The sequence below is a fragment of the Apodemus sylvaticus genome, chromosome 13 (assembly GCF_947179515.1).
Source record: "Apodemus sylvaticus chromosome 13, mApoSyl1.1, whole genome shotgun sequence".
Classification (NCBI taxonomy): domain Eukaryota; kingdom Metazoa; phylum Chordata; class Mammalia; order Rodentia; family Muridae; genus Apodemus; species Apodemus sylvaticus.
In genome coordinates, this window is record NC_067484.1 from 51,808,595 (window position 1) to 51,948,746 (window position 140,152).

The 140,152-nt window shown below is 42.1% G+C and overlaps 2 protein-coding genes and 1 long non-coding RNA gene across 4 annotated transcripts; 2 read left to right on the forward strand and 1 right to left on the reverse strand.

Annotated features, from left to right (window-relative positions):
* Positions 1–25,169: 25,169 nt before the first annotated feature.
* Ccdc112 (coiled-coil domain containing 112) lies at positions 25,170–58,920 on the forward strand. Its single transcript, XM_052201340.1, has 10 exons — positions 25,170–25,388; positions 36,175–36,296; positions 42,296–42,417; positions 46,557–46,646; positions 49,012–49,087; positions 49,469–49,859; positions 54,249–54,662; positions 56,194–56,289; positions 57,268–57,386; positions 57,755–58,920. Exons 1-10 carry the CDS (start codon positions 25,272–25,274, stop codon positions 57,783–57,785), a joined length of 1,578 nt encoding a protein of 525 aa, XP_052057300.1. The 5' UTR covers positions 25,170–25,271; the 3' UTR covers positions 57,786–58,920.
* On the reverse strand, positions 49,769–60,407 carry LOC127698087 (uncharacterized). Its single transcript, XR_007980677.1, has 3 exons — positions 60,288–60,407; positions 53,717–53,885; positions 49,769–49,838 (listed from the first exon to the last, which is right to left on the reverse strand). It is a non-coding gene; the product is annotated as an uncharacterized LOC127698087 (long non-coding RNA).
* A 17-nt stretch (positions 60,408–60,424) lies between these two features.
* Pggt1b (protein geranylgeranyltransferase type I subunit beta) lies at positions 60,425–109,038 on the forward strand. Of its 2 annotated transcripts, none has more exons than XM_052201342.1 (9): positions 60,425–60,602; positions 65,732–65,850; positions 79,305–79,372; positions 82,402–82,553; positions 83,766–83,898; positions 89,333–89,378; positions 94,625–94,791; positions 97,225–97,333; positions 102,958–109,038. In XM_052201342.1, exons 1-9 carry the CDS (start codon positions 60,463–60,465, stop codon positions 103,137–103,139), a joined length of 1,116 nt encoding a protein of 371 aa, XP_052057302.1. In that variant the 5' UTR covers positions 60,425–60,462; the 3' UTR covers positions 103,140–109,038. The 2 variants fall into 2 exon arrangements, with proteins under 2 accessions (XP_052057302.1, XP_052057301.1); XM_052201341.1 differs by having other exon boundaries at positions 60,426–60,602; positions 94,625–94,809.
* Positions 109,039–140,152: the final 31,114 nt, after the last annotated feature.

Here is a 140,152-nt window from a genome sequence, read left to right on the forward strand (position 1 = left end):
AATGCATGTTCATGAGAACATTGTTCACTAGAGGTTTGTTAGGCTCTGCAGTTTCCTCAGCTAAATCTTACAAATGACTTGTCCAGACAAGTGTGAAATTTGGTGGAAATAGCAAGTTAAGAAGTTTACCAAAGTCTCCTCCAGTGAGCAGGCCTACGGGGAGACTCTGCCCGAGTGTGGCCTGATCCTGCAGACCAGAAGCGCCCCTCACTTCACCAGGGCCTCTAGCTGAGAAATGTCATTTAAACCTAAATATGAGTCAAGTGGGTGCCAAGGTCCCTTTGGCTCTTTCCCTAGAGGAAAGTGGCTTGCTTTGGACATACTCCAGGGCACTGGACATGCTCATTTTGACCATACACAGCAAAGCTATCCAGCCTGAGCCCTGTTGCTTTTGCAGTGAGTCTCCGTGGGAATGAATGGAACACTGCCACTGAAGAATGCTTTCTTCACCAGAGTACAAAACGTCTTTATGGAACCATCACTAATGAATTCAAAATAATGTTAAAAAACAGTCAAAACATGAGTAAAAGTTATTGCTTGGTCTCAGACCTCCTGAGACTAGGGGCTGAGGTGCATATTTTACACACCAAATCAGACCTGGCCTCCAGGTTCTCCCAGCCTCCCTCAGTCCCTACTTGGCATACCTTGCCTCCAACCCTGAACTTTCCAGCCTAGGGGCTGGGCCTTCCCCCAGAGGTTCTTCCCTCTTCCCTATATAATCCAGACATTTTGTTTTCCCTCCCTTCTCTTCCCCTTCCTTCTCCCTCTCCTCTCCTCTCCTCTCCTCTCCTCTCCTCTCCTCTCCTCTCCTCTCCTCTCCTCTCCTCTCCTCTCCTCTCCTCTCCTCTTCTCTCTCTCTCTCTCTCTCTCTCTCTCTCTCTCTCTCTCTCTCTCTCCTTTCCCTTCCAGTGTCAACTCCCCTGGTCTTGGGGCCAGTGAACTTCCTGGAGCTCAGCTTCCCAATAAACCTGCGTTTATTAATAATCTAATCTGGCTTAAATAAATTGGCTCATTTCTCCAGGTAGAGAAATAATTTATCAGCTATTTTATAATTAAAGTTTCTATTAATCTCCTTCTCACATCATTTTGCTTTCCTCTTCTTCCTGGTGTTAAGCGGGGCTTAAATACCATTCTCATAGATATTTGTATTAATCTTGACATATGGCTATATGGTCATACAAATATTTTGTTTAAAGTATTTGAATTTTTTTCAAATCCTACGCCCATCTTCCTATGATCTACTTGTTCTGAGGATATATCCACCTTAATATATATATCGTTTCTAATTCTTGTGTAATGTTTCATTATATGAGCAATGCATTCCATGTTTTCCCTTAGAATTAATGCTGTAATTGATTTCCTTGGGTGTGTTCCCTTATGTTAGATTTTGCTGTGGTAGATGGCTGTGAGTTAACAGAGGCTAGTAGAGATAACAGCTATACCCTGAAACTTCAGTAGTTTAATGAAACCCATTATTTAATTATATAAAGTTCATATAGGTAAGGGTAGGAAAGACACATCTGTTCTATAGAACCAATCAGAGACCCAGGCTGGAGGAGGGCCTGCTGTTTTGAAAGATCAGCCTGTGTGTCAACCCAGCCAGAAGACCAGCCTTTACGTCACTCTAGGTCAGAAGTTATTTCCTCTCATCTACTCTTATAAAATTATCATTCTTAAATTCCAGCCTACAAAAACCCAGGACACCTAAATGCCTGGAAAGAGCAGTGACCGTCACTGACCTCATCTACAAGGCTACTGGGCCTGTGAAAGGGTGACATGATTTCTGATGGGCAACGGACTGTTCCTTCCATTACCTCACACTGCCATTGCCAGTGCTTTCAAGGAAGAGCTATGGGATGTTGAGAATTTTGCATTCAGGGCCTTTTCTGTGCTAAGGATGGGGCTGCAGGTAGGAGGGGGTTGGTAGCAGCAGAAATACTAGACTCACTCCTAGCTACTGCTTGTCATCCTCCCTGCGCTCAATGAAAGAACTTTGTGGGTTGTTCATCGCTGGTGGGGCTGAGACAAGGGTAAGGCAGAGGTATTCACTCTTCACCATTTCCCAGTCTCTGAGGGAGACCTCAGTGGCCGCAAGTGGGTACCAAGTAACCTTGCAAGTTCCAACTTGGAAGAAATGGATTAGAAGTTCAGCCATATGTTGATGCAACAGAGATGCCAAGGGTGGGCTTTCTCAGGCCAACAGCGTTGAGATGTAAACGGGCCTCTACTTTACCTTCTAGAAACTAGACTACCCTCAGAACCTCAAACCATCTGGTCACCTAGCCCTGCCTGAAAAAGAGAAAGAACATCAAACAAACCACATACAAATTGATTTCAAATAATCATCAATATCGAGGGAGGAAAGGTGCTGGGGAAGAGTTTTAGATCTGCCTTTTAAAAACAGGTTTTAAAATAAGAGGGATGTGCCAGCAAAACAAAAATACTTTCCTTTCAGCAAATTTGGATATCATGAAATACCATGATAATTTTATATCTATAAGTACTTGACAGTTGACAATTATATGAGATCAATGAAAGGGAAAGTAAGTGCAACCAAGAGACTCTCAGCTTTCCTAATATGACCATATATGATACACCCACCAGGAAGGAAAATCCATGTGTGTTATGCAGGATCTCTAAGCTATTTGTTGAATGTAAAATCAAATATGTGTATGTAAAACAAACAGTTGTATAAAAGTATATTTGCATAAACATATGTAGCACTTATAAGAAAGAGTCTCTAGGATTATAAACAAAAATCTACCAATTATATTTGCAAAAGCTGCTCCAACAGAGGAAGTAAGAAAGTTAGAGTCACAAGTTGCTTGTCGTCTCGCAGTTGTAAGTGTTCGGAGTAGCTGCATGAATGTGTGCACATCCGTGTGAATTTGTGTGTTTGTGTTTAAATGTGAGGATGGGTATGGTACAGTAGCCAGTTCAACCCTCCACTAAGTATGCATTCTCAAACTAAGGATTACACCTCTGTAAGCGTGGGTTCGGTAACTATCATTACAGTTAAAGGCGGGCTGGAGAGATGGCTCAGGAGTTAAGAGTCTTGGCTGCTCTACCAGATGACCAGAGTTTGATTCCCAGCACCCACATGATGGCTCACAGCTGTGTGTTATTTCAGTTCCAGGGGATCTGATCCCCTCCTCTGACCTTTGTGGGAACCAGGCACACGTATGGTACACAGACCCACATGCAAGTAAAATAGCCATATGCATCCAATAAGTAAATAAAAATGTAAAAAGTTACGGGAAAAGAAAAGCCATATTTTACAAGACACAGCTTCTGTTTTCTTCAGTGTCTTGATTGGTCCACCACTTGGAGGATTATGATCCAGACATTAATGAGCTATGGTTCTGTGAGGGTTTCTCAGTGCCGGGCCACATCCCTACAGAATGGTCTTCTTGCAGGTCTGCAAGAAACAGACTTGACCTTGCTCAAGGGGTTATTAACAAAAGAATGGGAGGAATCGCAAACAGAGTAAAACAGCCCAGAAGCACAGTCATAGGATGACCCAGTCTAAAGAAACACATATAAAACCACTAAACACACCTTACATGTATGATCAGCTCATGTTTCCTTGTTGATAAGAATTGATTATTTGTATTATATTTATTTATTTTTGTTTGCTTTTTGAGACAGGTCCTCACTATGTAGTTCTGCCTGTCATGGAACTCACTGTATATAGGTCATGTTGGCCTCAAGCTCACAGAGATCCACTTGCCTCTGCCTCCCAAGTGCTAGAATTAAAGGTATGTGCCACCACACCTGGCTTGATTATTTTTTAAAATGATTGTTTTGATGTGTTCTACTGAGATCAGAATTCTTTGTATTATTTAGAGATATATTACCAGCTAATGCATTTTGCATTAAAATATTTCTAATCAGTCACACTAAAACTCAATAAATAAATAAAATGTGCTATATGTACACAAATGAATATATTTATTCATAAAGGATACAATTATGTCATTTATGAGAAAATGGGCTCCATCATATAAGCCAAAAGTAAGCCAGTCTCAGAAGAAAAAAATAACAAAAACAAAAACAACAATAAAACCAAAAGCACCCCTAGTTTCTTTCTCATGAAGAACCTATTAGAAAGAAAGAAAAGAAAGAAAGAAAGAAAAGAAAGAAAGACAGAAAATAATTTAGTAAACAAAAAAGGGACCATGTTGGAGGAGGAGCTGCCAGCTGGAGGGAAAGAATAAGACTGAAAGCAGGGGAATATTATTGAAATACATTGTATACATGCATGAAAATGTCATAGTATCATTATTGTTGTCTTAGGGTTTTACTTCTGTGAACAGACACCATGACCAAGACAACTCTTTTTTTTTTTTTTGACTTTTTCCGAGAGAGGGTTTCTCTATGTAGCCCTGGCTGTCCTGGAACTCACTTTGTAGACCAGGCTGGCCTAAACTCAGAAATCCACCTGTTTTTTTGTTTTGTTTTGTTTTGTTTTTTTGTTTGTTTGTTTGTTTTGCAAGGCAACTCTTGTAAGGACAACATTTAACTGGGGCTGCCTTATAGGTTCAGAGTTTCAGTCCATTATCATCAAGGCAGAAGCATGGCAGCATCCAGGCAGGCATGGTGCAGGAGGAGCTGAGAGTTCTACATCTTCATCTGTAGGCCACTAGGAGAAGACTGGCTCCTGTGTGGTTAGGAGGAGGGTCTCATTGCCCACCCCCACAGTGACTTGCTTCCTCCAACAAGGCCACACCTACTCCAATAAGGAAGGCCATACCTCCTAATAGTGCCACACCCTGAATCAGGCATATTCAAACCACCATAATTTGTTGTTGTTGTTGTTATTATTTTTATTTTATAAATCGTACACAATAATAGCATTTTAAAAATACAGAGCTCTGTTTCTTTTTTTTTCTTTTCTTTTTCTCTCTCTTTTTTTTTTAATCAAGACAGGGTTTCTCTGTGTAGCCCTGGCTCTCCTGGAACTCACTCTGTAGACCAGGCTGGCCTCGAATTCAGAAATCCACCTGCCTCTGCCTCCCAAGTGCTGGGATTAAAGGCGTGTGCCACCACGGCCCGGCCAGAGCTCTGTTTCTTGCCACCCTTACCTGGTGACAGCATTTGAGAATCCCACAAAGGGGAGCAGTAACATTGTCCTCGACGATCACAAGCTGTGCTCACCGTCCACATCCCCTGACACACAGGATGACTTCCCACCCAGCTTTCCTTAGAGAGTCAAAGATCAATGGCGGCTGGGCCTTGGGCAACTGTGACTGTCCACTTAGGAAGAAAACTGTTAGACTGGTGAGATGGCTCATCGAGTAAGAGCACTGGCTGCTCTTCCTAAAGGTTCCAAGTTCAAATCCCAGCAACCACATGGTAGCTCACGACCATCCGTAATGAGATCTGACTTCTCCTTCTGGAGTGTCTGAAGACAGCTACAGTGTACTTAGATTAAAAAAAAAAAAAGGAAGGAAATTGTCTCAACTCAAAGACAAGCATCATCTGTTTCTTTTTTTAAAAGGATAGTAAGGAGAGAAAGATAACCATTATAGTTCTAGCTAGCTGTGATCTTACAATCATACAGCTTTGACATCCAAGGAGTGTTAAGTGGGTCCTTTTGGGGTGACGTCTTCCAAAGGTGCATCTGAATTATGACTAAGTTTCTATTTTTTCCTACAGATTCACTGATTAGCCTTATTGAAAGGAAATTTGTGGCATAGTTTGGTGCTGAGAGATCAGGGAACCAAACAAGGCTAGAAACAGTGACCTGGTTTCCCTGGAAACGGAAGAAAGTGCTCATTTATAGGTCACTGTTTTTTTTTTTTTTGGACCAGAAGCCTCTGAGTAAAGTAGATCATAGCCTGCAGGTCCTTCACCTGTCTTTCACATAAATAAAATTTCCCAAGAGTGCCCTTCCAGCCCCCCTCACCAAATGAATAATTGACACAAAGCTGCTTTGGCCCATATAAATTATTATTTTTCCTCCTGTGCTCAGTAGAAACTTGGTTTTCTCAAATATTATAATATGAACTTCTGTTCAAAGGCAAAAGTGAATGATAAATGGGGCTCTGAGATCAGAAAACTCCATGATTCTAGAATATGGTATAGGAATTCATGAACTCTGTCTCACACAAGCAACATAAATAAGGTTTATGTTATAATTCAATATTATAACTCAAGATTTTTTTTTTTTGATTTGGTTTTTTCGAGACAGGGTTTCTCTGTGTAGCCCTGGCTGTCCTGGAACTCACTCTGTAGACCAGGCTGGCCTTGAACTCAGAAATCCGCCTGCCTCTGCCTCCCAGAGTGCTGGGATTACAGGCGTGCACCACCACCACCTGGCATATAACTCAAGATTTATTTTTATGTCACAGGAATCAGATCTTTTTTTTTTTTTTTAGTTTCAGAAAATAAGTTCTTTGTTTAGCTACTTTAAGAACACATTTCAGGAAAGATTTTGAAAGGTCTCAGAGCCTCAGTGAGGGACAAGGAGATAACAAATGGACACCACATGGGAGTCACCCAGCAGGGTGGCTGCAGGCTGCTCTGGGAGCAGGTGGCACCTGCTAGCTGTGTGCACCAGACTCCTGCTGGAATCTGACCGTGGTGTACAGGAAGGTTCTGACTCTCCGTCTGTCTGCCTTGATGATATGATAGATGTCTCACACACCTCCTTCTGAGATCTCAGATGACAGGGACTGGCAGGGTCTGGTCTCCAGATCCTGAACTCTAAGATGTCAAGAAGTTGGGTTGTTGTTGTTGTTTTGTTTCGTTTGTGATTTTGTTGTTTTTATTTCCCATTTGGAGCACAAACTGAGAAATCAGAACAGTCTCCAAATATAAAACAGATTCAAAGGTAATGAGTAACTAACTGTATTAATTATTTTCTATTGGTATGATAAAACACCATGACCAAAAGTGACTTACAGAAGAGCTTATCTTAGCTTAAGGCTCCAGAAACAGAGTCAATGACAGTGGACTCTAAAACTTCCCAAACAGCACAACTGGGAACCAGTATTTAAATATGTGAGCCAACGAGGGACATTTCTCATTCAAACCACGAATGACCAAACAACGACTTCAGTGAAACGGTATGACCACAGTACCCTTTGGTGCCCTGGAAGACTCTTGGCCAATGGGATCCAGACAATGGGCAGAGGTGAAAAAGTTTATTTTTCCTTCCCTTTTGCTGGATTGCCTTCAGATGTAGGCTCAGGGTGCCTCATTCATCACGCCCTTGGGATTGTATTAAAAATCGGCCACGCCCTTGAGATCGTGTTAAAATGGCACCTGTTACCAACAGTAGGCTGGCTCAAGCCTCTATTCTGTCTGTGGATGCCTCGCTGGCTTCTGCCTCACTCTTGTCCCGCCCCCCAACACACAACAAGTGGCACCACACAGCCCTCCCCTCCCCACGGCTCTGACTTCTAAGGGAACATGGTTTATAAATACATCGTATTGCGGACGCGAAGTTTTCTCACTACAGCCTTCGCCTTGTTTCTATGTGAAGCTAGCTTCAGGTACTTTCCATTGACGAAGCCCGGGCCAATTTGAAAGCCTACATTTCCATCGCTATCACGTGCACTGGAAACTTCTTTTCTACCAGCCCTGATTTATCTGTGTCTTCTGGGGTTGAGGGAGAAGGGAACTGCCCTTCAGGAGGTCAGGGCTGGTAGAGCAGGGGTGGACAGTGGGGGCTGTGGGCTCTCAGATTTGCTCTAGTCTCCGGCTTCCGCTTAGAAGCTTCATGCTTTGCTACAGCCAAGAACTTCCTCTTTCCGTAAGCAAGCCTCCCTGCCTGGCTCCTCCATGCTCTCTTTGGCTTTATTGTCTCTCTCAAGAAGTTGTTTTTTTGTCCCCTATTGCTATAATGGACTGCTTCTGGGACTAGGTGTCCTTAAAAGCCGGCCTTGTCTGCTACTGTATCTTTAAGGAAGGCTTCTTGAAGATGTCTCCAGTTTGAACTCGAATTGAGCTATAGCTAGTTTGCGCATCATATTTATTTGAGCTGCATTGGACTCCAGCCATTGACGCTATGAGGCCAGCATCCCCCAACTTGACAGGAGGAGGCTTCCTCAACAGTCTTGCCATGATATTAAGTGGCGAATGTAACGAGCACATGATAAAAGCCAGGGAATGAATGTTGGTGGAATAGCTGACTAAACCATTCTCGCCTTGGTCCCTGGGCAAGGTTGGGAGAATAGCTGGAAGACTTCCCTATTCAAGAGCTTCCCTAAGGTGGGGGTGGGGCAGGGGTGGGGTGCGAGTTAGAAAGGCTCAAGGGTATCCTGCACTCCATAGCAAGATCCCATTCAAAGAAATTCTTACAATAGTATTCACAGAAAAGGTATTCATATATTTAATATAGAATTTGGGAAAGTGGGTTTGTTTTGGAGACTCGCCGTCAGTTGACTCCGTTCAAGAGTGGGAATATGAGAGAGAACACGCTTGTTTATTTGCCTGCCTGAATTCTAACTAGAAGGTTTCTTCCTCTTGCTTCTGACAGATCACGACAAGAACATTCCAATTTTCACGCATGAAAGATGAAAAATGTTTTCTCATTTGCAGAGTCAAAAGCAGACAGTTCTTTCTAAAACCTGTCTCTCGGCTGACATCTGGTGGAATAAATCTAAAATGCAGTTTTATAAAGGAAAGACGGTGTTCTCAGATCCCACAGGTTTAGAAAACCATTAAAGACTTAGCCAAATTGACTGGCGGCTAATGTTGCTTATATTGCTGGCATTGAGTTATTCCCAAATAGACATTATGCTGTGAGATTTGATGGAGAACGCTCTCTTGTGCTGCAGTACATCTGGCAGGCTGTAAATCCTGCTCAAATGTCTACCCATAGTTAACTGATGTAGTGAAATTTAATCCTTTAAAAATCTTACAAAGCCGGGCAGTGGTGGCACACGCCTGTAATCCCAGCATTCTGGGAGGCAGAGGCAAGCGGATTTCTGAGTTCGAGGCCAGCCTGGTCTACAGAGTGAGTTCCAGGACAGCCAGGGCTATACAGAGAAACCCTGTCTCGAAAAAACCCAAATCCAAAAACCCAAAAATAAATAAATAAATAAATAAATAAATAAATAAATAAATAAATAAATATCTTCCAAATTGAAGAGACACCTTTTGGACTTCTTGGCGGCAATACAATATAGGAAAAATATCATATTCTTTCATATGTGAAATATTTTTTGTTTGTTTGTTTTTTGTTTTTTTGTTTTTCGAGACCGGTCTTCTCCATGTAGCCCTGGTTGTCCTGGAACTCACTCTGTAGACCAGGCTGGCCTCGAACTCAGAAATCCTCCTGCCTCTGCCTCCCAAGTGCTGGGATTAAAGGTGAGCACCACCACCGGCTCATATGTGAAATCTTAAGAGGTGGGAAACATAAACATGGAAGGAAAACGTCCTGCGTAGGTTTTCTGTCAGCTTGCCACAAGCCTGGGTCATCTAAGGGAATTTCAAATAAGAAAATGCCGCCATCAGCATGGCCTGTAGGACCGTCTGTGAGGGCATTTTTTTGATTAATGATTGATGTGGGAGGGACCAGCCCATTGTGGGCAGTGCCATCTCTGGCAGGTGGTCCTGGGGGTGTAGAAGAGAACCAACTGAGGAGGCGGGGGAGGTGGGTGGAGTCAGTAAGTTCCCTCTTGGTCTCTGCTTGAGTTCCTGCCTTCCCTTCAGGATGGACTGGGAGCTCTAAGATGAAATATATCCTTTCTTCCTCAAGTTGCTTTTGGTCACAGTGTTTATCAAAGCAGTTTCAAAATCTAACCAAACCAGCTAGCTACTAGGGAGGAAGAGCGGAGCTGTGAGGAACAGAGACGAGAGGCTCACGGGCGGAAACTGTCAAGGGATGTCGTGTATACTTAGGAAAACACCATAGCTACCCCTACAGTTTCATATAGCTAACGTATACTAAAAATATGTTCGGGGTTCTGAGGGAAATTTTATGTATGTCTCTCTTATCTTTCTACTGACGAAACAAACACATTTCCAGACTTGCATGTGCGTGAATGTTAAACCGTGCATGATTCTTCCCTAAAGCGGTAACTAAGTTAAAGTGCCATCTTTATTGAACTCTAATTTATCACATTTCTGCTTCTAGGATGTGTGTGTTCCAACAAATACTTGCTACAGTTACTCAAAATTACTGCACAGTAGTGCAGTGTAGAAGTGCAAGCCTTTAATCCTGAGTATAGGGAGACAGAGGCAGGGGGATCTCTGTGAGTTCCAAGTCAACCTGTTCTACATAATTAGTAACAGAATAGCTACGACTAACTAGAAAGGACCTGTTTCAAAAAAAAAAATTAATACTGCATCGTTTTACTGAAAATGACTGAATATTTTTATTTGAATATATTTCCTTATGAACTGTGTAGACCAGTGGTTCTCAAGCTCTCTAATGCTGTGAACCATTAATACAGTTGCTTATGCTGTGGTGACCCCCAACCATTAAATTACTTTTGTTGCTACTTCAAAACCGTAAGTTTGCTACTATTATGGATTGTAATGTAACTATCTGATAACTATCGGATATGTGACTCCCATGGGGGTCTCAACCCACAGGTGGAGAGCTGCTGCTGGAGTCCAGTTTGTCTATTTCTATTTCTTTTGGGGTCTGGGACCATAGCTTAATGGCACAGTGTCGGGAAGTCCTGGGTTCCATCCCCAGCACTGCAAACGATACATAAATACAAACATATTCTGTCTTTATAGCTTCATTCTCTTCTTTTACATAGTCAGAAAATATAATGGTGAACAAACTGACAATGTCCTTTCTAGAATGGAGATTTTTACTTCTATTCATTATTAGGTATTTTTTTAGGTATATCAAAGTGGACCTTTATTCTAATTATGTTTTATAACTGTGGCAACTGAATTTTTCTTCTTCTTTCTTCCAATTTTCTCTTTTGAGATGGGGGTCTCAGTATATTACCCAGGATGATTTCAAGCTCATGATCCTTCTGCCTCAGCTTCCCAAGGAGCTGGGATTACAGACACACACCTGGCTTTAAGGCAATTGACTTTGTAGGACCTCCTTTTGGGGAGACCCCCACTCCATTCTCGGGATAGCGTACACCCAAGGAAACGTGAGAGACCGACTTGATGCAAAAGCATGAGGTAGTTTATTATCAGAGCTCTGGATCGACACGTATCTCACACAGGAGACAGAGGAGTCGACCGTGAGGCTCAAAAGCTAGGGGTTTATATAGGAAAAGTCAGTGGGGTTGTCAGGGGGGGTTGGCACGCGGTTATACATGATTTGCTGATTCAAACATTGGCGGGGGATTCTGGCGCGCAGGGTGGGGTTTTTTGGCATACGCGCAGATCGGGCCGTCAGCAATGTAGGAGGGCGGTTTATTTTTGTTAGCCAGAAGGTCACTTTGACATTAGTAAACTGCATCCAAGGACAGGAGACTGGAGACTCCAGTCCAGATAGTGTATGACCCATAGGAGTTTTCCCAGGCCTGCCCCTTATCTTTTATGGCCGGTCTGTTTGTGGAATGGCTCAACCACAACCTTGCTTCAAACTTGTCCAGCGTGCCCTGGCTCTAGTCTGCTTGCTGCCTCAACTATGGATTCTGAAAAGTCCCAACTCCCTTCAACTTCTTCAGGCAAAGTCTGTTTTCATTGATCTGGTATGTTCTTGCATTGTCTCCAAGTTTATATTTGAGGTTACAGAATTTTCCTGGTATACACCCATTTAAAAACAGTGATCTCTGTATCAATGCCCAATGTTTACAACTTTTTTTTTCTTATTCCTTGGTTAAATTTCCAGAAGCTTGCTAAGTGAAAATAGAGACTGCAGAACAACAGAATCTTGCTGTTGGCTTTAGCATTTCTTTCCTAAGCAAAATAATGGTAAACGCCGAAATTTCTGTTTTGTTAAGATTGTTAGCCAGGTGGTGGTGGTGCACACCTTTAATCTCAGTACTTAGGAGACCTTGGGCCTGCAGATCTCTGAGTTTGAAGCCAGCCTGGTTTACAGAGTGAGTTCCAGGACACAGCCAGGGCTACATAGAGAAACCCAGTCTCAAAAACAAAAACGAAAGCAAGCAAACAGCCAGGCGGTGGTGGCCCACAACTTTAATCCCAGCACTTGGGAGGCAGAGGCAGGCAGATTTCTGAGTTTGAGCCCAGCCTGGTCTACAGAGTGAGTTTCAGGACAGCCAGGGCTACACAGAGAAACCCTGTCTCCAACCTCCCCGTCCCCCCCCCCAAAAAAAAACAAGCAAACAAACAACAGCAATAAGATTGTTATAAAATTAACTATGTCAAAATTTGTGAATGCTTTTTTGTAGCATATTTGGAGGAAAAATATTAACCTTCAGTCGGTTTTACCAGGCAGACAACAGAATGGGATTTATGGATTTAAGGACAGCAGGGGCTCAATTCGTTTTGAATTAAAGGTAAGCAGAAGCAGGCTGACTACACTGTAAAATGGCCCTACCAGGGACGAACTTTCCTGTCAGAATAAGGAAGTTGTACTCCTAGCCAGTATTTGCTGAGTGTCTTGTCTTTGTGTCATCTAAAATTGAGAACCTCAGAAAGTCCTCTGAGCGCATAGTCACCAGGACACTTGTAAGGATCCAAAAATCACGGAAGGAAGACTGCTTTGCAGACTCAGGAAGGAAGACTGCTTTACAGACTCAGATAATGTGCCAAAACAAAGAGCAGTTTTTCTGCAGAAACAACTGGCATGCAGGGCCAAACAGTCATGGCAACCAGGATGCAGGGCTAGGGATATTTTCTAGAACAATTAGGTAATCTGTAATGTGATTAGTCCCTTCCAAAGCAGTGGCATTAGCACAATTTTGATTGGCTACTATGGTAGTTTTTCTATATTTAGAAGTGGGCTGGAGAGATGGCTCAGTAGTTAAGAGTACTGACTGCTCTTCAGGAGGTCCTCAATTTAATTATGAGCAGCTATCTGTAATGGGATCAAATACCCTCTTCTACCAGAAGTGGAGATATCAGTACACTCACTGAAGACAGTGACAGTGTACTCATACATAAAATAAATAAAAAGTAAAATTTAAAAGAAAAGAAAAGGGGAAAAAGTGGGTTGGTAATCTAAATTTTCATTGGTGGGTGCTGGGGAGGTTGCGTGGGTCGGTTTCTGATGGGCTTGTGACAGGTGGCCCAAGGTCTGCATCCTTTGTCGGAACTTTTGACCACAGGATGAGATAATGCCACCCGGCAAGGGTGGCCCATCCTAAGATAAGACATTTCCATAATTCTTGGGGTTGTCTCCAGGCTGTTCTTGTGATGGGGGTGGGGTGGGAGGTTATAACCTTGTTTCTAGGATTTATGGTCTGTTCCTGGAACTGGTAACTTGGGGCTGGTTTCCTGGGACTGGGGACTTTCCTTTTGAAGTCAGGTCTGGTTCTAAAATGCAGAGAAGTGGGGTCTATGCCATCCTTTCACACCACACGCACAGATCTAAGAAAGAATATTAAAAGCTGCAAGGGGGAAAAGACAGTGTGACACATAAGGGCAGAACTAGTAGAATAACGCCTGACTTCCTGATGGAGACTCTCAAATCCAGAAGGACCTAGATGGTTGTTTTGCAGACTCTTCGATACCACAGATGACTATATCCAGCAAAATTTCCAATCACAATAGATGGAGAAGAAAAGACATTTCACGATAAAATTAAATTTAAGTAGTATCTATCTACAAAGCCATTCCTGTAGAAGGCACCAGGAGAAAAACTCCAAAAAGAACCTAAAGAAGTTAACCACACCCAAGAAAACATAAGGAATAAATAATCCAAACTAGCAAATCAAAAGAGGAGAAATTTGCACACACACACACACACACACACACACACTCACTCACACTCACACATGCTCACATACATGTTCACAAACAGGTGCTCACACACACACAGGCTCACATATACACACCACTACATTGAAACAACAAGAATCAACAAACACTGCTCTTGGATATCTTTCAGCATCAATGATCTCAATTTCCCAAATAAGACACAGAGTAACAAAAGGGCTGTGGAACAGATTCCACCCTTCATCTGCATCCCAGAAACACATCTAGATCAAAATAGATATCACCTTGGGATAAAAGTATGTGAAAAGATATTCCGCCGGGCAGTGGTGGTACATGCCTTTAATCCCAGCACTTGGGAGGCAGAGGCAGGAGGATTTCTGAGTTTGAGGTCAGCCTGGTCTACAAAGTGAGTGCCAGGACAGCCAGGACTTTACAGAGAAACCCTGTCTCAAAAACAAAAACAAAACAAAAACAAAACAAAAACAAGAAAAGCTATTCCAAACAAATGTGCTTAAGAAGCAAGCTGGTGTAGCCATTTTAATATCTGACAAAATATACCTCAAACCCAAACAAATCGGAGGAGATAGGGAAGAACACCACTTGCTTATCAAAGGAAAGATTCACCAAGAAGACATTTTTAATTCTTAACAACTATACATCAAACACAAGAGCACCCAAGTCCATAAAAGAAACGCCACCAGAGCTTAAATCACTTACTGACCCTCACACACTGATAGAGGGAGACTTCAATACACCAGTCTTGCAGTAGGTTATCCAGACAAAAACTAAATAGAAAAATGCCAGAACTAACTAACATTATAAACCAATTGGTTGAGGGGGAAGGGAGAGGTTTCCTCTTGATATCTCTGTATTTCCCCCCTTCCCCCCACCCACCGCCGATAGAAAATGATGTAGAAAATTGTGTACTTTGATACTCTGTTGTTGGGTCAATAGCTATTTGGAAAAGTCCTCCCCTTCTCTCCCCCCCCCCCCCCCCAGATAGGGTTTCTCTGTGTAGCCCTGGCTGACCTGGAGCTCACTCTGTAGACCAGGCTGGCCTAGAACTCAGAAATCCACCTGCCTCTGCCTCCCAAGTGCTGAGATTAAAGGCATGCGCCACCACCACCCAGCTCATTTGGAAACATTTTATCTCTTGTTCTATTGACCCATCATTACTAGAAAATATTTTTCATGTCTCTGGAACATTTTTTGCCATCAAATCTAAAGTCTGTTGAACTGAAATTAGCATAGCTATTGCAGCCTTGTTAAGGCTGGTATTTGTGTAATAATCTTCTTTACTTTCAAGCTTTTTTTTTTTTTTTTTTTTTTTGGTTTTTCAAGACAGGGTTTCTCTGTAGAGTCCTGGCTGTCCTGGAACTCACTCTGTAGACTAGGCTAGCCTCAAACTCAGAAATCCACCTGCCTCTGCCTCCCAAGTTCTGGGATTAAAGCCATGTGCCACTGCTGCCGGGCTCTATTTTGTATTCTTTAAGCAAATGTTTGTGTCTTGCAGAAAGGACACATTTAGGTCTTGCTTTTTTTGCTTCACCTGACAATCTTGGTGTTTCCACATAATTATTGATACAACTGGACTTTTAGCTATCATTTATTGTTTATACCCTATGTCTTATTCCTACTTGGGCTTTCTGTTCTGTTTTCCTGCTTTTTCTTTCCTTATTTATTTTCTTTCTAACTGTTTTATTTGGGTTACTATTGCTATTATGAAACACCATTGTAGCAGATAACAGTTAATATGAGTACCCGCCCCCACCAGGCCTCTTCACTTAGTCCCAGGGGTCTCGCTCAGGTCACCTCTCACGGTCGCTGCCCTGAGAATCATTCTTAGCTAGCTCTCACAGCATCCCAGCTATGTTTCCTCTCTGCCACAGACTCTGTAAAGGGAGGGAGTCCCGTGCTCCTGCCCTACACCCAAATACCTGGTAAAGCATGACTCTTAAACTTAAATAGTTAACCAAATATCTTTATATATATATATATATATAACTCCCAATTACATAATGCCAATTTACAGTGATAAAATCTTATCCCAATATTTCTAACCTCTCCAAAACACCAGAAATACACCTGAAGCCATCTGGATATTTGCATTTCCTCCTCTGCTCTGCTCCTCTGGACCTCCCCCCCCATCTCTCTCTCTCTCTCTGCCTCTCACTTCCCTTAGCTTCTCCTCTTCTCTCCCCTCCAATCACTGCCCTCTCACTGCCTCAATGTGAATGGATAGGAAATACCTTGTAACACACCATGACTAAAAGCAAGTTGGGGAGGAAAGGGTTTATTTGGCTTACATAGCCACATCTCTGTTTATCATCAAAGTAATTCAGCACAGGAACTCAAACAGGGCCAGAACCTGGAGGCAGGAGCTGACACAGAGGCCATGGAGGAGTGCTGCTTACTGGTGTCCCCCAGGCCTGCTCACTCTGCTTTCTTAATGAACCCAGGACCACCAGCCCAGGGATAACACCACCTACAATGGGCTGGGCACTCCCCCATCAGTCAGTAATTAAGAAGCCTTACAGCTAAATCTTATGGAGGGATTTTCTCAGTTGAGGCTGCCTCCTTTCAGATAACTCTGTGTGTCAAGTTGATATAAGACTAGCCAGCACAGTCCCATTGCTGAAGAAGACACGTACACAGCTCACTGAACACGGAGAACTTGAGCTGGCACTTACATAGAGCCTTCATCCCTATGTTCTAGTATCTTTGGTACAGAAAAGTACTCTGCAGGCTTTGACAAGAAAAATGTAGACACCAATCCAGCCATAAACCCCTTGATCAACGATGATGTCCTGCCTCAGAGACAGACTTGCTAGGGCAATAGTGGCACAGAACTTATGGGAGTAACCAACCAAGATCTGATTTGATTTAAGCCTACTCCATGACATGGAACTCAAACTCGACACTGCTCGGGACACCAAGAACCTAAAACTAGATAGCTCAGGGACCTAGGATAAAGCCAATTACTTCTGTTCCACAAAACAAACAAACAAACAACAACAAAATAATAACAAAGTGACTCCTAATGATATTCTGATATACTCATAGATCAGTGTCTTGCTTAACCATGATCAGCGAAGCTTCTACCTATAGCAAATGGGAACAAATCCAAAGACCCAGAACCAGACATTATGCAGACAATGATATATCTTGGAACACTCACCCCTAAAGGGGATGTCGCCATCAAATCCCCCTCTCAGAGCTCAGGGAACCCTGTAGATAGAAAAAGTATAAAAGCCAGATGGAGAGGACATCCAGAAAGCAAAGCCCTCTGATGTGACCTGCCACGGACGGTCCCAGCCTGGAGGACTCAGATCCGAGGCGGGGCTTTGGATTTCAGGAGAGAAACAGGTTCAGAGGTGACAAACAGAAACAAGCACAGAGGCAGCTTGAATCTGAATGTATTTAGGAGCTCTAAAGCAAAGATTTTTAAGAGTTGGTATTACCATTTCAAAAGATGTATCCAGTGAGGCTGGTACAATTATCATAACCATTTGGCACAAGGAAATGCAAAATCAACCAGGTACAATGTTTCTCATGTAACAGATTCAGAGGATCAATTTACAGATGCCATCCAACTTTCTGATCAGAATACAGAGTCACTTATAGTTAACAGTAAACCTTCAAAGAATGTGAAGTTTCTTATACCCCCTTGGGTCTTAATGAGTTTTTGTGAGAAATTCTTATCTAACATTTAGCTTTTACCTTGTAAAAGCTTCTTGACTTAATCAATGCTTTCAGTACCACAGTGTCAGAGCCACCCTCATCTACATATGCATAGCCATATAGATCTGCACATTGTTGGAAGGTTGTAATTATGTAAATGACTATGAGGCAAAGCCTTGCAATTCTTTTTTTTTTTAAAGACTTATTTATTATTATATGTGCATACACCATAGCTATCTTCAGACACACCAGAAGAGGGCATCAGGTCTCATTACAGATGGTTGTGAGCCACCATGTGGTTGCTGGGATTTGAACTCAGGACCTCCGGAAGAGCAGTCAGTGCTCTTAACCTCTGAGCCATCTCTCCAGCTCCCCAAGCCTTGCAATTCTTAAAGAAGAGTTTGCAGTCAGCAACTCTACTTCAAAGAACGGATTATCGGCCAGGCCATTAGGATACCCTGGTGAAGCCTACTTGATCATGGTGGATGATCGTTTTGATGTGTTCTTGGATTCGGTTGGCAAGAATTTTATTGAGTATTTTTGCATCGATGTTCATAAGGGAGATTGATCTGAAGTTTTCTTTCTTTGTTGGATCTTCATGTGGTTTTGGTATCAGCGTAATTGTGGCTTCGTAGAAGGAATTGGGTAGTGTTCCTTCTGTTTCTATTTTGTGGAATAGTTTGAAGAGTATTGGTGTTAACTCTTCTTTGAAGGTCTGATAGAATTCTGCACTGAAACCATCTGGTCCTGTGCTTTTTTTGGTTGGAAGACTTTCTATGACCCCTTCTATTTCTTTAGGGGTTATGGGACTCTTTAGATGATCTATTTGGTCCTGATTTAATTTTGGTATTTGGTATCTGTCTAGGAAATTGTCCATTTCCTCCAGATTCTCCAGTTACGTTGAGTATAGGTTTTTGTAGTAGGATCTGATGATTTTTTGGATTTCCTCAGTTTCTGTTGTAATATCTCCCTTTTCATTTCTAATTTTGTTAATTTAGATACTTTCTCTGTGCCCTTTGGTCAGTCTGGCTAAGGGTTTATTTATCTTGTTGATTTTCTCAAAGAACCAGCTCCTGGACTGGCTGATTCTTTGTATGGTTCTCTTTGTTTCCACTTGATTGATTTCAGCCCTGAGTTTGATGATTTCCTGTCTTCTACTCCTCCTGGGTGAAATAGCTTCTTTTTGTTCCAGGGCTTTCAGGTGTGTCATTAAGCTGCTGGTATATGCTCTCTCCATTTTCTTTTTGGAGGCACTCAGGGCTATGAGTTTTCCTCTTAGCACTGCTTTCATTGTGTCGCAAAGATTTGGGTATGTTGTGCCTTCATTTTCATTAAATTCTAAAAAGTCTCTGACTTCTTTCTTTATTTCTTCTTTGGCCAAGGTGTCATTGAGTAGAGTATTGTTCAGCCTCCATGTGTATGTGGGCTTTCTGTTGTTTTTGTTGCTATTGAAAACCACTCTTACACCGTAGTGATCTGATAGGAGGCATGGGATTAGTTCGATCTTCTTGAATTTTTTGAGGTCTGTCTTGTGACCAATTATATGGTCGATTTTGGAGAAGGTACCATGAGGTACTGAGAAAAAGGTATATTCTTTTGCTTTAGGGTGAAATGTTCTATAAATACCAGTCAAATCCAATTGGTCCAAAGCTTCAATTAGTTTTACTGTGTCCCTGTTTAGTTTCTGTTTTCCTGATCGGTCTGTTGAGGAGAGTGGAGTGTTGAAGTCCTCCACAATTATTGTGTTAGGTGCAATGTGTGCTTTGAGCTTTAGTAAAGTTTCTTTTACGAATGAGGGTGCCCTTGCATTTGGCGCTTGGATGCTGAAAAAGCATTTGACAAAATTCAGCATCCTTTCATGCTTAACGTCTTGGAAAGAACAGGAATTCAAGGCCCATACCTAAACATCATTAAAGCAATATACAGCAAACCGATAGCCAGTATCAAACTAAATGGAGAGAAACTTGAAGCAATCCCACTAAAATCAGGGACTACACAGGGCTGCCCCCTTTCTCCTTATCTTTTCAATATTGTACTTGAGGTACTAGCTCGGGCAATTAGACAACATAAGGAGGTCAAAGGGATACAAATTGGAAAGGAAGAAGTCAAACAATCATTATTTGCAGATGACATGATAGTCTACCTAAGTGACCCAAAAAACTCCACAAGAGAACTCCTACAGCTGATAAACAACTTCAGCAAAGTAGCAGGTTATAAAATCAACTCAAACAAAACAGTGGCCTTCCTATACTCAAAGGATAAGCAGGCTGAGAAAGAAATTAAGGAAATGACCCCCTTCACAATAGCCACAAACAGTATAAAGTACCTTGGGGTGACTCTTACCAAACATGTGAAAGATCTGTGTGACAAGAACTTCAAGACTCTGAAGAAGGAAATGGAAGAAGACCTCAAAAAATGGGAAAACCTCCCATGCCCATGGATCAGCAGAATCAATATAGTTAAAATGGCCATTTTGCCAAAAGCAATATACAGATTCAATGCAATACCCATCAAAATCCCAACTCAATTCTTCACAGAGTTAGAAAGAGCAATTATCAAATTCATCTGGAATAACAAAAAACCCAGGATAGCTAAAACTATTCTCATCAACAAAAGAAATTCTGGGGGAATCGGTATCCCTGACCTCAAGCAATGCTACAGAGCAATAGTGTTAAAAACTGCATGGTATTGGTACAGTGACCGGCAGGTAGATCAATGGAACAGGATTGAAGATCCAGAAATGAACCCACACACCTATGGCCACTTGATCCTCGACAAAGGGGCTAAAAACATCCAATGGAAAAAAGATAGCCTTTTCAACAAATGGTGCTGGTTCAAGTGGAGGTCAGCATGCAGAAGAATGCGAATTGATCCATCCTTGTCTCCTTGTACTAAGCTCAAATCCAAATGGATCAAGGACCTCCACATAAAGCCAGACACTCTGAAGCTAATAGAAAAGAAACTGGGGAAGACCCTTGAGGACATTGGTATAGGGAGAAAATTTCTGAACAGAACACCAATAGCATATGCTCTAAGATCAAGAATTGACAAATGGGACCTCATAAAATTACAAAGTTTCTGTACGACAAAGGACACCATCAAAAGGACAAATCGGCAACCAACAAATTGGGAAAAGATCTTCACCAATCCTACATCAGATAGAGGGCTAATATCCAATATATATAAAGAACTCAAGAAGTTAGACTCCAGAAAACCAAACAACCCTATTAAAAAATGGGGTACAGATTTAAACAAAGAATTCTCACCTGAAGAACTTCGGATGGCAGAGAAACACCTTAAAAATGCTCAACTTCATTAGTCATTAGGGAAATGCAAATCAAAACAACCCTGAGATTTCACCTTACACCAGTCAGAATGGCTAAGATTAAAAATTCAGGAGACAGCAGGTGTTGGCGAGGATGTAGAGAAAGAGGAACACTCCTCCACTGCTGGTGGGGTTGCAAACTGGTACAACCACTCTGGAAATCAGTCTGGCGGTTCCTCAGAAAACTGGGCACCTCACTTCCAGAAGATCCTGGTATACCACTCCTGGGCATATACCCAAAAGATTCCCCAGCATGTAATAAGGATACATGTTCCACTATGTTCATAGCAGCCCTATTTATAATTGCCAGAAGTTGGAAAGAACCCAGGTATCCCTCAACAGAAGAGTAGATGCAAAAAATGTGGTATATATACACAATGGAGTACTATTCAGCCATTAGAAACAATGAATTCATGAAATTCTTAGGCAAATGGATGGAGCTGAAGAATATCATACTAAGTGAGGTAACCCAGACTCAAAAGATGAATCATGGTATGCACTCACTAATAAGTGGATATTAACCTAGAAAACTGGAATACCCAAAACATAATCCACACATCAAATGAGGTACAAGAAGAACGGAGGAGTGGCCCCTTGTTCTGGAAAGACTCAGTGAAGCAGTATAGAGCAAAATCAGAACAGGGAAGTGGAAAGGGTTGGGTGGGAAAACAGGGGGAGGGAAGGGGACTGATGGGACTTTCGGGGAGTGGGGGTCCAGAAAAGGGGAAACCATTTGAAATGTAAATAAATATATCAATAAATTAAAAAAAAAAAAAGGATACCCTGGTGAAGAGAGAAAAAGAGGACATTTAGAGTAAACTGCTTTTGAGAACTATCCTCCAACTGGAGAGTTCTCAGCCTTCCCAGGAGACTTCCCCCTTTGGGGTAAAAACGCCTCAGCCTGTGGAACGTTTTTGTCACACAGATTCTACTGGGGTTGGAGTGGCAGTAACTTGATCGAAGCATATATGAACTCACAGAAACTGGGGCAGTGTGCACAGGGCTTGCCTTGGTTTGCATCAGACCTTTCCATATATATATTATGGCTTCCAGTTTAGTGTTTTTACAGGATTCCAGAGTGTGAGAATGAGTGGGTCTCAGTTTTTCCTTCCTTCTCTTGGGTTCTTTTTCTTCTATTTGTTTTGTCCAATTCCAATGAGTTAGCTTTTGTTTTATCCTATTATTTTTTATTATTATTATCCCCAAGAAGCAGGTTTTCTAATGAGAGATTGAAAGGGACTGGATCCAGGTAGGAGGTGAGGTTGGGAGGAAAAGAGAAGACAGAAAAGAAAGGATATATTATGTAAGGAAACTATAAGCAGGATATGTGAGAAAAAAATCTATTTTCAATAAAAAAAATAAGAGCCTTCTACCACAATGTCATTGGAATAATTCTGAGAGGAAGACCCCTTCTTATCTGTTACCTCTGGATCAGCAAGCAGGTACAAGACCTGTCAGTCCCATACTGTCTCTGCACATGCTGCTAGCTAGCCTAGAATAGATCCTCTTGCCTTATTTCATTGTTTTGAAATCATATTTTGCACGAATGGGAGTCCATCTCAATCTACTTTGAGAACCCTAGCTGCAGAGAATCCTTGGTAATAAAAGTTCTAGACATTCTACCTCTGTGGTCATGGATGGTACACTAAGAAAGACTTAAATAGGCACTGAGTGAGGAGCTGTCTTTACTAACCACTGGTATCATGAATACTACTAGATTTATACCTAAAGAAGATGAAGTCCTTATACCTAGAGAGACTTGCACCTGCAGCAGTGTTCTCAAAAGCCAGAGCCATCGAGATGGCCTTCAGTGGGTGGCGGAGAAACAAAGCGCACTCTATTTATGCAATGGAATAATACGTCATCATATAAGAGAATGACATCCTGTTATCTGCACCAACATAGATGGAACTGGAGGGCATACGCTGAGTGAAACACAGCAAGTATGGAGAGACGGGTCGCATGTGTTCTCACGTATGTGTATAAACCTGTGTCAGGCTTGTAGATTCCACAATGGAGAAGAATGAAACGAAACAGCAGAGAGACAAGGGAAGGGGAAGGTAAAGGGGGTCAGGAAGGAAATTGGGAGGATTCTCAGAAGAGGACGACAAAAAGGAAGAGGAGGAAGAGGAGGGGTAGGAGAGAAGCAACATCTGCTCAGAAGGTAGCCAGTACAGTTGTTCATATTAATATAGATAACAGTTGATAATATTCCAATATTATTGCTCTCCCCTCTTTCTGTTTTTTTCTTAAAACAAGTCTTAGTATATTAGCCCAAGTTGTCTTAGAATCCACAATCCTCCTGCCTCAGCATGTCAACTATAGTAGTTACTAGCTTGTACTGCCATACACAGATATTGTTTTCTTTGTGCATAAGTTCTTAACTTGTGCATTTATATAAAGGGTATGGCTTCCATTAAAAATTCTCTGACAAGAATATTTTATTGGCAAGGGGTTTTGTTTTAGCTAGGAGCTATTTCTGAGCAGTTTTCTGTATGACTGGGAGTGTATGCATTTTATGACACTTGAGTTTATTTTTATATCTAACTGTAAAAATAAAATTACAGTCTGAAACTCATTTTGATGTAATAGACTCGACCTCATCATCTGGGATGCGATTATTAAGTGGTGTCATCAGAAAATTACAATCTGCACTGAAGGTGTGCCTTTGTGAGCCTTGTCTGTCCATACAACCTAGCGACATCTGAGAGAGGAATTGTCTAGATCAGATTGGTCTGTGGGCATTGTCTAATGGGGGTTTCTTGACTATTGATGGAGAATCCATTCCACTGTGGGAAGGCGGTCCTGGCTTATACTTGAAAACCCACTAATCATGGTTCTATGAGCAAGAACCTGTGTTCTGGGCTCTGCTCTTTTTGCTTTCCTATGGCCTTGGTTGCAAGTTACTTTCTGCAGCATCAAACTCCTGCTTTTTGCTGCATCATTTGCAACAGTAAACAATGCTCCCTACCTACCAGCAAAATCTCTCCCATGGTCACACAGCTTCCTCCAGCTACCACAACAATGGGTTACCCCCAAATCCTTAACTCACTCAAGGAGGCTTTGTTCTCCACCAGCCACTGGCTCTGCTCTTGACAGGATCGTCCACAGACTCCTTTTTGACAAACCCAACTGTCTTTTTTTGTCACTAGACTGCCAGGCAGAAGCTGCCAGGGCTGATAGACTTCCTTTTATGGACTCTCAAACCAGAAGACAGTTTCTTCTGTCCCCAAACTCATTCACCTCCTGTATGTGGCAGACTACTTAGAAATTTCTAGACCCAGTCACCAGACTTCAGTTTATGTCCTTTTCAGAAATTTCATCAAATCTTATTCAAAATAAGCCGCATGTAGATGAAGGCTAAATCCACACCTTTGGAGATGCAGAGGCCAAAGGCTGACAGCCTGTTTAATGTCCTCTTGTATTATCTGGAGCCAGGGGCCTGGGTTTGTTTTCTGGTCTCTTCCTATGCAGACTGGTCTTCCTTAACTTTATTCATGAAATGGAGATGATACACTACATAGTTAAACCTAGCTATTTGTGAAGATGAAATGGGAATCCATATTCAAAGCACCCACATAGGGTCTGCTGAGTACTTGTTCTTAAATGCAGAGTTTCTTTATTGCTTGTATTCCCTTCTAGAAGTCATGAGAGGAGGAGTATTGCACAGGGCATTCAAACAAGAATTCTCAGGATCTAGAACGGCTCCTGTCATACAGCAGGAGCTACAATGATGAGTGCATTTATGTAAGGAGAAGCAGGAGTACGCATAGCCAGCCACTGGTTGCTTCTGAGAGGAAGAGCCATTTTTTCTCAGCTTCCCACCCAGGGTCTTAGGAATCTTTCATCCCATGAATACAGCCCAAGACAGCAGCCATGGATTTTCTGACTCTGATACCTGCTTTTAAGGGAATTTTTTAAAAAAAAAAATGAAATACATATTATCATTTACTAAGTTTCACTAGCATGTAAAACAGAAATAGAAAACATTTCTATCGTATGAAAAATACATAAGTTGGTATAACACTAATATAATCTAAAGGAAGACAAAGCATTTCTTAGCAGTTATGGGCATGAGCGAACAGAATAGACACCAACACTAAGAAAGCTCATAAAAATACAAAACTGAGCAGAGTCGCGTTGCTTTACACCACCCCGTGTCCACCTTGCATCTCAGTAAAGTTCAGTACCCTCACCCCCAAAACCTACAGGCCGGGGTTGGCCCTGCCGCTTCCAAGCCGCGCCTTTAACTCTGCCCCCCTCCCTTGCGCTCCCACCGGAGTCCTCAGCAGCCACGCCCCAGCAAGCCACGCCCTCAAGCTGCCCGTCCCTACATAGCCACGCCCCGTGAAGCCACGCCTCTCAGGGCTAGGCGGGGTCGGCTCCGGGCTCCGCCCCAGTGGTCCAGCAGTTCGGAACAGGGTGCGGAGCGTGGGAGAACGCCCACGGGAGCCGATCCCGCGTACGGGCGCGGGAGTCTCGGCGAGGAAACATGGCGGCTCTGACTACAGTGGTGGTGGCGGCGGCGGCCACAGCAGTCGCCGGGGCGGTGGCGGGGGCGGGCGCGGCTGCAGGGACCGGCGTGGGAGCGGCGCCGACTCCGCAACAGGTAACGGCGCCTCCGGCCTTGCCCGGGGCCGGCCTGCATTTGGAGGCGCTCGGAGCCACAGCTGTTCCGGGCTCCGTCAGGCCTCAGTTTGAGAGGACTCCCTTTCTTTAAAAAAAAAAAAGGGAGCTAGTGATGGGAGCTCTGGGTATTAAGTCGGCAGTGGCCCAGGGCTCCAAGCTGGGTCGGAGTCTGAGCACCAAGAAGTGGATCTGTTTGCATCGGTGCTAGGACACCAGGAGGGACCCATAGGTGTTTCCCAAGATGGGGGAGGGGGGCCGATTGGACCCCAGTCTCCACATGGTGGAATGGAAATCTTTTGTTTAGATGGTCAGACTTCTTTTCTGCTTCAGGTTTTTTTCTATAGCAGTTACTATAGTCCATATTTTATTCATGTTTTTAAATTGTGTTTCTTCCTCCATGAAAATGTAAGTACCAGTTAGGTAGACATTTTTGGCAGCTTTAGACATTGTTGTGTTTCTCCGCCAAGGACTGTACCTGTTGTGTGCCCAACACGGTGTACCTTTGAGATAGTGGGCACTTAACTAATATTTTGTGGTTCAGTCCAGACGTGAAGGAAAACTACTGTGAGCTGAGGAGTCTCCATCTTCCTTTTCTAAGGGAATACAGTGTTCTTTCTAGTGTGAACTTAAGGAAATTACATCTAGGGAAGATTTTTTTATCTATCCTTTCGTTTTTCTCCTTATTCTCTCTGTATCTATATAGCTCTATAACTCCCAAGTGTATTAAGAGAAGATATAGAATACATTTTAAAAATAGATTATGTAAAATATTTTAAGTATGTATTTTAAAAAATGCATGACCACTGGGCTGTGGTGTGTGCCTCTAATCCTGGCCTTTCAAGAGGCAGAGGTGGTGATGTTAAGAGTTAGAGGCCAGGATAGGCTGTACAAAAAGAACTTTTCTCAAAAGCAAAATGGAACAAAAATTTAAAAAAAGGTCTTATTCCAGTGGTGTAATTATGTTGATTGTCTTTTTTCGTGACAACTTTCTGCAGTACTTAAAAAGCCAACATGACTTCCCCATCTAAATCATCATGTTTCACATCCTGATGTACCTTTCTTACCAGCTTCCTAACACAGTTATTGGCGTATATACACTATCATGATTCTGCTTCAGTGATTTGCAAAAGTCATATTTGCTTTTTCAGGGATTGGATCAGAATGACCTGTGGGTCTGCTTCACTATATGACATTTAGCAATCCCTAGAGACATTTTTGGTTGTTACAAAAGGCAGGATACTAATCACTAACTACTACTGCTGAAAGGTGCTACTAACACCTAGTAGAGACTGGGAGACAGTCCCTCCCTGAAGAATTATTTGCTCAATAATGTCAGTATACTGAGACTGTATTTTCCTTATAGCTTAGAATCACAGTAGCAATGAAGTAGAATTTCTCAGGAATATTAATATTAAGGCTGGTTTTATTTTTTAAGTTAAACTAGGGGCTCACTTGGTGAAGTGCTTGTTGCATAACTTTGAGGACCGAAGTTTAAGGCTGGGCACTACAGGATGCACCGGAAATCCTAGTGCTGGAGAGTTAGAGGCAGATCCCTGGGGTTTGCTGGCCAGCCAGCTTGGTCACATCAGTGAGCTATGTTAGTGAGAGAATCTGTCTAATAAAATAAGGTGGAGAGAAATGAAGGAATATACCTGACATCAACCACTGACCTCCGCATGTATGTGTACCAACACATAAACTGTACACATGTGAAAAAGTTAGGAGGATCATTGATGTACTATGGCATGATGTTTTGAACATGTTTAAGTGTTGTCTCTCCATCATACTCTTCCCAGTATCTCCCCAGCCACATACACACACTTGCACATACAAAAACTGTACTCCAGCACTGAACTTCAGTATTTGTTAGATGATTAAATGGATGTGTGAACTAACTCTAAAAACCCTGAAAATACTTGAGAAAATATAATTTTTATCATAATAGTTTCACGATTTTAGACATCTCTGCCAAAACATCTTAAGTTCCTGTTACCAGAGTTCCTTTGACAAAATGGGACAGATGGAGTGATGTAAACATCAGAAATTAATGTCCTCATTTTTCTAGAGGTTTGATGTCCAAATTAAAGATGCCATGAGGGTTAGTTTCTTGTGAGGTTTCTCTACTGTCCTCTTGATGTCTTCATATGGTCTTTTACGATTCCAGATATGGGCTGGAAAGATAGCTCACATGTTAAGAGCACTTGTTCTTCAAGAAGACCTGGGTTTGATCTCCAGCACCCACAGGCTGACTCACAAACATTTATACCTCCAATTACAGGACATCCAAAGCTCTCTTCTGGCCTTTACAGATAACAGTCACATCCATGGTGCACAGACATACATACAAGCAAAATACCCATACACATAAAATAGATCTTAAAAAAAAAGACTCCAGATGTTCTAAAGAAAGCTTCCTTAAGAAGCAGGAAGCAAACAACTCAGAAGCCTCAAGAAGTCCCTGAAACTGACCAAATGCACTAGAGCCTTTCCTCTCTAAGCTTCTTAAGAATAAGAAGGGAAGGACTGCTGAGAAACACTCTTCAGACCAGACCCGCTTCCTAGAAGAGGTAGATGAGGCAAGCTACCTGGAAGACGACGACCAGTGACACTGCCTGGAGAGGTCACTCCAGCCCGATGAACTGCCTGTGTGCTGCACAGTGAGCTCTCACCCGTGCTGGAGTGGGCTTTTAGTGTTGCGGATGTCTTTGAGGAATTTCTTCTGTACGTCACCCCTCGCCTGTACTCTGTAACTATCCCCAATAAAACTCCTTGGTTCACTAAGTTGAATTTTGGCAGTTGTCCTTTGTCCTGGCTGGTTTTTTTTGGGTTTTTTTTTTTTTTTTTTTTTTTTTTTTTATCAACGTGACACAAGCTAGAGTCATCAGGGAGGAAAGAAGCTTAGAAATGCCTTTATGAGATCCAGCTGTGGGGTATTTTCTTGATTGACGGATCAGTGGGGTAGGGCCCAGACTATTGTGAGTTGTGCCATCCTTGTGCTGGTGGTCCTGGGTTCTATTAAGAAAGCAGACTGAGCCGGGCAATGGTGGTGCATGCCTGTAATCCCAGCACTCTGGGAGGCAGAAGCAGGCGTATTTCTGAGTTTGAGGCCAGCCTGGTCTACAGAGTGAGTTCCAGGACAGCCAGAGCTATACAGACAAACCCTGTCTTGAAAAAAACCACATCCAAAAAACCAAAAAACCAAATAATAATAATAATGATAATAATAATTAAAAAAAAAAAAAGCAGATTGAGCAAGCCACCAAGCAGCGCCCCTTCATGGTCTCTGCATCAGCGTCTGCCTCCAGGTTCCTGGTGTATTTGAATTCCTGTCCTAAATTCCTTTGGTGATGAACAACAGTGTGGAACTGTAACGCTGAACAAACACACGTATGTATGCCTATAACTTTATATCATAAAAGAATTGGCAGATATGGCAGATACTAAAAGTGAGTAGGTGATCCTGAATTATCTAGGTAGATCCACTGTGACCCCAAAGGTCTTAGGCATAGGCAGAGAAACCAGAGTTAGTAAGAAACACTGACAGAAGCTAGAGACTGCAGTTATGTGAGGAAGCAGTCAGAGCTGAGGAATGAGGGCAGCCTCTCAAAGTTGGAAAATGGTAAGGGCATGAATTCTCCCTGGAAGACTCTAGAATGAACAAAGCCTCTCCAATACCTTTAATTAATATTTTAGTGAACAAATTATATACTTATGCGGCTCAATGGGACACTGAAAATGTATATAACAATTGTTATGTGGTTCAATGGGATACTTTCATAAATGTACATAGCATAGAATTGCTAAATAAAAGCTAATTGTATCTGTTCTCCTTTTTTTTTTTTTGTAGTCAGACATTTGGAAACTTATCTTTCCATTTGATACATGGTTTTATTGGCTAGGGTCAGCTTACTATACATAACTCAAAACTTCCTATACAGGCTGGAGAGATGGATCAACGGTTAAGAGCACTGATTGCTCTTCTAGAGGTCCTGAGTTCAAGTGCCAGCAACCACATGGTGGCTCTCAACCATGATGGCCTCTACTGGTATGTCTGAAGACAGCTACAGTGTACTCATATAAAACAAACAAATAATTCTTTAAAAAAACCACAACTTCCTATATTATGAATCTGTCATTGGTGTGACAAAATCCCTGACAAGTTGATGATTTGGGGCTCATGGTTTGAGGGGATATTGTGGAGAGGAAAATACACTATTGGGAGTGGAAGGCAGCTGGTGGTCGGTCAGGAAGCAAGAAAAATGGATGCTGGGACTTGGCTCTTTGCCTCTTCTTCATCCCAGACACCAGCCCAGACTGTGGTGCTGCCCACATGCAGGGGACCAGCAACGACTCACTTCCTTCTTCTCTCCTCTCCAGTCTCTGGAGACCATCATTCTCTTGTCTTTTTCTATAAAACCAGCTTTTGTTAAAGACTTTCCGTATAAGAAGAGCATGTGGTATTTGTCTGTCTGTGTTTGCTGTGGTATGCTTAGTGTAATGTTCTCTAGGTTCACACCTGGACCTTAGGCCTGATTTGCAGAACTGTTATATTTCAGTCACTAAGTAGATTAATTTCTGGATAGTTTGTTACATGGTAAGAGGAAGCAGGGAGAAAGGCCCTCGAGGTCTTCATCTTTTTCTGACTGGAGTTCTGTGCTGATGAGATCATGGAGCAGAAGCTGCTGGCCTGTGTTCTGTATGTGCTGCCGCAGCACACCGATGTCCTTCCCTTCCCAAAAGGACCAAGGGATGCATTGGGTCAAAGTGTTCATCAGAGTTTGGTGACTGTTAGCCAACAGCTAATCTAGCTGAGGCTATAGTGACACATGAGGCAATGCTAGACTTTACAAAAATGCCGGGCAGTGGTGGCGCACGCCTTTAATCCCAGTATTTGGGAGGCAGAGGCAGGAAGATTTCTGAGTTTGAGGCCAGCCTGGTCTACAGAGTGAGTTCCAGGACATCCAGGGCTACACAGAGAAAAGTACAGTTCACACTTAGGAAGGAGTAAACAATGAAGAGGTACTAGACATTGGGTGTGCTAGGCAGATTTATACTAATTATGGTAGTGTTTTGTTAGTTTACCTTGAGATGGGTACGTCCTGTGTTGCCCAAGCTAATCTAAAACTCAAGAGTTCAAGGATCGCCTGCTTTGACCTCCAGGGCAGATGGGTCTACAGATGAACCACCAGGCACAGCCTCAATCATCTACTCATCTATTGAAATATGCTAAAAAACTGAAGGGAAGGGAATCATATCTAAAGAAATAAAAAATGTGAGAAAGATCTATCTTTCTCTTTCTCTTGTATTAAATCAAATTTTGGGGGTTAAAAAGTGCAAGAAGGACTGGAGAGATGGCTCAGTGGTTAAGAGCACTGACTGTTCTAGAGGTTCTGAGTTCAAATCCCAGCAACCACATGGTGGCTCACAACTACCCGTAGTGAGATCTGATGCCCTCTTCTGGGGAGTAAATCTTTAGTCTGGGCGTGCTGGCGCACAGCTGTAATCCCAGCTCTTGGGAGGCAGAGGCAGGTGGATTTCTGAGTTTGAGGCCAGCCTGGTCTACAGAGTGAGTTCCAGGACAGCCAGGACCACACAGAGAAACCCTGTGTGGAAAAACCAAAAAAAGAAGAAAAAAGAAAAAAAGAAAAAGAAAAAAAAAGAAAGAAAAAGAAAAAAGAAAAAAGTGCAAAAAATAGAAACACCACCAGAGAGGCCCACCCCACCCCAGGTTTAGCTGGAAGAAAAAGAATGTAGGTTCATGTAGATTATGCTGTCTGGAAACACAGAAGATGATGAAGACAATAAACACTATCGAGGGCTTAGTTCGTGACTTTGAAAATATGATGGAAACCATTATCATTGTAGAAGATCCAGAAGCAGTGTGTGAGTCAGAAGCTGGACTATAATCTTCAAATACCTGCCCTAGTGACCCACTTCCACAGTTTCCACCTCCTGAAGGCTCCACAGGTTCTCAAAATAGAATCACCAGCTAGTGAACAAGCATTCAAAACATGAGCCTGTTGGAGATTCCAACTGTAACAGTCCACTCCTAGCCTTCAAAACTCATGCCACCTTACAATGCAAAATGCATTTGAAACAGCTCACAAGTTCCAGTACAGTCCAAAAGTTGAACTCCATCGAGACTTTGGGCTTATTGAATAAAATATAAAGTTACTTTAAACCCACAGTGACACAGAATAGGCATTCCGAGAGGGAATAATGGGAGAATAAAGTGAGGGATAGGACCAAAGCCAGACTTAAAGCCAGAGGGCCAAATGTTAAACCCAGTGGCTCCATGGCCATCAATTGCAACTGAGGCTGCATCTTCACCAATGGCCTCTATGGCCTCTCACTGTGCCAAGAGCCTCAGCTGCTCTTCATGACCCCTTCATGCCTTCAAAACCAGTACCATCTGGGTGACTCTTACACAGTACCAAGTCTGGCCACAGCATAAAACACAACTGTGGCTATCTCTAGAACACACTCTCTGTGCTCTCAGAAAATACTTCCAAGAAGATTTCATCTCAGTGATGCTGGTCTCTTCTTAATCACTGCTAATTTCTTAGCTCCAGCTAACCGGCATCAATAGTCCCAGTAACACAAAGGTTTGCTTTAGTGGTTCTGGTATCTTGTCACTCACAGCTGATTCTTCAGCCCCCGCTAACCAAAACCACAGAATCTTCTCAATCAAAACATGGCCACTGTAAGAGTCTTTAATCTTCCCTCTGAAATTTTACAAGCCAGGCCTCCATCTTTTGCACTGTTCTTAACATTGTCTTCCAAGCTCCTACAGAACTTTCCACTGAGCTCTTAATATTCTAATGGCTTTTCTAGCTCAAAGTTCCAAAGTCATTCCACAGTCCTCCCCAAAACATGGTCAGGTTGTCACAGGAATACCCCACTACGCTGGTACCAATTTGTCTTAGGGTTTCTATTCCTGCACAAACATAATGGCCAAAAAGCAAGTTGGGGAGGAAAGGGTTTATTGAGCTTACACTTCCACACTGCAGTTCATCACTAAAGGAAGTCAGGACTAGAACTCGAGCAGGTCAGGAAGCAGGAGCTGATGCAGAGGCCATGGAGGGATGTTTCTTACTGGCTTGCTTCCCCTGGTTTGCTCAGCCTGCTCTCTTATAGAACCCAAGAGCACCAGCCCAAAGGTGGTACCACCCACAATGGGCCCTCCCCACTTGATCACTAATTGAGAAAATGCCCAACAGCTGGATCTCATGGAGGCACTTCCCCAAATGAAACTCCTTTCTCTTTGATAACTCCAGCCTGTGTCAAGTTGACACATGAAACTAGCCAGTACAAGGGCATAGACAGAGTTGCTGGGGCTTCCTAGCCACCAGCCTAGATCCAGGCATGGTGAGAGCAGTAAGAGAGCCAGCCTCAAGGAAGGAAGGTGGCCATTGATAGAGCAGGACCTGGCCTCTGAACACATTCAGGGAGGGACACGTCTCACATCCCTCACCCCACCCCCTCACGCACACACACCCTAAACAAAGCAAGATACCTAAAATAGTAAAAAAAAAAAAATGTTTTTTAAAAAAGAATATCGAATTGCTCATAATTCTTAATTTCAAATTGCTTCAAAGCCACTATAACTATAACCAAACATGGTACTGACTTAAGGCTAACCAAAGAATACATGAAAGATATCTATCATCATTGCTCATGATGAACTAATCTAAACCACTCTGAGAGGAGCTGTGTATGTAACTTGATAGAGTGTTTGTTTGAGTTTGATCCCCAGCACACCAAATAAAAAATATTGTGAGATACCACTTTATAACCATTAAGATGGCTGTAATGAAAAGGACAAATAATAATGTGTTGGCAAGGATACAGAGAAATTAGAATCATTCACATATTGATGACGGAATGTAAAATGAAGCAGTTACCACGAAAATAGTTTACTAATACCTGGAAATGTTTTTAATAGTTGGCATTATCAAGGAAGTGAATGATTGCAGCATGTAATTATTAAAAAATAATCCACACTAATGCTGGCTACACGTCGGCAACAGTCTCCATCTGTTGCCAGCCTGGCACATAGCCGGAGACCAAGACCTCGTGTTTCCCCTAGCCAACGCCTCTGCCACAAACACCCAAACACGGGATCTGCCTCTCCAGAGCTCAGAGCTCACTCTCCGTCCTGCAGTGCTTTCATGAGTCCACGTGCTTTCATGAGTCCACCTTCCTCTTCGGTTACCTCTCCCCTGGAGCCTTATCCTTGCCCAACCTTCCTGTCCCAAGGCCTGGTCGAACTCCACCCTGCTGTGTTCTTTCCCCTGGCCCACCTGATTCGCCGCAGATGGAAAACACCAGCTGATCTTAGTTTAGAATCGACAGGTGCTTGGGAGGCAGAGGTAGGTGGATTTCTGAGTTCGAGGCCAGCCTGGTCTACAGATGAGTTCCAGGACAGCCAGGGCTATACAGAAAAACCCTGTCTCGGGGAGAAAAAATCAACAGGTGACACAACCACTAGGTGTGGAATCTATTGTCCTAAACTCATCAACTATTCTATGTTGCAGATCTTATGGTGGTGGAATGTGCCACCAGATCTAACAGCTCCTGGTCTACACGTTGTTCCTCTTGCTCTGGCCTCACAGTACCCAAGGGACGTTCATCCCTCCTGCGTCTCTCTTCCTCTCTTGGATGGAAAGGCCTGCCTCCTCCTCGACCAGTGATTGGCGATTTATCATCTTTATTATCCAATCAATTAATTAGGGGGAAATTCTGCTACAAAGATGATCAGAGTAGGGGGAAACTATTAGTGATATATGAATATAAAATAAAATAAGGGATTTATATTCAGAATGTATAAACAATGATTCCAAGTCAACAATAAGAAGATAATTCAAATGTTAAAACAAGAAAGTGAAAATGTCTCATCCCTGGCCTGTACTCTACTGACTTCATGGGTCCTCCAGCCTCATCGCCATAATGATATCAACTTAACATGTCAAAAAACAAAACAAACGAAAATCCCAGCCAACACATTCTATTTAAGAACTAAGTATGGAGCTGGAGAGGTGGCTCAGCTGTTAAGAGCACCGACTGCTCTTCCGAAGGTCCTGAGTTCAAATCTCAGCAACCAAATGGTGGCTCACAGCCATCAGTAATGAGATCTGATGCCCTATTCTGGGGTGTCTGAAGACAGCTACAGTGTACTTAAATAAATAAATATTTAAAAGGGGGGGAGCAGGGCGAAGAGAGAAGAAAAAGTGTCAGAAGACAGTTACAGTGTACTTGCATATACTAAATAAATAAATCATAAAAAAAAAGTATGGCAGGATTTCCTAAGCATTTTCTACTCATCAACCCCACAGACCTGAGAAGGTTTTTACAAGCTTTATTTTATTTAAGAATGTATATGTGGGTGTGGGGTGGAGGTGTGCATTCATGCCCGTGAGAGTCGGGGTCCACCGAGGCCAGGTTCTAGGATCTCCTCCAGCTAGAGTTCCAGACAGTGGTGAGCCGTCCACGGTGGGTTCTAGGCCTGAACTCGGGTCCTCTGCCTGAGCAGCGTGCACTTTAACTGCGAAGTCTTCTCTCCAGTCCCAGGTCCGAAATTATTATGTGTCACTGGGTATATGGGTTTATAGAATGGCTGTCCAAATCAAACATTTACTGATAATAAATTATAAAGAATTTTATTTTAAAATAATTATTTGTTATACATATAATTTAACCATTAATTAATAGTGAAAGCAAATTTGCATAGTAATGAGGTTAAAGTAAGTCATGGGATATGAAACCGACTGCCACTCCTGAACGGTTGTGGAAAGTTAAATTTCTTTGGAGAAATGAAGCACTGTGGGGGGAGTGATAGAATGACTGGCCTGAAGGCCATTCTCTGAAGAGGCATCTCTGGCCTCCCTGCTCTAAGCCTCTCACTCACGCCCGCTCCCTTCAGAACTCCCCCCCTCCCCATCATCCCTGTTACACTGAACAACATATAGGCGTACTTAAGTAAAATCCATGTGCCTGGTACAAAGCTACCTGCCCCAGCCACCTTTACAGATCTCCTGCCGGGAGTTGTCTTTCTCCGATAGCCAGTCTTTCTGGTCCTCAGAATGTGCATAGCTAATCCCTTGACCTGATAATCACCTTTGCTTCTGGCTGCCTCTCTTCTTCCTTTGATGTGAGCCTCTCAAATAGACACCTTGGGGTGTCCTAAGAGAACACAGGTTCCTCCGCCTCAGCCCTTTTAGTTCCTTATTATTACTTAGCACACTTTCTGGCTTTTTGTTCATTTTGTGTACTTTTTATTGCTTTTTAGCTCTTTTCTCTTGAAATCTGTTTTTCCTCACGATGCTGGGCCATCCTGGTAGAGAATCATGCTTCCATGTTGTATCTGTCAAATAACTGTTCAATCTAGAGATGATAAATGACTTATGAATAAAGTATACCTTTTTGTCAGTAATCCCTAAATACAACATTTCATGTTTAATTTAGCATTTTAAGATAGATATTTTTTTGTCTACAACGTATATTCTTATTTTATCTGTATGAATATTTTGCCTTCAAGTGTGTGTGTTCGTACCATGTGCATGTGTGGTCACCACAGAGGCCAGAAGAGGGGATCAGAGCTGGAGTCGGAGTTACAGTTCGTTGTAAGATGTCATCTGGGTGCTAGGAACTGAACAAGCCCTCCAGCCCCCCAAACTGTGATGACCCCCCCAAAACTGCCGATGCTGTATTTCTGTAGACATCACTTGCTACTTTTATCTCAAATGCTTATTGTTGTTGTTTTACAGAGTGATGGCGGCTTTAGTGCTCCAGGTGGGATTCGTCCTTTTCAGCTTCAAAACTGGAAACAGAAAGTTAGTCGGACAAAAAAAGCAGAATTCATACGCACATCAGAAAAACTAAAGAACCAGTGAGTATAGGAATATTCTCTCCAAATAGTATCGATGGCTATTTTATAATGAACAATATAAAGTTGATTCAACTCCACCTTCCCCAGTCTCACAGTATTAGGAAACTTCTTTTTTTTTTTTTTTTTTTTAAAGAAATGTTCAACATTTTTTTTGTTTGATATATTTTTTATTTACATTTCAAATGATTTCCCCTTTTCTGGCTCCTCACTCCCCGGAAGTCCCATAAGACCTCTTCCCTCCCCCTGCTCCCCATCCACTCCTTCCCACTTCTCTGTTCTAGTATTGCCCTATACTGCTGCACTGAGCCTTTCCAGAACAAGGGACTACTCTTCAGTTCTTCTTGGACATCATTTGATGTGTGGATTATGTCTTGGGTATTCCAAGTTTCTAGGCTAATATCCACTTATCAGTGAGTGCATACCATGATTGATCTTTTGAGACTGGGTTACCTCACTTAGTATGATGTTCTCCAGCTCCATCCGTTTGTCTAAGAATTTCATGAATTCATTGTTTCTAATGGCTGAATAGTACTCCATTGTGTATATACACCACATTTTTTGTATCCATTCCTCCGTTGAGGGACACCTGGGTTCTTTCCAGCTTCTGGCTATTATAAATAGGGCTGCTATGAACATAGTGGAGCATGTATCCTTATTACATGCTGGGGAATCCTTTGGGTATATGCTCAGGAGTGGTATAGCAGGGTCCTCCGGAAGTGATGTGCCCAGTTTTCTAAGGAACCACCAGACTGATTTCCAGAGTGGTTGTACCAGTTTGCATTTCCACCAGCAGTGGAGGAGTGTTCCTCTTTCTTCAAATCCTTGCCAATACCTCCAGTCTCCTTAGTTTTTAATCTTTGACATTCTGACCGGTGTAAGGTGAAATCTCAGGGTTGTTTTGATTTACATTTCCCTAATGACTAATGATGTTGAACATTTTTTAAGATGCTTCTCAGCCATCCAAGTTCTTCAGGTGAAAATTCTTTGTTTAGCTCTGTAACCCCCCCTTTTTTTTTTACGTTTTAAACATTTATTCATGTTACAATCCAATGAACTTATCAGAACTTTCTTCTTTGTCAAAACAGTAAAAAAAAAAAAAAAAACCATGTTTACATCAACAAAGAATCCCTATATCCCCCTTCACTGACATTAGTCACCTTGTAAAGTATAAGCCCATATCAAACATCCTTTCACTTATTCATTGAAATGTACCCCATTTTTTAATGGGGTTATTTGGTTCCCTGGGGTCTAACTTCTTGAGTTCTTTGTATATATTGTATATTAGCCCTCTGTCGGATGTAGGGTTGGTGAAGATTCCCCCAGAATTTCCCAATTTGTTGATTGCCAATTTGTCCTTCTGATGGTGTCTTTTGCCTTTCAGAAACTTTGTAGTTTTATGAGGTCCCATTTGTCAATTCTTGATCTTAGAGCATAAGCTATTGGTGTTCTGTTCAGGAACTTTCCCCCTGTACCAATGTCCTCAAGGCTCTTCCCCAGTTTCTTTTCTGTTAGCTTCAGTGTGTCTGGTTTTATGTGGAGGTCCTTGATCCACTTGGAGTTGAGCTTAGTTCAAGGAGATAAGGATGGATCAATTCGCATTCTTCTGCATGCTGACCTCCAGTTGAACCAGCACCATTTGTTGAAAAGGCTATCTTTTTTCCACTGGATGTTTTCAGCTCCTTTGTTGAGGATCAAGTGGCCATATGTGTGTGGTTTCTTTTCTGGATCTTTAATCCTATTCTATTGATCCGCCTGCCTGTCACTGTACCAATACTATGTAGTTTTTAACACTATTGCTCTGTAGTATTGCTTGAGGTCTGGGATACTGATTCCCCCAGAATTTCTTTTATTGTTGAGAATAGTTTTATCTATCCTGGGTTTTTTGTTATTGCAGATGAATTTGAGAATTGCTCTTTCTAACTCTATGTAAAGAACTGAGTTGGGATTTTGATGGGTATTGTGTTGAATATGTATATTGCTTTTTGGCAAGATGGCCATTTTAACTATATTAATCCTGCCAATCCACGAGCATGGCAGATTTTTCCATTTTCTGAGGTCTTCTTCCATTTCCTTCTTCAGAGACTTGAAATTCTTGTCATACAGATCTTTCACTTGTTTGGTCATAGTCACACCAAGGTACTTTATATTGTTTGTGGCTATTGTGAAGGGTGTCATTTCCCTAATTTCTTTCTCAGCCTGCTTATCCTTTGAGTATAGGAAAGCTACTGATTTGCTTGAGTTGATTTTATAACCTGCCACTTTGCTGAAGTTGTTTATCAGCTGTAGGAGTTCTCTGGTGGAGTTTTTTGGATCACTTAAGTAGACTATCATATCATCTGCAAATAGTGATAGTTTGACTACTTCCTTTCCAGTTTGTATCCCTTTGACCTCCTTTATGTTGTTTAATTTCCCTAGCTAGTACCTCAAGTACAATACTGAAAAGGTAAGGAGAGAAGGGGCAGCCTTGTCTAGTCCCTGATTTTAGTGGGATTGCTTCAAGTTTCTCTCCATTTAGTTTGATGCTGGCTACCGGTTTGTTGTATATTGCTTTTACTATGTTTAGGTATGGGCCTTGAATTCCTGTCCTTTCCAAGACTTTTAGCATGAAAGGATGCTGAATTTTGTCAAATGCTTTTTCAGCATCCAATGAAATGACCATGTGGTTTTGTTCTGAGTTTGTTTATGTAGTGGATTGCATTGATGGATTTCCGTATATTGAACCATCTCTGCATCCCTGGGATGAAGCCTACTTGATGTGTCCTGACAAACAGCAAGAAGCAGGAGGGAGGTGTGCAATTCAGTCTATTTAATATAAACCAGCTCTAGGTGAAATTGTCTCTATTTTATTTTACTTTTTACCATTTTATATTAGTGTATTTTAAGGAAAACAAAATAATAATGTATTTATATTTTGTATCTCAAGTTGGAGGTAGGCCCTTTAAGAATATTTTGGAGTATCTCAGCACTCTGGGAGGCAGAGGCAGGCGGATTTCTGAGTTCGAGGCCAGCCTGGTCTACAGAGTGAGTTCCAGGACAGCCAGGGCTACACAGAGAAACCCTGTCTCGAAAAAACAAAATCCAAAAAACCAAGCAAACAAACAAAAAGAATATTTTGGAGTAAGGGTTCTAAAGATATGTATCTTCTTATAGGTTATGAAGTGGGCAAATGATTAATGTAGGGCTAGTCCCTCCCATCTAGTTCCCTTCCTGTCTCCCCGCCCCCTTCCCTCCCTGCAGCATGTGATTTCTCATTCCTCTTTTTACAACCCACTGAGTTCTTATTGCTGCCTCTGTGCCTGGGTCCAGGATCCTCAGTTGACGGTCCTTTCAGGAGCTACATCCTGGAAGATAATTAGTCTCTCCTCCAGGGACCACTAGGTACCAATAGCTTCTCAGCGAGAGAACTCATGACGTGCTGGGGTTTTGGTTGGCTTGGTCTTATGTAAGTCTTGTATAAGCAGTTAGGGCTTCTGTGAGTTCACGTGTGCAACATCCATGTGTGCCCAGCAAATCATGTTTCAGTGAAGACATCTTCTACCTCCAGGTCCTATGCTCTTCCCCCATGTCTTGCTCAGTGAGCCCTGAGCTTTGGGGAAAAGGGTTGTTAAACTAATGTCTCGTTTGTATCTGAACACTCTACTGTTTCTTCACCTCTGCATGTTGGTCACTTGTGGGTCTCTGTATCAGTCTCTGCCTCTTGCACAAAAGCTTCTGGGATAGAGCAGGCAGACATGCTGACCTGTGTGTATGAAGATAAGCACTTGGCAGGGACACTTTAACACTGTGTCCATTTAGCTGGATAATAGCATTAGGTTCTCCTATAGGGCATATGTTGTAGCCAGTCATGAGTTTGGATCTAGTTAACAGTACCAGGCAGGAGACCTGTCTTCTGGAGAGGGCTTTAAAAGCAGTCAGAAAGTAGTTGATTACTCCTATAAATTGATCCTACTATTTTATCAGCGGTCATTATCTTGCCAGGCCATTTTTTATTGTAGATTAACAGGTTTCATAACTGAGAAACATTACTGAAGAATTTTTCTCTCCCAGTATCAAGTTGTCTGTCCAAATTAGGGTTACTTTTGCTGTGATGAAACACTATCACCAGAAGCAACCAGGAGGAAAGTGTTTATTTGAATTATATTTCTACATCATTGTTTGTCAAAGGAAGCCAGGACAGGAACTCAAACAGCTAGAACCTGAAGGCAGGAGCTGATGAAGAGGCCATGGAGGTGTACTGCATATTGGCTTGCTCCCTGTGATTTGCTCAGCCTGTTTTCTTATAGAACACAGAACCTCCAGCCCAGGGCTAGCCCCATCTACAATGGACTGGGTCCTCTCACATCGGTCAGTAAGTAAATAACCTACACTTGCTCAGTTGAGACTCCCTCCTGTCTGATGATTAGTTTGTGTAACTAGCCAGCACACTGTCCTGATTACTTTTCTATTGCTGTAATAAGACAGCACGACCAAGGTGACTTACAGTTTCTGAGGGTTAGAGCCCATGATTGTCATGGCGAAGAACGTGGCAGCAAGCAAGGTGTGGACCTGGAGCAGGAGCTAAGAACTCATGCTCACCTTCCCTGAGTGATCCAGTTTCTCTATGCTGTCTTCTAGTCCCAGTTTTCTTTCCTTCTCTCTCTCTCTCTCTCTCTCTCTCTCTCTCTCTCTCTCTCTCTCTCTCTCTCTCTCTTTGTTTTTTTTTTTTGTTTGTTTGTTTTTTCTGAGACAGGGTTTCTCTGTGTAGCCCTGGCTGTCCTGGAACTCACTCTGTAGACCAGACTGGCCTCAAACTCGAAATCCGCCTGCCTCTACCTCCCAAGTGCTGGGATCACAGGTGTGTGCCACCATGCCCGGCCAGTCCCAGTTTCCTTAACAGTCAGTTCACCTGCTAGGCCTTCCAGGGAGCTTTTGATTTGGGTTACTGAGCTTTTGATCCCAGCATCATGTCAGTTTGTATTTTCCTCAGCCAGTCTTTGTTGAACTCCCATTTTCCTGTCTTAGGGTGATGTTCAGTTGTTTTTGCCCTTTTGAAACACAATCATGTCTTCTCTGAGTTGTTTGAGAGTGCTCATTCTTTTGAATGCTTTGAAAGTTTTTATCAGGATGTTTGTATTTTATCAGGATTTGCCATTACTATAGGAACAGCGATCTGTGGAAGAGATGTGAAGGTGGCCTTTGCAGTGTTCAGTGCAGAGAAACTAAGTCACAGAAGGGTTGCAGTGTTTCCCTCTGTGGGCCTGGTATTTAAGGCTGGTGGTTCTATCTCAGGTCTTCTTCTGAGGGTCAAGTACCATCCTGCATCAGCTTGGGCCTCTTGCTGTGTGCCTGTGGCCTTTACCGAGAGCCAGGTCTGCTCCTGAGCCTCAGGCCACAGCTTCTGCTGACGCCGCACAAAATGTGGGACTCCTTAGGCACCAAAGTCTGCCTGGGCTCAAGACGAATCCCATTAGTGCCCCAACTACCCATGGAGCCGTGGGGCATGTGGACTTTCCAAGCAAGTGCCTGAGCTGTGTCTGAAGACAACTACAGTGTGCTGGCATATAATAGATAAATAAATCTTTTAAAAAATCAGCTGATTTTATATAAAAAAAAGAAAGAGAGTAAATATTCATATTTAACGGGTGGGAGGAGAAAAACAAACATTGAGAAAAATTGTTTTTTTTTTTTTTGCCAAGTTAAAAAAAAAACCTCCTTGATAATATATATTCTTTTCTTTTGTTTACTTGAGGACTGTAACATTTAGAACCTCACAGCTAAAGGCTTCTGTATTCTCAAAGGAAAAATGTAACAGTTCAAGTTCCAGTTGGTTAAACTTAGACTTAGCTAGTTACTCTGCTTTAGCTACTATTTTGATTCCTTGACCTTATTAGTCTAAGTAATCAACTCTTAGTTTTAAAATGAATTGAACATAAAGTACTAGTTATTTTAAATATATTCATATGTTAAAAGATTAAAATATACTTAAGTCATATTTATACCATTTGTTTCGTTTCCTAAAGAGTTATCGTCATAGAAAAAGATAAACACAGTCATTTCTACAACCCAAGAGGCGACTTCAGAACTGAGTACAGTGTGCTGGAGGAACTCGAACACAAACTGATCCACAGCAGGAAGACAGAAAGTGAGTCGGGTTCACGGTAGCAGATGGGCCGCTGCGGGCTCTGAAGGGCTGCGCTGCTCTGTGCTGTCCTTGTACATAGACTGGGCTGTAGCTCTGTGGTGGTAGAGCTGTTGGCAAGTCTGGCTCTTATGGACGCGTTTATTTTATTTTCAGGTTGCTGTTTAGTATTCTGATGAATTGTTTTCTAAGTCTATTTCTTCCATATTAATAGGGAAGACGAATTGGGGTTGATAATCAGCAAATGACATTAATATTTTAAAAATTAAAAACTTGTTTCCTGTGCTATCTGATCCTAGTGCATCCTCTGGCATTGTTGACTGAGTGCTAGACCCTGTAAATGTCGGCAGAGTCAGAGCCTCCCTCTCTGTACAAAGCTGCGATACGGGTTACAGCAAAGCCTGAGTTCTAAAGTCTACAATTCCTGTGCATCTGATGCTGAGATGAAACACAAGAAAGTGCCTTACAAGTTATTCAGTGACTATGTTCTGTTGTTTGTTATGTAGATTAATCCTTGTCAGAGGGTGTGAGAATACCTTGCAGAGCTAGATTCTGTATGTTGCAAAAATCCGTATGAAACCTACTTTATACAGGAACAAATGGCTATTAGTAAGCTTTACAACATACTGATTTGCTAGGAAAGATTAAACTGCTTATGATACTTAGTTAAAAGATACAGTTAAATGCATTTTCTAGTAATTTCCCTCTCTAAATATAAGATCATACCATTTTTTAAAAGACTTATTTATTTTATCTAAATGAGTACACTGTCACTGTCTTCAGACACACCAGAAGAGGGCATAGGATCCCATTACAGATGGTTGTGAGCCACCATGTGGTTGCTGGGAATTGAACTCAGGACCTCTGGAAGAGCAGTCAGTGCTCTTAACTGCTGAGCCATCTCTCCAGTCCCAGATCATGCCATTTTTTAAAGTCATCTTTTGTTATGTAGTAGTGAGACTCAGTATCCCTCTTCTTATGAACTGAGAATAGGCTGTAATAGAAACACCACCTATCAAGTCTCCGTTCTTGAATTTCTAGATCGTGATGTTGTAGCTCCTGCTACTTTTGCTTTTGCAGATACCGGCAGGGTAATCTATCTCTTGCTTATATCCTTAAACAAAGGATCCAGTTTTGTTTATTTTGGGGTGACTTGTTTTACCCTTTCTTTTGTTCCTTTCAGACAAGGTCTCCTGTGGCCCAGACTGACTTTGAACTCTTTATATTGCCAGGGCTGACTCAGACTCTTGAGTTCCCTACCCACTTTCCAGATGCTGGAATTATGGGCACATATTACCGTGTCCAACTCACTTTTCTCTTTTTTCAATGCAACTTTATTTATTAAAAATTTATTTACTTATTTATTACATGTAAGTACACTGTAGCTGTCTTCAGACACCCCAGAAGGGGGCGTCAGATCTCATTACAGATGGTTGTGAGCCACCATGTGGTTGCTGGAATTTGAACTAAGGACCTTCAGAAGAGCAGTCAGTACTCTTGCCACTGAGCCATCTCACCAGCCCTATTTATTTATGTTTTAAATTGTTTTCTGTTCTTCGGTTTTGCTGCTCATTCGTAACACTGTGTACCTATTTTAAATAGGAGGGAGCACATGGCCTCTGTCTTAGGGCTTCTATTGCTGCGAAGAGACACTATGACCACAACAACTCCTATAAAGGAAAACTTTTAATTGGGGGCTAGCTTAACATAGCTAGCTAAACTAGCTAGTTTAGTCCATTGTCATCATGGTGGGAAGCATGGCCATGCAGGCAGACATGGTGGTCAGGAAGTAGCTGAGAGTTCTATGACCAGATCTAAAGGCAGCAGGAACATCTGAAACCTCAAAGCCCTCCCCAAGTAACATACTTCCTCCAACAAAGCCACACCCACACCAACAAGGCCACACTTCAAATAGTGCCACTCCCTATGGAGTGACATTCTCATTCAAACCACCACAATCTCTATGCAAAGAGACACACTTTTCTTCCTGGATCCCAGTTCTACAGAAGTAAATAATTGTTCCTTACCTCTGGGACCAGACCTTGGTTTTTGATAAATGCATTTTTATTGACTCTGAGAGGTTTGGCTGTATGGTGAGTATTTCACTTCCAAATGACAAATAAGATTGCATAAGATAATGACTTAACTGTTGATAAGCTGTGGGGAAAAAAGCAAAAGCCACTTTCTAATTATTCATTTCACTCCTTCACTGGTTTCCACCCTTGCCCACCACCCAGGTCATTATTTTGTTCTTAAACTTTTCATTCTTGACCTACCATTTTACTTCTGGGTGGTTCTCTGGATATTCTTGGCAACCTGAGGCATAGAAACCAGTAAGTGCCACACATGCCTGTCAAAGAGCATGTGCTTGGGGACATGAGGAATTTGTCAGTCTTGTAGAGTCAATGCTAGTCATGGATCGAGAAAGCCTGACATCCCAAGTTAAGATCTTTGGTAGGCATGTAAGCATCCAGTGTGATGGTGTGTATGTGTCTTTAGTGCTGTCGAGTAGAGACAGGGGGATTCCCAGAACTCACTGCTGAGCCAAGATGGCTGGATTGATGCGCTCCAGGTTCAGTGAGAGACTTTGCCTCAAGAAATAAGAAATAAATGACAGTGGAGGTCCCAACAAGATGGATTGGCAGGCTTGCCTCATGACTGGAGTTTGATATCTGGGACCCACATGGTGGAAGGAGAGAACCAACTCCCAAAAGTTGTCCTTTGACCTCTATACATGTACTGTGACATGTAACACATGCATAATAAATGTAATACACTTTTGAAAAGAAGATAGAGGTATGCCCTCTTATTAAAAAGTTAGTAAATTAGAGAACTATAAAGTGATATGTCTGACATTGGTCTCTGGCCTCCACGCATATATCCATACAAAGGAAATTACATACGCCATACATGTGCCCCCCCCACACACACTACATAGAATTATTGTTGGTTACATAGTTAATATTTACAAAATAAGTTAAAAGCAATTTCTGTTTCCAGAAATTGTAACACATTAAAAAGAAAGATAGTTTTAAAGAGTACAATATGAGCTGGGCAGTGGTGGTGCTTGCTTTTAATACCAGTACTTGGGAGGCAGAGGCAGGCGGATTTCTGAGTTCAAGGCTAACCTGGTCTACAGAGTGAGTTCCAGGACATCCAGGACTACACAGAGAAACCTTGTCTTGAAAAAAACAAAAAACAAACAACAAAAAAAGAGTACAATGTTTTAATCATCAGTTACTCATCATGTTTTTAAAACAAAAGTCAATAACTCATTGTCCACAGGAAGTAAGAAAGGTACATTCTCTCTATGTCACAGGTTTACCGGAAAGTGGAACCAATGCTCCTTTCAAATATTGGGTGCTGGGGTACCCAAAACTGAGGGTACCCCAGCACCCCACGCCCCGGAAGTCGACACCCAAATCACTTGCGAGAAACGGTCTCGATGCAATAGCATGAGAATTTCTTTATTCCAGAATTCTGGGTTGCATAGCCGTGCACCACGCAGGGTTAGAGGACTATGGACCCCGAGTGCCGAATTGTGTCGTAAGCTTTTATAAGTTTACGACAGAGCCCACGAATCATAAACCAATCATTTCTTAGCATGGAGAGCCCGAGAAATGTGAGCCAATCGATTTGTACCACTCCATAGTTTTTAGGCCAATCAGTTTAAATTATTGGAGCCCACGCTCAGTGGACCAATTAGTTTCCTATAATGTCTACAGCTGTGTGAACTCCTGCTTAGGGGTAATGGCGTAAGTTTACAGAAGCAAGATAAGCTTAGCCCATTTCCAGTTACCCTATGGGGCCAGGATCACCTATTCAAGGCCTTTCTGCTAGGTCTAAACAAAGGGTGGGCTCTGGAATGTGACCTTTTACCTAGTTTCTAACAAAACGAGATAGCATTTTAAACTCCTGATTTCTTGGGGTCATTAGAGTTAGGCTGTATTATTTTTTATCCTTTCAGGTGTAAACTGAGATGCTTTGATGTAGAACAACGATTCCTGGTGTTCATATGGTTCTGACAGAAATGGCTGCTGTTCAGTCGTTTTTGACTGTCTTTCAACTAAGGGACAGTATGGAGTTTACCTGCAAAAGCTTAATTGTAGCCACACTATCACAGTGTAAACTTTTCCTTACAGGAGCAAAAATCCAGCAACAGTTGGCCAAGATACATAACAATGTAAAGAAACTTCAGAACCAGCTCAAAGATGTGAAGCCTACACCTGATTGTAAGCAGAGTTCAGTAGAACATTCTCTTTACTACATTGTTCTTTTCCGGTGATGCATTAAAACAATGTATGTGTTTCTAGTAAACGTTTTGTCCCATTCTATTTGGTATTGGTGGAGCCAGTTCTCCTTTGTTAGGAACTAATCGGGGGAGAGTGGAGAAGTATAGTAGTCAGAGTTTATGTAGACTTTTCAGCCTTTGGACTGTCACTCAATCCTAAAACCGTGTGAAGTAGGCAGAAGAGCCACTCTGAGGTGGAAACGCTGTTCAGCGTTAGCCAAGGAAGTAGAGCATGACTGCTTTCCCAGTTCCTAGTCCAGTGCTTATCCTGCCATTTGCTTTTTGACAGAAACAAAATATCTTTCAGAAGTATTTCAAACACATAAGAAATGGTTTGACCCTACTGGGACAAATGCTGGTCTGGAGGAAGAAGAAGTAAAAGAATTACATCCTCACTTCCTGTTTCAAAATTCATTTGTAAGGGCTCACAGCACTGTGTTCCACCCTGTAGAAGAAGGTGTGTCAGCGCCTCCCTCTGTCTTTTGTTAGGACATTTTAGGCAAGTTAGCCTTTCTCTCCGAGCTATGTCTTCAGCTGTGCAGTGGAGATCATAGGCCTTCTCATAGCTTGTGGGGAGGATGGAGTGGAACAGTGCTCTAGAATATGGGGGGGGGGTGCTTGGAGCAGTGCTCTAGAATATGGGGAAGGCTTAGAGCAGTGCTCTAGAATATGGGGGAGGCTTGGAGCAGTGCTCTAGAATATGGGGAAGGCTTAGAGCAGTGCTCTAGAATATGGGGGAGGCTTGGAACAGTGCTCTAGAATATGGGGGGTGCTTGGAGCAGTGCTCTAGAATATGGGGAAGGCTTGGAGCAGTGCTCTAGAATATGGGGAAGGCTTAGAGCAGTGCTCTAGAATATGGGGAAGGCTTAGAGCAGTGCTCTAGAATATGGGGAAGGCTTAGAGCAGTGCTCTAGAATATGAGGGAGGCTTGGAGCAGTGCTCTAGAATATGGGGGAGGCTTGGAGCAGTGCTCTAGAATATGGGGGAGGCTTGGAGCAGTGCTCTAGGATATGGAAGAGTGCTTGGAGCAGTGCTCTAGAATATGGGGGAGTGCTTGGAGCAGTGCTCTAGAATATGGGGGAGTGCTTGGAGCATGGCAAGCAGTAACACTGACACACAGGAGAAGAATGGGAAGTGTTCATTAAATGAAGTGAAGCCACAGTGTGCTAGAGGGAACATGGAACATCTTTCTCATAGAATTCTGTTGCATAAGAAGAAAAGAACAGCTGGGCAGTGGTGGTGCACGGCTTTAATCCCAGCATTTGGGAGGCAGAGGCTGAGGGATTTCTGAGTTTGAGGCCAGCCTGGTCTACAGAGTGAGTTCCAGGACAGCCAGGGCTACACGGAGAAACCCTGTCTCAGGGGGAAAAAAAAGAAATACATAACTCAGGTGAAATACATGTCTATGCTTTTTTTTTTTCTTTTGGTGTTTTGGATTTGTTTTTTTTTTTTTTTTTTTCTTTTGGTGTTTTGGATTTGGTTTTTTCAAGTGCTGGGATTACAGGTGTGCCACCACTGCCCCGGCATGTCTATGCTTCTTAATAATCACAATAACGTCAGTTAAATTGATGACAGGTCCTGGGCTTACTTTGGACATGATGGAAAGCACACGGGAGGAAGGCGGTAAGACAGTCAGCAGAGCCTCAGCAGGACAGACAGACAAGCCTACCACAGTGTAGAGTGACATACTTTCCTTATTTGGCATTTCACATTTTAGTAGTTATTTTATAAAATTACTTACTTGGACATGTTATAAATATATGTTCGCATATTTTTACTCTATCATTCTGCATACTTAAAGGTTCATCAACGGGAAAATTAAATGAATCAAGACCGTTCTAGACTCTGAGATGCCATTCGTAGCCTTAGAAAGCGTGAGGCAGTAGTTGCACGCTTACATGCTAGGCTAAGCACAACTTTTTTTTTTTTTTTGAGGCTCACTTTGTAGATCAGGCTGCCCTCTAATACAGATATTCACCTGTTTCCACATCCCAAGTGCTGGGTGTAGAGGTGCGCACTACTGTGCCTGACTGTCCACATTTTTTAACCAAAATATTTTCTTAAATAAAAATTAGAAGTCAAACAATAGTTATATGAACTAATTTTATAAAAGTAATATTGATTATAGGATTTAATAATATGGGTGAGGAAACTACCTTTAATCAGAAATTATAATCACTAAAATGTACTTATGAGCAAGTTTTCTTAATTGCTTAGGCTAAAAAATGTTTTTAAATAGGGGAGGTCCATATTTATTATTATTAATTATTAACTCGGCTAAATTAAAATATGACTTTTTTTTACAGTTGTCGAGAAGCTCAGAGAAATGATGGAAGAAATTGAAAATGCAATCAATACTTTTAAAGAAGAACAGAGGCTAATGTATGTTTTAAACTACCTTAACCTAAAATTTTTACTTTGATTTTTCCAATAACTCACCCTTTCATTTTTGCCTGTGGATGTACTGAGTCTTACACAAAAGCAACATTAACACTGCCTTCTGTCCTACGGTTTAATTGGCCTTTCATACTTAAAGTAAGTTTTCATTTATCTTGGACACCAGACGATCACTAATAAAAGTTTGCAAGATTGTTTATGAGCAAGGAAACAAATTTCCTTTTTGGCTCATATATGAATATTACTAATATTAGAAATGCCAACAAAGGTAGATGAAACAGTCAGGGATAATTAAATTTTCAAAGAGCGAAAGGTTACTTTGGAGCGGCCATCATGTTATTCAGACTTCATTCTTGTTCATTTCAGATACGAAGAGCTTATTCAGGAAGAGAAAACAACCAGCAGCGAGCTGAGTGCCATCTCCAGGAGGATCGAGACCTGGGCTCTGGGGAACTCGGAAACAGAGAAAGCCTTCAGAGCCATCTCAAGCAAAGTTCTCATGGACAGAGTGACATCGAGTACGCTTCCGGAGCAAGTGGTCGAATTCGAAAGATTCCTCCAGCAGACAGGAGGGCGCCAGGGGGGCTGGGATGACCTGGACCACCAGAACTTTGTGAAAGTGAGGAACAAACACAAGGGGAAGCCGACATTTATGAAGGAAGTTGTGGAACACCTTCCCGGGAGAACACCGGATGAAGTGCAGCAACATGAGAAGTGGTACCAAAAATTCCTGGCTCTAGAAGAAAAAAAAAAAGAGGTAATAGTAATTACCACAGCTGTTTTAATTATGCGTGTCCGTGTGCCAGGTTTGCAAAGATTAACTGTATCATTAGCTTTCCACAAACAGCATAAAGTAGCCTGTGGTGTGGTCTTACAGCAGATGAAACCAAGGTGTTGAAAAGCTAGGGAACTTGTGCTCAGCAGTACAACTTCGGTTAGACTTCCCAAGACCAACCATTTCTACCACAAGAAATTACATGACGGCAGGAAAAGGTCGTCTTAGCAAATGCCACCTTAGTTGCTATGGCGAGTAAACTCTTAAAAGTTTCTTTGCTATTTTTGAACTTTAACATCATTGTGTAAAGACTTAAATTTTAAGTGCTATAAAAGTTATAGCAAGTATCCTAAAAGGTTCATTTTCAAATACATATTAGCCCAGCTTTGACGTGGGTCAGGTGCTGAATAACTAGGTTGTGGTGGCTGTCCTGTCCATGGTGGAGTGGTTAGTGCTGTCACAGCGGGGCTCCAGCACTAGGTGCTTGCAGCACTCCCCTCACTGTCGTCACTAGCTACTTTTGCCTGGAGGTCTCTAGGCATTGCTACTTTTGCCTGGAGAGCAAAATCACCTTGGCTGAGACCCATTAATTTAAAGAAATGGGTTACCTGCTGAAAAGTCTGAAGTGCTTGCTGTAGTTCATGCATGTTCGCTCCTATTGTCTGAGGTCAGCTGTGGTGAACTTTAACTTGTTTGGTTTAGCAAGAATACATGACCTCTAAACAAGCAATGATCTCATGCATAACTGAAGTTTAGAGAAAGCTGTGTGTTTTGTGTTCTTGCTCTCATTGTTTGACCTGTATAAAATGAGGTGACCACGTGAGGAGATTGACTTTGGGAGTTTTGAACAAGTTTAGCATATAAATAATTTTTAAAGATTCAAAATCATAAGCTACTAAAATATGTGTAGGCTTTTCTTCTACCACAGCTTGGAACACAAGACTGTCGGTGGTCTGCGACACAACATCAGCATTGTCCTGGAACTTGATACAACTTCACAGACCTCAGCCCCTAACCCTGATGCAACTCTGGGCCCAACAAGAGTTTTTTACCAAGTTGCCTAGTTGTTTCCCAGCTTTGTAGGATGCCGTATCTCAAAAAGGAGTAGACACAGTGCTCCTTAGAACAGAAGCAAGCACTCCAGTTCCATGCTCTATTTCCTAAAGTGTTCGACGTTATGCTGAGGTAGAAGGCGGTGTGAGCACAGAAGTGGCTTGCAGATTAGAGGCGAGGGAAGTTGGGTGAAAGGCGAGTAGAGAGCTGACTATACAGAGTTTAAGATTTTGAGTAGAGTTTACCATTTCTACCCCGAATCCTTTAGTATAGTCTGGGTTTTGCATAAACGATGGTACTTAATCATTTTCAGATGCTCTGAGTGCCTTGAAGACCCTTTCTTTCTATGTACATCTCCTTTCCCCATCCATTCCCTGACCAACAAACTATTCCTAGATCAAAGGTTACCACCTTCTTTTCAACCCAAAAAGAAGTGACCCACTGGGGCACTCACTAGCGACTTCACCTCGCCCTGTAATGTGCTCACCTTGTCTCACCTGGACTGTGGCCCTCAGTGCTGATCCATGGACCTGACAGCAGTCTGTAACCCTTACTGCTCTATCAGGAAGTGAGGTGATGTGTGGCAGTCAGTAGCCAGTAAGCATACTATTCATTTCAGTTGACTTTTTTCATAGTTTGTGTGTGTGCGTGTGCGTGTGCGTGTGCGTGTGCGTGTGTGTGTGTGTGTGTATGTGTGTGTGTGTGTGTATGTGTGTGTGTATGTGTGTATGTGTGTGGGGGGGGTCTTTTTTTTTATTGAGTATCTTCTTCATTTACATTGCCAATGGTTAAACCTTTCCCAATTTCCCCCTCCCAAAAGCCCCCCTCCCCAACGATTCCCTCCCCCTCCTCCCTACCCCTGCCTCCATGTACATGCCCCTCTACCCAACACAGTCCCACCTCCCCCCTAGCTTCTCCCCCCCCCCATCTGTTTCCCTTTGTTGTGGCCTCTATTGAGCCTTTACCTGACCAAAGACCACTCCTCCCACTGATGCCCAAAAAGGCCTTCCTCTGCCACATTTTTGGCTGGAACCATGTATACCCCTTGGTTGATGATTCAGTCCCTGGAGTCTTGGGGTGTCTGGGTGTCCGAAGTCATTGTTTTTCCCATGGGGCTATATACCCCTTCAGCTCCTCCGGACAACCCTCCAGATCCTCCGTTGGGGACCCCAAGCTCAGTCCAAGCTTGGTTGCTAGTTTCTGCTTCTGAATTCATAAGACTCTGGCAGGGCCCCTCTGGAGACAGCCATGGCATGCTCCTTTTGGTACATGCTTCTCATTGTAGTGTCTGGGTTTGCTGACTATTTATAGGATGAATCCCCAGGTAGGGCACTCGCTGGGTGGCCTCTACTTCAGACTCTGCTCCACACATTGCCGCCCTTGTTGCTCCTGTGAGCATTTTGTGTCGTTTCTCAGAGGAACCATAGCTCCCTCACTTAAGTCATTCTTCTGGAGCTTCCTGTGCTGCGTGAATTGCAACTTGTTTATTTTGAGCTTTTGAACTAGCATCCGCTTATAAGTGAGTGCATACCATGTGCTTTCTTCTGTGACTGGGATACCTCGCTCAGGATGACACTTTCTAGTTCCATCCATTTGCCTAAGAATTTCATGAATTCATTGTTTTTAATAGCTGAATAGTACTCCATTGTGTATAAATACCACAGTTTCTGTATCCATTCCTCTGTTGAGGGACATCTGAGATCTTTCCAGCTTCTGGCTATTATAAATAAGGCAGCTATGAACATAGTGGAGCATATGTCCTTATTACATGTAGAAGCACTTTCTGGGTATATGCCCAGGAATGGTATAGCTGGGTCCACAGGTAGTACTATATTTAATTTTCTGAGGAATCACCAAACTGATTTCCAGAGTGGTTTTACAAGCTTGCAATCCCACCGACAATGGAGAAGTGTTCCTCTTTCCCCACATCCTCTCCAGCATCTGCTGTCTCCTGAGTTTTTCATCTTAGCCATTCTGACTGGTGTGAGGTGGAATCTCAGTGTTGTTTTGATTTGCATTTCTCTGATAACTAAGGATGCTGAACATTTCTTTAGGTGCTTTAGAGCCATTTGTGTTTCCTCAGTTGAGAATTCCCTGTTTAGCTCTGTACCCCATTTTTTAATAGGGTTATTTAATTCTCTGGAGACCAACTTCTTGAGTTCTTTGTATACATTGGATATTAGCCCTCTATCGGATGTAGGGTTAGTAAAGATCTTTTCCCAATTTGTTGGTTGCCGTTTTAGTGAAAGAAGTACATTCTGCCACAGATCCATGATGTGTTTGAGGACTGAGGATGTCAAGAGGTACTATCTAGATGGTATTTGGTTTTGTTAATCTTCTCTGAATTCTATAGCTTTGATTTTCACATTATCTCACTGTGTAGGATTTATTGAATGAATGTATGGGTGAATGAATGATATACTCTAAGGAAAAAATTTCCTGATTGGGGCAGGGACCGAGTGATACCTTAGATGGCATACTGTATGGCATAAAGCTTGCTAGGATTTTAAAAATCTTTGATATCTTCATACTTAGAGATGGGATGGTTTTAGCCTTTCTTCCCTGTGATTATGAAGCATCATGTACCAGGTACTAACTCATTTACTTGTCACAAGAACTCTGTGTAAAAATTACTTCCTTCCACTTTATGAATGGCTTAGTGAGTTTTCATAAAAGGAAGCATTTGATTTGGGGCATATGGCTCCAGGGGCTTTAGAGTTCATGGCCATCATGTCAGGGAACATGGCAGGAGAGAGGCAGGTATGGTGCTGGAAGAGAGAGCTTACATCTTGCTCCATAACCATGAGGCACATGTCCTCTCACAAGGCTCCACCTTCCAGTCCTTCCCAGACAGCTCCACTGACTGGGAACTAGGCATTCAGACATGGGAGCCTGGGGCTGCTCTCATTCAGTTCACAGCACATTCAGGCCCATTTTTAAATCTTCTTTTGATACCTGGTAAGAGAAAGATCTCTTAGATAACATTATATGCCTAAAAATAGAATTTGAAAACAAAAGTGAGGTGATTAGAGGGAAATGCAGTACCCAAGAATGATGGAGGGGACAGGAGGGCTCTTGCATGCATAGGAAGGCCAAAGAATAACCCAGGGCCCAGAGATTTACAGCATACCGTAAGTTTCTTAAATGTGAGTAGAAAAAATTGCACTGGTTTAAAACAAACCCTAAAAACCTAAACATCCAGCATCTACAAATGAACATCTTTCTGGGAAGTAGAACTGGGTCGTACTTGAAATGCCTTTGGCTGAGCTGATCCCAAGCTTGTTTGTTTTTTGTCGTCTTTCACTCTCATCATTTCAGTCTATTCAAAGTTGGAAAACCAAAAAGCAGCAAAAGAAGGAGGAAATACTCAAGTTAAAAGAAAAGGTAAACCCCGAGCCTCTGCCTTCTCAAAACAAACCAGAAGATAATCCAAAGCAGAAAGAGGAACAGAGAAGGAAGCAGAAATTGGCAGTCGAAGCTTGGAAGAAGCAGAAGAGTCTAGAGATGTCAGCAAAGCAAGCGTCCCAGCTCCGAGAGGAGGAAGAGAGGGAGAGGAGGCAGCAGAGGGAGCGCCAGCGGCAGTCGAAGCTCAAGCTGCTCCTGGAAAGCTACACACAGCAGAAGAGGGAGCAGGAGGAGTTCCTGAGGCTTGAGAGAGAGATAAAGGAAAAGACAGAAAGGGCCGAGAAGAGGAAGGCTGCTGCTGCTGAGATTTCCAGGTTCCAAGACAGAGTGAGTAAACACCCTTCCTAGGTAGCTCCCGAGTGAGTCCTGAAGGCCTCGCTTCTAGCTTTGCTCACATAGCAGAGGTCGTCCCATCATCTCACACATCACAGCTGCTGGCATCGCTATAACAGTGAGTTCGCTTTACCCCTAACTTCTAGTAAGGTACGATTTAGTGGAAAAGATGTTTGCAAGTAAAATGATAGTGTCCTGGTCAGATATTTTTGTGTCAGGTTGACACAAACAAGGGTCTTCTGGGAAGAGAGAACTTCAACTGAGAAAAAGCCTCCACTAGATTGGCCTGTAGGCACATCTACAGGGCATCTTCCTTATTACTAACTGATGTGGGGGGCCCAGCCCACTGTGCCCTCTCTGCACAGCTTCTCCTGGGTTATATAAGAACGCAGGCTGAGCAAGCCATGAGGAACAAGGTAGTAAGCAGACTCTTTCCTGGCCTGCTTTAGTTCCTGCCTCCAGGTTCCTGCCCTAACTTCCTCAGTCAGGAATGAACTACAACTGAAGGCTGAAATAAACCTTTTGTGGTTTAAGTTGCTTTTGCTTGTGGTGTTCATCACACTACTAGAAACCTAATTAGGACAAACAGTGTGGTAAATAAGGTATAGACAGAGTGTTGAGGGGTGGTGGTGGGTAGAACAGAACCTGCTTACCAGAACTGTGAGTGTTAGAGAGAAGAGAAGGAGAGTTCTCTAACAGAAGGGAGAGCACATCTGAGGGCTGGGGGAGTGTCAGCTGTTGTCCGTGGGAAACTAAACACTTCAGAGTACACTGCTGGGGATGTAGCTCAGTGGAAGAACACTTGCCTAGAAGGCGGAGGCTCTAGGTTCGATTCCTAGTGTGCCCTCCCTCCCTGCACATTTCAGAACATCAGGCAACAGATGGTGGAGGCTATGAACAAGGCCGACTGTGTTCCCTAGGCAAGACAGGGAAGGTTATGCTAAGATACTCAAAGTATAAACAAAATAGCTCTCCATGAATAAAATTGTTAGGAATTGTTCAAGACATCAAAATGCACAGCAACAGCATTCATAAAGGGAGGTACAAAGGAAAACTTAAAAAGACATGAGTTGTGTGAACTCCATTTCTCTGTGTATATGTATCTATAATCTTACTGAGTGATGAAAGAACTCGCACTTATTCATCCCCCTCTCCCCACAAAGTAAGCAGACTTCATAATAAAAACTTTAAAAAGATGAGGAAAAAAAAGGAAACAAAGCTGAAAATATGAACTCACACAGAGATTCCAGACTAAATGAGGCTTTATTGATAGGTAAGAAATGGGTTTAGTTTACTCATTAAGAGGTTTAGAGTGAACCTTTGAGTAAAATAAGTGGCATTTAAGAAGACATTAATGCAGGAAGGCCAGCAGGGGCCACAGTCAGGAGAGCGCAGCTCTTAGTCTTCCCGTGAAAAAGCCAACGTTGAAGGAGTGGGCAGCTGACTTGATTTACATCGAGGGAAGCAAATTTATGTTAATTGTGTTTTTAATGTAATCTTTTTTTTTTTGTTGGTACTTTCTTAGGATTTACATAAACTTGAATTGAAAATTCTAGATAGACAGGCAAAAGAAGAAGAGAAGGCAGAGAAACAAAGGCGACTGACAAAATTAAAAGAAAAGGTATTCTATTCTGTTTTGTTTCTGACATAACTCTTGCTGCGTAGCCCAGGCTGTCCTTGATGAATAGGTGTATGCCATCATGGCTTGCTTTAATATAGCCTTACTTTTAAAACTTATTTTCTCAAACTATATATAGTCATACATTTTTTACATGAATGAGTTTTACATTTTCTCATGTATGTAACATGCATATATGTATACTTAAATGAGATTAAGCACAGTCATTTCTTCATATATTTATCATTTCTTTATGGCAAAGTCAGTACTAATCCTTTCTTTCTGAAATGTCCAGCAGAGAATCTCTGTAGTCAGGCCAGGAGCAGAGCACAGCAGAATGCCTTCCCTTTCCCCGGCTCCCTCCTCCACCTCCTGATTCCTTGACTTTAAAGAGACTGGCAGACCCAGCCTGTTTATATTTCATTGTTCCCTCTGCCTTATATTTCACACTTACATACTTCAGAGCAGAACTTAATACATTTTTAGCAATTATTTGAGTTCTGTCATGTCATTTTAGAAGCATTCTTTTCTTTGACCTTGAATTTTCTTGCTCCTCTCATGCATTATTCTTTCTGACCCTCCATTCAGCATCTGTGCAGCTGTGGGCATGGCCTAGTCCCACTGGTAATGGCTCAGGACCAATGTGGGTGCACACCCTCACCAGTCAAGTAGATGTCTTTATTGGTGTTAGTTATTCTACCCTTATTGTCCGACTGTAGCGCTCTTATATAAGCTGTAGTCTGTTTCTTGCAGTTAAAGTAGAAATGAAATGATAGAACTCTGAGAGGATAACTTAGCAGTTTATTAATGGATGTTAGCAGCATAAGCACAGTGAGGGCTTATTCTGGACATGGACACACTTGTTCTTGTTTGGCTAATACCAAGTATAGTTTTTAAAACTCCTTCATGTTACTGAGGACTTTACTCAGTACAAATTTAGTTAATAGAGGTTAACTGATACTGTTTTACTTCTGTTCACAGGTTGAAAATAATGTCAGTAGAGATCCTTCTAGGCTTCACAAACCTACCAAAGGCTGGGAAGAACGAACCAAAAAGATAGGTCCATCCGGCTCTGGGCCACTGCTCCATATCCCACACAGGTGAGGGGTTGGTGGAGGTGTTCCTTTATAGACACTTATAGTGTGTTTGATTTTATGCACTTTTATGCAGTTTCTGAATATATATTTTCATCAACAGATTTAAAGTGAATCTCTATTTTTAGTGTTTTATTATATGTGTATTGTATGTTTTGTGTGCATGGGTATGTGAGAGCTATATGGCTGCTATGGTGTGCATGTGACTGTCAGAGGAAAACTTGCTTCTTCCACAATGTGGTCTCAGGAATCCAGGAGGGTTGTCCATTCCTTTACCTGCTTTTCCCTTAGAGCCCTCTCACCAGCCCTGTATGTACTTTAGGTCGCCATTTAATCCTACATATTTATAATTGATTTTCTCTTTTTCTCTTTAGGGCCATTCCTACCTGGCGACAAGGAATCTAGAGGGACTGAGATAATACAATTGCTAGGACTTGATAAGAATGTCAGTACATTGCTCTTTCTGGAGAAAGCGATTAGCTGTGCTATTTAGCTGTCACTAACGTAGGCCGGGGGTTATTGTGCTGTGTGTGAATCGAGAGGTTTCAGTGTCTTATAGCACTGTTAGTATTTTGTTTTTACAAAGATGGTAGATCTTAGCCTGTTATTGATATGAAAGTTATTTAAATAGGTTTGTGTTACAAACGTTATTCCATTTAAATACTCAAAATATTTCAAAGATGTTTTTATCATGGCTTAGTGATGTAATTTGGGGGAATCAGTCTTTTTTAAGCCAACATTTTGTTACTTTTATAACTTGGAAGTAACTATGCTCGAGTAACAAAAACATAAGGTGTCTTTTTTTTAAAAAAAGAGTTGTTCATTCTAAGTTTGTCAGTTGTTTCATTTTTGTGTAATGGATATTTATGGATATTTGTATTTGATTAAAGCATGCTTTGTTTTATATGAAGACGATTTTAAATAACCTCCCTTCTACATGTACCTCTTTCATATATTATGATGGCATCCTCTGGGTTTCCTGCAACTATGTCAAATTTCCTTTCAACCTTTTTGGACTCTACAGATTTGTAAAATCTTTTTGTGTTTGTACCTTATTGGCTGGTACCGTTTTCTTATGCTTGGCCCAAAGTAGGAACATCCTTTCTTTTGAAGTAAGCTCATATTAAACAGTATACTGATGTTTTTGGACTGAAAAGTAGAAAACTTCATGTATGAAAGCAGAACTCAAGTCAGCTTTTTCATTTAAAGTGTTTTATGTCATCCTAACTTTAATAGATTTCAATTTACATGGAAAGTACTGTATACATAAAATATAGGATCTTTACTTATCACAAATTTTATCTTTAAATGTCTTTAATTATAATTTGAGACATATAGTCTGAATGGTTGCTGTTTTGTAAGAAACTGATTTTCTACAATTAAAAGTACACCAAAATTTGGTTGGTTTTTAAAGAATCTAGTTTAGGCCTAATCTTTGGTGGCATCCTTCCTCATTAGTGCCTTGTGAACTTAAAGGGTATAGTATATGACCAAGGCAACCTAAATTCTATTTTTGTATGAATAAAGTTTTATCAAAACAGCCTTGCCCATTGGTTATACGTCATTGTCTATAGCTATCTATGCATTCTAGTGAAACTGCAGCTGAAGGCCTGAATACTTGTGACAGTCTATCTGATCCATAAAGTCTATCATTTTATAGTCTGGCCCTCTAGTGGAAAAGTCAGCCCATAACTGAATGTCTGTGTATTTGTAAACATAATTTAAATTTACTATTTTGTTGCACTTATTAAGAGGAAATCTATATTAGTATTTCTAAACTATCAACAATGAGGAAATAAAGTATAAGTAGAAATAGTTCTTAAGTTGTCTAGTTCTAGGCTGGCAGTGGTGGCACATGCCTTTAATCCCAGCATTTGGGAGGCAGAGGTAGGCGGATTTCTGAGTTCGAGACCAGCCTGGTCTACAGAGTGAGTTCTAGGACAGTCAGGGCTACACAGAGACCCTGTCTTGAAAAACCAAAACAATTAAAAATAAAAAATTGTCTAGTTCCCCTTTACAATCAATATTTTTTAAATTTTAAGTAAAAAATAATCGTTATTAAGCAAACACTTTTACATATACTGCCTACTTAAATTTCTTTGACTCTTTTGATTTTCATAAATTCTGCTTGGATACCTTTATTTTTATCTTTTGCTCCTATTGCCTGAGCTTTCTTAATACAAGCCAGTGCCTGACCATATTCTTTTAATCCTAATTATTCTTGAGTTCTAACATACAATACTTTGGTCTTTGATGGGTCCATTTCAAGGGTCTTCTGAGTCAACTGACTTGCTCCCTGCCAGTTTGACATTGTCACTTTAAAAGCACCATACTCAGTACACAGCATAGGTCAAAACATAAAATGAGGACCATCTGTGCATGCATTTTGAAATAATTTCAGATATTCTAAAGATATCTAGAAAAGCCTGAATCTTCAAAATGTTGATAAATCTCTAATAAAATGTTTGTCTCCAGTTTCTAACCATATTATGGTTAGCTTCCCTATTCATTCAGCTTAAAAGTGCGCCCTCCAAAACTGTGTCTTTGCAAAATTAAACTTTCAGACCTCACACTCTTAACGTCGTTTAGGGCTAGGATTTAAAATGTTTTGGTTAGCACAAGAAGAAATGGCTTTCACTCTAATTTTTTTTTAACAAACACAAAACATCTTATTCATGTGCCATGGTGTTGCATGCCTTTAATCCCAGCACTCAGGATGAAGATGCAGGCAGATCTCTGAGATCGATTGTGGCCGGGTCTACAGAGCGAGTTCCTGGACAGTCAGGGCTGCACGCAAAGAAACTGGTTTGTTTGAAAAACAAAAAACAAAATCTTATGGAATGCATTTATGAACTGATTTTACGAGACGCGAGAATGGAAAGGACTGAGTAGAAAAGACTGTCCAACCTAGGGCGAGGACAGGAGAACCGCACCACTGAGGTTTTCGGTGGTCGACCGGATGAGTCTCCCAGGCTGTCTCGGTCTGGAGCAGGCTCCTGACCCCAACCTGGCCTGCTAGCGTTGCCTTCGCTCTGCGCGCCAACTGCTTCCGGATCGCGGTGGGGGCCACTTCCGGAGCAGCATGGCCGCCACGGAGGACGACAGACTGGCGGGGAGCGGAGAAGGAGAGCGGCTGGATTTCCTGCGGGACCGACACGTGCGGTTCTTCCAGCGCTGCCTCCAGGTCTTGCCGGAGCGGTATTCTTCGCTGGAGACCAGCAGGTAACTGGACGCTGCCGCGGCGGGGCTGGCGATGGCGGCCTTCCGGATGCGCGCCGCGGACCGGCTGGACTGCCGGGACCTGCGGGCTTGCGCTGCTCCCGGGCCCGGCCGGGCCTTAACCGCGACCTCTGCCTTCTCCGAGGCTCCCCGGGCTCCCCGCCACTCTGCACTTCCTCCGTCCCGGCCTCCCTCCTGTACCTCCGCCGGCTGCCGACGCCCACTCCTAGCGCCCCGGGAGGTGTGTGGAGCTCAGGACTTTTGGAATCTCCCCGTTCCGCCTCTTTTCACTTCCCAACCATTTTTCTATGAGCTTCCTTTTCCCACTCCCTTGACATCTGTGGGTCACTTCTGTTTCCTTACGCTTACAAAAGTAAAATACGAAGGGTTTGTCCCTCATCATGCCTGTCCTGCCCTCCCCCTAACTCTTATTAAAAGGCAGGGAAACCCCCTAAGATACAATTAAAAGTTTACTTAGGAATTGTAAATCTCATGGTAAGATAAAAAGGTTCGGTGTTGCCTGAAGCACCCTAAGTCTGGACCTGGCAAAGGATAAGGGACTGTTACAGAAGTACAACTGAGAAAACAAAAGGAAGAGATGGTTGTTGTGCACTGCTGTGCTTTGGAGTCTGGTAACCCAGGGTCGGATGATAAGAAACATTGGTTTTATTTCATTTTAGACAAGATCTCATAATAGCCTGCACCTCTCTGTGTAGACCAGGCTGATCTGCAAACCACCTCCCTCTCTCTGCCTCTCAAGTGCTGGGATTAAAGATAGGAGCCACCACGCCCAGTAACCCCACTGGTTTTGTGCTGGTATCCCCTACATTTTCTGAACTAGGAACTTACAGTATATTTAGAACACTTCATGACTGATTCAGTTTGAGGATTTTTTACAGATGACTTCTACAGATGTGATCAAGAAATACTTAGCTGTGGTGGGTGCCAAAATAGCGGAACAAGGCAGGCAAGCACTCTTGAGTAGAGTTCTTTGCTGTTAATGTAGAGGTTCTGAAGTAAATAGCAATAATCCGGATTTCTTTACAGAAGCCATTCTTGACTATCACCCAACCACCTGTAGTTATTGGTTTGTTTAATAACTGTATTTTATATAACACCTTTTTTGAGTAGTCAGTAGCTATATTTAGCTGCTTTTTTGAGTAGTCAGTAGCTATATTTAGCTGCTGGCATCTGAATTAATTAGGCCCGATTTAAAATTCAGTTCTTCTTTTACAATGGCCAACACACTTCAAGTTCTCCACAACATTTTAGCCACTGGCTGCTGTTTCCCAACGTATGCGACATCTCACTATGTCTTACAGGATAGCTTTGCGCTAGAACCTTTGGTGGCAACTGCCATATTGCAAGGCATAAACAAATATTTGTCAAATAATGTGAGTTGAGCCCTAGAGGATGAACAGAATTTTTAAGCATTTAAAATTTTTTATTCCATGTATGTATTTTGCCTTCCTTGTACCAGATGCCCATGGATACCAGAAGATGCCCATGGGACCAGAAGAGGGCCTGGGACTGGTTGTGAACCACTGGGACTTGAAACCCAGTCCTTTAGAAGAGCAGCCAGTGAGCCATTTCAGCAGCTCCAAGATGTTTAAAAAGAAACAGTGAAAAAAAATTTCCCCCTTTATCCACAGTGACCAAGCCAGCTCAGTCAGTCATCAGGTACTCCAGGGCAGGAGTGAGGATTAAAAAGAGAAAATTAGACAATACTGCAGCCCGGCCCCAGCCGGTTCTGAGGCTGAGGTGGGTTTATTTTCTTCCCGGCTGCTTTTGTACCATTTTAATTACATGCAAATAATAAGGTTGAGGAAGAAGCAAGACAATAAACAAAGTCCCTTGATCACTGTTTCTAAGGGCTTATCAGGATGACCAAGATTTCTGAGCCCTCTTTCCTTTCGTAGCCCAAAGTCATATTCTTGCCTGAAGTCTACTTATTTGTTCTAGCCTAAAATCAGATTTCTGCCTAAGCTTTCTTCCCTGTCCTGGCCTATTATCAGATTACTGCCTGAAGCCCACTTCCTTGTCTTGGCCCAATGTCTAATTCCTGCCAGGCAGCCTCAGAAGCTCTCCACACCACAGATACTGATTGGCCAGCATGAGTTGCTATACTTCATGCATTACATGCCTAGATTTCAAGTTACTATTTCCAGAGATGGGAATGTGGCTCAGTGGTAGAGCAACTTCCTAGCATGCTGCAGGCCATGAATTAATTCCAACATTTAAAAAAAAGTAAAAAATTGCACCATTAATACAGTGAAGAGATATTTAACCGAACTGTCAGTAAAGATTTATAATTGCATTTTCAAAATCCCATTGTGTATGTCTGTAAACTTAGAATGGTGCATGTCAGCATTACTACAGTTTCTACTCATGACTAACAGTAAGATTGTCTGAACTCATAATTCATTAAATAACTACAGTGTAACCGTAGCAGTCTATACCATTATATATTAGTGTGTATGTGACATCTCAATGTATTGCTGAGAGCTTCTGCCTTCACCTCTATGCCAAGTACATTGCACTCGCATAGAACTTTTAAAGATTTATTATTTATGTATATATGTGTGTGTGTATGTGCATGTGTATGTAAATCTATATGTATGTGTGCATGTGTCTGTGGAGACCAGAAATAGGTATTAGAACCCTGGAACTGGAGTTACATGTGGTTGAGAGTTGCCCAGTGTGGGTGAAGTAAGGTCCTATGCAAAAGCAGCATAAGGTCCATACCCTTCTATAGAACTAAATTTTTTTTTAGTTGTCTGGAGGCCCATTAATAATGTCATTTAAGAGATATGGCCTAGCAATTGCAGTGTTTTTTTTCTTGATTCAATCTGTGTTTCACCTGTATTTTGAGTTTGCTTTTTTGTGGTTCATAGTTGATTTTAAGTTGCTTGTGTTCTTCTTACTGACAGATACAGAGCAGCTGAATTTGCTTATTTATTTATAGAAGCCGGGTTTCACTGTATAGTCAGTGGTGGCCTCTAGCTCTCAGGCTTCTTTCTCTTGAGTACTGGGATTACTGGTGTGTCAACCACACTGGCCAAAACACCTAACGCTTGGGCTAATGTTGGTTTGTATATTTAGATACCCAGTGATATTTTCCAATTCACTGCTTCTGTAAAACATACCATTTCTGTTTCTACTGTGCTAATTTGGGAGTGTGTACCGAAGTGTGAACCAAAGTTTATGGAAAGAACTCCACCTTCCACTGAAACTTTTCCAAGGCCAGCTCACTGATTAGAACCTATGGTTGTGGAGAGGGTGGAGTGTTGCAAGTTTAGAGCCAAATTGAAGTTTATCTTGGGCTTTCTATCTTCAATCCCTCCAATAGCCATCCCTTGATCATCTCTGAGTCTGACCTAACATCCTTGTTCCTAATAGATAAAAAACCTGTGAAATGTAGTAACAAACTTCTACCAGCAAAAAGGCCAAGAGTGTCAGAAAATAAGGAGGGAGTGTTTCCTCCCTTGGCCTTCATCTTTAACACCCACCTAATATTTCTGCCATGTATTTTAAAAGTGATTTATGACTTTCTTTGATCTATTACTATAAAAACTTCATCAAACTCTATGTAGGCTAAGCTAAACCTATGTTCCTGGGCCACGATCACTTGTATTTGGCTCCAGAATAAACTATCTTTTATCCCCTTTAAGGTGACAGTTGTAGTTTTTGTGTTCACAGAATAAATGATTTTTCATTTTCAAATGGTACTGACCTCGTGAATAGAAGTATATTATTTACTATTTCACCAAAAATTTCCATCTTTTTTTTAATTAACAGAGATGAAATTTTCAAAGACCATTTTTGGTCAGTGTAGGAATTTGGCTTTACAGACTTGAGACAGATGAGTAGTGTGTTGGGAGTGTGTAGCAGTGATGATCTGACAGTGATTTGGAAACTCTGCTCTGTATGAGCTGAGGAGGTTCCCAGGCACTGAACTCTTGTTTTGCTCCTTTCTGAGTAATCATTTCTGACTAGGACTGTCAAGTGTCTTCAACAATGAAGACATCTTTGTGTAGCCTTAAGTAGGGCTATGTACAATAAGGTTACATTCTTCTAGTGTTAAACATCTACAGGAAGAACTGGATGGTGCTGGAGAGGTAGCCCCACAGGTAAGAGTATACTGTTCGCGCCAGGACCCACGTTCAGTTCCCAGCATCCACAGTGCTTTACTTACAGACTGCCTGCAATTCTACCTTCACAGACAACTCTGCCCCTCTTCAGGGACCTGAACCCCTGTGCACAAACCCACATTCTCGTTGTTCACACTCTAGCTGGTGGTGGGACCTGGAGAGTGGAGCTGATATGTGAAGCAGACTAAGGTCTTACGCAATAGCAGACTTTATTCAGAGCAGCAGACACATTAGATTTTTGAGGGTTGAGGGGAGTCGCGTGAATAAAGCATCTGCAATCGCAAGGGCGAGCTGCACACTGGGCAAGCCACAAGTGGCATGCCTCCATTTTCTATGGAGGCATGTAAACAAATCATGACAGCCAGTTTAAATGAATAATCCGAAGTAAACTCCTATCCATGACCACTGGGAAGGGCATGAAAACATAATCTAAGAACAGGTCTGTGACTTTGGAAGGAACTGAGGTCAAACTCATGCCTTCTTTTCTTGGAGTTTTCTCATGAATCTCACTCAGAATTCTCATACCACTCCATTCTTAGACCATGTTCTGACACCTCAAACTAAAAATAATAAATAAATAAGTAAATAAATAAATCTAGTGGTGTGTCAGAACCCACAATAAACACATAAAACTGACTTTTAGCCTTCAAGTTGCTGACAAATAAGCTTCAGTGGATTCCTGTGCCACACAGTTGAGAAGGTTCGTGATTCTAAAAGTCCCTTTCTTCAAAAGTTCAAACAAGGGTTTGACTGGTATTATTCAGTTACTAAGAATAAATTGTGAGGTTTTATTTGTTTTGTTTCCATATTTGTCAAGGTGGGGATAGCATTTAAATTATTTTAAAAGTAGAATGAAGGGTTTTGGTTGGTTGTATTTTATTGTTGGCTTTTCCTTTGGTGTTTTGTTTTATTTTGGGTTTAGGCCAGAAAATGGCTCGTTGGTGGTAGTTAAGGTGACGGTTCCCTTTTCTTTTGTTTTAGGTTGACAATCGCGTTTTTTGCACTCTCCGGGCTGGATATGCTGGACTCTTTGGATGTGGTGAACAGAGACGACATCATAGAGTGGATTTACTCCTTGCAGGTTCTTCCCACAGAAGACAGTGAGTGAGTTTTTAGCATTTTATTTTTAGTATGATTAGCTGTTCTTGGCATGACATGCTTGGGATTAGCAAATCATAATATTTATTCATACTCACAGCATGCTTTGCATATCTTTATTTTTCTTGTGGTTCAGGATCCCTTTCTGTCCAGACATGACACATAACTAGTATTATTAGCCTTAGTGTGTCTTGAGAGAACAATTAGTCATGGGAATTACATTGAGATTCACAAATGTAGCTGCACACTATGTTGTATATGCCTGTATCAATGATTCAGTAATTATTTGTATTTAATGCTTATATGTGACCTTTAGTCCTTTAGTATTTGCTCTAGTTTTCATTCCCAGCCATCGTTTTTTCCTCTTTAGGAAACTTTTCTTAGTCAACTACTATATGTCTTAAAGTATAAAGTTTTTTCACTAAGTTTACAAAATGTATAACTTCATGATTGACATAATTTGAGAGAAATAAGTATATAATGTATCTTTGATTTATACAAAATATAAATGGAGTTCAAGTGATCTGAAGTCATGGCATGTGCTTAGAAGGATGTGGAGACAGACGCTTCTGGAGTTCTTACCCCGTGCATTTCACAGCAGTTCATGAGCTTAGTTTTAACAGATGTGTTTCCCTTTTGTTTATTACACTTTGGTAACAATTTTAAAGCTTCTTTGGAGTTAGAATTGGGATTTTTTACCATATCTTTTGATATGTATTGAAAGTCTATTATGTTATTTGTTACATGAACTTCTTGGTTTTTTTTTTTTAAAGCTATCAGTCTTTGTAGCTTTAAATAGCTTGACTTCTGCTGGGTTTGTCAACTTCTGAAGAGCATTTGTCTTCCCTGTCAGTATTGCTAGGCTGGTGTCCTCTTTTATGTTTTTACATTTAGTCTAGAACATTTTCTGTTCCTTCACATATTTTCTCTTAAAACGTGTTTGCATACTGAGTTGACTTTGCCTCTGCGGCTCATAGATGCATATTTATATGATTTTCGTCAGGCCACTTACAGTTTAAATGTTAAATAAACCCTGCAGATCATTATAATTTGACTAAATACATATTTTTAGTTTTATGGAATGAATGATAACAAAGTACATGACAGATTTGACGAAAATTGTGGTTGCCTAATTAAAATATGCAGATAAAACAATAAAAGCATATTATTTCATATTGCATCAATTTAGCAAAGTTTTAGAAGTTCGAAAGACTATGGGGGAGACAATGTTTAACAGTCTACTGGTAGAGGTAAAAATATTCAAATTTCCTGAAATGCAAATCAGCAGTATACTTTTTTTTTCATCTTTTCTGACAAGTCTCATGTACAGAGTGTACTATATGATGGTTGCAACACAGGGCTAGGTCTACTTAGAGCCTCACGCTGTGACCGTAGCTGAATGAGGGTTTTGCATATGTCAGTTAGGGCAGAGCTTGAGTTGAGACTGGCGTTCTTTAAGAAGAAGGCGCAGGGCACACGGGAGGGTTGTCTGGTAGCAGATAAGGACTGCAGTGTGGCTTCTTCGAGCTGAGGAATGGCAAGGATAGCTCACAGTCACTCAGTTAAGGAGAGGGCACAGGTTGGACTCTTTCCAGAAGGACTTAACACCACTAACACTAGGGCTTGGATTTTGGCCTACGAAACTTGTTTTGTTGTTGTTGTTATTTTAAATCAGTTTAGGTGGATGAGACGACTCAGCAGTTAAGGGTACTTGCTACTAAGCCCAGTGACCTGAGTTTGATTCCTTGCACTCTCATGAGTGAAGGAAAGAGCCAACTCTGACAAGTTGTCCCGACCTTCACTTGTGTGCTGTGGCATGCACATGGCTGACTGTACACATACACGTACACACAAATACATAAATGTGAATCGCTACAAGTGTGGTAATTTGTTATTAGCTTTAGAAAATGAACTAAAAATATTTTGTTATAGTAACAAATTAGAAACAAAATAGGTGTTTATCAAGACTAAAATATTTAAATAAACTATAGCATAGTAAAAAATGCTATATTGTAGTAAAGAGATAGAAAGAGGCCTGTATATGTATTGACTAAAAGTCTGCCTGTCATATATGTGAGGTGGAAACTTAAGGGTTCTTTGGAGAGTCATTTGTGTTGGATGGTGTTTTGCTGGGGCAAACAGGTGAAGGAATGTTTTCCTGAAGTGGACACAGGTGGAAGACTAAGGCAGACTCGAATGTTTCACTGAAGCAGACACAGGAGAGAGGTGTTCTGCTAAAGCAAGCATGTGAAAGGACATGGGATGAAGAGTTCTTTGCTAAGGACACAGATGTATTGGCCCGCCTTACTTTGTGTAGTTGAGCTGCTTTTGTCGGGACACCAAGGATTTGGGCAGATTGGATGCACATGCAGAGGCAAGGCCTGTGCTGAGGGAAGACACGTGGAGGACACATGGTGTTTGGAGGGTATAACTAGGACTCCATGGAGTGATGGAGACAGAGCTTGGCCCTGGTACAGCTAGCTGTGCCGCGCTTGTAGGTCATCGCTTCTCTGAGAGGCACAGCTGAGAACTGGTCTCTCCTGCTGACTCAAGCTGAGGCTGAGGCCTGACTGCTGGATCATGTCACTGCTGTGGCTGTCCCAGCTGTACTGAACTGGACTGCTGGTGTATCTGAAGTGTTTGCTAGTGGATCAAGCAGCTGATGCCTTGCTAATCTGTGAACTGAACTGCTGATTTCCAGACTACACAGACAGGAGTTGCTCTAAAAAAAAACTTTCTAAACAGGTCCACTTGCCCTGCATCCTTTCTTTTCCACTACCTCTGGTGGGTGGTGGGCTACAAGGGAGGTTAAAGCATTTAAGAACTATCATTAAAAATTTGATTTGGAAAAAATTAAAGTTACATATATGGGTATGTGATAAATTGAAAATCTATAGGGTCAGCGTGGTGATGTGCACTACAGTTCCAGTTACTTAGGACCTTGAGGCCGGAAGGTTGCTTGAGAACAGGAGTTCTAGACCAACTTAGAAATTAGTGGGGCCCTTTCATCTGGTCTTACTTATGAGAAACCTCTGTGGAGGGGGAAGTGGGTGGAGCAGAGATAGGAGATAGCAAGATGAGGTATTTTTTTTTCTAGGTATTTAAAGTGTTTGAATTATCTAATAAAAAAGTTTGTTTTTAAATTAGAAAATGTTCTGCTTAACCCCGTTCAAACAATGAAACTATTTAAAACTGAATCTGATTTACAAATATTTATTTGCTAATAGAACAAATAGTGTACAAAATTTAATATTTTGTAATTTTCAAAGCACAGCCAGATTATTATCAGATTTATTCTTCACCTAACCCAGAAGAAGAAACTGAGAGGCAGGGTGTTTGGGGCTAACCAGCTAGCTCCCTTCTGATTGGATTTTGGATTTTAGGACTACTTCACAGAGGAAATGCAAGCCTGGCTCTGTAAACCTGACCAGAACCTGTGGTGGGGCTTCCAGGCCCCAGAAGTGAATGTATTACTATTCTGCTAACCAATGTAAGCACCAAGTTGCCCTGTACTTCCGTATTCCTCTCCCTACCAATGAGTCCAGCTCTCAGGCCTCTTCAGAGATGCTTCCTTGTGCACTAGATACACACACACACACACACACACACACACACACACACACACGGAGAAGATTGTAAGAGCCAGCAGTTGGGGAGGACAGGACATAGCAGGACTGCTACACTCACACCCACAGTAGCTGTGGCTGCCTGAGCAAGGAGATCCCTCCCAAGATCAAGCCAGTCAGCATTCTAGCGCAGAGATGGAGAGAGGAGGGGCTCCCAAGCTCTCAGCCCTGCCCAGGGAGCTGTGACCAGTCGGTGGCTTCTAGAAGAGGGACAGAACTGTGTTCATCATAAAGCTTTCTTTTGTAGATGGCCCCATACTCAAGATGGGATGAGCAGCACAAATTTAAAGGATAGAGTTGGACCAAAGTGACAGCTCCCAGGTGTCAGTGCTGCCTCACTGCCTAAGTGCCATGCGTAACATTTAAGGACATTGTAAATATTTAGTTAGCCACTTAACTCTAGGGATTGTAAATACTCTGTTGGCATCTTATTAGTAAGTATGTTGTTAGACCCTTGGAGCATCGGCCATTATCAGCAGAGGACTATTTAGGTTGGGAATTGTATACTCTCCTGACCACTAATGAGAGGTTACATCACATTGTATAGATAAAGATAGTGAGGTCCAGAGGCTTTATAATTTGTTTACAGTAACACAGACTATAATGATGTTAGAGGAAGCATTAGGTAGAGTTTTCTCTTCTCTATTGCTTCAGGGCAGTAAATGCTGTAATTCTGAGGCTATCATGACAGTAAATGAATTGGCATTTAGCTTAGTAAAACCTGTAAGATAACAGATCAGGTGGGGTAGTATGGAACATCTGTAAGAAGACTGACTGGTGAGAGGATTTGGTGGTTTGAATATACTTGGCCCAGGGAAGTGGGTGGTACTATTAGGAGGTGTGGCCTTGTTGGAGGAAGTCATCACGGTGGGGGTGTCTCTGAGACTGTCCTAGCTTCCTCCTAGCTATAGTCTACTCCCATTTGTCTTTGGAACAAGAACTTTCAGTTCCTCCAGCACCATGCCTGCCTAGATGCTGCCATGCTTCCTGCTGTGATGATAATGGACTGAACTTCTGAACCTGTAAGCCAGCCCCAATCAAATGTTGTCCTTATAAGAGTTGCCTTGGTCATGGGGTCTGTTCACAGCAGTAAAAGCCTAACTAAGACAGGGTGAAAAATTCTGGTTTCTTTCTATATAGATATTTCCTTTTTTTAAAAAAAATTTTTTACATATTCACTTTACCTACCACTCACTGCTCTCCTCCTGGTTACCCCCTCCCACAGTGCTTCCCCCATCTCTCCTTCCCCTTCTTCTCTGAGTGGGTGGGACTCCTCTGGGTATCCCCCCACCCTAGCACTTCAATTCTCTGTGAGGCTAGGTGCTTCCTCTCCACCGAGGCCAGACAAGGCGGCCCAGCTAGAGGAGCATATCCCGTGGACAGGCAACAGCTTTTGAGATATCCTTGTTCCTGTTGTTCAGGACCCACACCGAGACCAAGCTGCACATCTGCTGCATAGGTGTGAGGAGGCCTAGGTCCAGGCTCTTTGGTTAGTGGTTCAGATTCTGAGAGCCCCAAGGGTCCAGTTTAGTTGACTCTGTTGGTCTTCCTGTGGAATTCCTATCGCCTTGGGTGCCTACAATCCTTCCTCCTATTCTTCCATAAGAGTCCCCAGGCTCCATCCATCGTTGCTGTGGGTGTCTGTCTGAGTCAGCTGCTGGGTGGAGCCTCTCAGAGGACCACTCGGTCCTGTCTGTAAGCATAACAGTATCCTTAATAGAGTTAGGGATTGGTGCTTGCCCATGAAATGGTCTCCAGTTGGGCTGGTCATTGGTTGGCCATTCCCTCAGTCTCTGCTCTATCCCATGACTGCATTGCTTTTCTTTTCTTTTTAAATTTATTTATTTAGGTTTCATGTAGGCTAGATTAAGCATCGTACATGTTTAGGCAATGACAGAGCATCAGTTTGATAACATGCTGATCCAGCTCTTCAGCCCATCCCGTGTCTGTAGGACCCCAGCATCGGTAGTGGCTCAGCAGGTCTAAGTCTGCAGTCTCTTGAGAAAGTCCACCATCTTCCAAATCTTTAATTGGTCTCCGCCTTGTTCTAAAGCTTATCTTTGGAATTTAGAAAGTGCACATGAAAACACTCTGTAGCTGTGGTTTGGTTTGGTTTCACAGGTGCACTTGTTTGTTTGCGGAGCTGTGGACTGAACTGAGGCCCAGAGCACAGCAGGCATCTGGCCAAGCCGCCAGCTTTCAGGTTTGGGGCTCTTTCTTGGCGCCTTAAAGCAAGGAATTTGGCACAATGCTCCTTCTAATAAGAAGGCCTTGCATTTTTTTTTGATATTTGTGAAGAATTACTTCTATATTCATAAACACACACCTTTTAAATTAAAATTACTATATTCCTCACTGGAATTCTTTCTGCTTAGTGCAGAAACCTAAGTTTTCAAGTGGAAATCAAACAATAACTGATTCAGGTTTTAAATTGTACTAGACGCCTGAGCTCACAGTGACGGTGATATTCTGGCCTAAGCATTAACTTGTGCTATGTGTGCCTACGTAAGATCTGCAATGTGTTTACTTTTCATAATACAGTTATCTCTTAAAAGGGGAAATGTAATATATAGATTCTTATGAAAGCAACTCCCTTTATTAAAGTTAGTCTTCCTATTGCTGATGCCAGGATGTGCTGGCAGGCAGGAACCTGGTATGGCTGTCCTCTGAGAGGCTCTGCCAGCACCCAAGACAGATGCAGTTACTCACAGCCTGGAGTGAGCCTGGGGACCAATGGAAGAGTTAGGGGTAGGGCTGAAGGAGTGGAAGGGGATTGCAACTTCATAGGAAGGACAATAGTATAAACTAGCCTGACTCCTCAGAGCTCCCAGGGACCAAGTCACCAACCAAAGAGTACACATGGCTCCAGTTGCATATGTAGCAGAGTATGGCCTTATCTGGCATCAGTGAGAGGGGAGGTACTTGGTCCTATGGAGGCTTGGTGCCCCAGAAAAGGGATGCTAGAGGGGTGAGGCAGGAGTGGGTGGGTGGGTGGGGGAAGCACATTCTTAGAGGCAAAGGGGGGGGACGGGTGGGAGGTTTGTGGAGGGGAGACCGAGAAGAGGACAACATTTGAAATGTAAATAAATAAAATAATAAAAAAGTAAAGTTAGTCTTTTTTGTTGTTTAGTTTGTTCTATATACCCCAGGTTTAACATGAACTCATGATTCTCCTGCCTCAGTTCTAAAGAACTGGGATTATAACTGTGCACTACCACATGTAGCTAAAGTTCTCATTAAGATTTTATATTTGTAAACTTGTGTGTGTGTGTGTGTGTGTGTGTAAGTGTGTAAGAGAGAGAGAGAGAGAGAGAGAGAGAGAGAGAGAGAGAACATGCCACATCACTTGTTTTGAGATCATAGGACAACTTCATGGGGGCTGGAGAGATGGCTCAGCAGTTAAGAGCACTGACTGCTCTTCCGAAGGTTCTGAGTTCAAATCCCAGCAACCACATGGTGGCTCACAACCATCTGCAATGAGATCTGATGCCTTCTTCTGGTGTGTCTGAAGACAGCTACAGTGTACTTACATATAATAATAAATAAATCTTAAAAAAAAAAAAAAAGAAAACAGGACAACTTCAAGGAATAGATTCTCTCCTTCCACTTTAAATAGATTCTGAGATTGAACTCGGGTCATGAGCCTTGCCTGCCTTTACCCAGAGAGCACCTTACCTGTCCAGTGTTGTTTTGTAAGAATATACATAAGCCATCTTACCGCCTCAATATTGTTTTTTTTAAGACTATCTAAATGTATCTTATATTGCTTGGCATATAATTGGTCTTTATTTTGAACTTAATAGCAAAACCAACAACCTTTAAAGTCAATTTTAGTGTATATCTTTCAAGCATACATTTCAAATAAACATGTTCTTTGATAATACAACTCCAAATACTTTATCATAAACATGTATATTACATAAATTATGCTCAGGACATCTCCAGCTACTGTTTTTATTTTTCTTATTAGCATCTATTCTTTTGCTCTGTTATTTTCTTTGTTTTTTTTATTATTTTTTTTTATTGAATATCTTCTTCATTTACATTGCCAATGGTAAAACCTTTCCCAATTTCCCCCTCCCAAAAGCCCCCCACCCCAAAGATTCCCTACGCCTCCTTCCTACCTCCTGCCTCCATGTATATGCCCCTCTACCCTATACACTCCCACCTCCCCACCCCGTTATTTTCTTTGTAATCTACACTTCCCTGCCTTCCAAGAGGGTGCCACAAAATCAAAAGAGGGAAGAAATACTACAATGTGTTCCTTATGCTGTGACTGTCTCTCAAGACTGTAAATAAGACTTTTATGGTGAGACTGCATTCGCCTATATGGAAAAGAAAGGACGCTTTACTTTGAAGAAGTATTTCTTTAAAAATTGCAAGAAAAATGTGATTCTTTTCTTTCTTTGTTTCTTTGGTTAAGGGTGCCACCATTCATCAAGGTGTTTTAAATTAAAATATGATTATCTAGGCTTCATATTCATGGTTTTCATATAAGCTTGAGATAGAACCCAAAATTTCTCTACATCTTGTCAAGTTCTCTGTATAGCTGATTCCAGTGGGCAGGCTGTATGCTAGAAACTTTTTTTTTTATTCGATATAATTTATTTACATTTCAAATGATTTCCCCTTTTCTAGCCCCCCCACTTCCCGAAAGTCCCGTAAGCCCCCTTCTCTTCCCCTGTCCTCCCTCCCACCCCTTCCCACTTCCCCGTTCTGGTTTTGCCGAATACTGTTTTACTGAGTCTTTCCAGAACCAGGGGCCACTCCTCCTTTCTTCTTGTATCTCATTTGATGTGTGGATTATGTTTTGGGTATTCCAGTTTTCTAGGTTAATAACCACTTATTAGTGAGTGCATACCATGATTCACCTTTTGAGTCTGGGTTACCTCACTTAGTATGATGTTCTCTAGCTCCATCCATTTGCCTAAGAATTTCATGAATTCATTGTTTCTAATGGCTGAATAGTACTCCATTGTGTAGATATACCGAATTTTTTGCATCCACTCTTCTGTTGAGGGATACCTGGGTTCTTTCCAGCATCTGGCAATTATAAATAGGGCTGCTATGAACATAGTAGAGCATGTATCCTTATTACATGGTGGGGAATCCTCTGGATATATGCCCAGGAGTGGTATAGCAGGATCTTCTGGAAGTGAGGTGCCCAGTTTTCGGAGGAACCGCCAGACTGATTTCCAGAGTGGTTGTACCAATTTGCAACCCCACCAGCAGTGGAGGAGTGTTCCTCTTTCTCCACATCCTCTCCAACACCTGCTGTCTCCTGAATTTTTAATCTTAGCCATTCTGACTGGTGTAAGATGAAATCTTAGGGTTGTTTTGACCGAATCCAAGAACACATCAAAATGATCATCCACCATGATCAAGTAGGCTTTATCCCGGGAATGCAGGGTTGGTTCAACATACGGAAATCCATCAATACAATCCACTACATAAACAAACTCAAAGAACAAAACCACATGGTCATTTCATTGGATGCTGAAAAAGCATTTGACAAAATTCAGCATCCCTTCATGCTTAAAGTCTTGGAGAGAACAGGAATTCAAGGCCCATACCTAAACATAGTAAAAGCAATATACAGCAAACCGGTAGCCAGCATCAAACTAAATGGAGAGAAACTTGAAGCAATCCCACTGAAATCAGGGACCAGACAAGGCTGCCCCCTTTCTCCTTATCTTTTCAATATTGTACTTGAGGTACTAGCTCGGGCAATTCGACAACATAAGGAGGTCAAAGGGATACAAATTGGAAAGGAAGAAGTCAAACTATCATTATTTGCAGACGACATGATCGTCTACCTAAGTGACCCAAAGAACTCCACTAGAGAGCTCCTACAGCTGATAAACAACTTCAGCAAAGTGGCAGGTTATAAAATCAACTCCAGCAAATCAGTGGCCTTCCTATACTCAAAGGATAAGCAGGTTGAGAAAGAAATTAGGGAAATGACCCCCTTCACAATAGCCTCAAACAGTATAAAGTATCTTGGGGTGACTCTTACCAAACATGTGAAAGATCTGTATGACAAGAACTTCAAGACCCTGAAGAAGGAAATGGAAGAAGACCTCAAAAAATGGGAAAACCTCCCATGCTCATGGATCGGTAGAATCAATATAGTTAAAATGGCCATTTTGCCTAAAGCACTATACAGATTCAATGCAATACCCATCAAAATCCCAACTCAATTCTTCACAGAGTTAGAAACCTTTCATTTGTGTGAACGCTAGGTGGTGCTCTTGAATAAAGCTTCACCCTTTGCAGAGATAAATTTGGAGAGAATTGCAATTATACTTGAATGTGATGAAATGTTTAAGTTTCTTTTCAGTAGAAAAGAAACTTGACAGGAACTAGAAAAGAATGCCTAATGAACTTAGAAATGCTAAATATTGTCCTCTTAATATCATTTTCAAAACATTGGTACTTAAGTGTATGGCTGATAAATCAATTTGATGAATAACCCATCTTTCTCGGGCCCTAGGTTTAAAGTGAGTAAACATGCATGAGAACTAAGGTCTTTCTTCGATGCTTTTGTTTACACTGAAAGCATTTTTTTTTCTTTTTTGTTTTGTTTTTTTTTTTTTTTGGATTTTTTTTTTTTTTTTTTTTTTTTTTTTTCCCTGAGACAGGGTTTCTCTGTATAGCCCTGGCTGTCCTGGAACTCACTCTGTAGACCAGGCTGACCTCGAACTCAGAAATCTGCCTGTTTCCCCGAGTGCTGAGATCACTGGCGTGCGCTACCACCGCCCAGCTGACTGAAAGCATTTTTTAAATCCAGCTTCACAGTTCACAGCAATTCAAAAGAGGGAAGAAATACTACATTGCACTGTATATGCTGTGACTGTCTCTGAAGACTGTAAATAGATTTTCACAGTGACACTGCTTTCTCCTATATGAAAAAGAAGAAAGGACATTTTACTTTGAAGAAGTGTTTCTTTAAAATTACAAACAAAACAAAACAAAATGGGAGCAAGGGGCTCTTTGTTTCTTCTTGGTTTGCTTTTGATAATGTTTAATTGGCCAATTATAAATGATTGCTCTTTATTAAGCCATAGTCACTGCCAAATTATAACCTGAACATGCCCTTTATCTTTTATAAGAACCCTGAAACATTCTATTTGCAGGATATTACTGTTCCCGTTAGGAAGTGGACTAAATCTTAGTTGGGAATGCTTGTTATGTGCCTGTGATCTCATCTCTTGAGAGGCAGAGACAGGAGAAACTAGAGCTCAAGGATTTGGCTATATAACAGTTTGACAACCAGCCTGAGCTATATGAGACTGTCTCAGATAGATAGATAGATAGATAGATAGATAGATAGATAGATAGATAGATAGATAGATAGATAGGAGATAGGTAGATAGGAGATAGGTAGATAGATAGGTAGATAGATAGATAGGTAGGTAGGTAGATAGATAGATAGGAGATAGGTAGGTAGGAAGGTAGATAGGAAGGTAGATAGGTAGGTAGATAGGTAGGTAGATAGGTAGATAGATAGATAGATAGATAGATAGATATGTAGGTAGATAGGTAGGTAGGTAGATAGGTAGATAGAGAAACCAACTCTGACAAGTTGTTAATTGCATGTAGAACACAAGTACTAGGAAGAAAAGGCTCTTGCATTTGACAATCTTGGCTACTTGGCTAAGGTCTCCTAATGATACAGTATTTTTGAGCATCAATTTCTTGTCTACTTTGTCTCTAAGGAAGTGATATTTTACTCATAAGCATTTTCTTTGAAGTCAGACTGTATGTAAAACACCTTACTTAATTGTCCTAAGTAATTGGGGCTCACGAATTGTAGCAGTGAGTTTGGGCTGTACTGCTTTGGCTCCCAGGGATTTCACAGTGTGCTTGTCCAGGAGCTATCTGAATTTGAGGATGGAACACACACACATATACCAATTAATTTTTTTAAAGATTTATTTATTTTATGTATATGAGTACACCATTGCTCTCTTCAGACACACCAGAAGAGGGCATCAGATCCCATTACAGATGGTTGTGAGCCACCATGTGGTTCCTGGGAATTGAACTCAGGACCTTTGGAAGAACAGTTGGTGCTCTTAACTGCTGAGCCATCTCTCCAGCCCATCAATTAATTTTAAAGTGCTTTAGCTACCCCAAAGACTGAGCACTCCTAAACCTTTCCCTGCTACCCCAGGCTGATCAGGGAAGTGGCCAGTGACCACCCATCTGGATTCTCACGTGGCTAATTCTTCATTCCTCTCTCCTGCATCCTAGTCCATGGAAATCTAAGGCTCCTGCCCCTTCTCCCTCTGCCCAGCCATTCTGCCCAGCCATTGGCTACTGTCACATTCAGATTCCCAAATAAATCAAAGCATTAGAACCAATCTCCAACAAAGAACTTCCTAAGGAGGGGGTTGTACTCAGAATATGCATAGAACTTTTATTTTCAAGCTGAAGTAGAAATGGGATCAGACTTTCATAGTGAAGTATCAATGAGTTGATAACATGGAATGAGATCTTTAATCAGGGGGAGAAAAAGAGGAAGCTGATGTTTAGGTTGGATCAAATAGGAAATATACTTTAGACACTGCTTACCACCTTGAAAGTGATTAGAACAAAGTCATGCTGAAGGGTAAAGGCATCTGGTGGAGGCTGTGTGGAATGGTGCAGACCCTGCACCACAGATTCTTGTTTATTCCTTTTCTATCAGACGCTGGGTAACTGCTGGTGGACTTTGTAGGTGACAATTAAGGTTAAACTAATCTCCTGATGTTAAAATGCAGCATATTTATAGGGGTCTCTCCCATATGCGTACATACATATGTACACATGAGCAGCAGGTCAGTCAGAATGGGAAAGTTAGGATTTGGTCTTCCACCCATCATGACAGATGAAAGTTCATGGCATCAAAGTCCATTTTAAACCATCTTGAGTTTTTATTAGCTGCCATTTTCGATATGCTAATACATTCTTACCTTTTATATCTATCATAATGGTTTTCTAACAGACATTAAACCCATAATTATAGATGAGTTTTTGAGTTCCCAACTTATGGTATATTTATATAAATATACACATATACATACATATGTGTATATATATCTCCAGAAAAAGGGAAACTTACAAATAGAAAAAAAAGATATACTTTGAGTAGAAACAAGTGTGAACTTAAGTGTCCTATATATGTTAAAACCAGGCACCCAGAACACAGGTTTAAGACTGAAACATGAATATACATTTTCTCTAGGGTTATGATAGAATAAGACACCTTTAGTTTACTCATGTGTCAAGAAACAGTGAGTCAAGGTGGAAGACACTGGATGGGACATGAAGATTCTAGAGCTGTTGTATGAGCTATTCCCTCTGACATGCTGCTTAACCTCTGGGCTCGTTTCCTGATGAGCCTTCAACATTCTCTCACATAGTAGAGGAGACAACAAACCTTAACATGTAAGAGGACTTGCTATGAAATCAAGAAGACCTGAGTTCAACCCCCAGCACCCACCGAAAAGCCAGGCAAGGCTGTGCATGTCTGTAACCCCAGCCGTTGGAGGGTGGACTGGCTTGCCAGCCTCGCTGGAGCAGTGAACTTTGGGTTCAGTGAGACCCTATCTTGAAATAAAAGATGGGAGCAGTAGAGGAAGACTCCTGGTGTCCTCTTCTGGTCTCTGTGTGTGCACACAGCCATGTACACCTTTATTCACCATCGTGCACCGTATGTATATGTAGGGAAAGCGGAGCTTTGATACCAAAATACCTTTACTGAACAATTGTATAGTTAATTGTATACTGCCTGCAGTCTATTCAGAGATGGTGTATTTTAAATAAGCAAATACTTTGTTTTCTAGGGTCAAATCTGAGTCGCTGTGGTTTCCGGGGTTCTTCATACCTGGGAATTCCATTCAATCCATCGAAGGTTAGTTCTCTGCAGGTTGGAGGGTTGGAAGAGGATAGAAGGGAATTTAGTGAGAGAGCAGATGAAATGTTTAGTTTTGACTTCTAGGCTTAATATGCTAAGCATTTGTGATTTCATGGAGAAACAAAATATAATGCTCAGGTACTTTCTGTGCAGTCAGTGAACTTGCCTGTGTTGCAGGATTTATGATGGGGGGCGGGGGGGGGGGGGGAGAGAGAGAGCACGAGAGCTGCTCTCCAGGAAGTGACTGTTACAGCAGGAGGCTTCGTGACCTCAGCATTGTGGACAGAGGCTTTGGACCAGCTGGTGCCAGTACACAGAGAAGTCCCCATGAGGCAAAGAGCTTTTTCTTCAGACAAGCAGGGCCAGAGCAAGCGCTGTGCCCAGAATCACCAAGATTCTTTATAATACAACGGAGAGAAAAGTGTGCTCACCCTTCCTTTCTTTCACTAGGATGCCGTGGCACTCAGGACCTCCAGCATACCAGGATCCACTGCTGAGCCTTATCCCTACCGTTTCTTTTCTTTTAAAAAAAAGAGGTCTTACGGGTGCCTGCTATAGGAAGCTCTATAATGAGGCTAGGGTTGGCCTGGATTCTATAATTGCTTCTATGTCAACCTGGGCTACAAGTAAAAATATGCCTCAGAAACAAAGAAGAGGCTTTTTTTTCTTGATGAATTAGTCTGCTTATAGGCTGGTTGTCAGTCAGGGAATTACTCCGAGTATTTCAAGAATTGTGTACACTTGGAAGCTGGATGAGAAATGCCTATACTCTGAAGATTTTAGAAGAAGTGATGGTGGTTGTAGTGATAACAAGGTTTGATTGAGACTGTTTTCGGTTTTATTCCTCTCACGTAAACTGAGGACAAGCTTGTCTCATCAGGGTCAGATGGCATCAGCAAGATGTCTGCGGTTAAGTGCCTTGGTAGCAGGGAATGTGGCAGCAAAGGATTCATAAAATGTGTTTCTTCCTTTTGTTTTTCCTACATGTATTTTCAAACTTAAGCCAACCCCGAGTAAAGGGAGGCTTTTGAGTTAGTTACAACAGCAGGATTATCTGCTGACATAGGGAATGGTGCCTGTTGTGTAGCACAAGACCATGTGCAGATGTAAGCTGTACTTATTGGTGTAAAACAGTGATTTAATTACCCCTTCCCAAGATGACCTCCACCTCCAAGGCATTTCATATCATGGTTTTTAAAATTTATTTAAAAGGGTCTTGCAGAATTGCTGAAGTTGACCCTAAAATCATGGGTTCAGGCTTCCCATGTAGCTAGCCCTGTAGGTGTGCACCATTGTACCTGAATCCCTGCATGTTTTAGAAATTCCGAGACTAGAATTTCTTAGGGTACTAGAAGGTCCCCTAAGAATGAACTGTTTGCCCCTAGTTCATAAGCTCTCGTGACACCGAATTTTAACCCTCAGTATACCTCCCTGTGCCCTCTGAGGAGCACATATGGCTGTCATTTGTCTCTGTGGTAAGAGGAGCTAGAAACTCAGATGCAATCACATAGGCCTACAAACGCTGTCGCAGAGCTTGGGAGTATAGGTCTGTGGGACAGAAAAACCCCAGGAAATGAAAAGAGATTTTCCAGTACCATACATAAATAAAAACGTGCCATCAATTTTTATTTTTCCCGTCAGAAACCACCAGATCGCCTGTGTGCACTGCCCTCCTAATATATAAATAATTTTGACGGGGCACAGACCCTGTAGTCCATCCATCTCACCTTCTCATTTAGTTTGTACCACAAATCCTACTTTCTCTGTTAAACTATGTAACACCTTCAATGTCCAGGGATTTTCTTTTTCTGCTTCACTGTGACTTTTTTCTCTCTGTGATACAAATCTCCCTGTGATACCTTGTCCCTATCTGTACCTTCCCAAGCTGTTGAGCTACTGCAGCAAAGAGTCCCTGTTTAAATCTGTGGAACTGTATCTTCTTCCTGACCGATTGAATAATCAACTCTAGATTCTCTCATTAGAACCACTCAGATTTCTCTTCATCTCTGAAAGGCCAAGGTTCACATTTAATTCATGTTTGGATTCCCTAACACTCTTTTAAAATAGCAGGTGTTTGGTTTGAATGCTGAAAAGTGAGACATACTGTGGGCATTCCAAGAAGCCCATTAGACATGTGAAAAAGAATAGTCAGGAGAATTAGAGCTTGAGCTCTGAGGAAGGACTCAAAATGGGGTACGATGAAAACTGGTTTGGTGTTAGTGAGACTGTATAAAGAATTTTATGTGGGTGGGTCAGTGGGTGGGTTCAGAGTTCAAGGGATTGAATTTCTTGCAGATTTGTTTTGAAAAAGCACAGGTCACTGTACAAGAAAATTATGGGATCAACTTTCTAACCCTTTGTAATACACAGACATTATTGGCTAGATTCCACATATGAGATTTAAATGGAACTTATATCTGACCTTTCTAAATATTATACAGATGAATAATATATAAAATTAACTATTTATATTTCCTTTTTGTATTTGAATGCTAATGTTTTTTAGAGATTGAAATGATTAAACTTCATGATAGATTGATAAGGTTATATGGTGAATAATACTGTGCTATTTACTTTAGGTTTATACCATATAGAGTACATTTTCTTTGTTTCTTGGACAGTGCGGGAATTAGACTCTCAGCCTCAACACACGTTAGGCATGCACTCTACCACTCAGCCCAAATGTTCCTTCTTTTTATAATATTTTGGTTGAAAATACTGAGTTCCTAACTTTATAAGACGTAACTTTTCTAAATTGGGTTGAACTAAGTAGAAAGTTTTAAATACGTGGTTTATTCAAACGTCATAACTACTATCATAAAGTTGGAGGATCATAATATTTTGAAAGTTATATAGCTTGTAAGAAGACATATTGAGACATCTAAAAATTAAGGCATCTTTTCCTCAGTTGGATATCTATACAAATTAGTATAAGCAACATTTACTAAAACCTCATGCTGAATGTTATTTGTAAAAGAAAATTTAAAATTTCAATTAATTTAACATAATGTTCATTTTGAATTTAGAATCCAGGAACAGCTCACCCTTATGACAGTGGACACATAGCGATGACTTACACGGGTCTTTCCTGTTTGATTATTCTTGGAGATGACTTAAGCCGGGTGGATAAAGAAGCTTGCTTAGCAGGCTTGAGAGCACTTCAGCTGGAAGATGGGAGGTATGAACTACTCATTGTTGTTTTCGTGTGTAAGTAAAAACTATTTGGAACTCAAAAAAACTGGATATAGTACTATAGTAGATCGTTAGAACGCAGGACTAGAAATACAGTTGAAGAGTTAGTACATAATTAATGTGCCAAAGGCCCTGAATTAGACCCCCACTCACACAGTGGAAACGAACCACATCATGTTTGCATATACAGTGACATACTTGATGAAAAAGTATCTCATTTTACACGAACAAAAATGAAGCTACCTTTCTAGTTAGAACTCCTTTCTCCTTTTTTAAATTTTATCTTTTAGATGAAACAAATGTTTTGAAATAAGCTATTTAATTTGAGTGTTGGTTCCTTCAAAGTACTGATGGGAGGGAAAGGACTGCACATTAAACATTACATTCAAAGTTAGGTAGTCTGCTCTCCAGTCCACTGAGGTACATGGTTAAATGACAGAGAAGATAGTGCCGCTGATACCCGATGCCTTATGGTTTGTACGCTGAAGATTCTTCCAAGAGTAACAAAGAGCTCTAAGCTGATAGTGTGATGAAGTCGTAATCTCCAAGAACACGGCTTTGTGGACCAGTCCACTGCTGTGTCACAGTTGCTGGGTCACAGCCTTGCGCTGTACACTGTGACCCTATTTTCTTGTCTGTGTTTTCAGGACACTGCTCAACGTTGATGAGGGAAAGTTACTGTAGACATAATAAATGGTTATTTCCAATAAATGGGGATCCAGTGTTGCCCCAGATTTCTGCCAGAAAGAGGAATGGAACACAGACAATTACCTCTTGAAAACTGTGTAATGAAACACAGTATAATAGCTCAATTAATACACACACATTCTCTATGCATGTACATTCTCTGTGTTCTCTATATACACTTAGAAGACATTTCACATAGGAAGACACGGGCTTAGGAGTTTCTTACTACTAGATAGTGTGTGTGCGGGCTTATTTGCCTCTTTTTCTGTAGCTAATTGGTAGCTGTTGTTGCACAGCTCCCCTTCTTGGGAGTAAACAACGTACGGTTGCCGTATAGTAACATATACGCAGTGACAACTTGTGAGTGTGATTGAGGGGCCCTTTGTAGTATGTGGTACAGGTAAAGCCAGCAGGAGATGCTTCTGTGAGTGAGATGGGATGCAGAGCACGTGCTCCTGACCTGAGGAATGTGAGCTTACCGAGTGAGGCCTTACGTCCTTGTCGCCTGCAGCTTCTGTGCTGTTCCTGAGGGCAGTGAGAACGACATGAGGTTCGTGTACTGCGCTTCCTGCATTTGCTATATGCTCAACAACTGGTCAGGCATGGACGTGAAGAAAGCCATCAGCTACATCAGAAGAAGTATGGTGAGTTATGTCGTTAAAACGGGACCAGTTTCGGTTATTATTCCTGGTATTGAGTGCCGCAGTATAGTGTATCCCTCATCTCTTCATCAAAATTTGAAGATAAGAGCAGTAAGATTTTTTTTTTTTTTTTGGTGGATTTGTCTCAGAGCACCATAGAGAAATGGTCTGAGATATTGATATCTTGATCATTAAAACGTAGTATATACTTGTACTTTCTAGTCTAATTTTAAAGACAATAACTAGAAATGTTCTTCTCACACAGTCCAGTTTATTCTGTAGTGGGGAGGAGAGCTAGGCTGCAGCTGGGACAGCCCTTTGCTCCTGTAGCTGCTGTATAAACTAGAGGCAGAAGAGCTGCTCTCCACACTTTCACCACCCAGCCCTGAGGGTTCGTTCTCATTTTACAGATGAGAGGTCTGAAGTCTATTAAAGCTATGAACTTAACCTGTAGGAGATCTGTTTGTTAGTTTCTCTCTGTGGAATACCTGAGCTCATAAAGGAGTGGGATTGGTTTAACTGTGCATCAGATGTTTCCTTCTGTAACCTGGGCTGGCCTTCAACTCCCAGAGATCTCCTGCCTCTGCCTTCTAAGAGCCTTTTTTTTGGGGGGGGGGGATTTGGTTTGTTCCTGCACCACCCCCTGCCCCCCAAACAGGGTTTCTCTGTATAGCCCTGGCTGTCCTGGAACTCACTCTGTAGACTAGGCTGGCCTCGAACTCAGAAATCCGCCTGCCTCTGCCTCCCAGAGTACTGTGTGTGCCACCACCACCCGGCTTCTGAGAGCCTTATGCATCAGATTTTATCACCTGCACAAACACACAGAGTTTAAAAGCTTGTGACTGCAGAAAGAAGAGACCCTGAAGAGTTTTGAGAGGGAAAGAGTCATAAACTGAACTCATTTCTAAAATCTGAGTTGTCAAGAGCCGGAGGCAGGAGAATGGTTGGGAATTTGAGAGAGGGGGGAAGAAATGGGAGTCAGAGTATAGAAGGAAGGAAGGGAGGAGGAAAGGAGCATGGTAAGTGGTTGGATGATAGGTGCTAATTTATCCTGTGTATGCTTGCATGGTTTAGGTAGTATGTGCTAGTTTTCTTTTTAAAGCCAGTGTTTTTTCCTTTTTTGAGATTATTAAGCATTTAATGATAAAATATGCAGAGAATAAGTAGCCTGTGTCGTATAACCTTTTATTCATTCATGTAGTATGAACTGATGCTTTTCCAGCCCTAGTGTCTATCCTATAATAATATAAGTGGGAAGTCTATTAGGGAAAGTCTTATCTCTGCCTTCATTTCTTTATTTACGTATATATCACTGTAGACTCAATAGAATATAGCCCTTCATTATCAAATTGTCCTTAGCTTTCATTGTCAACTTGACAAAGCCTAGAGTCATCTGACCAAGGAGTCTCAAGTGAGAATTGCTCAGATTAGATTGTCCTGTAGGGATGTCTGTGGGGGACAGTCTTAACCGCTGATTGAATTGCTATAGGAGGACCCAGCCCATTGTGGGCAGTCCTACAAAAAGCTAGAAGCATGAGCCTCTGAGCCAGCAAGCACCATTCCTCCATGATTTCTGCTTCAAGTTTCTATTTGAGTTCCTGCCCTGACTTCCCTCAGTGATGGACTGTACACTAAAACCCTTTCCTCCCCTAAATTGCTTTTGGTGAAGTGTTTTTTATCTTAGTGCAACTAGAACATACTATATTTTGATACTTAGGTTGTCTCAGATTTAGTCAGTGAGAATGCTGGATCAGTGCCCCTTTGATGTGTTCGTTTCATTCTTTGAAGGCTTTCTGGTATAAGAGATTCAACTCTTCAACTGTAGTACCTGAGTTTCAACTTTTACTTTTTTTAACTTAGGCCTGCATTCATACATTTCTTGAACTAGCCTTGGAATGTATTGAAAGAACTTGTTAGAAACAAGGATCTGGGCTCTAAGTATGCTTATTAAGCATTTGATGTCATTGCTGCTGGGCCTTTTCTCATCAAACAGAACTAAGAAAGTTATATATGTATGTATGCAGAGACTATCCCCTCATACATACATATGCTAACACAGTCTGGGCTTCTCTGTGTTTTTATTACCCTATGTATTAAGAACCATGAGTCTATATACATGAACTCAAGTTTTAATTTACTATACAGGTTCTATTTATTTTCCCTCTTGATAAATAATTTATTCCAACTACAGTTAGATTTTTTTTTCTGTTTGAATTCCTCTTGTAGTTATTCATTCCATTTAGATTCCCCATCCCCCAAAAGTCATTGATTATCTATCTATCTATCTATCTATCTATCTATCTATCTATCTATCTATCTACTCTATCATGTTATTTACTTAATATGTATAACTTAACCTTTCTGGATGTCAGAACTGTTAAAGAAAGAACCCAGAGGAGTATAACTTCTCACTCCCCCTTACTACCACCCTCTTAACCCCTAAAGCTACCTCTTGTTTTCATTCACTCTACAGGTAACATTCTCACTTATCTTTCCTATATTTTAATTTGATAAGAAGATCTCTGTACCTTTTATTTCTTTTAAAATCTGTATTAAACCTATATGTATATCAAATGGGAGTCATAGAGTGGCTTATATAGGCTGTGTTCTGGCTGGTCCAACAGTGGTGTCTCCTGATGGAAAGGCCATAAATCTGGTTTGTTCAGTCCATGAGGCTAGATGTCTGAACCAGCCATCAGTCTACTTTGGAGTCCCAAAGGAAGTAGGTTTTAATACCAGGGAAACAATGCCTCAGCAACAGGATAAACTTGCCAGTGAGAGTGAGGGCAAGCAGGCAATGCCGGGCCTGCCCTGGCCTTTAGGGGAACAGTGCTTGGAGGGACAGAGTGTTGGATGAAGGCTAAAGATCCCTGGTCTTATCATCTTACTGTTTGTGCTTTAATGAGCACTGGGCTGTTTCTCTGTGACTCTATATATTTGTGCCGTAATAAGCACTATTTTCTTCTCTCTCTCTCTCTCTCTCTCTCTCTCTCTCTCTCTCTCTCTCTTTATCCTTCCCTCCCTCCCTCCTTCTCTCCATACACACACACACACATTCTGGTTGGGCCTGACCACCTGTCTCAATACCTCCACAAATGTTCATGCATACTTAGATATAGACACATACACCTACCTGCACATGTATATATAGACAGACATATACATATATAACATTTAGTAGATGGGGCAGAATGCTTTAAGCCACCCTTTATTCTTTTTCTCTGGCCTTCTTATAACTTTTTAGACAAAAGTTCTTTAGAAAATTACCCATAGATGAAATGCTACACAAAGGGGAGCTACTGAAGGATGTTGATACTAAGTTCAAAGCAGTGTTTCATTCTATAAGCTCACGGTAGTTCAGAGCAGCAGTTTCGCATGGCCTCCCTTTATTATCATAGTCACACCTGTGGCTTCATCCTTGGACCTGACCTAGAATGAATGGTTTTCCTTGGTAGTAAATCTGTTCCATGCCTGCTTTCATATCCTAGTGCAATTAGCTTATGACACATGAATGTTTACAGAGCCCTATTTGCAGCTTTTCAGACTGCTGAAAATTACTTGTATAAATTTAGGTATTCTATAAAATGATTATTAGGAATTATGAAATCATCAATATGTCTATACAACATTACTACATGATAGTATATCATCACCGATCTGCAGAAAATCTGCCCAACAGGGTGAACTAATGCCCAGGAATCATCAGACTATGTGATAGTGACAGGAAAGGTATATCAGTAGCAATAAGCAATTCTCAAATAAAAGCCTCTGAAGGCTCTGCAATTCAGAGCTTACCCATCACAGTCATGCAAAGCAGTGGGCCAAGCCCAGAACACTTACTTGCATGCCTTTAGCCTTTCCTAGTTGGTTCTGACAAGGCAAAAAGCAAAAATTTCCTCCTTTCACATCCTTTTATGTGCACTGCTACCCGAAGTGGCCTAGGTTTAGGGTTAGTCGTTTGATCTGAAACGAGTCAGTTTTAGGATGGGTCTCCCCACCTCAAATAATTCAAGAAAAATCCCTCACAGATATGCTTAGCTGTGTGAGTTTTTAGTTACTTGTACAGATGGTTAATTATAGATTAGTCAAGTTGACAACCAAATTAGCCATCATGCACAATCATATCTCTTTATGTAATACGTAACTTCTAAATGAAAATCATAACTAGGTATAATTATGCCTAACAAAACTATCCCACATAGAACTGCAAACACATCATATATTTAACCAGGTCATAACATACTACACATACCTTTTCTAGTAAAGTACCTTTTCCTCATTGAATACCATACCTTGTAAATCACAGTTTCTTCATTCTTTTTCTTACATTTTTCTTATAATTTACATTACATAACTGTGTGGCTATGACATAGTCTCCTCTAATATTCTTCATTTACAATTATTCTGTATAGAGAATACTTTTTTTTTCACTTACAAACAGTGCTATTATTGATAACCCACATATCTTTTTATATATTACAGTTACATCTTCAGGTATATTGCTTGGTCAAAAACTAAGTACATAAGCAATTTTATTAATTATATTTTGTTTTCTTCCCTCCGAAAGATAGACCAAGTGGGCCAGGCTGGGGATAGTACTCTTGTTACTGCCCAGCTCACTGCTTTTTCTGTTTTCAGTAAGCCTGCTTCTTCCTTAGGAGAAATGAACACACTTAATAAAAAAAATAAGCCAAATTCTGTTCCATCCTCTATAGGAAAGTGTATTTTTCAACATAGCCTTTCCAATAGAATGTTAAACACTTTTAAAAATCCCTTGTCTTGTCTTTTATCCTTCCTTCCTTCCTTCCTTCCTTCCTTCCTTCCTTCCTTCCTTCCTTCCTTCCTTCCTTCCTTCCTTCCTTCCTTCCTTCCTTCCTTCCTTCCTTCCTTCCTTCCTTCCTTCCTATTTCTTTATCCTGCTATAATCCACCTGCCTACCTCTACTGTTGAAACATAGGTCTTTTTGCCTATTAGGTAAGCACCCCCACCATGAACTACATTACCAGCCCAGGTCTTTTGGCTTTCTGTATTTCAGTTATATACATACATACATACATACACACACACACACACACACACACACACACACACACACACACACACACTGTTCTTACTGTTTGGATTTTGGAAGATGTATGAAGACCTTGACATTTAGTAGGCTCTCATCCTCAGTAAAACCAGTGTCTCAGAAGGATTTAGTTTGTGACTGGAGTTGCACAGGTATGAAATCTTTGCATTTTAATTCACTATCTGCTCACTTGGAAGAGTGTGAGGAATAAGGGTTGGACATTATTGTTGACTTCAAAATTCCCACTACTACTACTCTGGAGAGGGTACTTATTTTAGAGTATATAAAAGAGGTCAAAGTTAACTCACTGTTCACTTATCTACTATGATAATTATTTCTCCATTAAACTAATCTGTTTTTCCTTTTCAGTCCTATGACAATGGGCTGGCGCAGGGAGCAGGCCTTGAGTCCCATGGTAAGTCCTCTAAGTGATTGGATAGTTGTAAGAGAGCATGCAGCATCAGCATCAGAATGCGAGCACCTCAGCCTTTCTCAACTCTTGCTGTAGCATGACTCTGTTGCCTTCTTACATCTGTCTCTCTGTCTCTCTTTTTTTTTTACAGTGAGGTACTTAGCTGTTTGAAACCTCTTAGATTACTAATCATTAAGAGATTATTCAGACCAGAAGATTTCTAGTAATCTGTTGAAATGTTAGCTGCATGCAAATATGTTGGTATTGTTATTTTAGACTGTTACTAGGAAAAACCAGGTTATTCACTTTGGCATAACACTTGTAAGACTAAATCAAAGAATTATACCGAACATGAAAATTTTTATTTACCTTCCATACTATCCTTAGTGATAATCACATATTTCTGTTGAAACCAATCTACTCTCTCACATTTCTCTCACTTAGGGCAGGACTAGAATTGTGTGAGGGTAGCCATAAAGTTTGCCAGCACATCTCTTAAATCCAGATCTGCACTCAGAAATAGTCAAGCTTCCGTTCTGCTTTTCTAAGAAGCAGCCCAGGCTCTGGAGAGTCCGGTGACCTCTAGGGTTCTCATCCCTGGCTGTTCTGTGCTGTGCTCACTCCCTGCCGCCGTTCCTCTGCTTGTAGGATTGGAGAATGGCTTGGCCTGACACTGCCAACAGTGACCGTGCTTCCTCAGTCTCCCTAAGAGTCTCCTCATCAGCAGAACAGACCTTTTGTCCTTCTGAATAGAAGAATGGTTTGACTTTTTCTCTGACTCCCTGTTGCAGTATGACTCCATGCTTTAATATGCTTGAGTTCCACAGATGGCTGTATGTGTAGCTGGTGACAGACAGCAAACAAGATCCACTTCCAAACAAGGGACAAAAGTGCCAAATACATATGGCACTGAAAGGTCTTATTTCATGAGTGGTCAGCATGGAGGTCAGGGGCCATGAACTCGTCTGCCTTCCCATGAACTAGTCCTGGGAATTTATAGGCAGAGAGAGGGGAGAGGCTGTGTAATCATTAAATGGTGGAAAGGGTAGTTTCCCTAAACCTTTATAGACATACATGGTCCGTCACACCTCTCTATAGGCCACATACTTCTTTGGAGTGGACTGTATTCTTGGTTGGGGATTTTGTGTTTGAAACTTTACATCAAATGTCAGTGACTGATGGCTGGCTTCTATGTATTTCTATTCTTGAAAAGTGAATTTGAAGCTATCATTGGGTGAATTTCAAAGACTTAAGCTGTGATACAATAAACAATTATTTGAGCAACTTCCATCCATGTATGCCCAAGTGCTAACTGGTCTCAGGAGCAGTTATGTTACTGTTCGTCCCCATGATTGGGAGGGATGTGGTTACATGAAGAGGAAATATGATAGCTCCAAGAATTTCTAGAAGGATGGGCTCTCGTGCTTGCTGCTGTAGCACTCTGGGGAGATGCCTCACTGGCGCAGGAGAAATTGGAATATTATTTTCTGGGATATGAGGGACCGTCCAAACATGATACTTACTCTCTGAAGTATCTTGTAAAGAAGAAGAATCTTCCTGGATCCCCCAGGTCTTCCTTTGGAATTGATTTAACCTGAGTAACCATCAGTGTGGTCAGTAATGGATTGTAGTTCATGCACAGCAGTTTGACATCTTCTGATTATCTGTTCTGTGACTTTGAGGCCAACCACACATGTATATAGCCCATTCTGTAATTCTTGTTTTTGTTTTATTTTTCTTCCTACAATTTGCATTTTCTAAGTGACCTGCATTTATATATTTGTTTACTGTTTGCCTTTTTCCACTTAATTATATCCCCACAGGAACTTGGCCTGTTTTATCCGGTGGTTCATTTATAACACATTTGGTATATAGCTGAACAAATCATCTTTATCAGTTAACCCTATGATCACCCAAATCTGAACAGTGTCATCCCCCTTACATGCTGAGCATGTCTCATTTTAGCATCTCAGAATGCATACTTTAAATTTTTTAATGTGTCTGTGTGTCCCTTTCTACTATGCATGTATGTGTACTTGGGTATAAGTATAGGCACACGCATGCCACATAATATGTGGAGATCTGAGGACAGCCTCAGGTGTGGGTTCTCACCCTCCACCTTGTTTGCTAGACAAACTAGACTAGCTAACATGCTTGGATTACAGACCTGTGCTGCCACGCCCAGCTTTATGCAGATTTCAGAGAGCTGAACTACATTGTCCTGTAGGTGCTTTATCTACTGAGCTGCCATCTTCTCAATCTTATTAATTTTCTTGAGGTGAGGGCTTGTTGCTCTGTAGCCCAGGCAGACCTCAGGCATGCATTATTCCTACTTCTACCATCGTAGTGCTGAGATTACAGGCATTCCACTGCTATACTCAACCTGCTGACAAGACCACAGTGGGAAGGCGACTCAGTCGGTGAAGCACCTGCCATATCAGCATGGTGATGGATGGCCCGAGTTCAGATTTCCTTCCGTAGGCTGGGCATGCTGTCATGTACCTAGAACCCCAACACTGGAACCTAGTGATGTACCTTGTCTTAAAAAATAGCATTGAGAGCCAGGCATGGCGCACGCCTGTATTCCCAGCACTTGGGAGGCAGAGGCAGGTGGATTTCTGAGTTTGAGGCCAGCCTGGTCTACAGAGTGAGTTCCAGGACAGCCAGGACTATACAGAAAAACCAAAAAAAAAAAATATAGCATTGAGCCCAGCGTGGTGGTGTGTCCCTTTGATCCAAGCACTTGGGAGGCAGAGGCAGGCAGGTCTCTGTGAGTTTGAGGCCAGCTTGGTCTACAGAGGGAGTTCTAGGACAGCCAGGGCTACACAGAGAAATCTTTCCTCAACAAACATGTATGTATGTATGTGTGTATGTGTGCATGTGTGTATTTATGTATGTATGTATGTGATACACCCTCCCACACATTCATTGAGATTGCTCAAGGAACACACCTGACATAACTTCTGACATACATATGTGCATGTGCACCCACATACATATATGCACACACTACATGAATAGCATATACCACACATACATAGACACCATGGTCTTCATTTCCAAGCATGTTAGCACTATGTGGGAAATATAGAACAACTTACTATCAAATATACTGAGGTTTCAGAGTAGCCAGCAGTTCAGGAATTTAAATGTCTTAAGGGTTTTTTTGGCTGGATTTTTTGTTTGGTTTTAGTTTTTAGTTAGCCACTTAAACTAATTGTCCCCCACATGTCACCAATTTGTAATCTCAGATTGCATATTAAGATGAAAGGTATTCTGTAATTTATTGTTGCTCTGTGCTAGCTACCATTTGATAACTTACATAGTCTTATTTATTTGGAATACCAGCCTGCTGAGAAAAGTCATCTTTGAAGTGATGAGAGTCAGTCAGAAAGGCCAACCCCTGTGAGAGCCAGAAGGAAACAGACCTGTTCAGTGATATGCCTTTACCTACTTATGCTAGTTAATTGTGGCTGGGACCAAATACTTGAAATTACTAAGGAGGAAGGGTTTATTTGACTCACAGTTAAAGGCACAGTCACCATGGAGAAGGAAGATTGAGGCATCTTGTCACACACATCTGCAGGTAGGAGGCAGAGAGATGGATGCTATTGTAATGATGCCATTCCCCCTAGGGTGGGTCTTCCCACCTCAGCTAACCTAAGGTAGAAACTTCACAGGAAATGTCAATCCTGTCAGCTTGATAATCAGGGCTAGCCAGTATAGTACTCAGGAACGAGTCTCAACCGTGTAAAGGCGCAGGTGAGGCAGCACCCCCTGCTAGTGCTCAGGCCTGCAGCCCTCCAGCTGCCTCACTGAGCTGTGGTGATCGCCAGCATGCCTGGTGCTCCTCTCATTGTTTTCCTTTTGTGTGTGCTTTGCCTTTCCTTTCATTGTCCCAGTGTCACTTGTTAGGTAAAACTTGGTCACTCGTCCCCATCTAGCCCTGAGCACGCTCTGGCTTCTGTAACACTTCATGCTGCTTTCTTTGCCACTGCTGATCTACTAGGCTGGAAACGCATGTTTGCATCTTACGTCCTGAGCTCACCTACAGTATGCTTGTGCATTGATATGTGTGCAGTTGATTGGGAAGTTGAGTTTGGCTTAATGGTATTCTTGATTTTTCATGTGCTTTCACTCCTAACTTCCCAGTCTAAACATGTAATTTGGGGATGGTCTTTTCACCTTTTTCTAAGTCGGTTGTTTTGTTTCTTTTTGTTGCGTGGTCATATAGACAGAGACGGACCAGGCAGGTGGAGGCCTCCTGGGCCATGGTTACCAAGTGGGCCGCTCACTTTATCCCACTAATTCACCAGGAGCAAAGCACTTTTGGGGGGGGACAGTCTGAATATGTTGTGTAAGAACTGGGCTGCCTCAGTTTGTGATGAATACAATTATTTTTGTCTCTAAAGATTCATAATAGGAATCTCAGACAAATTAATTTGTTTCTATGGTTCTTTAAAAATATCTCTATTCCTTAATCCAGAACAAAAATGTTAAATCCCTTTGGCTTTAATTTCCTTTGAACACTGAATTCCCATGAACTTACTTCTCTTTATGGTTTTTGGTAAGGTGCTTAAGTAATAAAAACATGCACTTGTTTTATGCGCCCATGCACTTAGCTTCCTGCTCTCCCTTGCCTCTGACTCCATGCTTGTTGACTGACTTCCGTTCCAAGTTTCAGAGGACAGAAATTCTTCTGGATAACTTGGTATATACAAACATGAGTGCTGATAAAATTCACAAACGTGACTGATAAAGCCATTTTGGGACAGAGTTTAATCTGCATATAGCCTGTGTTGCTGCTCCTGTCTTTAAATCTCTTGGGCAATAATGCCTATGTCAGTACTGTTTTGCTGAATTAGCTAAAAAAGTGATAAGAGGAAAGTCTGTTTAGATGCCATTTGCTTTTAATGGTTTGGATTCTTGGCTGCCTCCCTGAAGGCAGAGCTGTGGACAGAGAACTTAAGGGGATGAAGAGTCTGGTGTAAGAGTCTATCATGTAATTTGGAACAGATTCCTCGATCTTGCTCCTTATAAGTATAATGTCTTAGAGCTTTAAATTATTTTAAATTCTATTCTGTCTTGCCAGTTGACACGGGAGACTTTACTGTAGTATTTTGAGTTTGTTCCTGAACTTTATCTCATTGTCCTGTAGGCTAATGGGACTGTTCCCCTCTCCCGCCCGCCCGCCATGTCGTGCTGCTTTCATAGGCCCATAGACATACAGTTTGTGTTTTGATCATCAGGAGGATCCACCTTTTGTGGCATTGCGTCACTGTGCCTGATGGGTAAACTGGAAGAAGTTTTTTCAGAGAAAGAACTGAACAGGATAAAGAGGTGGTGCATAATGAGGCAGCAGAACGGGTACCACGGAAGACCTAACAAGCCGGTCGACACCTGCTACTCCTTCTGGGTGGGCGCAACGCTAAAGGTAATAAGACCCAAGCCACATGATGGCTGTACCTGCTTAAAACATTTATAGGACTTGTTACATGCCCATTAGACCAGAAACCTTGTTAGTAAAGCTAGCTAGAGCATCCAGGACAGGGATTAATCAGGAAGCCATAACTGGAAACAGGAAGTTAACTTAAAAAGATCATGTTGGATATTCACTCACTGGAAATCCATTAGAAAATTTTCTTTTTATTGTTTGTTTTGCCTAAAAGTTGCAAATGCGTTGATTGGATTTGCTATATAAAGTCACCGAGCCATTATTTATATCATTTCATCTTGAAATGTCTTTATTCTTAAGAACCACCCTTTGTGCAGATGTTCTGAATATAACAGAGCTTATGTTCATCTTAGATGTAATGTCTTTGTGTTAGTTAGGGCTTCACTGCTGTAAAGAGTCACCATGACCAAGGGAGGGAGCTCTTATAAAGGACATTTAATTGGTGCTGGCTTACAGTTCCAGAGGTTCAGTCCATTATCATCATGGTGGGAAGCATGGCAGTGTGCAGGCAGACATGGTGCTGGGGAAGCTGAGAGGTCTACGTCTTTATCCACAGGCAGCAGAAGGGCACTGTGTGTCAGACTGTGTGTAGCTAGGAGACCTCAAAGCCTGTCCTTACAGAGACATACTTCCTCCAGCAAGACCACTCACTCTAACTAGGCCATATTTCCTAATAGTGCCACTCCCTAATGACCCAAGCATTCAAACACAGGAGTCTATGGGGGCATACCTATTCAGACCACCGCAGTCCTATCTTTTCCCTCTTAAAAATCATGCATGCAGTTGAAACAAATCTGAAAACAGACTGGTTTAAAATGAAGGCAATAGCCTGTCTGCTTAGTTGTAATGCCATTTAAACATGAGTTTAGACATCCGTACAGTAGAGAGGACGGTGTGACTACCCATGTACTCCTTGTGCACCATAACTGGCCAAAAGTCCCATCCTCATGCACCATTCCTGGCCGTCCCAGAGCAGCCGTGTTCGTCCATTTTATACTCACTCCTCCCAGTCACCATGTGATGTCTGGGAATGCTTCAATATGTCTTCTAAATGAAAATGACTTAACAAAACAAAACTGCTAGTATCAATACCACATCTAAAATGAGCTGTAATTACTTTCCACTAAGTATCACGTAAGTGATATCAGGCGTTTCCTGTTGCATCGCACTCAGAAGCTCCCAATGCCAGACCATCTCTTTTACTCAAAAGGGTCTGAGTCGTCAAGCTTGTTCTGCTGTAATGTTCCTAGGAACTCTTCTTTTGTGTCTAGCATTTTTTTTTTAAACAAATCTTTTTTCTTTGTTTGTTTGTTTCTTTGTTTGTTTGTTTTCAGACAGGGTTTCTCTGTGTAGCCCTGGCTGTCTTGGAACTCACTCTGTAGAACCAGGCTGACCTTGAACTTAGAAGTCCGCCTGCCTCTGCCTTCCATGTGTTGGGATTAAAGGCGTGCGCCACCACTGCCCGGCTCTAGCACTTTAACCATTTAGTAGTAATAATGACATCCAAAATAATATATAACCACCACTGCCATTGTACACATGATCTCCGATCCTGTCCGCAGTAGTGCCTCACTGTCCTCTCCCCAGCTTCCTATACTCATGTTGTACTCGCTGTCTCCACGTGTCCTTCCTGGGTATCTCAGCATGTTACTAAAATACCTGACAAGCAACTTGAAGGGGAAAAGCTCTGCATAGGCTTTTGGGAATTTTGGAAGTTACCTCCTGCTGGGGCAGGCGAGCTCTGACAGCAGGAGCAGGGGTGGCCCCTCGAATTTGTCCATAGTACGGAAGCAGAGCACGGGCACTGCTGGGGCTCCCTTAACGTCTCCTGTCTATACAGCCTACCATCTTAACCTACGGAAATAGTGCTGCCCACATTTAGGGTGGGTCTTCCATCTCGGTAACCTAATCTTGATAATCCCTCAGAGGCATGTCCAAACTTTGTTGGAAGTTGACTCTAGATCCTGTTGAGTTGACATTGTAAACTATCACACTTGTATATCAGAATCATGCAATACTGTTCCTCTGTGTCGTCCTTATTTACTTTAGCATGATGTTAGGAGCCATCTATTTTTTTAATATATATGAAATTTTCCTTTTTGTGCCTAGGTAATGTTCCTCTGCATGTGTTGTGTGTATAATTTTAGATATTTACTGAATCTATAGGTGTGCCTGGGTAGAAGTCATTTCTTGACAATATCAAACCTTTCTACTAATGAGCTTGGTAATCAAATAAAAAAGATACTGTAGTTGGCTATTTTAAGTGCTCGAGTCTCCAGAGATTTGCTCTGAGAGTCTAAGGTAGAATAAGTCTATCTGAGTGAACATTAGCCGAGCTGTGAGCCATAGGCCAATGAGTTTTGTGCCTGTTAATGTTTGTCATTTTGTTTTTAGCTTTTGAAAATTTTCCAGTACACTAACTTTGAGAAGAATAGGAATTACATCTTATCAACTCAAGATCGTCTCGTGGGGGGATTTGCTAAATGGCCAGACAGTCATCCAGGTAATTACATTGACACAAATCTAAAGGAGTGTGTGTTTTACTTCTTGAGTAGACCTTGTAAGTATATGTCTTCTTCAGAAATTGTATGATAGAAAATACTGCCACATTATAATGTTATAGTCAATAATGTTTTTTGTAAGTGATGATGTCTGGAGGCCAGTGAAGTGGCTCAGTTCTCAGGACCCGCACGGTAAGAGGAGAACCAGCTCCACATGGACCAACCCATAGCTACATACAAAATGAAAATCATAAACATATTTGAGACAGGTTCAAGGTAAGGGTGGTGTAAAGGAAGGGTATACATTGTTAAGTCCTATTACAATGGTGTGCATCTCTCCACATCCCCATACTTAGCAGTGTCTTATTTCATGTGTGAAAGTAAGGAAGGCCGATGTTCTGAATGGGTCTTCTTCAAGGAGCTACTTGGCTCATCTAGAATGTCATAGTTATTAGCTGTGATGTCATGGTTGTTAGCTTTGACTTGAGCTAACAGTGTTCCAGTTTGTTTTTCTATTGCTGTAATATTACTTTGACAAAGGCAACTTGAGGAGGAAAGGGTTTATTTGGCTTATACAACTAGGCTTAAACATAGAGAGAGTGTCAGTTAAGGGACACTTGCTTGTGGCTTGTTCTCTGGCTTGCATTGTCTTGTGCTCGAGCTAGCTTTTTATATAGCTCAGGATCACCTGCCTAGTGATGTTACTAACCAGAGTGGGCTGAGCCCTCCTACATTCAGCAGAAATCAAGATAGTGCCCCACAAATCTGGTCACAGGTCAATTTGAACTGGAGAGTTCTGTCAGAGAGACTGAGGGTCTCTCTTCACAAGTGATTCTCAATTACTTTACATTGATACAGGACACTGAGTTCTGAGGACAACAAGAGAGACTTCTGAGTTTAAAAAAAAATTCTCAGAACCAAATTCAACAACACATTAAAAACACTGCTCAAGGGCTTGCTCAAGCCCAAGTGTGGCTAGTTGGTGGGATGTTTGCTAGCATGTTGGAGCCCTGGGTTTGATCTCTAGCACAACATAAACCAGATGTGGTGATGTTTGCAATCTCATCTCATGAACAGTGAATGCAGAAGAGTCTGTACCAGTTCTGGGTGTACACTCAGGAGCATAAGGGACCATACTACAGAGAGCCTTGGGCCGGGCCGTGCATCCTCAATAGCTAAGATAAGACCCAGCCTAGGTGTTAAATAACTGTGAATGGGTAAATAAAGTAAGGTGTATATATATATATCCAATGGAGTTTAGTCAGCCATAAAGAATGAAATTATGTTGTTGGCAGAAAATGATTACAACTAAAATGCATGAGGCTCAGAAAGGTACCTGTCCCATTTTCTCTTGCTTGGGATCTTTGATTTCATACAGACACAGATCATTTATATGCATATAACACTAAAGCAACAGAGACTGTCAGGTTGGAGAGAAAGGACAGCGCACATGATATTCTTCAATGAAAATTTCTTATGCAACTCATTATACATAGTACATACATAGTACAGTGAGCATATGCTAACAGTTACAAAAATTTCTCAAATTCTGAATTACAAGTATCCTATGCTGCTTCTAAATTTTGGCAGTTTCAGAGATTTTTTCAGCTTTTTTTTTTTTTAAAGGCAGGGTCTTACTTTGTAGCCCCCAGATGGCCTGGAATTCACTGTGTAGATCAGGACGCCCTCAGACACACAGAGATCCACCTTCTGCTTCTTCCCAAGTGTTGGGATTAAAGGCCACTCACTACTCTGGTTTCAGTTAATTTCCTTAGACAGGTACTTTAATTTCTTGGTTCTCGTGCTTATAACCTAAAACACAGGAACCAAATAACTACAGATTATGTGACTGGCACCCCAAAATTAGCACCCCCCCCCCCAGCATCCTTCTTCAGCCTTTACTTACCTCATTTTACTTCAACAAAATGAGCCCGTTTGCAGCTTGTCTATAAAAATCATGGGGAGCTCTGGAGGATTTGATCACATGTTCATGGACTCACACCGAGGCATGGCTACTGCAGCACTGGATGAGATCCTGGTCTTGGTTATCACGACACCAGGGACTGTTTTTCTGCTCATCTCTGTAGAGCTTCTGGGCTTGGAGTGTGTACCTGAATCAAAACATGAAGAAGAGGTGCATGAAGTGTGTAGTTTTGCTTAAAGTAAAAGGAATAAATTACACCTGTTGGTTTTTGTTTTTTGGGGTTTTGGGATTTGTTTTTTTTGTTTGTTTGTCTGTTTGTTTGTTTGTTTTTTGAGACAGGGTTTCTCTGTGTAGCCCTGGCTGTCCTGGAACTCACTCTGTAGACCAGGCTGGCCTCAAACTCAGAAATCCGCCTGCCTCTGCCTCCCAGAGTGCTGGGATTACAGGCGTGTGCCACCACCGCCTGGCTTACCTGTTTTTATTAAAAGCATGTTGACTTAGAGAAAAATGTGGGGTGTTTCAGAGGCATACACCAAGATGTTTTCACAAATAAATTTCTCAGGCAAAATAATAGTTTTGAGATTTTTTTTTGGTATGTATAACATATAGCCAACATAACTGTAAATAAGTTTGATGTCTAAGAAATCTGGTGATTATTTTGGTCCTGCCCCCCCCCCACCCCCTTATATGACAGTCTGGCAGTATTTTACAAATAACAGAAATAAATTCAATCTTTTGAATCCATCTTATATATTTGAAATGCCAATTATTTCAGGTACCATGAAGTTTTATTTTTGTGGGCTGTAGGTTTTTGAGACAGGATCTTATGATATGGCCCATGCTTCTCATGAACCCACTGCATAGCCAGAGATGATTTTCATTTTGATCTTTTCTTTTTTCCTTTTCTTTTCTTTTCTTTTCTTTTCTTTTCTTTTCTTTTCTTTTCTTTTCTTTTCTTTTCTTTTCTTTTCTTTTCTTTTTTCTTTTCTTTTCTTTTCTTTTCCTCTCCTCTCCTCTCCTCTCCTCCTTTCCTTCCTTCCTTCCTTCCTTCCTCCCTCCCTCCCTCCCTCCCTCCCTCCCTCCCTCCCTCCCTCCCTTTCTTTCTTTCTTTCTTTCTTTCTTTCTTTCTTTCTTTCTTTCTTTCTTTCTTTCTTTCTTTCTTTCTTTCTTTCTTTCTTTCTTTCTCTCTCTCTCTCTCTCTCGCTTTTCTTTCTTTCTCTTTTCTTTCTTTCTTTCTTTCTTTCTTTCTTTCTTTCTTTCTTTCTTTCTTTCTCTTTTCTTTCTTTCTCTCTCTTTTCTTTTCTTTCTTTCTTTCTTCCTTTCTTTTCTTTCTTTTCTTTCTTTTCTTTTCTTTCTTTCTTGTACAATGTAGCTGTCATCAGACACACCAGAAGAGAAGAGGGCATCAGATCCCATTACAGATGATTGTGAACCACCATGTGGTTGCTGGGAATTGAACTCAGGACCTCTAGAAGAGCAGTCAGTGCTCTTAACCTCTGAGCCATCTCTCCAACAGTTTGATTTCTTAATCCTCCTGCTCTTGCTGGCTTCAAGGTGCGGACTACCACCAGGCTTAGTGTTGCGGGAAATATTAAAAAGACCAGCCTGCCTACTCTCCTGCCCCGCCATGGTCCAACACCATGTCCTGTGATCCTAGCTCCCCCACTGCTGGCCTGGCCATACCTCTGGTAGGGGTTGCAAGTTCATCTGGCTAGTCCACACATCCCATGGTCTGCCAGCTCTTACCTCAATTATCTGGTAGAAGTATGACTCTTAAAATCTTGCGTAGTTAGCTAACTACAATACAATAATTTCAGAGCCAATTGATAATAATAAAGCCTTAACCCAAATTTAACCTTTACTCCGTTTCAGTTCTCTCCTTTTCTGAGACCACTGTCACTCCCTGACTCCTAGCTCCGCCTCCCCTTTCCTGCCCAATCACAGGCCTTCCACTGCTCTAATATGCTTGGACATGGAAAATCTTGCAATAGCCTTGCTTTCCAGTTTTGTGTTTAGAGGGGACTTCTGAAGCTTTTTTTCTAAAGGGATCAGTTGCTGAGTTTAGTTTTATCTATGTGGTGGATATGAGGCTGACTTAGAGACAGTGTCTTGGAGCCTGTGCACCATTGAACAGAGGGTCTGCGGGCAAGGCCTGCTCAGTGAGCCTATAGGAGAGCCTCTGAGCCCCTGTCTTCCAGATGAGCGCCTTGACTGTTTAGTAAGATAAGTTCCAGACTCAGGGCTTCTGCTACTCTTGTGGAGAATATTTCACAGTCTACAGAAGAGGGCTTTGGGATTTAGACTGCTTGGGTAGTTTTGCTTTGGTTTGCTCTATTATAATGATTAGAAGTTTAAAATTAAAAGCTTTGGCTGTTAGAAAACTTCCTTTGAGGAAAAAATTTCCTATGGAGAGATTTAGATTTTCTACAAGATCCAGTTGATACTGTTCTCCATGTGTTACACCCCTTGCTATTCGCCTCTTTCTTTTAACCTTTATTTTATGTGTATGGATATTTTGCCTGTGTGTATGTCTATGCGCCACATGCATGCTGTGCCTGCAGATGCCACAAAACAGTGTCAGCTCCCCTGGAACTGGGGGTACAGATGGTACAACTCGGAGAGAGCAACCAGTGCTCCTAACTGCAGAGCTGTCGCTCCAGTCCTTTTTTTCCTTGAAAGTTTTTTGATTCTAAACAAGGTTAATACTGCTTTATTCTACAGTTTTAGAGTAACTTTAAGGAATAGGGGGAATTTTTTTCTTTTACTCTGACATTTAGAGGAAAATGAGCCATTTAGCTTGTGACAAAGTTAGACTCATGAAGGTATTCTAAACTTTAGTAGCTCTTAGGATCTTAAGTGCTGGTCATTTCAAAAATAGAAACACATTCTTGGCTGCCGTGGAACTTTTTTTGTTTTTTGTAGTGTCCTTAGCTGCAGAGCTCTGAGCACTTGAGAAGGCTATATAAGGTCCTCGGGCAGGCAGAGCCATGCATTTTCATGACTGCTCACTGGAAGGTTGTGGCTACCGATAACTGGGATAACTGGGAGCCGGGCAAGGCGGGAGCACGGGTGCTCCTAGCCACACCGAAAGCGAGTCTGTGCTGTGTGTCCGGTCAGAAGCTGCACAGTGCTCCAGGTGGCCTCCCTGCTTGCTCTGCACACAGGGTTGGTGTATGCCTAGGAGCTGTGGAGACAAAGCCGGGGCCGAGGGGCAGGCAGGGGCTCCTGCTTGGTTTCAAAAGCTGTTTTTGTTTTCATGTTTAGAGAATTTTCTAAGACTCTGGTAAAGGACATGCTGAGCATCTAGAATGCCCTGGATGCAGTTAGCACCACAAAAACAAAATTGGGAATGAAAGAAAAAAATTATTATATAAATTCTTTTTTTTCCCTGTATTTTGCAGTCAGCAGAAGGTATTGCTCTCCAGATCCTTAGAGAACATAGGCAAGAAAATCATGTGATGCGTTCTTCTAATAGCAATTTTTATATTTTATTTTTATTATTTTATATATTTTCTAGTATATTTTATATTTTATTTTATATTATATTTTTATATTTTGGTTGACTTTTTAAAATAGTGTTTGAAATTGAGACTAATTATATAACAAACTAGCATTTCTCTAATTTTAAGTAGTGATTTGTTGTATATACTTTGCGATGTATACAAGTGAGAGTGCTGATCGTAGCTTCAAATGCCTTTCCAGATGCTTTGCATGCATACTTCGGGATTTGCGGCCTGTCACTGATGGAAGAGAGTGGAATTTGTAAAGTCCATCCTGCTCTGAATGTAAGCACACGGACTTCTGAGCGCCTCCGAGATCTCCATCAAAGCTGGAAGACCAAGGACTCTAAACAGTGCTCAGATGATGTCCATGTTTCCACTTGACTAACCTGGGGTAATGGGTTTGTAGCAAAAGTGTAGCTCAAGGTTAAAAGCCATGTGTAACCAAGTGTGCTCTTCTCTAAGGGGTGGTCTCAAAAGTCAACAGCTTGTACTGCAGATATTTCAGGATGTTCTCTTGAGCCAGTAACCACTCTACTGGATTTCAAGAAAATCCTTGTTGAAGCTTGGACATCAGCAGGACTCTGGTATGGTTCTTAACTGTTTATACTGTGTTTCTGAGACATTTCATGGGGCAGATTGATTATATGTTTGTAGGTTATCTTCTCAAAACCCTCAGTACAAGTTCTGGCTTACAAAATGGACACAAATTTTCAAAACAAGTTTACACTCATATGGCATTGATAATCTTCAGGTGAGCATTTAATGATCACTTTAAAAAAAACCTCCACTGCTGATGGTAAAAACTTTGTCTATTGAATTAAGTATCTGGGATTATTTAAAAATTGATGGTCTCATAATTTTCTTAAAGAATAACATATTTTGTGTTATTCTTAAAGTGTGCCAACTAGACTTGTGTAACCTATATAAATAAAAATTAAAAGTTCATATAAGAAAAAAGTAGGTTTAACTAATACTATAGTTTTCTAAAAGGAGAGTATTACCTAATTGAGGGAGAAGTAATTGAACTCTTTAATTATGAATGAAAAAGTTATATGTCTTTATTAGAGATTCCTTAGGTGAGTACCTGCTGTGTTTTGTTTTAATCCCAAATCATTGACTGTCATTTGTCTGGGGCAAGGGAGGAAACAATCTTTGCTATCTAGAGGAAAGACATTCAGTGTTTTATTCTTCGGAGAAACTGTAAATTATACTCGTATGGCTATAGCTGAGTTCTTTCTGGTTGCTTAGATTTTTTGTTCAGTGTTTTGTGGCCACCATAGTTAACTGCTTTATCTTCCATCTGTCAGGTTGAGCATCCTTAATCCAAAATCTAATATCTGGGTCAGGCAGAGTGGCACATGCCTTTAGTCCCAGTACTCAGGAGGCAGAGGCAGCCAGATCTCTTTGAGATCAAGGCCAGTCTGATCTACAGAATGAGTTCCAGGTCAGCCAGAGCTATATGATGAGTCTCTGTCTCGGTGAACAAAACAATAACAACTACAAAAATAATAAAATCCAGTATCTGAAATGCTCCAGAATCTAAATTTTTTAACTGACAGCATGATACAATTGGAAAATTTCACTCTTCATGTGACAGGTCAAAGATAAATTTCAGAGACACTATTGTGTATAAAACTACTCGAAACTAATGAATAAAGTGTATGAAATAAATGCATTCCATATTTAGACCCATGTCCTATCCACAAGCTAAAGTGTATATGCAAAATCTGAAAACAGAATCTAAAATCTAAAATATTACTTTTGGTTCCAAGCATTTTGGATAGTGATACTCAACCTGTAAATACTTTTCTAATGTTTTTAAGTTTGGTATATCTTTAAATATAAACAGAACCACTGAAGTATACATAGTCATTTATATTTTTATATTTTTGGCTAAGTGGGAGGGAAATACATTCATTTAGAGGGATAAACTAGGGGTTCACATACTCACTGTCTTGTTTTATTGTCTTAGTTCTATGAACTAACAACCAAAAGGAGGTGGTGTGAAACCTTTGCTAGCAATCAACATGTCACATTAAATCACATATGACTTGGTGACAAGTAGGAAATTTCTTCAGTAGAGGAAATGGGTGTGTTAGTTTTGGCAGTTATAAGAGTTGTATTGACCAACAGACATCATTGTAAAAGCTAAATTTCTAGTGTCCCTGGATAGATAATAGCATTTTTGTTTAATTCCTAAATTAAAGAGATATTTCCTATATAACATTTCTTCTAAAGGGAAACCTGGCATATGATTGAAAAAATACCTATCTTGTTGGCAAACTTGGCGTTAGACTTGAGTTTGTAGTGCTGGGAGTCTAGCTTGCTGCCTGATGTGCACAAGGCCCTGGGGTCCTTGGCTTTGATCCTTGGCCCCCAAACTAGCAAACCAATGGAAATCCTAATTAGAAATAAGTCTTCCAGTGGTGGAGGGATAAGCTTTGCCAAGAAAAGTTATCCTGTCATGAGTGTTTCCAGTTGTTTCTATTTAATCTCAATATTAATAATCATTGCAGTCTCCAACTGAGTGATCTTCAGGACATCAGGAACCGAAGTAGCATGTGTCAGTGCTGTAGGGGTACTGTGAGGGCGGGGTACTGTGAGGCCAGGGGTACTGCAAGGCCAGGGGTACTGCGAGGCCAGGGCGGGGTACTGTGAGGCCAGGGGTACTGCAAGGCCAGGGGTACTGCGAGGCCAGGGCCGGGTACTGTGAGGCCAGGGGTACTGCGAGGCCAGGGTTTTGCCTGAGTTGCCATTAGTTGTTAAAAAAGTAAGAAACATGTTATTGCCAGGAGGTGGTGTCCACCTTTAATCCCAGCACTTAGGAGGCAGAGGCAGGCAGATCTCTGAGTTCAAGGTCAGCCAGGGCTACACAGAGAAATTTTGTCTCAAACAACAAAAAGTGACTATAAAATAGATTTATAACATAAAAGTAATTTATATTTTCACACTTCTTGAATAATTTACTAGCAAAGGAATATTAATGACAGAATGATTCTGATCTATCTAAGAGATAAGGTTCCACTTTATGGATCAGTGATTCTGATCTAAGAGATAAGGAACTTTATGGACCAGTGAATGTTCATGTTTCATAGAACCAACCAAAAAATACTGAGTTGTTATGAAGTATGGAAGAATTGTTTCTAGCTTTTCCTAAATAGTTATGTATAAGGAAAATATTTATTAATAAATTATAAGTAACATATATAATGTTTTCTAGCAGTAGTGGGATAGTAAGAAGAGAAACCCGTAGTTGGGATGTGCAGCTCCTCAGCAGCCTCTGTCCTCCTCTTCTGCACTTCTGAAGAATAGTAGCAAGAAACATTGTTTTATCACCTACACTTTTAGGTTTGACCTGTAATATTTGTTTTTATTAGATTTTAAAATATGCAGTTATAAGTAATTAAGTTCAAATATAAATTTTGCTGGCAATGGTCATAATTTAGGAAGTGCTAGGCAGAGTGAGAAGGAGGTTATCTGAAGCTAGGTGGTTTGCAGTTCGTCTGTCCACTGAGCAGCATGATCTTGGACCCAGTTCTGCCACTGGCAAGATGAAGTAACAGAGTTCCATTCACCGAGCCGAGTCAGGACTGAATGAGGTAGTGTATATTAAAAGCACTGTGGATAGAGCAGGTACCTAACTATAGTTTCATGTGATCATAAAAGTCCAAAATCTCTGGTACAGTAGAACTCTTAACAGTGTTTAAACTGAAGGAAGATGCTGCCAGTGGTATAGAGTTTTTGCTTGTTTGTTTGTTTTGACCGTCACCGTAAGTGACAGAAGGAGTAGCAAGTATGGCCATGGTCACCGTAGAACTAGGTAACAGGTGGTTACCCCCATGAGCCTCAGAGTACAAGTGAAAAAACAGATGTGCGGAGGATGTAGGAGAAAGCAGCCGTAGTCTGACACCTTGCAAATGGGAGCATTGTAATGTTCTCACCTCAGAGAACAGTGGGCCAATCCAAAAATCATGGCTGAAACGCAGATGAGCTCTACAGAATCCTGTCAGCAGCCTGGTGAGTGTTGAAATAGTGGGAGGCCTGGCCGGATACTCTACACATTCTAAAATTAATGAGGTGAAGCATAGCACTGGGAAGAAACTGCTAGAATTTAATCCAAATTGGACAGGATAGGCATGAGACATAAAGAAGAGACAGCTAAGATAAATGTTGGGAGGAAAAGCCTGTAAATATAGATGCACACATAGAGGCATACATATCCATTTAAATCACAGGAACTGGAAGGGGGCTAGAAAGATAGAGCCATTTCCTAGAGAAACCCTTCCTTCAAGACAGGGACTTCACTGAAAGTAAAATGTAAGAGTGCAGTTGGTTCCTAAAGGTGAAAGAAGCAGAGCAGTTCCTCCATACAGGAGCACAGGGGCACATGCAAGGCCCCTGGGGTACCATCCTTGAAAGGGCAGGCAGTAACGTAGAGTAGGGATTGCGGTGATACCTGTGGTCCCAGGAGTGGGGCAAGGAGCAAAACAAAACAGACAAAGGAGGCAGGAAAGATGAAAGAAGAGGCAATTAATTAGTCCAAAGCCAAGAAATTCAAGAGCTTCTTGGCATGGTAAGGATGCTCAGGGAAATAACCCACCAGCTAACCTCTTTAAGAGGAGAGACATGTAAGAAACTCTAAGTGAGGAGAACGGGTTGTTAAACAACTGTTTTCAGTTGTCTGAGGAATTTTACAAATTAAGAGATGAAATTTTTAGAGGAAAAATACTAATTGATACAATCTAATACAGAGAATACAACTGTCATAGGGCAATACAAACAAAAGACCTTTGGACACACTTGGAAGGTTGAAGAGTCTCAGTGTTGCTTTCATAATTTCACAAGCTAGAGAAGGGATCTGGAATCTTAAGTTACTACATAAAAGAAGTTTTTTCCATATTTACTTTGTAAAGTTGGTATAATAACAAGTGATTTGAAAAACACAGTAAAGATTGTGTGAAAAAAGGAAATTGTAGGTAAGTCTGGCTTGCTATCGCCTCCAGAGAGTGGGGCAATAGCTCTTTCAGTAGTGTTTGCCACTCCATCTTGAAGGCCTGAGTGTGGTCTGCAGCACTCTGGTAAACAACTGGTCTTGATGTTGAGCACTTGTTCCCAGCTCAGAGAAGGCGGAGAGAGGCAGATCGTGGAGCGTGTTGGTTAGCCAGCCCAGCCTAATTGATGAGCTTCAAATCCGCCTGGCGACCCCTGTCTAGAAAATACGGTGGGGCAGATGAGCTGTTTCAGTCAGTGGAGGCTCTTGCCATACAAGCCTGGCCACCTGAATTCCATTTCCTAGAGCCCATGTAAAGTGGAGGGAGAAACGAACTCCACAGAGCTGCCCTATGACCTCCATGCGCATGCCCATGGCAGGTGCACACACACACACACAAATAATACATTTTAACTCAGTGTGAAAAGCCGAAGAACAACTGAGGTTGACCTCAGGCCTCCACACATGTATTGAAAAATAATCCAAATACATAACTATGAAGACACGTTATTCAGTAATTTGTTAGGCCCACAACTCAGTATCACTTGAAATAAAGAATAAACTCATGGCTTGTTTGAGTTTATATTAGGAGTACAAGGATAATTCAATTTTAGAGAGTCTTAATGCAGTATTATAAGATTTGCTTTGATGGAATTAGGCACTCCTTTTAGAAACTGGTACATAATTCACTGACATGGCAATTCTTCCCTAGAGCAAGCGTCTTACCATTGAAACCAAAGAGCCTTCCTGACAAAGCCAGACTATGCTCACTGTCTCCTTTACTGTTTAACACCAGGCTAGAACTTTTCCCCAGGAAGTTAGAGCAAAGCCATGAGTTAGGAAGAGTTCAGACTTGGCATATAGGATCATCGACTTGAAACACCAAACCATAAAAGAAGCTAAGAAACTGCAGTAGTTAGCATGTAGGCAGCAGTAAGATTTAGCAGACCTGGGCATAAGGCCTTCATTTCCACAGTTTCAGATTGGGCTAAGTGTCGTCAGAAATCTCTCTTTCAGCAAACTCCTCCCTACCCAAAAGTAAGTGCTATCAGGACTGGCCAGGGCCACCTGCTTGTGTGCAACATGTGCTGTGCAGGTGCAGCCTTGTGGAATACACTGGCTTTTACTTGGCTTCTTTGCCCTCGAGGAGAACACAAGGGCTCTCTGGTGCTGGTTACATGGGTGCGTTCTACATTTTATGAGTATTTACCAAGCTGTTCAATCAATCATGCTTCGTGTACTGTTCTGTATTGTAAATACAATTCAATAAAAATGTTTAGTTTAAAAAGACTTCATCTATCTATCTACATTCATATCTATCCACATAAACCTAAACAGTTTAGAAGACAAACTGCAAGACCTCTCTTTGTGATTACTGAAACTTGTGTATGAACTCAATAAAACATGTCTAAAAAACCTACATGAGAAAATCCAGTTTGGAAAAAAGAAAAGTCCTGGGAGACCAGTAGACTGAAACAAGGATCTGCCTTATTGTTACTAGGAAGAAAACATCAAAGCAGCTTTCCTCTTGGGTTGATGTGTAGTTACTACCACTGCCATAAGTGATATGCTTGTTCTCAGTTAAGAGAACACATTAGAATAGGCATTAAGCACTGAAAAAGTGAGAAGAAACCAGCCCCACTAAACACTGAGTATGTTCGCAAACGCTATGTTTATTAACTACATACACACTTTGCTTAGGCAACTCCATTATCTACAAATTTAGATTAAGCACACAAATAGATGAAGTTGTATCTCCAGTATCTTCTGAGGTATTTGTAAGTCATAGGGAAAAGATGCTGTTTATGTTACATTGATACAGTGCAATACTAGTGTCAAGAAAGACACAATGGTATTTGTAATATATTGCTAAATAATCTAAAATTTTGGTCTTGAAAAATAATCCAATAAAACAAGATGAACGATGTGTTAGAAATAGACTCTGCAGCATATAAAGGCAACATCTAAATTCAGTGAGAGAGAACTTTTAGCTAAGTATGTTGGGATGCCCTCTGTAATTATCCACATATTTCCAAGTTCTTAAATATATAGCTTTATCTGTCTTGAACCTCTGCATGTTGAACTGTATGCCAAGATACTATATATTCTGTAATGTTTTGTAACTCAGTGATACAAATGTCTTAATATGTGTATTTTAACGATTGTTGAATATTGCCTAAGTTATCATTGGTGCCTTGATTTTCACAGTTACAAATATGTTGCTGTAAGATTCCTAAAAAATATATCACTGCCTGTTTGTATAGAAAAGGTGAGGTGTAGGGGCGGAATTGGTTCTTGATCTGTCAGTAAAGATGCTGGGTGGAAGGATGGGTGGGACTTCTGGGCCCCTCCAGGCAAGCTAAGAGGCACAGGAGAGAGGGGAAAGGGGCGCTTGCCATGCATGCTTCAGAGGGAGAAAAGCCAGCCAGCTGTGTCAGATCTCAAGCAGAGCAACCTCAGTAGATGAATAGAACTGAACCAATAAGGTGGGTTGGAAACTGAATGTGTGTGTGTGTGTGTGTGTGTGTGTGTGTGTGTTGTCGTCCATGGATCCAAGAGAACCTGGGTTGGTACAGGTAGCACAGTGTTCCTGGAGCTAGGCAGGGCAGCAAAGCCCCACGCAACATGTATCCATGCTTATTCACAGTTTGGTGACACCACCAGCATCAAAACTTTCAGCACACACACAACAAATAGTATGTGTTGACTAAATAAGAAATGACAGAGTATTTGAGTGCTGCCAAATACAGTGCAGCGTTGGAGCGGCTTGAGGCAGGGGTAAACCTTCCTGAGCTCCTCCAGGGTTGGAGGGGGAAGCCGGGCTGCAGACCTGCCTCGGTACATTTAGATCCAATAGGGCAGTGCTTAAGTACATTCTTGTTTTTTCAGCATTAGCGCACCCTCCCCTCCCCCAAATCAGTTAAGTAGTGTCTCTTGTCAACAGATTGCATCTTCAGAGTGAATGCATGGGCCTGCGTTGATGAGCGAAAGTTCTCCTTTTTCAGAAAGTTCATAAGCAGAAGCAGCGATGTGTTAGTAATACTTAAGTGCTGATGTGACAGTTATCGCTGGATGTTGAAGCGTCTAGGAGAACGGTGATGGGGACATTGAACTGGAAGGCTTAAGCTGCCGCCACATGAGCCCACTCACACTAGCTTCCTAGAAGACGCTGGGAGCAATCAGAAGTGGCACGCCTTCTGACGGCATGCAATTCGTCACCAATCGCTGCTGGATTCAACCAACAGGCCTAACAAGTTGGGAACGAATATAATGAAAGCACAAAGAAGCAGGGCACCATCTCCAGAAGCAAGGCATCCAAGGACAGGTCTGGTATTTAGCGAGTTTTTGGCATAAGGAGTGTGGAGAAGGATGAAGCTTCATCTCTAGTGTGAACGAAAAGTGAGATGTAGCTGTCAAAACAATGCATGGACTCGGATTCTTTGTCAGACAAACCTCAGATATTTTGAGATGCTTACAAAAAATCAGATATATACTAGCCATCAGAGCATTTTAAAGAATTATTTGGTCCTATGATAATGGCTGTATTGTATCAAAGAAATGCCCCTTTAAAGACTTCTAAATATGGAGTTGATGTGAACTCCCTCCCTACCAATGGGGTTTCTCTCTGTAGCCCTGGCTAACCTGTAACTCTCTTTGTTGACCAAATTAGCCTCAAACTCAGAGATCCGCCTTTTTCTGCCTTCCTCGAGAGCTTCACTTTTTAAAAAGAGTACAGTGGAATCTCCACTTTTCCCAAGACAGAGTAGTGAAGACTGGATTTATTTTCTTCAGGAAAACATTAAAACTTTAGTGAAATCCGTGGGCTGGTGGCTATCAGGACATTAAGTATCAGGCAGTGGGAAGTGGGCCCTGTGTGACACAAGAAAAGTGAGATGAGCAGTTTCCTATCTTGCTCCTTTGAGAATTCCTATCACCATCACATAGAGCGGAGACTCAGGCAAAGAAGGCAAAGGTTTCTAGGTCAAGATGGGCTGGGTTTATAGGTCAAAGTATAAGGAGATGAGGTCATAAGCAGTTATTTTCTTTTTTCTTGGAGACCAGGTTTCTCTTGTGTAGCCCTGGCTGGAGAACTCAATTTGTAGACCACTTTAGCCTTGATCTTAAAGATCTGCCTGCCTCTGTCTCCCAAGTGCTGGAATTAAAGGTATGGACTGCCATCACCAGGCATAACAGTTATAGTCTTATAATGCTTATGCTCAAAATGAGTAGAAGAAAGATGAAACACGTTGAATATAGACATGGAAAATGTGGACTCAGCTTTTCCATAGGGACAAGTGAAATGAGACAGTACTGGCAGTAAGACATTACAGAAAGGCTTCGTGAGTTGAACACAGCAGTAGAGGCTTATGGAAGAGGATGTGCAAAGAGAAAGAATTTTGAAAATAAAAATGCCTTCCATGGACTGACTGTGGGGCGGTGTTCAGGAGCTTCAAAGTCTGAGAGAGCATTCAGAGAACCTGAAATGGTGACATGTTTCCAAGTTTGTTTTTTTTTTTCAAGTGTAAATCTATAACTTCAAGAAACAAATTGCTTAAGGTCAGTAATTAGAAAAAATAGCTGTGCACAGAGTAGAGGTAGGTGGCAGTAGAGTTATCATTAGAAACTATTCAGGACTGGGGAGGACTGGCATCTTCAGCCTTGGGAGAGGCTAACAGTTTAAAGTTCTAAACTCAATGCAATGACTAAAGTCCCCTGTCTATTTTCCATATTACCCACGTTCTCCTGTCCCCTTCCTGTGAGGCATCACTTTCCACCCGGGTTCTCTATAGCTTTGGGCCTCTCGGGAGCTAACCTGAATACACAAAACTGGGAGATTTGAAGGATCTCTCTCAGACTGTATTTGAGGTCCACATCAGAGAAACTAAACCTGGGATATATTCGCACTCAAAAATCCATGAACGTTGAGGTTCTAGGTCCTCTTCTGTTATGTAGCTAATTGGCATGACATTGAGCTGCCTTCTAAACGTTCTAACCCATAGATAGCCACTCTTAGCCTTAGAGAAGCCTCTGCCATGAATGCAGAGACTAATACAAGACGTTTTTACCACCCACGATAAGTCTCAGGGATTGCTGCAGAAGAGGGTGAAAAGGATGCAAAATCCAGGAAACAGGGAGAAGGGCTACAAAATGCCATCTTCTCAGAAGTATACAACCACACAACCACAGATCCAGATCTTCCCAGGGCCTGCAAAAGAATGCCCCTATCACTACAGAGCTAAACAATTTTCACCTGAAGAATTTTGAATGGCTGAGAAGAACCTTAAGAAATGTTCAACATCATTAATCATTAGGGAAATGCAAATCAAAACAACCCTGAGATTTCACCTCACACCAGTGAGAATGGCTAAGATTAAAAACTCAGAAGATAGCAGGTGTTGGCGAGGGTGTGGAGAAAGAGGAACACTCCTCCACTGGTGGTGGATTGCAAGCTGGTACAACCACTCTGGAAATCAGTCTGGTGGTTCCTCAGAAAACTGGGCATGACACTTCCGGAGGATCCTGTTATACCTCTCCTGAGCATATACCCAAAGGATTCCCTGACATGCAATAAGGACACATGTTCCACTATGTTCATAGCAGCCCTATTTATAATAGCCAGAAGCTGGAAAGAACCCAGATGGCCCTCAATGGAGGAATGGATACAGAAAATGTGATATATTTACACAATGGAATACTATTTAGCAATTAAAAACAATGAGTTCATGAAATTCTTAGGCAAATGGTTGGAACTGGAAAATACCATCCTAAGTGAAGTAACCCAATCACAAAAGAATACACATGGAATGTAGTCACTGCTAAGTGGATATTAGCCCAGAAGCTCTGAATACCCAAGACACAACTCACATATCAAATCATTCCCAAGAAGAAGGAAGGAGAGGGTCCTGATCCTGGAAAGGCTTGATCCAGCATTGTAGGAGAGTACCAGGACAGAGAAGTGGGAGGGGGGTGATTGGGGAATGGGCAGAGGGAAGAGGGCTTATGGGACATATGGGGAGGGGGGAAAGGGGAAAGCATTTGGGATGTAAACAAAGAATATAGAAAAAAAAAAAGGGGGCTGGTGAGATGGCTCAGTGGTTAAGAGCACTGACTGCTCTTCTGAAGGTCCTGAGTTCAAATGCTAGCAACCACATGGTGGCTCACAACCATCCATAATGAGATTTGATGCCCTCTTCTGGGGTGTTTGAAGACAGGTACAGTGTACTTACATATGATAAATAAATAAATTTAAAAAAAAAAAAAGAAAAAATAAGAAAAAGAATGCTCCCGTCACTAGTCAGACATGGATGAAGAAGGCTCAGGAGACCCTGTCCCTCAGTGCTGAACTGCTTCCTATGGGCAGAGTTGTTACCTTTAGTTCTTGTTTGTAACCTTACCAGGCTCCAACCCAGTGGTCACAGCAGGTAACCCCAATTAAACTAAATGGTCCGTCCACAAACCCAAACCTAACACAATGAATCTGGAAAAAAAAGACAGGTAAGGAGTAGGAGGGATGGTAAAACGAAGAGGAGAACACGAGAGTGACGGACACATGCATACATGTGCCAAGATACATGCATACATGTGTGAAATTGCCCACTAAATCTTTTTAAAGGAAAGAATTCTAAATGGCAGGTGTATTAGGTATAGGTAGAGAGCCGAGTTTCTGGAAGCACTGTTAAGAGCACTGGCTTCTTTTTCAAACATTTAGAAAGGTGTAAACCTAGGATGAGCTTCAGCCCTGGTCCTAATTGCTACAGGTCGCCCTTGCACACAAGCATGTACCAACTTTATAGTCCCTGTTACTTGGAAAGCTCATTCCAGTTTATTAAAATGAGGTTTTCTGTAAGTCGGGGGATTGCAGACTGGATTCTAGCTTCTGAATGTTTAATACAGTATTTATGGGAGACAATAATGCTTCTTCCGTGCTTATAAATATATAATAGCGTAATGGAAGCTCTCCATTAATCATTACTGGTCTGTAGAGTACATAGCTGGGATGTGCTCTCCTCCAGAGTTTATGGCAAAGTTGGGGGTGAGGGGTGGCTGAGAGATGGGCATTGAAAACAAATGTCTTTTCCTCTGGTTCTTTTTGTAATGCCGTGTCTTGTCAATTATTTTACTGTTGTCTGAACATAGGGCAGAACAGAAACTATCAGCTGAAGGCTTTATGTATCAAAGGCTGACTTCAAACTTGCTAGGCACCCTGAAGATGATCTTGAATTTCTGACCCTCTTGCCTCCACCTCTCAAGTGATAGAATTACAAGTGTGAATCACCACATCCCAGTTTGTGTTTTTCAGAACTGATCATGGAGCTCAGCTGGGGCTTCATGAATACTAGGCAAATATTTTCTCATCTACCCTATAGCTCCAGCTGTTGGGAACCTTTTTAAAGCATGATTGTCTTAGTAACTGTGTTATTGTTTTGTTTCTGTGAAGAGAGAACATACCATGATCAATGTAACTTATAAAAGCATTTAATTGGGGGTTTGCTCACAGTTTTGTAGGGTTGGTTCTTAACCATCATGGCAGAGAGCATGTCAGCAGTCAGGCAGGTGTGGTGCTAGAACAGCAGCTGAGAGCTTGCATCGTAATCTGAGAGCAGCAGGTATGTGGGAGGACAATGGGAGGAGGAGGGAAAGGAGAGACAGACCAGAGAGAAAGCAATACTGGCTGTAGTTTGGATTTTTGAAACCTCAAAGCCCATCCCCAGTGACACTTCAACAAGGCACACCTAATATCTACCTCCCTGCTTCTCTCTCCCTCTCTCCACATGCACATACACAATGGAAATCAAAACAGACAAAAACCAATAAGACCCTACCCCGAAAACCTAAAATAAACAGAATGCTGCCCCCCTACACACAAACCAATAAAACTATGGAGTTTATTTTGTGTTAGCCAACTACTCTTGGGCATGTGACCTGCCATGGATATACCCAGTGGTGATACTCCATTGGAGAAAACTGACTTTGCCTTTGCATGTTGAAATCGACTGCAAAGAGCTTCTTGGTTAGGACGGAGACCCCACCCACATCCACTTCCCCTCTCAGTGCTGGGGCCTCATCTGGCTTGAACCTGTGCAGTCTTGTGTGTACTGCTACAGTGTATGTGAGTTCTTAGGAATGTCAGTCCTGTTTATCCAAAAGATCAGCTTTCATTGGACTCATCCATCACCTCTAGCTCTCACAATCTTTCTACCTCCTCTTCCTTGAGCTTTGAGGGGAAGGGTTTGATGAAAATGTTCCGTTTAGGACTGAGTGCTCCAAAGTCGCTGTTCCCCAGCCCCAGCACACACACACACACACACAGACACACACACCCCAAGACATACCCATTGTCTTGTGGGTCTCTGTAAATTCCCATCTACTGCAAGAAAAGGCATTTCTGATGAGGGTTGAGTGATGCTCTGTTCTGTGAATACAGTAACATGTCATTAAGGGTCATTTTATCAGTATGTTTATTTAGCAGACTAATAGTAGGTTTCCTCTGGGGGCCTAGAGTCTAGGCTGATGAGCTATCTAGACACAGGTTCTTGGCCACATCTCATGGAGTGGGCCTGAAATCCAACATTAAAAGAACAGTGTTTAGTTACTCTCATAATATTTGTGCCACTATTGGACCAGTATATCTTGCAGGTTGATCACTATTGTAGGTCACAGCGTTTGTGGATGGGTGATTCTGATTATTGCCTTTCTCTTCCAGTAGCATGCATGCAGGGTACTGTCTAACATCATGAACACTGGTCAGTAGGGGTAAGGCTTCTAGTTAGGCACCAGCTGAACTTCTCCAGGTTTGGTGACATAGTGTTGACCTCAGCAACAGGGCCTTATCATCAGGTTGTAGAGAGCAACCAATAGCCTCTGGCTGTTGTGAACAGAGCATCAATGACTATGATGAGCAAGGGTCTCTGTCGTAGGATACAGAGCTTTTTGAGTGTATGCATGTGGTGGCTATTCTTAGTTGTCAACTTGACTTTATCTGGAATGAATTACAACCCAGAAATAAAGGGCACACCTGTGAGAAAGGTTTCACTTGGTTTGAAGTGGAGAATCCACTTCTAATCGGGACCTTTGAGATGGGAAGACACACATCTGTGATTCAAATCTTGAGGTAGGATACACCATTAATCTGGGCGACACCTGCTGGATGCCTATATAAGGACACTGAAGAAGGAAGCTTTGCTCTTTGCCTGCTTGCTCTCCACTGTAAGAGCCCCTGGCATCAGCATCTACTGAAAAACAGCTGAGACACCCAGCCCTTTGGACTGAACAACTTATGGATTCTTGGATTTTCTGTTCATAGCCAGCCATGATTGTTGGCTTACCTGGATGATAGCCTGTAAGTCGTTCTAAAAAAATTCTGATCTCTGTCTCTCTGTCTGTCTGTCTGCCTGTCTGCCTATCTATCTGCCCATCCATCTATCTATAGAGAGATTCATTGTATAAGTTCTGTTTTTCTAGAGAACCGTAATACAATGCCCAAGAGTGGTATACCTGGATCTTGAACTAGATCAATTTTCAACCTCCTGAGGAACTGCTACCCTGGACCTACAGTGGTTGTACCCGTTTGCACTCTCACTGGAAATGAATAAGTATTCCACTTTATCCAAATTCATACCAGTGTGTGCTGTCATCTGTTTTATTGATCTTGGCTATTCTGACTGGGGTAAGATGAAGTAGTTCTGATTTCCATTTTCCTAATGTATGCCCAATTATCAATTACTCATTCTCTTCAAAGATACAAAGAAATCGTCCTGGACTCTTGTCTATCCATCTTAAAAATCATGTTTTTATATCTTAGCTCTTTTTTTAGCTCATGAATTTTTAATGTAATTCCACATACTACCTTTTTATAATCTTCGTTTGTTTGCTGGGGTCAGTCCACTATGTTGGGAAATCTGAAAAAGAAAAGAAATATTAGCCGAGCTGTGGTGGCGCACGCCTGTAATCTCAGCACTCTGGGAGGCAGAGGCAGGCGGATTTCTGAGTTCGAGGCCAGCCTGGTCAACAGAGTGAGCTCCAGGATAGCCAGGGCTATACAGAGAAACCCTGTCTCGAAAAACAAAAAACAAAAAACAAAAAAAAAAAAACAAAAAAAAAAAAAAAAACAAAAAAAAGAAAAAGAAAGAAAGAAAAAGAAAGAAAAAAGAGAAATATTAAAGACCAACTTCCTGGGCTGGAGAGCTGGCTTATCACTCACGAGCACTGGCTGCTTTTTTGTAGGACTCAGGTTCAATTCCCGGCACCTGCCTGATGATTCATAATAGTCTATAACTCCACTTCTAAGGAATCTGATGCCCTCTTGGCATCAGAGGTCACCACACACAAGTAATGTGCAGGTATACAAGAAAGAAAAAAACACATGTAAATTTTAGGCTGGATGTAGCCAAAGCACTTGGGAGGAAGAGGCAGGGGATATCTGAGTTCAAGGTCAGTTTGGTCCTACATAGATCCATGCTAGCCAAAGCTACATATCAAGACTTTGTTTCAAAATAACAACAGCAAACTTTTGCCCCTGACTACTCAACAATTAGCTGTATCATTTACCAACAACTTGCAGTCTGTGAGGCCACACAGGTGCTAAATAAAGGGCAGCAGGTAGAATTTCTGGTGCCGACAAAAGTGTCTGTGATGGGAAGGATATCAGTTTACTTGGGCTATGTTGTATGCACCTGCCTTGGAGAAAAGGGGGAAGCAGAGGGAGAGGGGGCTGTAATAGCTGGCTAGTCTCCGTTCCTCAGAAAATGACGTTGGAAAGAAATGGAAGATTAACTCCGATCACTGTAGAGTGGATTTACAAGGAACGAACAACTGACTTGGAGCCTTCCTGTTGGAAATTCGCTTTTCTAATGTGATGACCTAACATCAAAGAAAGAAAAATCCCCTTGTTGGCAAAATGGGCACTGCCCAGTTCCTGGAACTAAGAGCTAAAGAAAATATGACTTCCTAAATCTCACAGAGACTGAAGGAATCCAAAGAAGCAGTCTTCCAGATCTGGCTCATATATAAAGGAGGAGGAGGAGGAGGGAGCGAGGAGGAGGAGGAAGGGAGGAGGAGGAGGGAGTGAGAAGGAGGAGGAAGGAAGAAGAAAGGGGGCAGGGGGACCACTCCTTGTCTTACTATCCAAGGATGTGAGAAAGACCATGCCTCTCCACTGACTTCATTTGCTAATCAGTCCTAAGGCCATTAGCAGAAAATGCAAGATTATGGCCACTCTTCAGGGGTGCCAACACGTTTCACAGCCTGGAAATCCTGCACAAACCTCTGTTCACCATTCATACTTCAGAGGCGCAAGAGTTAGCCAAATTACTTGGACTGTGAGTTTGCTACTCATGTATATCAAAGCCCTTTCATGTTCTCACAAAAACCAGACCACTGAATGTAAGATGAATGCCCTGCCAAGAAAACTGGCCTTAGTGTAGTCCCCCCACTGGTACCAAGTAACTTTCAAAAAGCCTTGAGGCTCTGAACACCCAGCAGCTGCAGAGCCCTATAGAACTAAGCCTTGTTCCCCCTAGTGAGAATTATTAGGCACTTCAGACTCAGACTGTGCCCGGGCTGAGTAACTCTCTACTTCAGTGAAATGCTCCCCCCACCCCCAACACACACTCCATACCCTTACCCAGTTGGTGGTGTTGGCTCATAGTTGTTACTCTCCTCCTGCACCAGGCAGACTCGAACAGGAGACAGCCCATTTCTGTCTCAGATTCCTAGCTCTTACAGTACAGAAGTTCAAGTTAACATGTGTTGGATTGTGTGGAGTTGAATTCATCTAAGCAGCTTTCCCTCCCAGCCTCCAAAGGCACTGGGAGTGGTAAGCAGCCACACCCAGCAACGCCCCCAGTTAGTGACCTTTAGCAAGCAATTCTGCATCCAGATCACAGGACTGTGTGACATGAGAATCATAAACTCATTGCCACCTGGATCAGCAGGAACAATAAAAGCTGCTGTGTGCTTGTCTAGGAAGTGGCCAACACATTGCAGAGGTGAGGGCAGCAACCCAAGGTTTCCATGAAGACAGGAATATGGCAGCAGCCTGCCCAAGAGACTCACAGACTTCACACTGAGCTTTGAAATAACATGCAGAACCTTCTTCCAGATGCTTGGGTTTATAGAAAAACTGTGCAGTAGAGCTCTCAAACCTCCACTAGCTTCCTATTTTGAGCATCTTGCTTTAGTTTGATTTATTTATTATCACAGCTAATGAATCAATATTGCTGCATCGTGGTTAACTATATACATACAGATTTCCTTAGGGTTTTCTCAGTGGCTGTCTGGATCTAGGACATCTTCCAGGATGCCACGTTATATCTTATTATTGTGTTCTCTTGACTGTGACAGTTCTGAGGCTTTGCTTGTCCTTGATGACTGGCAGTTTTAAGGATAGTCATGTATTTTGTGGAATGTTCCCTAACTAGGATTTGTCTGATGTTTTTATCACAGTTAGACAGGAATTAAATGTTTGGAAGAGAAAATGGCAAGAGGAAAAGGACCCCCACCCCCATCCTTGAGATATGTGCATGTGTGCACATGCACACACACACACACACACACACACACACATAAATCCCATTCGAAAAGTTCCTCTTATCCCTCCAGCCCTCATCTCCACAAGAGCAGAAATAGTATTGGCAGTATCTGGTAGGGTCAAGGAAAAGTGCCATTATTTTCTGTCCATTACAGGAGGTTGGTCTCACCCAACTGGATAGCAAGCAGCAAGAGGTTCCTTAGAACTAAGCCTCCTGGAGGGCTGACCTTGGACTCCCAGGATACAGGGTCCCTGGGACTTGAAAGTGAACAGAAATGAAGGAAGGTTCCATCAAAGCAACCAGCCTCCACACCGAAGTCAAAACAGTGCGGGGAGCTTCCTGGTGATGGGGCAATCCTGTGAGGCTGTTGAAAGGAAGGCGGAGCGCTGGTGATAAAAGTGTGACCACAGTTCAAGGCACTTGGCACTGAAGCACACCCAGCCCCAGCTCAGCTTGAAACACAAAGGCAGAAAAGTCAGGCGTTTACAAACACAGGCCAAGGCAGCAGGAGCTGCCTGAGACTGCTCTGTCAGGAGAGCCACACTGTTTCATCTCTCCTCTCCTTCAGAACTCCTGCTCGATCCTCTGACCCTCTCAGAAGGGCAAATTCCTGCCTTGTGGAATTCTGTGGAATCTAATGGGATGGTAAGTGTTGGCACAGGGGCCCTGCCCAGAGTGTCAACATATACTCGTCACTGTCATTGTGCCTGTGGAAAATGGCTATAGAGCTTACTTGGAGGCATACTACAGTCCAAACCCAAAGGCGCGTAGTAAGGCCTCTAAACAAACTATCTGCAGAAACATTTCAGATTTCAGCCAGACTTAACAGTGTGTATCTGTAAGCTAGCCACTTGGGATATGTGTGTGTGTAATATACATATGCATATACATATACACATACACATACATATACATATACATCAGAGGTAGAGTACCTGCCAACATGGTGGCTTCAGTTTGTCCAGCATTTTTGAAAAGAACTCCTTTTACTACACATGTAAAACTCACAGCCATTGATTTTTCTCTCCCACATGCTTTAAAATTGGAATCGCAGCCCAACAGCAGTTAAGCAGTCTAGGGTCATGAGAAACACACCGTAGCCTTTATTGATCTAGTGAATGTGGACTCCAGCTTTGGAGCACATCATCAGTCATTCCGACCTGCCACTCAAACCAACACCAACATTTCCCCCTCTCAGAAACTGGTAGGAATGAGAGCAGCATGGATGTGTTGAAACTGCCTCCCAGTCTACGTGGAACTCTTCGCTGAGAAATATCATGTGTTCCGTTAAGCTCCGTGCCCAGCTCCGTGGCTCTAGTGAAGGTGGTAAGAAACCACGGCAGAGATTTTTTTTCCTCTTCGTACACCAATTACATTTATACTCCAACTACCAAGTCATGGGTGACACAGGTGTGACCAGCAGCAGCAGAAAGGATTCACTGACCCCTCAGTCCATGCTGACTGTCATTCTAAAATCTTAACATGTATTAGCTCATTCCCTGAAATAATCTTTGGGTCAATATTATACCCATTAAAAAAGAGTAGAGTGAGATACAGAGAAGTTAGTATGTTATTAAAAGACAAACGGAGGTGGGGTGGGGGCTTCAAGATAGCTCAGCAAGTAAAAAGGTGCTTGCTGTTAAGCCTTGATCCACAGAATCTACATGGTAGGAATACTGGTGCCCACACATTCCTCTGACCTCCTCCAAACTCTCTGTCTCTCTCTCACACACATGTTTTTAAATTGGTGTATTTTATTTATGCATATGAGTGTCTTGCCTACATACATGTATGTATGTAATGCCATATGGCTGGTGTCTGAAGATGTCAAAAGAAGCAGTCAGATCCCTTGGAACTGGAGTTAGAGGTGGTTATGAACCAGCATGTGGGAACAGAGAAGCAAGTCCAGGTCCTCTGCAAGGAGCATTTTATGTGATGAGCCCCCAGTAATATTTTTATCAGTTAAGTGGCTGTTAGGTGACTCTCTCATTGGGATCTATGTTTAGCTGTACTTAACAGAAGACATGGTTTAAATAAATTCTTGAATGAAAGAAATAGGAGGTGGGTAATTAAGAGTTAAAGTAGCAGCTCCACTGTTTTGTCCCTCAGGTCCTTTCTTCTGGGGTCATTTCAGTGCATAATTTCCAGCTGTTCTCCTCAGGATCTCCTCAGCTGTTCAAGGTGGTGATACATTGTGCTTTTTCCAGAAGCCACTTAATAACAGGTCTTGCCATCCATGGGCAAGCCCTTATGCAAAGAAGGCTACCAAATGTATCTGTATTTTTGTTTTGAGTTGCTCACATTTCTCTGGATCCTGTGACAAGGAAGGCAGAACCATGTATCATAAAGGACAGTTGTCACACTGGGCCTGTGCTGTAGGCGGCAGGTGTAGACAGGCTGCATCGTCATCCCTGGCTCCCATCTGCACTAGTCAGTGCATCTGGAAAACGCAGGTCAGGCAGGTTGAACAATTAAAGAATTAGAGTTGGCAGAAGAAGGCAGCCAGGCTTGGCTTAGACAGAACTTATTCAGAATTAAGGAAATCCTTTAACTTCACAGAACTTAACTTTAAGTAGTATTCTGAGACAATCAAGAGGAAAGAAAACTGGTAATTCCTTCTTTTATTCTGAAATTTTAATTGGGAGAATTTCTTTCTGAGCAATTATTTTCAGATTGTATTTTCAAGAAGAAACATTCTGCATTAAGACCTTGGTTTGTCTTTTAGGAAAAGAAATGGAGTAGTTGAATTTGATATTTAGAAGTTTTCCTAACTGAAGTAGGCTAAAACTTTCCTCTTGACCTCAGTTATAAAGTTTTTTTTTAAAGATTTATTTATTTATTTATTTTATGTAAGTACACTGTAGCTGTCTTCAGACACAGCAGAAGAGGGCATCAGATTTCATTACAGATGGTTGTGAGCATATATGGTAGCTGGGAATTGAACTCAGGACCTCCGGAAGAGCAGTTGGTGTTCTTAATCACTGAGTCGTCTCTCCAGTTCTCTCTCCAGCCCCGCGCACTCAGTTAAAAAGTTGATAATATTCATTTAGCCCTTGAATAGACTTTCGTGGGACTTAGCAGGTCCCAAGATATGTTTTTTCTTTATAGCCATTTTTGTTTTGTTATTAGCAAAGCAATGGGGTAACTTGCAAGAAATGTTTATAAGTTTGTTGCTGAATGACTACCTCTGTGGCTGAATGTGTAGTGTGCTCCCCTTAATACACCTTAACCAAATATGTCTTAACAGTACATTAAGAAAGAAGACTTAAAACCTCCTTGGGATGATATGTAATACACATATTTTAAATAAATATGAATTACATGGAACAAGAAACATTGTGAACGTTTACATGGTACAAGAGAAATATCAGCAAAAATCCCCTTTTGAGTGTAAACATCATACTGCAAAATACCTTTCTGAAACACAGAACTTTCCCAAAAGGCTGATGCAGTTCTAAAATAATCTTCTCATTTATGCTAAGGTAGCCCCATAGCTTCTCTAAGGAAATATTCTTAAATTTTGCCACTGTGTTCCAGAAATGACTTAGGAAGAAAATTGCAGTAGACTTAGTAGAAGAAATGTGGATCATTTCCCATGATAGAATTCAGAGCTGTGCGTGTGTCAGTAAATGAAGAGTCATAACCTCCAATACAAAGCCAGGGCTGTGGTTCCGATGCTGTGGGTCACGCTCAGTGTCTGACTAATTCTGCTTATCTTCTGATATCTGGCCGGCCACGCAGATGGTGGCATCATCTTTTATCTGCAGAGTGAACCCTTCATAACCGAGGCTGAGGGAGGAGCTGGAGCCCTTGGGGCTGCAGAGGTCCAGCTGGGAAGCTGTGCAGGTGCATTATGGACACAGGTCAAATGGAGGCTCAGTCCCTAAGAGACAGCATGTTCAGGGAACGCACAGTCCCAGAGAAATCATCAAGAAGTGAAACCCAGAGAGTGTTCTGTGTTGAGGGAGTAGAGGTAATTTCCTAAAATTAATTCTGAGTTTGTGTGGACAGGTGCTTTGCCTACATACACGGGTGGTACCTACGGAGGTCAGAAGAGGACACTGGATCCCCTGGAACTAGAATTATAGACGGTTGTGAGCTACCATGTGGGTGTGGGAATGGAACCCAAGTCTCCTGGAAGAACAGCCAATGCTCATAACACTGACTGAGCCATCTGCCCAATCTGAGTAATTGTGGCTTTTTTAAGAGGTAAAAAGCACATCAATAAATACAATTCTCTACAATTCTATGTCCCTTGATATCCCTCAGAGAAAAAAATGGCTTTAAACACACACACACACACACACACACACACATACATACATACTACATGCAGATAGACACACAGACACATCACACAGACAAAACACACACACATACACATACATACATACTACATGCAGATAGACACACAGACACATCACACAGACAAAACACACACACACACATACACATACATACATACTACATGCAGATAGACACACAGACACATCACACAGACAAAACACACACACATACACATACACATACATACATACTACATGCAGATAGACACACAGACACATCACACAGACAAAACACACACACACACATACATATACATACATACATACCGCATGCAGATAGACACACAGACACATCACACAGACAAAACACACACACACACACATATACATACATACATACCGCATGCAGATAGACACACAGACACATCACACAGACAAAACACACACACACACATACATACATACCGCATGCAGATAGACACACAGACACATCACACAGACAAAACACACACACACACACATACACATACATACATACCGCATGCAGATAGACACACAGACACATCACACAGACAAAACACACACACACACACACACACACACACACACACACACACACACGCACGCACGCACGCACGCACGCACGCACCATAGCTCCTGACCTTGTGGCGCATGACAAGGTTATAAGTTAGGATTGGTGACAATGTGCCCGGGCAGAGGTTGTCCTTGCTGCTCTTCAAAGTTAATGCAATTTTTATAGTGTGATGCACAGAAGCTCTTTCTTAGCATTAAGTGAATTTCGTCCCAGACACTTCCATCCTCTATAGAGAAACAACAGCGCTTAAGCCTTACCAAATACTCAGTTTAATCAATAAGTGAGTGGCCCGTGCTGGTGTTATTAATATTCTGAATTTCCATTTAATGGAGAGATGTGGTATGCCCTTTATTGGAGATGCCTGATGCAATACGAAGGAAATCTTAAAAACATATCTCAGTGGAAAAATAGAGCACTCATCACGATTTATCATTTTTTTATATTCAGCAATCAGTAACCAACCTTTTACTATCTCTGACCTCCTAATATGTCCCTTCTCTTCTTACTGCCCAGTAAAAGCATTGCAGATACCAACCCGAGAGCCTTGGATTGGCCCCCTCCAGTCCTCTTCCTACCTTCCCTTAGTCAATACCTACCAAGCAAACAGTTCCCCAAGTACCTGAAGAATGGGGATGGGAGAATGGGGGGCTTCTGCAGTCAGGCTATCAGTGGTCCCCAACTTGTGTGTCATGACCCCTCTGTGGGTCAAGACCCATTTGCTGATCAAATGACCTTTTCACAGGGGTTGCTTATCAGATATTCTGCATGTCAAATATTTATACTATTCATAAGAGCAGCAAAATTGCAGTTATAAAGTAGCACTGAAGCAGTTTTATGGTTGGGGAGGGCCACCACAACATGAGGAACTGCATTAAAGGGTTGCAGCAGTAGGAAGGTTGAGAACCACTACCTTTAAAACAATTCTCAGTGCTAGAAGGAACCCTAAAGCAGAAATGCCCGGCTGCTTCAGACCAGTACAGGTAAACAGAACACTCAAAGCTTAGCCACATTGAAGATAGAAGAAGGCAAAGTGGACCTCTGACCCAAGAAGATGACTTAGGTACTGCCACAAGGTCCCTCAGCCTTGAAAGAAGCAAACTTCTGTGTCAGTAACACAACTAGGCCTGATGAGTGGGGTAGATCTAAGAAACTAAAAACAGCCCATGGCTAAATTATTTATGCTGCCACTGCGGTTGTATTGATCAGAGTTCTCGCCGAGTCCCACCTTTGTGTACCTACCAAAGCTGACGTCTCTCAAAGATTCCTGCCCCAGTGTGGGGGCGGGGCGAGAGCTAGGCAGGACCACAGTTATCTGATATGGTCTTGCCATATCTAATGACAACCGATGATGTCTTTGTATAGCTCATCTCCCGGGAAAGAAATGGTGTATCATTTCACCCTGTGGCCTGAAGGAGACAAGGCTCTTCCTGACCTGCTGAGATCATATTACCTCAGCATCAAAACGCCCAAAACATAAGCATGGCACTAAGGGACAGTCCTACTTTGAGAATATTCTTTCCTTATTCACATTGGACTCTCCACTACCAGAACACCACCATAGCCCACAGTAGGTAGTTGTTCATGTTATGAACACTGCATAGCCCACAGTAGGTAGTTGTTCATGTTATGAATACCGCATAGCCCACAGTAGGTAGTTGTTTATGTTATGAACACTGCATAGCCCACAGTAGGTAGTTGTTTATGTTATGAATACTGCATAGCCCACAGTAGGTAGTTGTTCATGTTTGTTGGATGACTTTGTGAGTGACTATTGTCATACTGGGATCCAGGCCCTGGAGGTCATGTGTTTAGAAGCATGTGTCTAAGAAGTGTCTTAGGCCACTGTCTCCCAGGACAGCCTGGCCTTGCTGTAACTAAACTTCCTTCTATGCATAGTCTTGCTTGTCATAGGAACAGCTTTTCCTCCTTTGACGCTGGGGATGGGTTTAGGACATGGGCTCATTGTCCCAGATTCACTGTTATGGAAAGCCTGGGATAAGGATTGGTTCCCTGTCCTTACAAAAAGGATTTCAAGGCACTCCCTGCCACCTTTGGCCAAAGATTGTGCTTCATAAACTCCTGAAGATAAGTGTCTGTGAAGGAAGCAGGGTGTGTTTTACCTCAAGAGAAAAAAGAATGTGGAAAGAAGTCTTTGTTTTTGGTTCACTTGTGGTTACCAGCTAAGGTGGGACAGGGTACTGATACACTGATGTAGACGGAAAGATAGTTGATCAAACTGGTTTGATCAGAGGAAACGGTAAGAATTTATGGTAAATGTTGTTTGGAAAGCTACTTAAGAAAGACATGCAGAGACAGATCTTTGGCTAATGAACTGCTTTTCTTCCAGATAGTGTTTTACGCAATTAAAATTTAAAGCCCACAGTATTGAAAGAGAAGAAAATGCTAGGCATGTCTTCTTTCTTATGTGAACCAAAGTCCTCTGAACTCACATCTGTGCTGAAGACCCTGCAGACAGAGTGGGATGTAGGAATGCAACACAGAGAGAGGGAATTTAGCAGATCAGAGCCAAGTTTGCCTTGAGCTCTTGATAGTCCCCTAGGTAGCCATTTTCTACCAACCTATGACCCAGTGTCTTTGTGAGTACTAGGTAAACCTTTTAAGATGTTTTGTTACTTTTAGCTGACCATCTATCTCCCATCTTAAAGCGAAGAACATTGCAAGACGCTATCAGAATCCTACAGAAGGCACTCACTGCTCTGCTGGTCCCACCCAATATCTCCAGCAGTGTACTTGGTCAAAGTATTGGTTAATGACTGTCTTTTGTTCTGTGGTTGTAAATTTTCAGTGTAAGCTCTTTGGACTACATGACAGGAGGAATAAGAAATTAAAGACCTGAGGATTCCAGTTCTCATAAGAGTGTGGGGCAATGGGTACTTTCCAGATGTTTCTGTTTTGAGCAGGTAAAACAGCTCTTTGGACAGGCAGTTTGGCAGCATGGACTCTAATTGTACATGGCCCAGCATTTCCACTTTTAGCTATTCAGAGACAAAGGCTTCCTGGAGACTGTAAAAAGTGCACAGGAAAACAAAATCGTCAACTCTCAGTTGAACTAAAAGCTGTAACAGAATTTTTGCCACTTTTGTAATCCTCCCTTTCTCCAGTCCCCATTTATGTGTTTGGTGATACATTGATTTATAACTTTCTTTCATTCTGTAATTACTAGAAGCTTGTGTAACTACTTCCACAGAGGAACAACCTCAATCCCAGTTCCCAGGCCAGGGTCACTCATATTTGGCTCCTAGTGAACTGTTTCTCTTTGAGGCTAGAGATGTGGTTTGTGTGGATGGCTTACAATGTTGGTATCTCCGATATCCTGGATCATCATTGCAACTTAGGCCTCACCGTCAAGATCCACAAAGTGCCTTATGAAGGCGGCTCGTCCTTTCGGGGTATGTGACCCTACCATACCTATATTGTTTGGCCTGCTTTTTCCTAGAAGCTTGAGGCCAGTCTCCACAAACCTCTCACTGCATCTTTTATGCCCGCTAAGGGAGTACCATATGGCTGATATCGTGAGACAGTACTATCCACCTTTAGGGTGAATCATTCTTGCTCAGTTACACCCCACTGGAAATACCTCACAGACTCATTCAGAGGTGTGTCTCCTAGGTGTTTCTAAATCCAGTCAAGTTGAAAAGAAGATTAACCTTCATGCACAATTGTGTATGTTGTTGGAACAGGTTACACTGATTTGTGTATCAACTGTCAACTGGTTTTTTTTTGTTTTTGTTTTTGTTTTTTATTCTTTAACACCAGAGCTGAGTAGTGTCATAAACTATTTGGCTGTGAACCTAAAGTATTTAACCAATATCTTACACTTTAAGAAAAATTGCCACCTTTTGTATTGGATCATAAAATAGCCTCCACATATTTTAAAACTAGGATGGAGAGATGGCTCATGGATTAAGATCAGTTGTTGCAGAGGACCTGAGTTCAATTCCCAGCACCCCCATGGTAGTTCACAACTATCCATAACTCTAGTTCCAGCAAATCCAGTGCCTTCCTCTGACTTCTGAGGATACCAGGCATGCACATGATAACACATGCATATATATTGGAAAACTATTTATACCTGTTAAATTAAATAAATCTAAAAAATAAAAACAAATTATTTTAGAGTAGTCTTTATACAAGAAGAACTATAGTAGAAGCCAACACAAATGTATTAGAAATATAAAATATTTAGTATAATTTGAAAATTAAGTAACTCACTTATAGATAGGCCATGTGTAAAAGATTACAAGTGACAACTGAAATTTTTAATTAACAAAATGACAAAAGTACAATATAAAATTTTATGAAATAGTTTAAGTCATTAACAGATAAAATGAAAGTAATCAGTAAATAAAAATGAAAGACTGAACACTTTTTGCTCAATTTTGGGAATAAGGAAAGGCTATCCATTCTTGCAACATTCATTAATTATTTTACTGAAAATACTAACCATAGCAATATGGCAAGGAAGGTAAGTTAAAGGCATGATTAGAAAGGAAAAAAATAAAAATATCTGAATTAAAGACTATATAAAAATTTACAAACACATTCTAGTAGAACTAAATGAATTCTATACCATCAGAGGATACAAAAATTAATTTGTTTATACCTACTAACATAATAATAAAAAAGAAACTAAGAGAGACAACTTTCACTCCTAGCAATTGTTGGCCTTGCTGCATGGATGGAAGGGTATCCTGGGACCCAGAAGCCCAGGCACCACACAGCTCTAAGGGGAGAAAGTATCGCAGTGGAAGGGCGTCCTGAGATACAGGAGCTCAGGAACCTACAGCTCTGAGGTGGTACAGTGTCCCATGGAAGGGCATCCTGAGACTAGGGAGCCCAGGCACCACACAGCTCTGAGAGGAAGCCTCCTCAGCAGAGGTGTTGCAGCTCCCGGGGAGGGGAGCCTTAGCTGAGCTGAGGAGCTCGGGAGCCTCAGCCCTGCTCCACTTCTTCCTTTCTTTCCCCCCCCCCCCCCCCCCCCCCCCGTTGCTGCTTGGCTCAATGAGAGTCACACCAGGTAGCAAATCTCATGAAAGAGATTTATTGGAGGGTCCAGGGTGTGGCGGGATGAAGCCGGGGATGGTTGTCCTCTGCTCCGGGAGTGGGCAGCAGGGAATTAGACAAAGGGAGGGGCTTCTATAGGGTTTCTTAGGAGGAGGAGTTTTTCCAGAGTAGAGATTTTCAGAGTGATGATTGGTGTCACCACCGTGGACAGCTCCTGTGGCAGAGCCTCACGGTGGCTGCAGGCTGAGGCGGTGAAGGAGCTGTTTTCAACAGTTCCTGCTGTGTGCCACTCAGGGATACAACAGTACTACCCAGAATAAAATTCTTAGCTGTACACAAATAAGAGACATGCAAAACACAAACACAGCAAACTTCAAGGCAATGAAGAAAATCTCAAGGCATGGAGAGAGTCTAAGGCTTAAGAAGGAGATTAGGATAGGGTCACCTGGCTCTGTAATTAAAGTCAGTAAGACAGACACTGGCACAGCCGTGATGCCAGCACCTTGGAGCCGGAGGAAGGAGATACTGAGTCCGAGGGCAACCTGGAACACATAGCCAGAACTTATCTAAACACCAACCAACTCTTCACCCGGAAGATAAAAAAACAAATCACAAAAGTGTATTCTTAGAATACACTGAATGTCATGGTATGTAATTGTTGCTTCAGTAAAGGTGGTTTTAAAAGACAAGGCTTTCTTCTTCTTTATGTTTTTTAATTGGTTATTTGGGAATCTCACATCACAAATCCTGATCTTGATCACTTCCCAGTCCTCCCATGTCTACCCCCTCCCCCATGTCCTCTCTCCCAAGTCCCCCTTCCCCCCCCCAAAAAAAAAAAAAACAGAAAAGAAGGAAAAGAAAGAAAAAAAGTTCACTTTGTGTTGTCCATACACTTACTGGAGCATGGTCAAATTCCTAGTGGCCAGCCCCAAAAGGGGCCTTGAGTCTTTCTCCACCTGCACCGCCCATACCTGTACCACCCACACCTGTACCGCCCACACCTGTACCGCCCACACCCTAGAAGGGACGCTGAGTCTTTCTCCGTCTGCACCCCTGCCTGAATCCATCAACTGTGGAAAGCCATGAGGGAGGGAGGAATGAGGGGTGGGGCTAGCTCGGCACGGCTCAAGGATATCAACATGGCTCTAGTCTGTAGCCCAGGGCTTGGAAATCCATGTTACCTTCGGTGGTAGCACAGGCCACAGCCATCAACTCTGCCTTTGACCATATCAGAACCACAGATCCATTCATGATCCTCAGCACCTGCATGGACCCCTGGTTTCAAGATGGCCTCAGGTGGCTCATCTAGGTGCTGGAGACTGAACTTGAATCTTCTAGAAAAACAATCTGTTTCTAACTGTTGGGCCATTTGTCCAATTCCAGGAGAGCAGTTCTTCTTTATATTGAAGATTTTTCCTGGTTTCATGGAAATCGGCAAGTAGCAGATTTTTCCACAAGAGACCCTTTAACATTACTGGTCTCAGTGTTGATACTTTGTACAGTATGTAATCCTTTATTGAGTATTTTCTTTGGTGGTAAAGTTTTCTGAGAACAACATCTGTCATGTTAATTTCATTTTCTCTCCCTTTTTTTGAAAAATATAAATTCACTTTTGGGAATGAAGTTTGATATTAATCTATGTGGTTTTAGTCTGCTTTTGTTCTTAGTAGTTAAAAATGAAGCAACTTTTAATTTGGTGCCTAGTGACCATCTGTCTTTAATGTCACTGCAGAGGATTTTAGGAGTCCTGCAGTGCTCTTCATTTTGTCTTCTTGTCATCTTTGGGGGTTTTTTAATCTCTATATAGTTCCTCACATGTGAATTATGAGACACAAATGCCACCAAAGCACTAAGACCAAACCCGTATCTCACTCCTAGGCACTGACGTGGCTCTAAGGCTTCACGTCCTCTCTTCCCACTTCTTGGCCTCTGTAGGAGTCCAGGGAACTGGTAAAGTTCCTTGCTACAGGATTTCTTGGGAGCAAATGAACAACACTTCTGTAACAGCAGCATCTTCATGGAAGAGATGGGCAGCCTGTGTGGTCAGGTGACAGAAGGATACTCAGACCAGATATCCTGGCACGAAGAACAGTTAGAAAACTGTTAGTTCGAACCAGTTGTTTTTACAGAAGTGAGAACTGAAACTCGGGAAGTTGAATAGACTTAAAACCCAAGATGTAGTAGAAACAGTTTCCTCCCCAGGATCTGTCTCCTCCTCTTCCTCACTAACAAATCTTTGCTCTTGTTTCGAATGGCGATGTGCCTAGAGTACAATGGTCACCTTGCCAGCCTTCTCCAGCGAGGAGTAAGCACAGGACTCAGTTCTCCCACAGGGGAGGTGAGTTGCGGCTTCCAGTGACGTGGGGACGGCGCTAAAGTCCTAACATTTGGCCTGTGTGCCTTCCGCACGGCCTCATTCCGACGGAGACATGGATTAACTGCTCACCTTCCACACAGCAGTTAGTTGTCTGTTTGTTTGTTTTGCTTTTCCTTTCGTGCGTCAGAGTCCATTTTGGGTGTAAGAATGTTTGATTTCTAGAGTGAAATCTCTATCCATCACGAATTGCTAAGACTGAAAGGGAATCCATTCATGGGTGCTACCGGCTGCTTTTGCTGTCGGTCTGTCTGTCTGTTTGTTTTGGACATCTACGCAGAGTTTCCTCTATGGAAGCAAAGAGTGAGTACAAAATTGAACTGCTGAGCCAGGCGGTGGTGGCCACGCCTTTAATCCTAGCACTTGGGAGGCAGAGGCAGAGGCAGGTAGATTTCTGAGTGCAAGGTCAGCCTGGTCTACAGAGTGAGTTCCAGGACAGCCAGGGCTACACAGAGAAACCCTGTCTCGAAAAAAACAAAAAACAAACAAACAAAAGATTAAGCTGCTGGACTGCGCTCTAGAAGCCCTGCCACGGTGTTTGTTTCCAGCAAGGTTCTGACTGAACATGGGATACCCACTCCTGCTGCCATTCAGAGAGGCTGCTTGCTATCTGTTGCCAGACAATAACAGTCTACCAAGAAGCAGAAATGCCCTGGGAGAGCAGAGACCAGTTACTCAGCAGTTCTGGCAGCATTCAGGAGAGCTAAGAGGGAAGTAGAGTGAGGGAGGAGGAAATATGTATACATTTGGATTTCTCTGTCACAGAGGAGAAATTACAAAATATCCCCAAAGAAGAAAAACTTCTATGGCTTCTTGAGACAGAGGACCTCCAAAGGAACTGTAAATCACATCATTTCCACCCAGCTCCCTGCCTCTGATGGGCAGCCCAGGGCAAACCATGCCAACCTTCTTCAGAAAGTAGTTTCCTGAAGAGGTGTTCTTGTTCAATGGTGCTTGTGTCCAATCTAATTATCGCTGCCAATTGCAAACAAACAACAAACAAATAATTCAAGTCTTATGGTTCAGAGCAATCCCGCAGCAGAGAAGTAGATTGCGAAGGAGAGTAGTAGGTGTGGCCATTCCAGCCGCAAACCTCTTAGAGAAACAGCTATAAAGAAAAGAAGTATTCGATCTGGGAAGCTGCACCGAAAAGGAACAATTAGCGGAGTGTGTTGTAACTGAAGGTGGGAGTCCAGGAGCCTTACTGGCACAAATGCTTTTCCGTTCTTTCGTTCTTTTGTTCGGGGAAAGTTGAGCGTCTGGAGGATATTGAGATCGTATCAAACCCTACACACTCAGAGTGTTTACAACACAATCCCTGTGTCTATTCTCATCTCAGAAGCTCCGGTCTTGGTCTTTGTTACCTATTGGATTTCAGGAAGGCTGACTTGAAATGCAGCGTTGCCATTTCCTGGGCCTTCACTTTTTCCCCCCTCTGGAAGCCAGGCTCTTTGTTGTGTCTCCTCTGCATTCATTTTCCTCTGCCCTCACACCTCCCACAATGCGATGGGGATTTTTTTTTTTTTTTCTTGTCCCTGGCTCTTAGAGCCCCGGAGCGACAGTCTACCCCCGCATCAGATCAAGTCCCTGGAGCTGTCAGGGTTGGGTGCTGCCAGGAACCCCCTGCCAGGAACCCCGCTTTGTGTGCCTTGTGTGCCGGCGTTTGTAGGGACCGCTGGGGGACACGACCCCCGAGGAGGCGTGGCCTCGTCCCAGCACCACCCGGGAGGCCTGGACACCAGCTTGCCGCCGCCCTTATTTGTTCCGTTAGCTGGCGCTGGCCAGCCTGGTGCAGCCAGGACCCGGGAGGCTGGACAAGGCTGTCCGGCTCCTCCTGAGCCCGCATCCCACCCGGCCCCGCCCTCGGCTTTCTCCTCTCTACTTTTATCCGTGCCTCTGGAGGAGGGCTGGGCAAACTCAAGCTGAACAGAGAGAAAGGCTGGGAAAGGACCACACTCGATGAATCCTCTGGCTGGTCTAGAGTTCCTAAAGCTTCTTGACCATGTCGGATTCAGGGGAGATGAGTGAATTTGGCTACATTATGGAATTGCTTGCCAAGGGCAAGGTAAGCGTCTCCGCTGTGGGGCTGTCTGTGTCCGAGGTCCCTGTTGGGCACTCAGGACCTGAGGGTGGGCTGTGGCATCGGAGTGGTCCCAGGCTGGGGGCACACAAGCCGGAATCGGGTCTGTGCTCCGCACTAGTGCATCCCAGCTGTACACAATGCACCGTGGCCGCCTTTTCTTTATGTCGAAGAAAGGGGACTCATGGAGCTAGTTGGCGGAGCGGTGCCGGAGCCCGGCGGGAGAGGATGGAAACTAAAGGGCTGCCCGACAGCACGGAGATTTGGAATGGGTGACAGGCGCGGGATGTGAAGGGAGGGTCCGCCGATTCCTTAGCTCAGAGGCCCGGAGGCGGGTCCATGCGCAGCCTGTCGCTGCGTGGGACCGGGACAGTCCTCTCTCTGGTTCCCAGCGGCCGCCCTGGGCGGGAAACATGCGGAGCAGCCTTCCTTTGGTAGTAGGATGGAAGGCGCCGTGGACTGGCGAGATGCCAGCCCCATACCTCTCCTGAAATTTTTGGGACACAAGCTGGGAGTGGCTCAGGACGCTGGTAAGGTGGCTTCGCCTGAGTGGAAAGCCCTTCCAGAAGCTGGACCACAGGGAGCGTCTGCAAAACTGTCCAGAGATGTCCCTGAGTGGTGTGCATGCGGGGAGTGTCGGGAAATACTGAGTGGGGCTCTGCTGGTCTGGGTTGGAAGAAACAGTGCTTAACTGCAGCTATGGGGCTTGGGGGCTTGGGGACAGGGAGGGGGACGGGGGGGGGGGAGAACCAGGCTCTGCTGTGTGGTCATCGCTGCTGTGAGCCCTTAAAACTCCAATCCCACACCCCACTCCAATACTCATAGCTGGCACGCAGCTTGGAGTAATTTAGCTTTAGACTAGACAGTCCTGCGACTCCCAAGCTTAGTATCTGGACAACTAGTCTGCTCTGGATTCTCCTGAAAAAGCTGTGGAATACATTAATCCGGAATAGAATATCCAGTAGCAATTTGAAAGTGATGAATGCTACTTGGGCCACCAGTAGCATTCATAGCCTGGACCAGAAGCACAAGTGGTAGACCCTCGGTCTACTTTCCCACTTACTTGGTACTCCATCCGGTAAACTCGAGTGTCATCTGAGCGCGTATGCAGTCGTCCTGGCCAGAATAGATTCAAGCACTTCGTGGTCCCAAACAACCAGGGAAGAGGGCCCTGGGTCAGAGGTAGAACTCTGGAGAGCTGGGACAGTGTTTGAATAGGGGGCTATGTGTTTAGGAGCTGGAAGTAGGCTGGGGAGAAGATGCCTTTTGTGAATTTCAGTGTAGCAGACCACTCTGGATGGGATGGGCAATAGGATGATTGATAGGTAAGCTGTGTTCAGATGTTCTTCAATATAAGCCAGAGCTATATTAGTTGGATGTGCTTTTCTCCAACTGCATCCAAACCGAGAAACTTTGAAAAACTAGTCCTTGGCAGCTGTGGTGGTGGTGGTGGTGGTGGTGGTGGTGGTGGTGGTGGTTGGTTCAAGGCCAGGGTTGGGCATATTGACGACTTTGGTGACTATGAAGTACCCCTAGACACTAAATGGAGAAGGCAAACCTTGGTGAATTCTTGAAACTTCTTAGAACAAACTAAGGCACATGAACCCAGGAATCTCTCAGAGCCATGGTGTGTTTGTTACAAACTGCTGTCTGTAATAGAAACCTTAAACAGATGCATCTGGTGTCCTGCACTGCCTCCCTCCCTTGACTAGTCAGACTGCCTTCTCTTGGCTCCAGAGAGGCTGGGGAGAGGCTGCCGGGGGCGCACTCTCCCCAGACCTCCACAGCTAGAGCGGCCCCAAATCCTTGGAAATCTTAAAGGTTGCAAAGTTGGGGCAGGTGGCAGTAATAGCTTAACTATTTATTTTAACTCATATATTCCTTATGCATGTTTTTGTTTTCATTTTTTCTAGACAAGGTTTCTCTGTGTGGCCCTGGCTCTTCTGGCCCACTCATTCTGTAGACCAGGCTGGCCTCAAGCTCAGAGATCTGCCTGCCTCTGCCTCCTGAGGTCCTGGGATTAAAGTCATGTGCTGCCACCAACCAGCTTGTAATTTTCCAACACTATATAAAAATCTCTGCTCTGTGTGTGATTGTAAGTGCTTTAAGCACTTAATGTTAGCCATGGGATAACAGATTTTTGAGAGTGAGGGTTTTTGTCTTGTTTTGGATTTGGGGTTCACTTGGCAGCTTGAGTTTACAGCATAGGGAAGGACAGGAGGCTGGTCTGAGCATGAAAGGCAGTGGGGTGGCTGGTAATCAGCCAGCCTTCTCCCTGCTTCCTTCAAAGTTTGCGAGTTGGTCATCGCTTTCCCTCCAGCACTGGTTCATCCTTGCAGCGCTTTCTTCTCAAGCCCCATGCCAGTCACGCCGCTGGCCACCGGAATGCTTAGGGAGCATGCGCAGAGCTTCGGCTTTGATCGCTAGAACTGCTGAAACAAAACTGCTCATTTAAAACTCACGGCTTTGGGGGCTGTAGATGTAGGATGTAGGTCGGTAGTGCAACATTTGACTAGTATATACTACTAGGCCACGGGTTCACTTCCCAGCCCCACAAAAGATAAAATAATACAATACATGGTTTGAAAAGTCTTACTAGAACACATGGATGGGTGCTTGTTGCAAAATACTCAGACATTTGGGATGTCATGGAAGAAACGATGGGAGTTCATTTCCACTTTCATCCCTCTATCCAGCAACATCGGGACACTGCTTAACTAGGGACTCAAATTAAACTAGCGTGGTGTATTCCCTGCCTGCGGAGGTGAGCGAGCCTTTAATCTTAGGGTAACCTAAAACCTACAAGCCCAACCTGAGCCACTTATAATGCTCTCTCATGGAGCGTGCTTTAATATTTAAAGTCCACAGCAAGCGCCAGCATTGTGAGCTGAGCCCCAGCATTGTGATCTCCCAGCTCTCCAAACAATACCCTGGAGGCACACAGTTGTTAAGACATAGGGTAATTCTCAAGGGCCCTAAAAATCAATGTAAATGCTTCCTCACTGCCAGGAAAACTTTTGCCATTTCTGGAAGCTTTTTGCTTCTTTTGCAACAGAAGAGACTTTGGACAAAAATGGAGCTTAAAATCTGCGGTCAATATCTAGAGATACTCAAAGCAATGTCCTCAAATGCTTTTGGTCTCTTGAAAGGGTTTCCTCATTTTTTTATCATCTTCATACATATCTTCCCTTCAGATCACCATGCACTTTTGTAGACTGACTAGCAGAATGGAGTGTGTGGAATGGAATTTTAAGTTTAGAACATTTCCTTTTTAAAACATTTATTTATTTATTTATTTATTTATTTATTTATTTATTTATTTATTTGTTTGTTTATTTGTTTATTTATTTAATGTATGTGAGTACATTGTCAATCTCTTCAGACACACCAGAAGAGGACATCCGATGGTTGTGAGCCACCATGTGGTTGCTGGGAATTGAACTCAGGACCTCTGGAAGAGCAGTCATTGCTCTTAACCACTGAGCTATCTCTCCAGCCCCCAGAACATTTCTTCGTCTATGCTGTGCTTGTCAGAGTTATACCTGAGTATCAATACCCAGACAATGATTCTTCTTTAACAGTTGCCTCTAAGTACATCCTAGGAGCACAATAGTTTCAGCAAAATGAAAGGAAATTTGGAGAGATTACATCTCATTTGGATGAACAGGCAATGGGACCATCACTTGGATATTGGAACTTTGAACATTTGTGAGGTACAGAAAGACTAAAGAACTTTAAAATACTTTGTTATTTTATCTGTGTATATTTTGCTTACATATATGTCTGTGCACCTCACGGGTGCCTGGTGTCTGAAGAGGCCAGAAGAGGGCGTCCAATCCCATGGAACTGGAGTCCTGGAAGTTGTGAGCCCCCTAGTAGTTCTGAAAGGGCAGCTTTTTTTTTTTTTTTTTTTTTTTTTTTTTTTTTTTGGATTTGGTTTTTTCGAGACAGGGTTTCTCTGTGTAGCCCCAGCTGTCCTGGAACTCACTCTGTAGACCAGGCTGGCCTCAAACTCAGAAATCCGCCTGCCTCTGCCTCCCAGAGTGCTGGGATTACAGGTGTGCGCCACCACAGCCCGACTTGTGTTTTTCTGTTTTTTGTTTTGTTTCGAAAGGGCAGCCTTAATAGTCTTAATCCACTGTGCTGCCTCTCCAGCTCCAATACACAAGAACTTTTACAAATACACAATTAACTTCGAAACAAGAATGCCCTTAAATAATAAAAAGAATTAGGTTTAGGAAATCCACAAACAGAGCATTGTAAAGTGTTAGCATCTGGGACAGAAACCAAAAAATCCCACTGAAGGCTGTTTCAAATGGCGGAACAGGTAGGTAGTTGTTCAACTGAAATCCAAACTGAGGGAATAATGGTGAAGTTCAGCCCAATGTAAAGTGACTTCTTTCTTTCTTTTTCTTTCTTTCTTTCTTTCTTTCTTTCTTTCTTTCTTTCTTTCTTTCTTTCTTTCTTTCTTTCTTTCTTTCTTTCTTTCCTTCCTCCCTCCCTCCCTCCCTCCCTCTCTTCCTTCCTTTCTTCCTTCCTTCCTTCCTTCCTTCCTTCTTTCCTTCTCTTTCTTCTCTTTTTGTATGTTAAAATTGAATCAAATATATATGCTGTGGGATTTTCTTTCTTCCTTCCTTCCTTCCTTCCTTCCTTCCTTCCTTCCTTTCTTTCTTTCTTTCTTTCTTTTTTTCTTTCTTTCTTTCTTTCTTTCTTTTTCCTTCTTTTTTGTGGGTTAGAGTTGAGTCAAGCAAATGTGCTGTGGGAGAAGAAAAGAAGACAGAGATTTGCAGTATCATTTAAAAATAGCTGGTCTCACAAATACCCTATCTTTCTTTCTTTCTTTTCTTTTCTTTTCTTTTCTTTTCTTTTTTTTTTCTTTTTTTTTTCTTTTTTTTTTTTTTTTGGTTTTTCGAGACAGGGTTTCTCTGTGTAGCCCCGGCTGTCCTGGAACTCACTCTGTAGACCAGGCTGTCTCAAAAATCTGCCTGCCTCTGCCTCCCAAGTGCTGGGATTACAGGCGTGTGCCACCACGCCCGGCTCTCTATCTTTCTTTATTACACTGTTGTGGAAGTAATTTGAAGATAGTATCTCCAAGTATCATTTAGAAGGGTAAGAGGGTATCTTCATGAAGTGACTTAATTATGTGCTTTATACTTGTCTGTGGACAATGCAGTAGGAACGGTGGCGTACCATCCAGGTTTGCTGGCTGATGGAGAACTAGCACATTAGTTAATCTCAGCTGGAGGTAGGGAAGAGTAGAGACTGGTACATGTCCCTTCTATAAAAAAATATGCCCACTGTACAGGATTGCTGCAAGGATTAAAGGAATATTTTATGCAAGCTTCCTCGGCCTGTTATTGATACACAATAGAACTTCAACAGACATGCTATGTATTCTGGCAATAGGAGCAGGTCTCGAGACACTTTATATTGTAACCATATGATCAATAACAAGTAGATATTGGATATTTAGATAAAATATCTAATATAAGACTGGTGGAGTGGCTCAGTGGG

Bases quoted from the DNA above. Each gene is read 5' to 3' on its own strand.
- Ccdc112 (XM_052201340.1), top strand. From the start codon at position 25,272: ATGGCGGCTCTGACTACAGTGGTGGTGGCGGCGGCGGCCACAGCAGTC. The intron at 56,290-57,267 runs GTATTCTATTCT...TTCTGTTCACAG, and splicing joins TGACAAAATTAAAAGAAAAG to GTTGAAAATAATGTCAGTAG. The intron at 57,387-57,754 runs GTGAGGGGTTGG...TTTTCTCTTTAG, and splicing joins CTGCTCCATATCCCACACAG to GGCCATTCCTACCTGGCGAC.
- Pggt1b (XM_052201341.1), top strand. From the start codon at position 60,463: ATGGCCGCCACGGAGGACGACAGACTGGCGGGGAGCGGAGAAGGAGAG. The intron at 60,603-65,731 runs GTAACTGGACGC...CTTTTGTTTTAG, and splicing joins TCTTCGCTGGAGACCAGCAG to GTTGACAATCGCGTTTTTTG. The intron at 65,851-79,304 runs GTGAGTGAGTTT...TTTGTTTTCTAG, and splicing joins GGTTCTTCCCACAGAAGACA to GGTCAAATCTGAGTCGCTGT.